The 144179-nt window shown below is 41.2% G+C and overlaps 4 protein-coding genes and 1 pseudogene across 7 annotated transcripts in view; 2 read left to right on the top strand and 3 right to left on the bottom strand.

Annotated features, from left to right (window-relative positions):
* Positions 1-36358: 36358 nt before the first annotated feature.
* KIF15 (kinesin family member 15) lies at positions 36359-114870 on the bottom strand. Of its 2 annotated transcripts, none has more exons than XM_057555447.1 (35): positions 114773-114870; positions 108783-108825; positions 108109-108292; positions 105189-105265; positions 101182-101219; positions 90839-90936; positions 89322-89501; positions 78586-78795; positions 76723-76848; positions 76109-76231; positions 74021-74144; positions 73404-73480; positions 72968-73177; positions 71893-72070; positions 69751-69916; positions 68794-68935; positions 61169-61366; positions 60309-60416; positions 59932-60037; positions 58867-59032; positions 56281-56431; positions 56034-56119; positions 54990-55059; positions 54515-54601; positions 53806-53910; positions 52866-52988; positions 50874-51020; positions 49924-50025; positions 49463-49627; positions 47470-47579; positions 43201-43270; positions 42117-42154; positions 37652-37817; positions 37282-37413; positions 36359-36950 (listed from the first exon to the last, which is right to left on the bottom strand). In XM_057555447.1, exons 1-35 carry the CDS (start codon positions 114789-114791, stop codon positions 36900-36902), a joined length of 4176 nt encoding a protein of 1391 aa, XP_057411430.1. In that variant the 5' UTR covers positions 114792-114870; the 3' UTR covers positions 36359-36899. The 2 variants fall into 2 exon arrangements, with proteins under 2 accessions (XP_057411430.1, XP_057411431.1); XM_057555448.1 differs by having other exon boundaries at positions 69751-69892.
* On the top strand, positions 62922-63334 carry LOC103006752 (protein LTO1 homolog; annotated as a pseudogene).
* A 118-nt stretch (positions 114871-114988) lies between the features above and the next one.
* KIAA1143 (KIAA1143 ortholog) lies at positions 114989-119077 on the top strand. The gene is made up of 3 exons (XM_007193487.2): positions 114989-115160; positions 118013-118157; positions 118835-119077. Exons 1-3 carry the CDS (start codon positions 115053-115055, stop codon positions 119050-119052), a joined length of 471 nt encoding a protein of 156 aa, XP_007193549.2. The 5' UTR covers positions 114989-115052; the 3' UTR covers positions 119053-119077.
* Positions 119078-130178: 11101 nt separating this feature from the next.
* Positions 130179-131334, bottom strand: ZNF501 (zinc finger protein 501). Its single transcript, XM_057555745.1, has one exon. It carries the CDS (start codon positions 131290-131292, stop codon positions 130435-130437), a length of 858 nt encoding a protein of 285 aa, XP_057411728.1. The 5' UTR covers positions 131293-131334; the 3' UTR covers positions 130179-130434.
* A 10277-nt stretch (positions 131335-141611) lies between these two features.
* ZNF502 (zinc finger protein 502) overlaps positions 141612-144179 on the bottom strand; it is a 10285-nt gene continuing 7717 nt past the window's right edge. The window contains exon 3 of one of the 3 annotated variants that reach the window (XM_057555744.1): positions 141612-144179. This exon is cut by the window's right edge and continues 862 nt beyond it. In XM_057555744.1, the coding sequence (XP_057411727.1) occupies positions 143477-144179 (703 nt within the window). In that variant the 3' untranslated portion in view covers positions 141612-143476. The other 2 variants (XM_057555743.1, XM_007193488.3) reach the window with 2 other exon arrangements.

Below are 144179 nucleotides of genomic sequence, written 5' to 3'. Positions count from 1 at the left end.
GTGGTTGAGAGTCTGCCTGCCAATGCAGGGGACACAGGTTCGAGCCCTGGTCTGGGAAGATCCCACATGCCGCGGAGCAACTGGGCCCGTGAGCCACAACTGCTGAGCCTGCGCGTCTGGAGCCTGTGCTCTGCAACAAGAGAGGCCGCGATAGTGAGAGGTCCGCGTGCCGCGATGAAGAGTGGCCCCCGCGCCGCAACTGGAGAAAGCCCTCGCACAGAAACGAAGACCCAACACAGCCATAAAAAAAAAATAAAATAAAAAAGCTAAACTCTCAAATGACAATTACAAAGTAAAGCTAGCATTTAAAAAAAAAAAAAAAAGAAATGAATGGAGAAAAGAAATATATTCCTTACCTAAAAATGATGACCAATATATGGAGTTATTCCTCTTTTTATAATAGGGAAGCTTATTTTACTCCCCTCGCCCCAGCCCCACGTTGAGTATGAAAAGCACTTAGTAATTTCCTGGTAAAGAAGAGAATATGGAAAAGAAAAACACAGTCACTTCACAGTGGAGAAACTTGGCAAATACTTTACACAAGTGATTCACCACCTTAATGATAAATCAAGTCAATTATCAAATGATATGACATAATGAGTTATTCTGGAGAAAGATTCCACATCTCATTTATTCTAATCATGAGGAAAACATATCACAGTCTCAACTTTAGGGATATTCTAAGCAGGGCCTCATCAGTATTCCTCACACTTGCCAAGGTCATGAAAAACAAGGAAAGACTGAAAGAGTGTTAATAGAGCATAAGAGACAGAGAACATGTGACGACTATATGTACTGTAGTGTTCTGGACTGGGTCCTGAAAGAGAAGAATGACACAGGGTCAAAACTGGTGAGATCATATATGGAATCTAAAAAAACGGTACTGGGGCTTCCCTGGTGATGCAGTGGTTAAGAATCCGCCTGTCAATGCAGGGGACATGGGTTCGAGCCCTGGTCTGGGAAGACCCCACATGCCGTGGAGCAACTAAGCCCGTGCGCCACAACTACTGAGCCTGCGAGCCACAACTATTGAGCCCATGTCCCACAACTACTGAAGCCCGCGTGCCTAGAGCCCATGCTCCGTAACAAGAGAAGCCACTGCAATAGGAAGCCCGCACACTGCAATGAAGAGTAGCCCCCACTCGCCGCAACTAGAGAAAGCCCGCGTGCAGCAACAAAGACCCAACGCAGCCAAAAATAAATAAATAAATTAATTAATTTAAAAAAAAACAGTACTGATCAACCTAGTGGCAGGGCAGGAATAAAGACACAGACGTAGAGAATGGACTTGAGGACACAGGTGGGGGGGCGGGGGAAGGGGAAGCTGGGATGAAGTGAGAGAGTAGCACTGACATATATACACTACCAAATGGAAAATGGATGGCTAGTGGGAAGCTGCTGCATAGCACAGGGAGATCAGCTCGGTGCTTTGTGTCCACCTAGAGGGGTGGGATAGGGAAGGTGGGAGGGAGACGCAAGAGGGAGGGGATATGGGGATATATGTATACATATAGCTGATTCACTTTGTTATACAGCAGAAACTAACACAACATTGTAAAGCAATTATACTCCAATAAAGATATAAAAAAAAAACTGGTGAGATGCAAATAAAGTCTGGAGTCCAGTAATAGTAAAGTAACTCATTTCCTAGTTTTCACAAATGCAGCATGGTAATATACAGTGGTAACTATAGAGAAAACAGAATGAAAACATATTTGAGACCTCTCTGTTATCTATGCAGCTTTTCTACAATTCTAAAATTATTTCAAAATAAAATATTTACTTAAAATTTTGTAAAAGTTTATAATTTAATTACAAATAGTTATATTAACTGATTACCTGTTTGAGTTTATTTATGTCCTTTTTTACTTTCTCTGGAAGGCACTTAAACCATTTTCTTGATTTCAAAAATAATCAGACTCTTTATTAAACAAAATAGATTCATCTATTCTGCCTTCTATGTTGTTCCAATTTAATGAAAAGCTCCTCTATAAATGTATTTTCCAGGGGCTTCCCTGGTGGCGCAGTGGTCAAGACTCATGCTTCTAATGCAGGGGGGCCCGGGTTCGATCCCTGGTCAGGGAACTAGATCCCACACGCATGCCACAACCAAGAGTTCGCATGCCACAACTAAGGAGCTCACGAGCTGCAACTAAGACCCAGGCAACCAAATAAATACTAAAATAAAATAAATGTATTTTCCAAATCAGGAGTCCATCTTGAAACCTCTTTCTTATCAACAAAGGGGATAACACAGGAAAATCTTCCTTCTACAAATTATAAAAGGCCATTTTCCCATACACCAAATCTCTAATGAATTGTGGCCTCCCATGTGCTGTGTTCTTGAAATTCAGCTGAAACATCTTGTGTTCTTTGTAGTGACCCTACCGCTCATCCTTCCACTGTTTACTGAAAAAATTTCAGTAAGTTAATCTATCTCAATAAGCATGATATTTCAAAGGTCCACCATTTATGACAGCAGGACACATAAACCTAGGCTTCTCAAAATAATTTCCATTGAAGCAGAGCTTCCTAAATAACATTTTAAAGCCTAGCTTCCTCCTTCATCTTTGGACATCACACCTGTGCTATCTGCTTTATTCATTCCCACCTACCTGGGTATAGGAACTGTTGTCTCCTTTCCTTCACATCCCAGGGCTCTTTCCTTTGCTCAAAAAAGCTGACCAGATTCAGCTTAGAGACAGCAAGAACTGTTTATTAAAAAAAAGGAACATGACTCATCCCAGGAATTCTACACTTTCCAATGCAGGACTGTGCTCAGTAGAGAAGAGAGGACACTGTAAGTTATAGAAAATTACTTCACCAAATAGCATTTCCTGACAGCCCCTTTAAAACACTTAGGAAGCATTTCTAATTTGCAGATCCTTAACTCTACTTCCAAGTACTACTCAATCAAAAATAAGGAATGGATAGCCGATTTTACGATGTGGGCAACAATATCTTATTTCATTTTATAAGTATCTAAAATGATCACTGAGCTAGAGTGAAAGATGCAGATCAACTCAAGAAATGAGAACAAGATGAAACATCGTGAAGATTTTCTTTGCATCGACAAATCCCTATTTCCTTGAAATGATTTCATTTCTCATTTGTGCTGACTATATAATAGCATTTTAGGATACTTGAACGTATACTGTAGGACTTGTTTTCTTTTCCTGAAGATACAGAAAGTAATAAAGAAGAGAAAAACTGTGACATGACTGTGGAATAAAATGGAAATTTACAGAACAGTTACTAACAAAAGCCTATATCTCCACTGAACAAAGGTGAGAGTCATCCTTTTCCAAAGCAATCTACAAGTGAACGGAAATGAAGTAGACAGGGGGAGTTTCAGGTGAAATGTGATGGTTTATGCACAGCTCTCAGTAAATCCCTGTAAGACCCTTATTAATGATAATTAGAAAATTATTAGCTTTTCAGTTGAGGAATCTGGCAGACAGCCCCTGAACCAAGTGAACAAAATTAACATCAGCTGTACTGGGACAAATTTATATCAGCTGCCCCATGCACACAGGACTCATCATCATTGCCATGATACTGTATAAAATAGAATAAATAAAATAAAATAGAATAAAATAAAAATCTAATCATGAGAAAAGTGTTAAGCAAATTTAAAGCCACATACAACTCTCATATTCTGTACTCTTGTGTATTTTAAATGGTAAGTCTTTCCTTGAGGTAATCAAGAGCTCTCTTTTTCAGAACTTTGGTCTATTCTGAACCATATAGCCATCTGCTTTATTGGTGCATTTTCATAATCTTTGGCTACATAGACTGATACTGAATCCAGACAGGACCTAAATATTACATATTCTCCTTCTTCACTGATGTCCCAGGATCCAACCCCATATTCAGTGGGAATCTTGTGTATAAAGACATCCCCAAGTTGATTTGATAAAAAGGGAACATTTTCAACATTTGCACATCAGTAATTCATGGTAGGAATTCTTCATGCTGCTGTAAAAGGAGCCTGGAAAGAGAGAATGAAAGAAGGATCTGGGATATAAGAGAGGAATATTCTAAAGATCTAACCTTGGCTATCATTAGGAAAATAAAGTAGTTGAAACACAAGTTTGTTAGGCAGGACCACCAGAGTTAGAGAAATAAATGTTTACAAGTTCTAAATACATGGGATTTCAGCAAGAAAAGGGGACACAGCCTCTGACCTGGGTCACAATATTTACCTGAGAACCTTCCTCTTCCTCCTCCATTTCTAGATCTTTCTCAGGCGATATTATGTAGAGAAATCACACCTGTACCTCTTTGAGGGCATCAACACAGCCCCTTCACCTGCTATCCCCACTCTCAGAGGCAGGATGACCTTGAAATGCAGAAAAGGCCACACTCTCCTGTCCTTTGTCACCTGAGAGATTCAGAAAAAAATGAGTTCCTCCGTGGAGACCAAAACATGATTTTCTCCTGTCCTGTTTTCACAGTCAGCCACTAATTCTGCAGCAGCAATGGGGAATGTGGATTGTAGACACCTGACACACCACACAGACTCTATTACCTTTCCTTGAACTGAAGGCTGACCTCAACTCTCACACCAGAAAAATATCTGAGAGCCCTCTTGCATAACCCTGGTTTCACCCTGGATTGCCTGGAACATGTAATTAAAACAAATTTATTTGTAATCCATATAAATTATGTTGTTCACCTGAAACTATGTTGTACACCTTAATCAAATATAATATTGTAGGTCATCTACATTTCGTATTTTTTTTTTTAATTATTTATTTATTTATGGCTGTGCTGGGTCCTCGCTTCTGCGCGAGGGCTCTCCCTAGTTGCGGCAAGCGGGGGCCACTCTTCATCGCGGTGCGCGGGCCTCTCACTATCGTGGCCTCTCTCGTTGCAGAGCACAGGCTCCAGACGCGCAGGCTCAGCAATTGTGGCTCACGGGCCTAGCTGGTCCGTGGCATGTGGGATCCTCCCAGACCAGGGCTCGAACCCGTGTCCCCTGCATTGGCAGGTGGACTCTCAACCACTGCGCCACCAGGGAAGCCCCTACATTTCGTATTTTTAAACATGTGCTCTCAGGCAGAATCTGTGAAGGAGGTCACAGGTAATAGTAGTAACTAAAGCTCGCCATGTCATCTTTATTGTAAGTCTAGAGTGATAAGCACTTAAGTAAATCTTGCCTCTCAAACTTTAATATGCATACAAAGCATTCTAGCACCCACGAAGAAACTGTGATTCTGCAGGCTTGAAGTGGGGCCCATGAATTGGCAACTTTAACAAGCTTCTTCCGTGTGCCGATGTTGCTCCCCAGACCCATCTTTAGTAGCACTAGAGAAAGCAGGCACGCCACACCCCAGCCCCATCCACCAACCACCTTATCTCAAGACAGCTACTGCTGGTTTCACTAAAGACCACCATCATGGTCTTAAAGGATCCCATGTTTGGCTGGCACTTGAAGGTTTACAGAAGGCTAATGAAGGCTATAACATCTGAATAAGTCTCTATTTGGAAAACAACATGTATATAGTCATTAGTGCAATGACTACTGAGCATCTACTCTGTGCTTACAGGTAGTTTATGGTGCACTGTTTTGGAAACCTCACAGCTCCTATTGGAGTTAATCTTCATAATACCCTGGGAATTTGGCACTAGGAGGCTCATAATAACCATGAGGATGTAGATACTGGGACTCACCTTTCTGTCTCTTCTTCTGTTTCCCTATCATTGACTTTTTAAAAAAATGTTTGCATACAATAGAAGCTACCTATAGGACTTCCCTGGTGGCGCAGTGGTTAAGAATCCGCCTGCCATTGCAGGGGACACGGGTTTGAGCCCTGGCCTGGGAAGATCCCACATGCAGTGGAGCAACTAAGCCCGTGTGCCACAACTACTGAGGCTGCGCTTTAGGGCCTGTGACCACAACTACTGAGACCGCAAGCCACAACTACTGAGACCACGAGCCACAACTACTGAAGCCCACGCGCCTAGAGCCCATGCTCCACAACAGTGAGAAGCTCTCATACCGCAACAAAGAGTAGTCCCCACTCGCCGCAACTAGAGAAAAACCCGTGCACAGCAACAAAGACCCAACACAGCCAAAATAAAATAAAATAAATCAATAAATTTTTTTTTAAAAAAAGAAGCTACCTATAGGTGGCTGGAGGAATACAGAAAGGAAGGGTGTCTTAGAAGTTCAGAGAGTTTTCATTGTTTTATGTACACTTTTATTTTTTTTCTAATATGGTAAAGTTCTAAATTTATAAGTAAAAGCCAATCAGTTTTCCTAACCGGATGTATTTTTATACTTCCATCAGTAATACATGGTAATTTTAACTCCTCCCCATTCTCAGATATATGTCTACGTATAGCTGATTCACTTTGCTTTACAGTAGAAACACAACACTGTAAAGCAACTATACTCCAATAAAAATTAAAAAAAAAACTCCTCCCCATTCTCAGTAAAATTTAATGTTACCAATTTTTGTTTTATTTTTGTATTTAATTTAGGCATCTAGAAATTTGAGGTGCCGTCCTATTATTGTTTCCCTGGTGTCTAGCACAAATAGATAAAAAATGTGATATACAGAATGAATATTATTCAACCTGAAAAAAAAAAGGACATCCTTCCATTTGAGACAACATGAATGAACCTGAAAGACATTATGCTAAGTGGAATAAGCCAACACAGAAAGGAAAATACTGTATTATCTCAATTATATGTGGAATTATACTGAAGACCAACTCATAAAACAGAGCAGAATCTTAACTGTCTGGAACTTGCTACGGGGGAGACAGGAGATGTTGCTCAAATGGTACCAAAATTCGGTTATGCAGGATGAATGAATTCTGGAAATCTAAGTACAGTCTGGTGAAACAATTATAGGGTATATTATACTTGAGATTTGCTAAGAGAGTGTATTCGAAGTGTTCACACCAGAAAAAAAATGCAAGTAAGTGAGATGACAGATATGTTAATTAGCTTGAATGTGGTAATCATTCCACAACATACATGTTTATTTACATTTTTGAACTTGTACAAATACTGGATCTGCAGAAATGGAAAGCAGGGTGCCAGATGGCATGGCTTATGAAGTGCAGGATTTAATGAGAAATTAACTCCAAGTAGAAATTAACACAACATTGTAAATCAACTACACTTCAATTAAAAAAAAAAAAAAGACTCGGGGACTTCCCTGGAGGTCCAGTGGGTGAGACTCTGTGCTCCCAGTGCAGGTGGCCTGGGTTTGATCCCTGATCGGGGAACTAGATCTCACATGCATGCTGCAACTAAGAGTCCACATGCCGCAACTATGAGCCTACATGCCGCAACTAAGACCCAGCACAGCCAAAATTAAAAAAAAAAAAAAAAAAAGACTCCAAAACATAGAGATCTTTGCTCCCGCATATATGCTTTTGGGTTTCAGCAAAATGTGAGCATCTGCCGCTGAGGTGTGGGAGGACCAGCCAGCCCAACACTGATCTCCTGTAACCTGTGCAGGGAGGGGAGGACCCAGGGTAGGACAGACCTGGACACAGCCTCCTGAGGGGGTGGATCAGGGCGGGGCTGGGGAAGGAGCCCGCTGTGTGCACTGCTCTCCCTGTCTCTGGGGTATTTTCCCTCACTGTCTTTCCTAAGCCTGCCCAACAGAAACTTAACCTTCAGAGTTCATATTCTTTTAACCCATTTAGTCACTTCCCTGCCTGTTTTAAAAAATAAAATAAAAAGCACTTGAACAGAAACACAATTTTCTGGGACAATTATACTAGAAGCTATTTTATTCTTAACGAGTTCAAAGAAATGCAAGTCATCATCATCATCATCAATAACATCATAACCTCTCCTGTCAGGTGACGGCCCTTCAATGGGTGACATCAGGACTCACACACAACAGAGGAAGGGAATTGGCCCAAATGAAGCCAAAGTCCCCCACAAAGCACTCCTTTGGGTACCAGCCACACAATCCTGAATTCAAACATTTAACCACTTGTAATATCCTTTGGGTCAGGCTCTGTGAAAGAGTTCAGGTAACATCAGCCATTCACAAATATCTCCTCACATGTTGGCTTGTGCTACAGAACGTGTATTTTCTTAGAGTGGCCATGTGATAGAATTCTGACCAATGACATGGAAAGAGAAGATCAGGGGAGGATTATGTCTCCCAAGTCAAAGAGGAGTGGCTTCAAATCAAAACCTCTATATCCTATCAGATTCACACATGCTCCTTCTTGCTGCATGGAATGTGGTTCGATGCTTGATAGTTGGGCAACCACACTGGAATTATGAGAGAACAAAAATGTGCACAATGTCTGCATGTAGACAATGCCAGAGAGAAGTGAAAAATGAAAAGGTACCTTATTAGTTTTCACAGCCATTTTATCAGCTATGAGCATCTACCTAGTCCCTGTGTACATAGCACCAAACGTGCATCTTCTTTTCTATACATATGCATTAGTCCATTCTTGGTATAGCTGAAAACAAACTACCAGCTACAGAAAATGACACATTATTATATTTCATTTATACCAATGTTAAATGTGAGCATAACCTGCTACCCAACTCCACTGTATCAATTACCACAACTAAAACAAATCTTCCTTCCACTCCAGTCAAGATAAGTACAAAGACAACATGGGTTGTGAAAAACTTGGGAACTTCTAGTCTGGAAACTAAATAAACTGTTTCAAAAAGAAAGGCTCACTGCCTCTGACTGGTGAACTTCTCACACAACTAAGTGACGCCTCATGCAGAACCCAGAACTCTTACTTATTTACTTACTTACTTACTTACTTACTTACTTATTTATTTATGGCTGCGTTGGGTCTTCGTTGCTGTGCGTGGGTTTTCTCTAGTTGCAGCGAGTGGGTTGCGGTGTATGGGCTTCTCATTGCGGTGGCTTCTCTTGTTGCAGAGCAGGGGCTATAGGCGTGTGGGCTTCAGTAGTTGTGGCACATGGCCTCAGTAGCTGTGGCTCGCGGGCTCTAGAGCGCAGGCTCAGTAGTTGTGGCGCACGGGCTTAGTTGCTCCACGGCATGTGGGATCTTCCCAGACCAGGGCTCGAACCCATGTCCCCTGCATTGGTAGGTGGATTCTTAACCACTGCGCCAGCAGGGAAGTCCCCAGAACCCAGAACTCTTGACAAGACTATCACTCTGTTAAGAGAAAGGTCCCTGCCTCCTGTGGGCGGAAGGTCACTTATTTAAAGTGGACATAATTTATGTTGCAGTTATGTTCCTGGCACCTCGTTTTCTGTGAACCACAGCACATGCCTTGCTGACCTGCCTGTTACAGTGTCCAGAAGGCTTCCTCATCTCCAACATCTAGGTTGCCGTGTGATATTTTAAAGCTGTATTCACAAAGTTTGTTTCATTCAACACCCCTTCTCCGTCAAACTGCCACCGATCTAAGCCTGGGAAAATGTAATAATCTCTGTATACTAACAGCATCTAGTCTTCAGTACTGCCCAGAAATGTGTTGAAATCACAAGGACAGAATCTGATTTCCCAGATTCTCAGAAACCCAGCACATTTGCCAAGTCTCCATCCCCATCATTTGTACATCAGAACACACCACCACTAGGTGCCTAAGACCTTGGAGTGATTAAAGGGAGCTTCCTTGCAGTTTCCTCCCTCCATTTCCAAAGAACTCTCCATAGTTACTTTCAACAAGTCTTACGCGTCTCTCTAAGAAAAACACCATCATTCTATTTTATCAGTCTTCACACATCTCCTAGTGCTAACTGCCTGAGTTAAGACTCTGGTCCATTGAAGCTGCTCCACTCTTACCACAATTAAGTGATCACAATGTTGCACGTGAACCTTACAAGTGACTTCAAATTCGTCACTTAAATTTCTCATTGTTTTAGAAAAATATTGAAAGCACACATCAGAAACTACCAGGGCCTGCATGGATGACTGGGGGTGAGGAGAGCAGTGAGAACCCTGTGTCCTTAACAAAGGCAAAGAAGTACAATGACTGGCGTTCATATGTAGCAAGGATGACAATGAGGTTACACAGAAGAACTGGAAATAATTAGGAAATGAAACAAGCAGAGTTTTCTCCTAAATTCAGAGTGTCAGTTGTGCAACCAGAGAACAGGTATCCTCTCTCCACTTGCAGAATTTATGCAATTCTACATTTAATACATTTTCTGTCTCTTACCTCATGCTGCAGCATTACTCAACTGGAATATTTTTCTCCTAATTATACAGTATCTACTATACACCCATCACCGTCATGTGTGTTTGTTCACTCCATGTAAATGCCTAAACAACCTCATGACTCAGGAATTCTCCAGGTTTTCACTTGGTCAAATTGTCACAGTAAAGTGAATAACTTTGATAATGTCACTTATAAGAATTGGAAGAAACAATAACTGAAGAAAAGTTGTCTTACCGTTCCTCTCTAATTAAGAAGAAAAAGGGACTTCCCCGGTGGTCCAGTGGCTAAGACTCCTCGCTCCCAACGCAGGGGGCCCAGGTTCGATCCCTGGTCAGGGAACTAGATCCCGCATGCCGCAACAAAAGATCCTGCGTGCCGCAACTAAGACCCAGTGCAGCCAAATAAATAATAAAAGAAATATTAAAAAAAAAAAAAGAAGAAGAAAGGAATTACACAGAATCCCAAACAGGTCAGACAGAAAGTGAGAAATGTCCACTGCAAAAATTAAATCTCTCTTCCACCCCAGTGATCCTCTCTCGAGGCAATCAATATGAAGCATCTAAGTATCTTTCCAGTTTTCTCTGCCATAAACAAATATTTATTTATTCAAGTGGGAGCTTTCTCAATATACCATTCTGTATCTGGCTTTTTCTTTTTTTTCCTCTAAATTCTACCTTGGAATTTATTTTCTAACCGCCCTAGTAGATCCTGTAGTTTCTGGAGGCTACTATTGCATCTGGGTGGGTGTTTAGATTGTTTCCACTCTTATTATATGCTATAACTTTCTTGGGCATGTGTCTTTGCACTTATTTGTAACAAATCTTCCAAAGTGGAACAGCTGTGTCACATTATACGTGCATCTTTAACTTCAGAAAATGTTGCCAAAGAGCCTTCCAGAGACTTCATTGAGACACTCCCATAAAAAGATGGGAAGATGCCTTAAAAACAAAACTGAAAACCCTGTTTACTACTAAACTTTTAATCTTGGCCAATCTGATGGGTGAAAAAATGAAATCTCATAGCTGTTTCAATTTGGTTTCATGATCACCCTCATTACTACTCAGATTGAATACCTTTTCATATATTATGATACTTCGAAGTACTTAGTACTGTTCTTAGTCCATTTAACTTTTGGAATGTTGGTCATTTTTTAAATAGATCTATAAGAGCTCTTTTTATACTACAGAATAGCTTTTGCTTATTAGGTGTATTGAAAGTACTTTTCACAGTGCCATTACCTTCTGACTCTGTAGGCTTTGCCACACGTATATTTTGACTTCTGTGAAGTCAATTTTATTTACCTTTTCCTTTCTGTTCCTAGGTTTCCTGTTTCCTGTGAAACATCTTCAGTCTAAGATAATTTTTCATACTGCCTTCATTTCCTTCTTCAATGTCACTCCAGGAAAGAAGAAGCTGGAAGCCCGGACGGTCTGAGTTTGTCCCTCTGCAGCTTTTCAGAGCAGCCTTCCTTGCCTTTGGAGATGCTTCTCAAACAAGAGTGGAGCCTGCAGAACACAGCCTGCCAGGAGGTCACAGGGGCTTGGAGTCGGGGGAGTCACAAGCGTGGAATCATTTGGGGAATCTGGGTGACGGTTATATGGGAAATCTTCTTACTATGCTGACTAGATTTCTGTGCATCTGAAATTATGCTGAAATAGGAAGAGTTTTTAGAGGGATAAAACAGGGAGCAGCGCAAGGCCACACAGCCACAAGTTGGGGTGAGAGGGTGGAGGCCCCGCATACCCTCCAGATGAAAGCCAAGGGTTTGGAGGTGGTTGGCCAAGGCAAGATTTCACCCACTCACTGCTGGATGTGCCCACGAGCCCTTCAGCTTCTTTTCTGCATTCTCCGGGGGAGACTCCAGCGCTGATGTCCGGGGCTTCCTCCGAGTCCGTCCTCGGGGGAGGAAACGAGCCCTAAATATGCGGTCCTGGGTTAGTCGTGATCCTGCCCTGGCTGCCATGGGTGGGGTTTGGGAAAGGGGCATTGATTACGAATAATAAAACCTTGGCACCTTACATGTCAGACCTAGGAAACCAGGAGCCAAGATGAGCCAACATAAAAGGGAAAGAAAATGGAGAATGACACCCGTTTGTCTCATATGTGACCCCAAAATAGGGCCAGGCCCCGTGACCTCACCTGCGTGTGGCTAGCCATTCCAGCTACCGTCAAGATCAACTCTAGAAGAGCTGGACTAACCGTGACTAACTTTCTAGTTTTCTTTGTTTTTTTATTTCAAGTTGAAAAACTCAGAGATGCTTGTGATTTTTAAAATTTTGTTCTATATTTTGAACAAATAATGCCTCCAAATGGTTCAAAATTTTTAAAGTACCCCTAGCCACTTTAATGCATCCTAGTTGCTAGTTTCCTTTAGATCTTCCCAGAGATGTTATATGCACTGAGAAGCAAATATGTTTATGCATAATTTCCCTTCTAATTCATACAAAGGGGAGCAATGTGTTCTGCGCTTTGAGTCTTTCCATGGAAAATGTATCTTGGAAACACTGGAGATCTTTCCATCAGCATGTGGAGACCTGGCCCATTCTTTTTCATGGCTGCATAGTGTTCCATTGTATGGCTGACCCATCATTTATTTAACTAGCACCCTATCCATAGGCATTTAGGTTGCTTTCAACATCTCACTAGTACAATCAGTGCTGCAAAGAATAAACTTGTACAAAGATCATTTTACCTGTATGTGTGACTATCTATAGGAAGGATTTAATGCCTTGAAGTGGAAATGTTGGGCCAAAGAGCTTAAACGTTTGTAATATTGATAGACATTAATGCTCTGCTCTCCACAGGGGCACTTGTCATTTTCTTAAGTGATGTTAATTCTACTGAAAGGAGCCAGCCTGGTGTGGCAGCAGAAGTCCCAGACCAGGGGAGAGGGGATCTGAGACGGAGCCCCAACCCTGCAGTAACGCGTTGCATGTCCTTGGGAAAGTCGGCTTTGTTTGATTCCTCGCCTGAGAAGTGAAGGGACTGAGTAAGGTGCCCAAGGACTTCCCTGGCGGTCCAGTGGTTAAGACTCTGCGCTTCCACTGCAGGGGGCGCGGGTTCGATCCCTGGTTGCGGAACTAAGATCCCACATGCCCTGTGGCGCAGCTGAAAAAAAAATGAGTAAGGTGCCCAGGACCCGACAGTCACCTCTGCTGCCATAAGGAGAGGCAGAGGTACCCTGGTCACTTGGAATAATGGGAACCGGGTCAGCAGCTTTCTGCCGTCCTCCGAATAAAAGAAACGAAGCCCTAAGTGCACACAGCACTTACAAAAACCTGGGGTCGGGCTCTGTCTGCGGGGAGGCCCTGGTCCTGCTCTGGGGGCTCAGGGATGGGAGGGGGATGCTTACTTTTCTCTGTATTTCCTTTTCCATCATCAGAATTTAGCACCATGTGCATGAATTACCTATTCAAAAGTTAAATTCACTATTTAGAACAGAAATGAAGAGAAGCCTTCTGGAAAGCATCCTGGCCTGGGAGGGAGGAGGTCTGGGTTTTAGTTGTTTCACTTCTCTGGGCCTCCTTCATCTCCTTTGACCAGTGAGGGGCTTGAACAAGATGAACTTCCTCTGGTGACTTCCAAGCCAGAGTGAGTGTAAAAGCATCCAAGGGGAACAGACTTTGGGGTCAGACAGAACTGGGCCTGAGTCCTGGTTCCCTCAACAGACCTGCTGTGTGACCTTGGGCAAGTTGCTCAACCTCTCTGTGCCTCCATCGCCTCATCTGGAAGATGGAGATAAGAACACCCATGTCACAGGTGTGTTGGGGGAGTAGGAGGTCATGTGTCTAAAGCAGGGTCTATGGTGCCAGGCTCAGCAAAGGGTGCTGTAATCAGGTGAGGACAATTCCAAATACTCTACAAAAAATGAGCTCTGCGGGGAACCTTAGAGAGAGTGTCCATTCTGACGCCCTCAGTTTACAGGTGGAAAGTGGCAGTGCAGAGAGGGTGGGATATATTGGGTGTCAGCCGAGGAACCCAGCGTGCCTTCCTTCTCTCTTCCTGCCCAGAACTTCTGGGCCTCAGGTGTGGCTCTAACTCAGTTCCTTGTGTGATGGCATTTTATCCATCAGCTGGTCCTAAAGAGTCGTCTATTCTTACGTTCCCTGCCTGGCACAGGTGACACCAGGGTCTGGTCACAGGCCACTGGGACTCTGAGGCCCCAGTATTGCAGCCCCCAAACCACGTCAGGGTCTGGACTTCCTAAGTGATGGATCCCAGCCAACTCGCTACTTAAGACCCTCTGCTCTCTACTCACAGAGGGGACAGGCTTCAAGCCCTACCATGGGACAGGAAGTTCAAAATGCAATTTCTCCTAGAAAAATAGGCATGGACCGAATTTCACATTAACCCAGAGAGGATGGGATGAGGAAAAGGGAGAAGAGAGAAAGGCAGGGAAGAAGGGCCTGAAAACAACAGGAGGGGTGAGAGACAGGTAAACATTTCAAAATGAAACTCACAGGGGACTGATTTTATAGCCAGGAATGGAATCTTCTCATTTCTGTGTCCCCAGCGCATGGCCTGGCACACGGTCAGTGCTCAACAGATGAATGAATGCACGCGCCAACGAACGGGTGAGCAGCTCAGAGAGCTGTTGTTTAACTGGGATAATGCATGAGGAAAGGCTCTGCACCACGAATCTCTCAGTGCCGCCAGCGCCTGGCACACAGTAGGGCCTAAGTCACCATGTGCTTATGGCGCAGGCACGCCTCCCAGAGGTGGGGGAAAACTATGTCCTCTTCTTCCAAAGGAAGCTGGTAGTCTATTTTGGAAGGAGAGCCTCATCAGCATTGCTTTGGGGATTCAAACCTGCCCCCGACCAAGCTCTGTGAGCATCTCCCGGTTCTGAGGAAGAAGGGAGGCGAGGCCCTGTCTAAATCATAAAGATGTTGTATCCTGATACATTTTCCTCCCTTTCTCGTGGAGACAAGGAGGAGTTAGTAAATCCACATCCACAGATCTGCAGGAGCAAAATCTTGTCTTCTTGTATCAGAAGCTATAAGCTCACTTCTAACCTGACAAGTCCACAAAAAAACTTGTACACAAATATTCTTAACAGCATTACTCATAATAGCCACAAAGTGGACGCACCCCATATGTCCATCACAAGGTGAATGGATAAACAAAATGTGGTACGTGCACACAATGGAATAGTATTCAGTCATAAAAAGAAATAAAGTACTGATACATATTACAATATGGATACACCTTTAAAATATTATGCTAAATGAAAGAAGCCAGACACAAAAGGCCATATACTGTATGATTCTATGCCTATGAAATGTCCAGAATAGGCAAATCCATAGAGACAGAAAGCAGATTTGATTGCCAGGGGGCTGGGGGTACCGTGGCATGGAGAGTGACTGCTAATGAGTGTGGGAGTTTCTTTTTGTGGTGATAAGATGTTCTGGAATTAGACAGTGGTGATGGTCGAAAACTTTGTGAATATAGTAACAAAATACTGAATTATACACATTAAAAAAGAAATAAGTAAAATTTTAAAACCAGAAAAAAAAATAGTAACACTGACCTATCAGGCCATTGGCTGTTGAACCTGGACATCAAATTGCCAGCTCCAGAGCAAACAAACTCCAACCCATCATCCGGGGTGCACACCAGAAAGACAAATTCAGATACACAGTTCATTCTCTTATCAAGATTCGATACCTCTGAAATGAGTAAAGAGACACAGTGAACACTTCCCATCTTCTTAGATGGAGACACATATCTCTCTGATTTTTGAAAAATGACAAACCTTCCTCTTAGACAAACATCTCATTGTGTCCCGTGGTCTCCTGCAGGCACATCTGTTGAGTTGAGAGTGAGAGGGTCTGGGTCAGCACCAAGCATCTTTATGTATCCAGCAGGCGTCTGGATGGGAGGCTGGGACCCCTCAGGACAACGTCTGCTCCGAGATGGACTTCTTCTTGCCCTATTCGTGAACTGCTCAGGGAGGCTGGGCCACCAGCTCTCAGCAGCCTTCATGTCTGGCCTTGGATGGGTGCCTGACTCACGTACATGAACACACCCTGCAGAGCCTTGAATGGTCTTCATCTTCCTCACTGGTAGAATAATGGGGTCAGATTTGATCACGGAGTTGTGAAGAGTGTTCCAGGAGCGTCACCTTCAGAGGGGTAGGAGGTGAGACCTGGGGAGCGCTATTAGACACTGTAAAACAGGATCCTCGTCCACAGTACCTCTCCGGGGCTTTAACGTGCTGAAGGGGGAGGCAGGATGGTTATATGGATTAAGAGCCCAACCCTGGAGTCACACAGTGATTTGGGCATTCATTAGCTGTGTGACCTTGGGCAAATGACCCAACCTCTCTGAGCCTTAGTTTCCTCACCTCTAAAATGAGAGTAACAAGAGTACCTCCCTTCCCAGTGAGGCTGGGAGGCTTCAATGTGTCAAAGTGGGGCTAGTCAATTACCATTCTGTGAATCACAGCTTGGCCTTGGCCCCTGTGGGAGCTCAGAAAGCACAGCAAATTGTGCCCTGTTGGATATGAAGGAGGAGTTTTCCAGGGACAGGGGAAGGGGGAGGGAATCCAAGGCAAACGGAAAAGCAGGCACAAAAGCATGGAGGCACGACTGGCTCTGGTGGCCTCGAGAACTGCTGCGATGCAGACGTGTGGGTGACTCAGGCACGGTGAGTAGGGGAGGGAAGGAGGCAGCAAGGGAGCAGCTGGAGAGGGGGCTGGGCCACAGCGAAGTCACTGGGAGCCACAGAACAGCTCTGGAGAGCATCCGGCAACTGCAACGAGTAACGGAGGAGAGCAATGAAGGTGCTATGTGCGTGGGGAGGAGGGGCCAGCTGGACACGAACCTTCTCTCCCCCAGCCTCGTGGCTAAGAAGGCCCTCTCTCCTGCAGGGGATGTGGAAGGAGACCTGGGGCCGGCAGTCAGGCTCAGGAGAGCTGAGAGGGCTCTCAGCCAGCCAGGGGAGCCCCGGGGAACTGGAGCAGATGAGCCTCGCACTTGAAGCTATGCACGGGGAGAGGGTGCAGGCAGCAAACAGACTGTTTTGAACTAGGAATTAGATTCACATGGCCTAAGATACAAAAAAGTCACAGGACCAAAGGGCAGAAGAGGTAACATGAGGGGGTGGGAGCAACCTCTGGGCCAGTTTCCTTTCCTAATAAGTAAAATAAAACTAGGCCCCCAAAGTGAGGTCAAGCTTTTCTCCTTGGTACCAACAGAATGGACAGATGCTCCTGAATTTGAAGAGCACCAGCCTGGGTGAAGTCAGGAAGGAACCACGCAGGCAGGCAGAGAGCAGTCAAGACCCAGGTCTGGAAGCGGGGGGAGGAGTTTCAACTCCCCCTCCGGGAATTGCAGCTGACCCTGGTTGCTCTTACTCCAAAAAATTAGGAAAGGAAAAAAAGTAGGAAAGAATTAAGATTCCACACCTGGCAGTTTTAACTTACAAAAAAAGTATTTATTAATCTAGTTTTCCTTCTCTTGCCATAATCCAGAAGCATGACGCTGATGGCCTGACATAGTGTGAAGTTGTCGAAAGCCCCACCAGTCATTGATTCCAAAATTCCATGACAGGCCTTTGTTAGGCAACAGGACTGCAGTTACAGCAATGGTTTCAAGTCCATACAGGAAGCCCACCAACCCCAGGGTCTCCTGCACCTGCCATGGCTTACCGGGTGGGTTGTGGAGCGTGAGAATCAACAGCACCGAGCAGACGGACTGAGAAGGCTTCGGGCAGAACATGCTGCGGTGTACTTCCCCTGACAGAGGCCGGAGCTGTCCACCCACAAGGCTTCTCGGTCACAGGCCTGGTTCCCTGGGAAGCATCTCTCTTTGGCCGAGGGTCAGAAGGCTGCACACCCAGGTCGCCCTGAGAAGCAGTCCCCACATGCCAACCCGAGCCTGAGCCGCCATCGCTGTCTTTCCAGCGGGTCCGCCCAGCCCGCTGGCGCTACTGCTGCTTGTGTGGAAGAGCCTTCCTGGGTGGCGGCAGCTCCCTGTGGATCAGGGTGAGTCCGCAGAGGATGAGGAAGACTCCTCCCCACCACAAGACCTCCTGGCACTCTCCATACAACACAAAACCCAGGAAGGCCTGCAGGACAGAGACAGCTGTGAGGCTGGGCAGGCACGTGCCCGCAGGATGCGACCACGGTGGGTGGGCACCACCTGACTCCCCTGTGGCTGAGTGCCCCCCTAGGGCGGGAGGAAAGGTCTGGAGCTGCAAGTCTTGGGCCTGAAACCCATCTGTTACCTTCAGCATATCTCACCTGGAGAAGTGGGGAGGGTACCTCCTCACAGCATCGGACCCAGCAAAGTGCACAAGGAAGCCCAGCAGAGGCCGGCAGCCAGGCCCAGCACACAGCTGGTCCACCAAGCCCTCCCCGCCTGGACTGCAGGGCTGACTGGCTCAGCCCCACCTGGGAGAGAACCTCGACCCTCCACATCTCCTGCCTGAGTTCACAGACCCCTGAGGAGCAGCAGGTAGGCTTTTGACAGTTGGACTTCATCCCCATTTAACTTGAGAATTCCTCCAAGATAGAGATTAGAGGAGCAGCCACCGGGAGTCAAGACACAGCCCAACCTCTGCTTGAGTTCCTGGCCCTTCTCCTATGTGGGAAAGCCGGGGTTGCCCGAGGACAACCCGCCCAGAACCCTCCCAGAACCCAGGTTTGGGACAGAGGAACTGTACGCTCAGGCTACTCACCGAGCTGAGGATATTTGAAAAAGTCACCGTGACAGATGCAATGGCTGAAGACATGGAGAAACTGAGGCCCCGGCTAAAGAACGTCCACATCAGAGAATTGGTGGTAGCCATCACAATAATGCCTAAGACGCAGAAGCCCACGTTCACCTGCAGGAGAAAGCGTCACTGCAGCCACGGCCAGCCCCGGGCAGCATGACCGGCAGACCCCCTCACAGCACCCAGGGTCATGGTTACTGCTGGCAGCCGGGCCACCACAGCCTGGGAGTCCTCAGAGCTTTCCTGCACAGGGCTTCACTTAACCCTCAGTGGGCAGCACACCCACTTTACACCTGAAACAACCTCAGAGAAGACCCATATTTGGCCATCTTGCTGGCCATATGACCTTGGGCAGAAGTCAAATGCGAATCCATATCCAGTTATCTTCTATTGAACACCAGTCCCTGACTGACCCCCACAGTGACCAAGGCTTGAAGTTCAATCCCAGAGGGCCAAGTAGTTATTACTCGATATGAGGGATGAGTAAATCAAGGGCAGAGTCCTCACTTCCCGGGAGCAGGTAAAGCATGAATAAGTCCCGTCTCCCCGCCACCTGTGAAGGCTACATCCCACTCGGGCTGGTCCCATTGGGCATTCTTGAGCTTTTACTCTGTGCCAGGCCCTCTGCTAATTGTTTTAAGTACATTTTCATTTATTCCTTAACTTAATTTTACAGATAAAAATCCTGAGGCATTACGTAACTTGCCTAAAGTGCCACAGCTGGGGGGAGCCGCCAGGATTCAAGCCCAGGCAGTATGGCTCCTCGCTCTGAACCAGGACACAGCCATTCCTAGGGAAACCACACCTGGGACTATTTGAATGGCGATCCCAAGCATCACTTGGAGAACTTGCAGATTTCTTTCTTTTTTAAAGGAGAGCCTTGATTGAAGAGAGGACCTTCAGAAGCCTCCTACACAAAGGATATGCAGACCCCTTGCTTGGTTTTGAGTTTTAAACCTGCCTGCAGACAGAGCTGCTTCCTCTGGGGATGGTGTCCATCTAAACCTAATACTCTCATTTCTCGTTAACAGTTTCCCAGCAACTGAATATATAGTGTCTTGAGGAAGGAGTGTCTCTGCATGATTTACACAGAAGCACTGTATATGCCAGTGCCAGCCTGCTTACGTAAAGGCTTATGAAGGTCTGCCGCACAACTGAGAAGACTAGAAAAATCTCATGGCTCATAGTCACTCATCTTACTTTGGAACACTTACTCCAAGAATTACAGCCAGCAGGATACCAACCGCGAGCATGGCAGCTCCCACTGGCTTAGCCCTAAATAGGCTTACACCTAAAGAATCAGCCTGTCTACTGATTCTTAGGTCAGGGCCTAACCCTGGGTTGCAGATGCAATGAAACCTCTTTAACAAGCAGAAGCTGGCCTATGACTCGGGATGGGAGCGGCAAAGAGGTACACCTTAGCAGACATGGGGAGGTAGTTCAGGAGTTCTCAGCATTGGGGGGAATGTCCAGAACATTTCTCTCAGTCAAAACGAGAGGTAGAGAAGACTTCCCTGGTGGTCCAGTGGCTAAGACTCTCCCAATGCAGGGGGCCTGGGTTCAATCCCTGGCCCCGGGAACTAGCTCCCACGTGCCCCAACTAAAAAGATCCTACGTGCCCCAACTAAGACCCGGCATGGACAAATAAATTAAAAAAAAAAAAAAAAAAAAAGGTAGAGAGTGGATGTAGGAGGTGTGCGTCTTCCCCAAAAGCGAACTAATCCAGTCGGAGAACAGATTTTAGGTGCCCCCAAATGCGGCGCCGCATCGCGCTGGCCTGGGGAGGCGGAGGGAATCCGGCGGAAGCGTCGAGGCAGGCGGCTGCGCACACACTGCCCCTCTCGGCCTGTGACATCTCACCTTGGAGCCCGCGGCGCCGGCCACGGACCCCCGGAGGAGCACACTCCGCGTTGGACTGCGGCCTCACGTGACGCGACGCTCACGTGGGTGCGGTGGCCAATAGAGGCTCCCCGAGGGCCTAGAGGGGCGGGGCCGGCGGCGGAGCCCCAGGCCTCCTTCTCCCGGGGTTGGCTCTTTTCCGCGTTAGGTTTAGGCTTTCCCTGGCGCGTTCCTGGACCGATGTCCAAGGCTGACAGTGGCGGTGGTACTGTGGTTGCTGATGCAGACTAACTCTTCGTGGCCTAGCAGTTTCAATCCTTGTCATTAGGTGTGGTCCAACATCGGCTTCCCCTGGGAATCTGTTAAACTCCCAGGTCCCGCCCCACACCCGTTGAATCAGCATCTACTTTTTAACAAGACCCCCAGGAGATCGACATGCACCTTAGAGATAGATACTTTGGCAGAGGGCGCCAAAGACCTGCAGACTCAGCAAGAAAGTGGGCTAGGGTTAGGGCTTCTGACAATTCAAAAGGCCCTGATGGATATATGCTCATTGTAAGAAATTTAGAAAGTAGATTAGAAAATTTCATCCATAATCACTCCACTCAGATAATCGGAATTAACATTACTTCCAATTTCCAATGTACTTAACTTTTAAAATGTTTTCGTTTAAGTAGTACGTTTCTTTGAAAATGAAGTGCTGTTCCAGTGTGTAAAGGCCAATTACACTATCCAGGAAAGGCACTGTTATTACAGTACTTTTTCTATATGTATAGTTTTGTATACAGCACACGTTAAAAAATAGTGCATATACTATGTATGGGACTGTTTTTCTAAACCTGATTTCACAGTGCACATACTGTCCAGCAGCATTGTTTTTTTCCATTCAGTAAGTTTTCATGTTCGTCCTTATGGGCCATCCTCTCACAACGTGGCTCTGTGGCTCCAATAAAAGCATGGATAGCCCTGATAACTCCTATTAACATTTCAAATTGGCCAATTTTGCAGTTGAGAAAAGGGAGGCTCTGAGAGGCACCGTGCCACTTTGCAAAGAGCTGTGTGAACCCCAGTGCAAAGATGACCCCATCAGAAAGCTCTTACCTTACTTGGAACCTACAGGAAATTGGTGTTGTTCTGGATCAACTGTGCCTGCTTTATAAGTTTTCTTAGAACAAATGATGCCTCTACTAGCACTAGAGGTTGAGCATCTCAGAGCCACCTCCGTTGTAAAGCAGACTCTGCTACTCCCCTACCTTTGCACCACTCCTGTGGTTGTCTGTCTGCCTCCCTGCTAGCCTGTGAGGTTCTTGAGGGCAGGGACAAGTTTCTTTCTTCTCTAGGTCCCCAGTGCCCAGCACAGGGCCTTGTCCTGGTGATGATGGCTGAATTGATACCATCCTTGGACACCCAGCTAGGAAGTAATTTCTGCCTCCTGGACAAAAGCTCCCATGTGCACACGTATCACCTGCTAGCAATCTTGTTAAAATGAAGATCCTGGCTCAGGTCTGGAGCTGGATTAAGATTCTGCATTTCTAACAGGCTCCCAGATGGTGCTAATGCTGCAGGGGGGGGTGGGGTGGGGGTGGGGGATGGGGGACGGGGGACACACCACACTGAGTAGCAGGTCTGTGATTAGCACACTCACACACCTTGCAACATACTTGCCTCCCCAACTGGGCTCCATCAGGCAGATGCTATGCATGTTTTCTCTTTGTTCTGCCACAGTGCCTAATACTGTGACCGGCTCCTGTCCTTGCTACAAAAGTTTGAGTGAACAGACTATGATTTGATTATAAAAGATAAAATTAAAAAACTTACTAACAGCACCATGGTGTTAACTAGAGCACCCTTAACTGGGAGTGTGAAGGGGAAGGAATACCTCATCCCACATTTATTTAATGGTATTTTTGAAAATTAATTAATTTTATTTTTGGCTGCGTTGGGTCTTCGTTGCTGCATGCAGGCTTTCTCTAGTTGCAGCTAGCGGGGGCTACTCTTCTTCGTGGTGCGCGCGCTTCTCATTGTGGTGGCTTCTCTTGTTGCGGAGCACGGGCTCTAGGTGCGCGGGCTTCAGTAGTTGTGGCTTGCGGGCTCTAGAGCGCAGGCTCAGTAGTTGTGGCGCATGGGCTTGGCTGCTCTGCGGCATGTGGGATCTTCCCGGACCAGGGCTCGAACCCGTGTCCCCTGCATTGGCAGGCGGATTCTTAACCACTGCACCACCAAGGAAGCCCGCACATTTATTTAAAAAGCAATGAAAACAGACATCAAAGATGGCTTATGGACAAAAGATGACCTATCGAGTTCTGGGAGACCCATTCAAACTCTGCCTCAAATTTAGGGCCTAAAGTTACAAATTTAAGAGGCCTTAGGGGCCAAGGAGGAAATTTAAATGTGTGAAGTTTCCCACCCACCTCCCCATGAGACAGGAGGGATGGGTGTGGCCTGTGATGACCTAGGGAGTGAATGTCTTGTCTCTCTCTCCAACCTTACCTCAGTCTCTTCCTCCCTTCACTTTGATGGCAAAATATTAGCTCTGTGTACGGACACCCAATAGAAATACAGAGGCAGAGTTCTGGAGGAAAAAGAAAGAGTAGCTTTGTTCTTTGCCAGGCAAAGAGAGAACATAGCAGGCTGGCGCCTCAAGAACTGTGCCCTCCTCCCTGGGGAATCAGGAAATGTCTTATAGGTGGGGCTTGCAGTCTGGGGTAGGTGATAAGGATCAAAGTAGTGAAGGTCTTGCATTCTTCTTCTTTCTGCTTTATTTCAAAATGGTCACAGCTGGCGTCAGGCAGCCCGGTAACTGGGTCTGTTCATCTCTGGGTTATCGGCCCAGGACCTTCTTTCTTAAATGCAGAACACTCCAAGGGGTAATTTGTTACAAGGGAGTGTAGGGGGTGTATATACCAGGGGCAGGATGTAATTCACAGAGTCAGAGAGTGTTAGAGGTTAGCTTTGTGAAGGACAAATCTAGTTACACTACAGATCAGTAACAGTTAAAATAAAACTAGGATTGATTAACTCTTTCAGGCCCGTTTATGCTGCTTCTCTAGCCTGTTCATTGTTCCTTTATTTTCCTTGTTTGTCAGAAAAGAAAAACCTCATTTCAACAAGACAAGGACACAGGGGCTTCTTTATGCTTCCAACTTGCGTCCATTTCTTTGCCCAGTTAAACAAATGAGCACGTACATACTCAGGATCAGGACTGTTCCAGGCAGCAGAGTTGCCAGGAATGACTAAGATCCCTGCACTCCTTGGGTTCTGGCTTTTTGCAAAACTTTCAGTTCTAGCTCCCTGGCCTTAGCTGGCCTAAAGCTTTAGCTCCTTTTCCTTGCTGTGAGTGACATTATGGGTTGAATTGTGCCCCCTAAAAAGATGTTGAAGTCCTAATCCCCAGCACTTGTGAATGTGACCTTATATGGAAACGGAGTCATTGCAAATGTAGTCAAATTAAGATGAGATCATTAGGGTGGGCCCCAATCTGACTAGTGTTCTTAGAAAAGACAGAGACGGGAGAATGCCATGTAACCATGGAAACAGAGATTGGAGTGATGCATCTAAAAACCAAGGAATGCCAAGGGTTGCTGGCAACACCACAAGCTAAGAGAGGCATGAAATAGATTCTCCTCTGGAGCCCTCAGCCTTGCCAACACCTTGAATTTGAACTTTATAAGTTCAGAACTGTGTGAGAATAAATTTGTTGTTTTAAGCCGTCCAGTTTGTGGTAATTTTTTGCAGCAGCCCTGGGGAAGTCATACAGGTTGTTGACAAAAAATTAATCAGTCAACCTAAGAAAAACGGAAAAATTTTTTTTTTGGCTGTGCCTTGTGGCATGTGGGATCTTAGTTCCCCGACTAGGGATTGAACCCATGTCCCCTGCAGTGGAAGCTCGGAGTCCTAACCACTGGACCATCAGGGAAGTCCCCAAAATGGAAAATTTTATTCAAGCCAAATTTGAGGATTATAACCCAGGAAGAGCATCTCAGAAAGCTCTGAGAACTGTTCTGTTAGAAGTCAAGGCACAGTTATACAAGTTTCTGGAGAAAGAGGGCTGTACATCAAATGGCATATGATTGACAGTTTACATAATCCAGACCTAAGCACCATGTGACGCCTTACGAGATCAAGACAGAATATTATCTTTAAGGAGTTGTGCTACTGATGCTAGGAGAATATTGCTCTTTATGGGTGAGCAGGTAGTTCTGCCAATGGGGGAGGATTGTTTGATGCATAATGCAGATACAAAATGCAGAGTCAGGGGAGAGAAAAGGCCAAAGGGCACAGAAGATTTTTTTGTTTATATATATATTTTTTAAATTTTATTTATTTATTATTTATTTTTGGCTGTGTTGGGTCTTCATTGCTGCACACGGTCTTTCTCTAGTTGTGGCGAGGAGCGGCTACTCTTTGTTGCGGAGCATGGGCTCTAGGCACGCAGGCTTCAGTAGTTGTGGCACACGGGCTCGTAGTTGTAGCTCGTGGACTCTAGAGTGCAGGCTCAGTAGTTGTGGCTCACGGGCCTAGTTGCTCCGTGGCATGTGGGATCTTCCCAGACCAGGGATCAAACCTGTGTCCCCTGCATTGGCAGGCCGATTCTTAATCACTGCGCCACCAGGAAGTCCTATATTTTTTCTTGTCTTGCCATAAAATAAGAATTTTATTTCACGAGGTGATAAGATCCAAGCCTCTTTATTACCAGCTTCACTGCACCACCTTCTCCTACCTCCAAGGCAGTGTCTATTCTTTACCTTACACTGAATTTCAGTTCGTTCTTCATTTCTGGCTCTTAGGGATTTACTATTACTATTCCTTGAAAGTTCACCTATGCATTAATTTTCTAAAATAGTTTATCATCAGCATTATTGAGGTATAATTTACAAAACATAAAAGTAACTTAAAAAAAAATTTTTTTTCATTTCCTGAATCAGTTCATTAAGAATTTGCTTTCTTTTTTTTTAATTTGGCTGCGTCGGGTCTTAGTTGCAGCACACAGGATCTTCGTTGCGGCATGTGGGATCTTTCGTTGTGGTGCTTGGGCTCTTTGTTGTGGCATGCAGGCTTCTCTCCAGTTGTGGCTCTTGGGCTCCAGAGCATGTGGGCTCAGTAGTTGCAGCACGTTGGCTTAGTTGCCCCTCGCCATGTGGCATCTTAGTTCTCTGACCAGGGATCGAACCCACGTCCCCTGCATCAGAAGGTGGATCCTTAACCACTGGACCACCAGGGAAGTCCCAAAATTAACCCATTTTGAATGTAGTTTAATTTTTAGTAAATTTACAGAGTTGTGGAACCATCAACACAAACCATTTTTAAAACATTTCTGCAACATCAAAAAGTCCTCTTGTGAGAATTCCCTGGCTGTCCAATGGTTAGGACTCCACGCTTTCACTGCTGAGGGCCTGGGTGCAATCCCTGGTCGGGGAACTAACATCCCACAAGCCGTGCAGCACAGCAAAAAAAGAAAAGTTTCCCTTGTGCCCATCCCCAAGCAACCAGTGATTTGCTTTCTATCACCTGGCCTTTTCTGAACATTTCACATAAATGGAATCATACAATATGTGGTCTTTTGGGTCTGGCTTCTTTCAATTAGTATGCTTTTTTCTCCCCCCGCCCCCAACCCAAGGTTCCTGCATGTTGTAGGAACATGTATCAGTTTGTCTTTTTTTATTGCTGACTACTATATGTAAAAAGTGTTCAATGTCATTAGTCGTTAGGAAAATATAAGTGATATGCCACTTCATAACCTCCAAGATGACTATACAAAAACCTGACGGTAACAAGTGTTGGTGAAGATATGGAAAAACTGGAACACACTGCTGCTGCAAACATAAAATAGTGCAGCCAAATGGTATGTTTGGAAAAGTTAGACAATATGTTAAAAAGAAGATGAACACATGTTCACCAGATGACCCAGCAATTCTTTTTAACATTTTTATTGGAGTATAATTGCTTTACAATGGTGTGTTAGTTTCTGCTTTATAACAAAGTGAATCAGTTATACATATACATATGTTCCCATATCTCTTCCCTCTTGCATCTCCCTCCCTCCCACCCTCCCTATCCCACCCCTCTAGGTGATCACAAAGCATGGAGCTGATCTCCCTGTGCTATGCAGCTGCTTCCCACTAGCTATCTATTTTACATTTGGTAGTGTATATATGTCCATGCCACTCCCTCACTTTGTTCCAGCTTACCCTGCTCCCTCCCCATGTCCTCAAGTCCATTCTCTATGTCTGCGTCTTTATTCCTGTCCTGCCCCTAGGTTCTTCAGAACCATTTTTTTTCAGATCCCATATATATGTATTAGCATACAGTATTTGTTTTTCTCTTTCTGACTTACTTCACTCAGTATGACACACTCTAGGTCCATTCACCTCACTACAAATAATTCAATTTCGTTTCTTTTCATGGCTGAGTAATATTCCATTGTATATATGTGCCACATCTTCTTTATCCATTCATCTGTTGATGGACATTTAGGTTGCTTCCATGTCCTGGCTATTGTAAATAGTGCTGCAATGAACATTGTGGCACATGACTCTTTTTGAATTATGGTTTTCTCAGGGTATATGCCCAGTAGTGGGATTGCTGGGTCATATGGTAGTTCTATTTTTAGTTTTTTAAAGAACCTCCATACTGTTCTCCATAGTGGCTGTATCAATTTACATTCCCACCAACAGTGCAGGAGGGTTCCCTTTTCTCCACACCCTCTCCAGCATTTATTGTCTGTAGATTTTTTGATGATGGCCATTCTGACCAGCGTGAGGTGATACCTCATTGTAGTTTTGATTTGCATTTCTCTAATGATTAGTGATGTTGAGCATCCTTTCATGTGTTTGTTGGCAATCTGTATATCTTCTTTGGGGAAATGTCTATTTAGGTCTTCTGCCCATTTTTGGATTGGGTTGTTTGTTTTTTTCATATTGAGCTGCATGAGCTGCTTGTATATTTTGGAGATTAATCCTTTGTCAGTTGCTTTGTTTGCAAATATTTTCTCCCATTCTGAGGGTTGTTTTTTTGCCTTGTTTATGGTTTCCTTTGCTGTGCAAAACTTTTAAGTTTCATTAGGTCCTATTTGTTTATTTTTGTTTTTACTTCCATTTCTCTAGGAGGTGAGTCAAAAAGGATCTTGCTGTGATTTATGTCATGGAGTGTTCTGCCTATGTCTTCCTCTAAGAGTTTTATAGTGTCTGGCCTTACATGTAGGTCTTTAATCCATTTTGAGTTTATTTTTGTGTATGGTGTTAGGGAGTGTTCTAATTTCATTCTTTTACATGTAGCTGTCCAGTTTTCCCAGCACATTTATTGAAGAGGCTGTCTTTCCTCCATTGTATATTCTTGCCTCCTTTATCAAAGATAAGGTGACCATATGTGTGTGGGTTTATCTCTGGGCTTTCTATCCTGTTCCATTGATCTATATTTCTGTTTTTGTGCCAGTACCATACTGTCTTGATTACTGTAGCTTTCTAGTATAGCCTGAAGTCTGGGAGCCTGATTCCTCCAGCTCCATTTTTCTTTCTCAAGATTGCTTTGGCTATTTGGGGTCTTTTGTGTTTCCATACAAATTGTGAAATTTTTTGTTCTAGTTCTGTGAAAAATGCCATTGTTAGTTTGATAAGGATTGCATTGAATCTGTAGATTGCTTTGGGTAGTATAGTCATTTTCACAATGTTGATTCTTCCAATCCAAGAACATGGTATATCTCTCCATCTGTATCATCTTTAATTTCTTTTATCAGTGTCTTATAGTTTTCTGCATACAGGTCTTTTGTCTCCCTAGGTAGGTTTATTACTAGGTATTTTATTCTTTTTGTTGCAATGGTACATGGGAGTGTTTCCTTTATTTCTCTTTCAGATTTTTCATCATTAGTGTATAGGAATACAAGATATTTCTGTGCATTAATTTGTATCCTGCTACTTTACCAAATTCATTGATTGGCTCTGTAGTTTTCTGGTAGCATCTTTAGGATTCTCTATGTATACTATCATCTCATGTGCAGACAGTGACAGTTTTACTCCTTCTTTTCCAATTTGGATTCCTTTATTTCTTTTTCTTCTCTGATTGCTGTGGCTAAAACTTCCAAAACTATGTTGAATAATAGTGGTGAGAGTGGGCAACCTTGTCTTGTTCCTGATCTTAGTGGAAATGGTTTCAGTTTTTCACCATTGAGAACAATGTTGGCTGTGGGTTTGTCATATATGGCCTTTATTATGTTGAGGTAAGTTCCCTCTATGCCTACTTTCTGGAGGGTTTTTATCATAAATGGGTGTTGAATTTTGTCGAGAGCTTTTTCTGCATCTATTGAGATGATCATATGGTTTTTCTCCTTCAGTTTGTTAATATGGTTTATCACATGGATTGATTTGCATATATTGAAGAATCCTTGCATTCCTGGGATAAACCCCACTTGATCATGGTGTATGATTCTTTTAATGTGCTGTTGGATTCTGTTTGCTAGTATTTTGTTGAGGATTTTTGCATCTATGTTCATCAGCGATATTGGCCTGTAGTTTTCTTTTGTTGTGGCATCTTTGTCTGGTTTTGGTATCAGGATGATGGTGACCTCGTAGAATGAGTTTGGGAGTGTTCCTCCCTCTGCTATACTTTGGAAGAGTTTGAGAAGGATATGTGTTAGCTCTTCTCTAAATGTTTGATAGAATTTGCCTGTGAAACCATCTGGTCCTGGGCTTTTGTTTGTTGGAAGATTTTTAATCACAGTTTCAATTTCAGTGCTTGTGATTGGTCTGTTTGTTTTCTGTTTCTTCCTGGTTCAGTCTCAGAAGGTTGTGCTTTTCTAAGAATGTGTCCATTTCTTCCAGGTTGTGCATTTTATTGGCATATAGTTGCTTGTAGTAGTCACTCATGATCCTTCATATTTCTTTTTTTTTAACATCTTTATTGGAGTATAATTGCTTTACAATGGTGTGTTAGTTTCTGCTTTATAACAAAGTGAATCAGCTATACATATAAAAAAAAAGAATATATCCCCATATCTCTTCCCTCTTGCATCTCCCTCCCTCCTACCCTCCTTATCCCACTCCTCTAGGTGGTCCCAAAGTACCGAGCTGATCTCCCTGTGCTATGCAGCTGCTTCCCACTAGCTATAAGTTTTACATTTGGTAGTGTATGTATGTCCCTGCCATTCTCTCACTTTCTCCCAGCTTACCCTTCCCCCTCCTCGTGTCCTCAAGTCCATTCTCTAGTACGTCTGCATCTTTATTCCCATCCTGCCCCTAGGTTCTTTATGATCCTTCATATTTCTGCAGTGTCAGTTGTTACTTCTCCTTTTTCATTTCTAACTCTATTGATTTGAGTCTTCTCCCTTTTTTTTCTTTATGAGTCTGGCTAATGGTTTATCAATTTTGTTTATCTTCCTCAAAGAACCAGCTTTTAGCTTTATTGATATTTGCTATTGTTTCATTCATTTCTTTTTCATTTATTTCTGCTCTGATCTTTATGATTTCTTTCCTTCTGCTGACTTTGGGGGTTTGTTTCTTCTTCTTTCTCTAATTGCTGTAGGTGTAAGGTTAGATTGTTTATTTGAGATGTTTCTTGTTTTTTGAGGTAGGATTGTAGTGCTATAAACTTCCCTCTTAGAACTACTTTTGCTGCATCGCATAGGTTTTGGGTCGTCGTGTTTTCATTGTCATTTGTTTCTAGGTATTTTTTGATTTCCTCTTTGATTTCTTCAGTGATCTCCTGGTTATTTAGTAGTGTATTGTTTAGCCTCCATGTGTTTGTATTTTTTACAGATTTTTCCCTGTAATTGATATCTAGTCTCATAGCATTGTGGTCGGAAAAGATACTTGATACGATTTCAATTTTCTTAAATTTACCAAGGCTTGATTTGTGACCCAAAACATGATCTATCCTGGAGAATGTTCCATGAACACTTGAGAAGAAAGTGTATTCTGTGTTTTTGGATGGAATGTCCTATAAATATCAATTAAGTCCATCTTGTTTAATGTATCATTTAAAGCTTTTGTTTCCTTATTTATTTTCAGTTTGGATGACCTGTCCATTGGTGAAAGTGGGGTGTTAAAGTTCCCTACTCTGATTGTGTTACTGTCGATTTCTCCTTTTATGGCTGTTAGCATTTGCCTTATGTATTGAGGTACTCCTGTGTTGGGTGCATGAATATTTACAATTGTTATATCTTCTTCTTGGATTGATCCCTTTATCATTATGTAGTGTCCTTCTTTGTCTCTTGTAATAGTCTTTATTTTAAAGTCTATTTTGTCTGATATGAGAATTGGTACTCCAGCTTTCTTTTGATTTCCATTTGCATGGAATATCTTTTATCATCCCCTCACTTTCAGTCTGTATGTGTCCCTAGGTCTGAAGTGGGTCTCTGTAGACAGCATATATACAGGTTTTGTTTTTGTATCCATTCAGCCAGTCCATGTCTTTTGGTTGGAGCATTTAATCCATTTGCATTTAAGGTAGTTATCGATATGGATGTTCCTATTACCATTTTCTTAATTGTTTTGGGTTTGTTATTGTAGGTCTTTCCATTCTCTTGTGCTTCCTGCCTAGAGAAGTTCCTTTAGCATTTGTTTTAAAGCTGGTTTGCTGGTGCTGAATTCTCTTAGCTTTTGCTTGTCTGTGAAGGTTTTAATTTCTCTGCCGAATCTGAATGAGATCCTTGCTGGGTAGAGTAATCTTGGTTTTAGGTTTTTCCCTTTCATCACTTTATATATGTCCAGCCACTCCCTTCTGGCTTGCAGAGTTTCTGCTGAAAGATCAGCTGTTAACCTTATGGGGATTCCCTTGTATGTTATTTGTTGTTTTTCCCTTGTTGCTTTTAATATTTTTTGTTTTTAATTTTTGATAGTTTGATTAATATGTGTCTTGGCATGTTTCTCCTTGGATTTATCCTGTACGGGACTCTCTGCGTTTCTTGGACTTGATTGACTATTTCCTTTCCCATATTAGGGAAGTTTTCAACTATAATCTATTCAAATATTTTCTCAGTCCCTTTCTTTTTCTCTTCTTCTTCTGGGACCCCTATAATTCGAATATTGGTGTGTTTAATGTTGTCCTAGAGGTTTCTGAGACTGTCCTCAATTCTTTTCATTCTTTTTTCTTTATTCTGCTTTGTGGTAGTTATTTCCACTATTTTATCTTCCAGGTCACTTATCCGTTCTTCTGCCTCAGTTATTCTGCTATTGATTCCTTCCAGAGAATTTTTAATTTCATTTATTGTGTTGTTCATCATTGTTTGTTTGCTCTTTAGTTCTTCTAGGCCCTTGTTAAACGTTTCTTGTATTTTCTCCATTCTATTTCCAAGATTTTGGATCATCTTTACTATCATTACTCCGAATTCTTTTTCAGGTAGACTGCGTATTTCCTCTTCATTTGTTAGGTCTGGTGGGTTTTTACCTAGCTCCTTCATCTGCTGTGTGTTTCTCTGTCTTCTCATTTTGCTTAACTTACTGTGTTTGGGGTCTCCTTCTCACAGGCTGCAGGTTCATAGTTCCCGTTGTTTTTGGTGTCTGCCCCCAGTGGCTAAGGTTGGTTCAGTGGCTTGTGTAGGCTTCTGGTGGAGGGGACTGGTGCTTGTGTTCTGGCGGATGAGGCTGGATCTTGTCTTTCTGGTGGGCAGGACCACGTCTGGTGGTGTGTTTCGGGGTGTCTGTGACCTTATTGTGATTTTAGGCAACCTCTCTGCTAATGGGTGGGGTTGTGTTCCTGTCTTGCTAGTTGTTTGGCACAGGATATCCAGCACTGTTGCTTGCTGGTCGTTGAGTGGAGCTGGGTCTTAGCGTTGATATGGAGATCTCTGGGAGAGCTTTTGCCATTTGATATCGCGTGGAGCCGGGAGGTCTCTGGTGGACTAACGTCCTAAACTCGGCTCTCCCACCTCAGAAGCATAGGCCTGACACCCGGCTGAAGCACCAAGACCCTGTCAGCTACACGGCTCAGAAGAAAAGGGAGAAAGAAAGAAAGAAAGAAAGAAAGAAAGAAAAATAAAATAAGATAAAGTAAAATAAATTTATTAAAATAAAAAATAAAAATATTAAAAATAAAAAAAAGGAAAGAAAGAAAGAAGCGAGCAACCAAACCAAAAAACAAATCCACCAGTGATAACAAGCGCTAAAAACTATACTAAAAAGAAAAAAACCAGGCAGATAGAACCCTAGGACAAATGGTAAAAGCAAAGCTACACAGACAAAATCACACAAAGAAGCATACACATACACACTCACAAAAAGAGAAAAAGGATAAAATATATATATCCACGAAGCCCAGGCCTCATTCTCTGCAGATAGCTGGGGACCTTGGTTTTAGGTTCATCTCTGATGTGCCTTCTCTGAAGCCGAGTCCATTTCTCAGGAGAAAGAACAGTTGTGTGAGGGAACCATTGACCGAAACTCCCCTCCTTGGCCAGGCACGATGCAAACCGCTTGCGTGAGTTGTCTCACAACACGAGGTCCCTTCCCGATAAGGAACATGGTGCTGCCGCCAAAAAGTAATGGGGAGAACTTGGGAGAGGCCGAAAGGACCCAGCAATTTTGAGGCAGGAGACAGATGGGCCCCAGGGTGAGCAGCTGGAGTTTGTCCCCTGTGGACAGATACTCCAAAACAGCAGGAGGGAGAAGCTAAGCCCTGCCCAGATAAGAGATAAAAGACCACATATTCCTCATTCTCGAAGCCAAGGAGACCATCCCAACTACACACACACACACACACACACACACACACACACACGCACGCACATGCGCACGCGCAGAGAAAGGCTCCTTAAAGGTCAAAAAGGCTGGGGTCACCACCCTATAGTAGGTGATGTCAAGCTACCCATAGGCCTCTTCACTAGAATCCACCTTGGCTAAGAGATGCAAGTGCGCACATGGGAGTGAGGCAGGAGATAGATGGGCTCCAGGCTGGGCATTTACAACTGGTCTCCTGTTTACATTTCCTGAGGAAGGAGGCAGGTGGGCTCTAGGCTAGGTATTTACAACCAGCCTCCTGTTTGCACTACGAGATAGAAATAACAACAGCAACAGGGTAAATAGTGGGACTTTGTCTCCTGAGGACACTTTAAGATAACAGTCACAGCGGGGAAAGAAAGAGGCTAAACCCTGTCTGAGTAAAGGATCAAGAGGTCACATGTTCCCCATCCTTGGGGCAAGGGAGACACTGCACATGCGCAGAAAGGCTCCTTGAGGGTTAAAAAGGAGGGGGCGCCACCCCATAATAGGTGATGCCAAGGCCTCTGGGCTGGAATCCATCTTGGAAAAAAGTTGTGTACGCATGTCAGGGAGGGTCCTAGGGCAGGTCAGGTGTGGAAAAAGAAACCAGATAACTGGCCAAAGGTAAACAAAGAGCCGGAAGAACTGCCCTATATAAATGACTTAAACGCCTCTTTACTGCTCTCCTCATTAGGGGGGATGCCCACACACTTTCTCTCCGGGTGTGCATCTGTGCCTTGCTTGTCTTCACTAAACAAACTGTTTCTCTGTGTGCTCTCCCACTTGTTGTGCTGTGTCTCTAATAATAAACTTTGTACCTGTTTTTGTAGTTTTTGCCTCCTTGAGAAATGCATTTTTCAATGGAGGCAAGGGCCAGGGGAATTTAGCTTCCAGCCTCTAGCCCCTGGTGGACTAATGGCTCGGATTCCTGGTTTTCATCCAGGTTACCCAGGTCCAATTCCTGGGCAGAGAACTAAGATCTTGCTTCAAGCCACTGCCCGCTGCTGCCTCTCCAAGATCGGGAAGACACAGATATACCAAATACGGACTCAGAACCAGGCAAAGCAAGATGACTGGCCAAGGAAAACCAGAAGAAATGCCCCATAAAAGTGATTCAAACTACCATGAGGGCACGACTCTCTCTCTGAGCCCGCCCGTGTGTCTATCCATATGTACTCTTTTTCCTCCTAATAAATGCTTTACTTGTTTCACTACTTTCTGACTCTATGTAGAAATTCATTTCTACACTGCTGACAGGCCAGGGCCTTGTGACTGGCCACTGGTCCCTGGTGGTCTAGTGGCTAGAATTCAGTGCTCTCACTGCTGCAGCCTGACTTCAATCTCTGGCTGGGGAACTGAAATCCTGCTTCAAGCCGCTGCAGGCCGAGGCCACCTGAGATCAATTTCACCCCTAGGTATCCACTCAAGAGATGTGAAACATTTTCGTAGCAAGACTTACACAGGAGTATTTAGAGCACTGTTATCCATAGTAGCCCAAAATTGCCAACAGTTCAAATTGTAACCAAGCAAGACCCTATAGAGCCTTCCTGGGACAGACCCTTCCTCCACCTCCTCTGCTTTAGCTCCTCTCTAAGCACCTAGATAAAAGTATCTGATGGCACATTCCCTGAGTTGTTTTATAGATGCTAAAACCCCCACCGAATGGAAGAAGTTAATTATTTGATGACCATGAGTGCATAGCCCCCAGACCTACTGGCACCTAAGGACTGATAGTGTTAACCCCTGTGACACTGCCCTGTTACCTCACCATCAACCAGTCAGAGAACTGGGCACGAACTTATCACAAACCCTGAGATGCCTCTCCCTCATCTTGCTTTTTTTTCTTTTTTTTTAAGGATTTATTTATTATTTATTTTTGGCTGCGCCGGGTCCCAGTTGTGGCATGCGGGATCTTTTGTTGCAGTGCGTGGGCTTCTCTCTAGTTGTGGTGTGCCAGTTTTTCTCTCTCTACTTGTGGCATGCAGGCTCCAGAGCACATGGGCTCTGTAGTTTTCAGCACACAGGCTCTAGTTGAGGTGCGTGAGCTCAGTAGTTGTGGTGCGCGGGCTTAGTTGCCCCGTGGCATGTGGTATCTTAGTTCTCTGACCAGGGATCGAACCCAGGTCCCCTGCATTGTAAGGCAGATTCTTTACCACTGGACCACCAGGAAAGTACCATCTTGCCTTTAAAAATGCTTTGCTGGACTTCTCTGGTGGTGCAGTGGTTAAGAATCTGCCTGCCAAACCAGGGGACATGGGTTCGAGCCCTGGTCTGGGAAGATCCCACATGCCGCGGAGCAACTAAGCCCGTGTGCCACAACTACTGAGCCTGCACTCTAGAGCCCGCGAGCCATAACTACTGAGCCCATGAGCCACAACTACTGAAGCCCACGCACCTAGAGCCTGTGCTCTGCAACAAGAGAAGCCACCGCAATGAGAAGCCCGTGCACCACAATGAAGAGTAGCCCCTGCTCGCCGCAACTAGAGAAAGCCCGCACGCAGCAACGAAGACCCAACACAGCCAAAAATAAATAAATACATAAATAAATTAATTAATTCAAAAAAAAATGCTTTGCTGAGGGACTTCCCTGGCCGTCTGGTAGTTAGGACTTGGCTCTTTCACTGCGGTGGCCTGGGTCAGGGAACTAAGATCCCACAAGACACAGGGCACAGCCAAAAACAAAAAAACACAAAAAAAACACAAACGCGGTGTCAGTAGATGGGCTGCACGAGGGTGAACGGACCAAAGTTTGGTTTGGTAACGCAATGTCCATCGAATGGTAAGTAAATAAAATGTGGCATGTCCATACAACGGAATATTACTCTCAATAAAAAGGAATGAAGTGCTGATACACAGAAGTTCCTTGAGGGCAGGGTTTCTGTTTGCTTTGTTCACTGATGACCAGTGCCTGGCATATAATAGTTGCTCAATAAGCATATGGTAAATGAACAATATAAATTACCTTATTAAACAATTTATTTTTAAAAGATTTTATTACATTTTGAAAAATGGCCATATTGACAGTCATAAAAAAGGCCCATGAGAACACTTCAAGTAGGAATACAAAAATAATCTATATTAACAAGTTTGCTATTCATGCACACTGCACCATCACTAACCTCACTGTAAGTTTTGGAACCTGTGTATTGTTGGAGCTTCTGATGCAAGACTCAAAGGAGATTATGGCAGTACTGAAGGAAAAAAATAATCTGGCCGACATCAACTGTAAAACCTCAGCTACGGGCTTCTATTTTAAAAAGACAAAAGGTTTTCCCAATATTTACAGCTTTGAAACGGTAACCTCTAACTGCAGGCTGCCGGCTGCCACAGGTGTGCACAGGTGCAGAGAGTTCATAAGAAACTTGAGGGTCAGCCCCCCAACCCCCACATACACAGGTAATAGTCGTGGCTCTTAATTCAGCTCTACTAAGTGCGCAAGGGCAGGTCTTACTTCTATAAGAGGGAAAAAAGTCTCCAAACAAGGTAGGTAGTTGATCGGGATCCTTATGATTCATTCATTTCTTTTCTTTTAAAAGTAAATTTTCAGCACGCAACTTTTCTGACTCCTGGTCAGTAATTTTTAAGAAAAGGAAAAGAAAAAGAATTAAGGCTCTAGTTCTTGCAGGAAGAGTTATTCTTGGCATTCATTAAGTTTAAATTTCAAACTACGACTATAATTTTCCGTTTGTAAACTACTTTAACAGTAAACAAGAATCTCATGTGTATGATAACTGACTGAATTATGCTTACAATAGCAATGGCTGAATTTTTTTTTTTTTAATTCAGGAGGTTCCCTGAAGAAAGCAGTTACGTGATTCAATAATTAAATTAAATTTTAACTAAATCATCATTTAAAAACCAGAATGAGTTTATGCGGCACAATTTTCAGGAGTTTACCTCAGCAAGCCTGATGTTTTCCTTCTTCAGCCGCACTACGTACTGTATCTTCTGATGTAGGTTTTGGTGACCTACCAACTTCCCATTTTCCTCGGCGAGACACTCCACCTGCTTCCTTAACATTTCCATCTCCTGCAGGTAAATCAATCCAGGGAAGGGAAAATGAGCTGCTTTTAATTTTTCTTTTAAAGTAACATTATTTCATGCCTTCCAAGAGCACAGGGAGGGAGAGACAGAGCCCAGGTTCCCAGCTTTCGTGACCACACATCTTTGCGTGCACTGGAGCAGCTGTAAACCACAGGATGCCCAATCACAGCCAGGAGACTTATGCTGATCGGCTCTGTTAATAAAGACCAACACACAAATGCACCTGGCATGTTCTCTCCTTTTCTTCATACAATTCTTCCAGCTTTGATCTTAGTTGTTCCTTTTCTTGGAACGCTTTGGACTCCAACATTCTGACTCGTTCAACTTCCTCAGTCATTGTAAGGTAGTCGGTCTCTTTGTTCTGAAGGGCACTCTGGAGCTGTTCTAGGCTGTAACAGTAACTATCGTGTTATGGTCTCCCAAAGGGACGTAATTATAAAACAGTACTCAAAACAGACACTTGTCACCCAAGCCCAGAATTTTTATTTGAAAGTATCACTAATATTCACCCCTCCCCTTTCTGACAGCACAGGAAGATAGCAAGAGTTGCAGATACACTTTTTTTATGGTTGTTTTACCCAAAACTTTCATTTTGGAAAGCTCCACAAACCGTTTTTTACACAACAAAAATTTAGAATGGAAACTTTTAGATCTAGCCCTCAGAGCAAACTGTTACTTAAGTATTATTATAGTCTGCATGGTTTATTCAGTGCCCCATATCTTAGAGTAATCATTTCTGGTTTCAAAAACTGGTTCTCAGATGGTGGGACACTAGTCATTTCTTCAAGGATGTGCTATTTAGAATTTATACACTTTATGCAACTATCAATTGAAAATAAACATTAAAAAGAAGGGTTACCCATGGATGGACCTAGCGATTGTCATACTGAGTAAAGTTAAGTCAGACAGAAAAAGACAAATATCATATGGCATCGCTTATATGCAGAATCTAAAAAAAAAAATGATACAAATGAACTTATTTACAAAACAGAAACAGACTCATAGACTTATATTATGAATTTATGGTTACCAGGGGGTAAGAGAGGTGGGGAGGGATAGTTAGGGAGTTTGGGATTGACATGTACACACTGCTATATTTAAAACAGTGTTGGATAACCAACAAGGACCTACTGTATAGCACAGGGAACTCTGCTCAATACTATGTAACAACCTAAATGGGAAAAGAATTTGAAAAAGAATAGATACATGTATATGTATAACTTAATCACTTTGCTGTACACCTGAAACTAAGACAACATTGTTAATCAGCTATACTCCAATATAAAATGTTAAAAAAACAAATAAAATAGTGTTCAAAAGGGAAAAAAAAAAGCGTTACCAAACAATTATATAGAATTTCACAAAACTAACTGAATCCTATAAGCTTCCCAAAGAAACAAATGCTTTTTATTTATTTTACAATGAATATGGAATAGAAAGCTGATGATTTAAGTGATGTAATACACAGAATTAAAAATACCACTTAAGGCCAACAATTTCTAGGGCGGTGTTTTCAGATTACATTCCGTGGAACCTCAGGAGGACAGTGTGGGAGTGAGGGCACTGATGTTCTCCCAATTCATCTGGAGCTGTTCTGCATTTGTCTTATGTATTTTGCTTTCATTTCATGAAAAGACTTTGTGGCATGGCAGACACTGCAGCTGCCTACTCAACAGCCAATCCCTTGCTTTTTATAAAAACTCAGTTTATTCAGAGGACAAGAAAGGGAGAGGAGAAGCACACCCAGTTCCCAAAGATTAGTAAATAATAACTGGTCTGAGCTAAAACCATGGTTATCTCTACCCCACTGCCAGATACTAGTTTTCTCAGCTTGCCCTGTAGGCATGCTAATTCTGGATAAGGAGACACAATGAATCTTGAGGGTTCCTGGGAGTTTTTTTCCCTGACAAAAGAACGTCCTTTTGAACCCACAACACTGCAAGCTGTGATCTTCCTGTTTATGTTGTTTGGAGCTGCAGCAGCATTGGCGGCAGCAGCCAATAGGTCACAAGCAAGAGTACCAAAAGCAGAAGAATGGGAAGGGTCTGGGTCAGTAATGGCATCACTGAGTCAATGCACCTCCAGACCTCTTGTTATGTGAAATTAAACATCTGCCTACACCACTGTTGGCTTGGTATTCAGTTCTTTGTAGCTTTTTAAAAGCATCGTCATATACACGTGTGGATAACGCAATGTTTAAAATTGCTGCCGTAGGCTGGGACTGATAAAACCATGTGTGCCATTTTCTGGAGGCTGCTTCACTTGCCACAGTGTGGGCTCCTGTAGTCCCAGGGACACTGTAGCACTGGTTACTAGATCATGAAATAAATTACATATCAGCTTGGATAGCTTTTATTCTTTTTGCTAGAAGGTCTCAAATGGGTATTATCTATACTTCTGGTGGATTCTCATAGATCCTGTAAGTGATCCAGATTTCTGTCCTAGCCCTACAGCTAACTGGCAAGGAACCAGTCCCCGAACTGCTCAAATGCAGATGAAAGTGTTGAACAAAGTTCTGTTCCACACCTATACTCTATTAAGTATATGAGTCTATGACGCAAATGACTCAATAACTGAGTAACAAACCTTTCAAAAGTTGGGTGGTCTTTGTCAGCTGATCATTAAAAAGATTTTTTTTTTTTTTTTTTTGGCCGCACCATGCAGCATGTGGGATCTTAGTTCCCTAACCAGGGTTCGAACCCATGTCCCCTGCAGTGGAAGCGCAGAGTCTTAACCACTGGACCACCAGGGAAGTCCCTAAAAAGAATTTTTGATGACATATCACTATGTAACTTCTGGCATATTAACTTGGATGGAGTTCAAATAATTGAAGGACAACATTCTAACAAAACTCCTTCCATTGTATGTGAATAAGATTTCTCAGCCTTTATATCTATAAAAACAAAAAAGTAGGAACAGAATTGATAGTGAATACTGTCTGATTCCAGAATTAAGTGCAACAGAATGAGCCAATTAAAGAAAAAGCATTAAGATAAAATGCATTGAGAGATGCATTTCCAATAAAATTTTACTTGTATAATAATTATTCATAAAAATTTACAATAAATTCAGGATACTTTAATATTGTAATGAAAACTCAATCCAGAAAAAATATAACACTTAGAGCCATATGAATATAATAAATTTTTACAAATTACTTGTAGTTTGCATACATATTTTCATTGCTGAGTTATACGATAGGGCAGTCAACAAAATATTTTCCAAACAATATATTAAATTAGGATATAATTCTGCATGGGTATAGAATGGAAACTTAATTTCAAAGGAAAAAGGAACAATGTAAAATTTTAGACTAACGAATTTCTTCAAGTATTTTTTAAATGGGTAGAAAGTAACAAATCAGTTGGATAACTTTTAAAAGAACACCACAAAAGCTTTATTTCTAAATGTCACTATTTCACTGCAAAGTAAAGGAGCTGTTACAGTGGAGGATTACTGGACTGAATGTCAATATTATGACATAGTATGAGTGTGTTTCATGTTTGGTAATTGCAATCATTGTTGCTTTTGTTGTGGTCATCCATGTACAATGCTTGGTCTCAGTCTATTTATCTCTTGTAAAAATAAAATACAGTGTGTGTGTGTGGAAAAAAAAAAAAAGATTCATAGGTGGGACAAGAGGATTATGTAAGAGTCAACATATAGATATAGAATGAATAAAGAAAAACGAGAAAGGGACTTCCCTGGCAAAAAAAAATAAAATAAGATAAAGTTTCAGTTATGCAAGATGAGTAAGTTCTAGAGATCTGCTACACAAAATTGTGCCTATAGTTATCAATACTGTATTGTATACTTAAAGATCTGTTAAGAAGGTAGATCTCATGTTAAGTGTTCTTACTACAATAGAAATAAAATAAAATTAAATTAAATTAAAAAAAAAAATAAATGTCACTATTTTCAGTATGTCAAAACTTCTATCCTTTGCAATAATTTAAACTTACAATGAAAAATTTTAGACATAGTCAACTCCAAAAATGTGCAAGAGGGTATATGGTGTTTCAAAATTCTTTTAGGAGGTAAAACAAGTGAAAATGTTTGAGAATCGCTGTTCCTGATGAGATCTATTCTTTTCAGAGAGTACAATATCTTTCTAACGTTTTATCACTTTGTTAATACCAACCAGTTTACTTATTTTGAACTTGATAGAAAATACAGTGTATCTTGTTTATCAAAGAATGAGGCAGTTTATAAGATTACATAAATTAAAATACAAGAACTATATGAATAAAATAAAATCATGTCCATGGAAAACATATAAAGAGACACAAGGTCAAGACCAGAAGAATTCATAGTATTGATCTATGGGTCTGAGAGGGCCTCAAGGTTTTAAAGCAGAGGAAGCCAGAAGCGAGCAGGAAACCTGGTCAGTTATATAGTTCTCATTGTCCATGAGGAGAAAACCCATCAATTCCCCCAGGGAAGCTAAGGTTTTCCTGGCACTTATTTCTTTAAGTTTTTTTTTTGGAATGGCTTCATATGAGGAACCCCTTTAGCAAGTGGTATTTAAGAAAAGAATTTTGTAAATATCTATTATGTTCACATACTACTGCAGAAAGGAAAGAATTTACTTACCTTGTGGATATTATAAGCATTTCTTCCTTTAGAGGAATACTGGTTGGTATTAATAAATGATCAACAAGAACTCGAATTCAAAAGAGTGTACTTACTCTGCTTTCATTTTTAGCATTTCTTCAACCAATTTATTCTATAAGAAGATTAAAGAAAGAGAAAGAAAAAATGACTTAAGTTCTTAACACTGCTAAATAAAAGACTGAAAGTAATCAGTCCGCTCTCCCTAATGGTAATATAACCAATTAAAGCAAATTCCCTTGCAATACATGCATCTCAATGTTCATAATGGCACTATTTACAACAGCCAAGACATGGAAGCAACCTAAATGTCTATCAACAGATGAATGGATAAAGAAGATGTGGTACATATGGACAATGGAGTATTACTCAGCCATAAAAAAGAATTAAATAATGTCATTTGCAGCAACATGGATGGACCTAGAGATTATCATGTTAAGTGAAGTAAGTCAGAGAAATATCATATGGTATCACTTACAGGTAGAATCTAAAAATAGATACAAATGAGCTTATTTACGAAACAGAAACAGACTCACAGACATAGAAAACAAACTTACAGTTACCAAAGGGGAAAGGGGGAGAGGGATAAATTTGGAGTTTGGGATTAGCAGATACAAACTACTATACGTAAAGTAGATAAACAACAAGGTCCTACTGTATAGTACAGGGAATTATATTCAATATCCTATAATAAAACATAATGGAAAAGAATATGAAAAAGAATACACATGTAGGTATAACAATCACTTTGCTGTACATCAGAAACTAACACAATATTGTAAATCAACTATACCTCAATTTAAAAAAAAAAAGGGACATCCTTTTCTACAATCCCAGCTACACACACATAAAGGGGGTACCTATTTACAACCATTCATGTCTTGTGCCCTTTAAGGCCTCAAACAGGCACTCGATAATTGCTTCTAAATGGAGAATTCTGTGTGAACAGTAGGCTTACTGTCTAGGCATGAAGACTAATTCACTCTTAATTCTCAGCTATAGCTAAATACTGATGGTAAATATCAAACTTAACAGGAATACAAAAAAGACAAAATTTCAATAATAAAATGGTTTCTAAAGTATATAACCATAAATGCTAACTGTAAAAGCATTTTTCACACAAGAAAAAAACAACTATTATGTAAAAAAAACAAATCATACTTTAGCAAGTCTTTCTTTGATTTCTTCTTGTTCATTCTTCAGCTGCTGCGTGTCTGAATGATTCTGTTCACTGCGTAGATTAGGAAGGGAGGATGGGAAAAGTGTCAAATATATTCAAGTATCGATTTCGTATCTATTACATGCAGCAATGCCAAGATGTGCAAAGAAGAGCTAATTCTATGGTGATTAGGTCAAGTTAGCACAGTCAATAAGCGTGATCAACACATGAGGATGAAATAAGGTACCTCCCCAGAATTCGGGATTCCTTCCATACAAAAGTGAGATGAGCAAAGCTGGGAAATCTAATTACAGGGTTTGGTTGAGAATAAAGTATTAACTTAGAGCGGTACCATCTGAAGATCATATGTGAACAAAATGGGGCTGAAAGGACAGTCCAGGTGCCTGGCATGAATGTGATTGGCTGGGTTGGGATGGTGGGGGAAACACAGGACACACATGGGGGCGGGGAGGGCCCCTCACGCTGGCCTGTCCCATGGAGCCTCTTTGCTTTGGGTTTCAGGTCTGGGACTGCTGTAGCACTTTTTAGTTATTATTTTTGGCCGCGATACGCGGCGTGCAGAATCTTAGTTCCCCAACCAGGGATCAAACCCGTGCCCCCGGCCACCAGGGAATTCCCTGCATTGGATATCATAGTCAGCTGGCAATTTTCTGATGCCACTCGGGCTTCCCATACATGCTGACACCAAGAAGGGGATTCTCTGAGCACCAGACATAAATCCCGTCATGGAAAAGAAACACTCCTCTGTACAAAGAAAATTACATTCTGGACTATACATCAGTATCATGTGAATTTGATTAATGTGAGGCCACCTCTGTGAGCCTGACCAGGTTGGATAATAAATTGAGTTTCTGTGGGCAGCCCCTGGATCAGGAGACCACCCCCCCTAGCAGAACCTGCCTGAACGCCACTGGCTTCTCTAGAAATCTCTCTCACTGGTGAGTAAAGGATCATTCCTTGAAGGAAAACAGAAGCTACATTAGTTTCTTCCACTTAATGAATCTGACAGCCTAGATTAAAATGGTAGTGAGGAAAACACCCCAAATCATTAGGGTAGATGTGTTTTCTGTTGTCTAATCCGGGGCGGGGGGGGGGGTAACTTTTTCTGTCAAGAACCAGACATAGGTTTTGGGAGCCATAAGGTCTCCGGCACAGCTATGCAACTGGGCTGCTGTAATGCAAAGGCAGCCACTGTGATATTTATATGAAAGAACCGGACTGCTCCAATGAAACTTCAGTTACCAAACAGTCTGACCCCTGGGCTATAATTTTCTTCTACTCTAATCTTTCATGCAGAAGGTTCTATATGGCTCCTCACAAATGGGACACAAGGCTATGAAATAAAGTATTTTAAATTGTGGTTTTTATAAATGATCCGGTAACGTTCTAAGTTCCATGCTCAAACTAACTCTTGATAAAAGACAGTACACCAGGTACAATGCTTTTCTTTAATATGCCTGGACATGGGGGCGGAGCATATGGAAACTAGGCGAGCAGCCTGTGGACTACCTGCAGCAAAATCACCCAGAAGGGGAAGAGAAACCCCTACACAAGGAGCTTAATAAAATGAGCACCTCCTACGCTCACTAAACTTGAGAAGAACCATTTAGGGGAATTCCCCAGCAGTCCAGTTGTTAGGAATCTGAGCTTTCACTGCCGAGCGCTCGAGTTCAGTCCATGGTCAGGGAACTAAGATCCCCCTGCACCCCGCCACCCAACAAAGAACCATTTAGGAATAGGTTGTTAGCACAGCCACCATCACCGTCCTCAAACATCCACTGTCTCACTTAGGTTTGGACAGTGCGTGTCAGGGCTGCTTCTGGACAGGGGTGGGGAGCGGCGGGAGTGGGAAGGCGCCTGTTACAGACCTTCTGACAACAGCAGGAAAAGCAGACACCCCTAATCTGGGATGCTGAATTCACAGAGGGCTTCCATCCCAAATACAGACCCCCTTTGACAGACCTCAGCTTCCTGCATAATCTCACAGACCACCCTCATCTCCATCCCTCACTCAGGGGTGGGATCATAAATCTACCGTGTCTACTTAATAGCTACCACTTATTGAGTGACTCCCCTCTCCTAAGCACTGTAGCCAGCACTTTACACACGTTACCTTTGGTCTTTAAAGCACCTTGTATAAGAGCTATCATCTCCCCCAGTTTATTGCTAAGGAAACTGAGGCACTAAGAGGTTTAAAGATGCGTCCAAAGTCACACAACTTTCAAGTGTCAGAGACAGGATATAACCTGGGTGCGGCTGCCCTTGACAATATGCTGTGCCATCAGATACAACTAGAAGACTGAGTTGAGGCCAAAACACACCACACACACACACACACACACACACACACACACACCCAGACCAGATACAACCAGAAGACTGTCTGAGTTGAGGCCAAAACACACCACACACACACACACACACACACACACACACCCAGACCAGATACAACCAGAAGACTGTCTGAGTTGAGGCCAAAACACACCACACACACACACACACACACACACACACACACACCCAGACCAGATACAACCAGAAGACTGTCTGAGTTGAGGCCAAAACACACACCACACACACACACACACACACACACACACACACACACACACCCAGACCAGATACAACCAGAAGACTGTCTGAGTTGAGGCCAAAACACACCATACACACACACACACACACACACACCCAGACCAGATACAACCAGAAGACTGTCTGAGTTGAGGCCAAAACACACCACACACACACACACACACACACACACACACACACCCAGACCAGATACAACCAGAAGACTGTCTGAGTTGAGGCCAAAACACACACCACACACACACACACACACACACACACACACACACACACCCAGACCAGATACAACCAGAAGACTGTCTGAGTTGAGGCCAAAACACACCACACACACACACACACACACACACACCCAGACCAGATACAACCAGAAGACTGTCTGAGTTGAGGCCAAAACACACCACACACACACACACACACACACACACACACACACACACACCCAGACCAGATACAACCAGAAGACTGTCTGAGTTGAGGCCAAAACACACACCACACACACACACACACACACACACACACACACACCCAGACCAGATACAACCAGAAGACTGTCTGAGTTGAGGCCAAAACACACACCACACACACACACACACACACACACACACACACACACACACACCCAGACCAGATACAACCAGAAGACTGTCTGAGTTGAGGCCAAAACACACACCACACACACACACACACACACACACACACACACCCAGACCAGATACAACCAGAAGACTGTCTGAGTTGAGGCCAAAACACACACCACACACACACACACACACCCAGACCAGATACAACCAGAAGACTGTCTGAGTTGAGGCCAAAACACACACCACACACACACACACACACACGGTCTGAGTTGAGGCCAAAACACACCACACACACACACACACACCACACACACACACACACCACACACACACACACACCACACACACACACACACGGTCTGAGTTGAGGCCAAAACACACCCCACACACACACCCAGACCAGATACAACCAGAAGACTGTCTGAGTTGAGGCCAAAACACACCACACACACACACACACACACACACACACACCCAGACCAGATACAACCAGAAGACTGTCTGAGTTGAGGCCAAAACACACACCACACACACACACACACACACACACGGTCTGAGTTGAGGCCAAAACACACCACACACACACACACACCACACACACCACACACACCACACACACACACACACACCCCCACCCCCTACCAGAACGCCCCCCTGTATAGCTTCTCCTAGGAACTTGCCCTTCACCAGAAGCCAAGAAGCAAAACCAAGGAAATTCTCCCTTTTTCTGCAGGCAGAACCTTGAGCCTTGTCTTGTTGACATATTTGCTCCCCGCCTCACCCCTTTCAAATACAAGTAGACAGTTTGGTTCAAGTATTTCACGTGTTTGAAATTCATTTCAATAGCTCTATAGCAATACTAAAGTTAACAGAGTGGGCAAGATGGTGATGACCTTATTCTCCCTCTCTGGTAAAACAACCCCCTCATCAGACCTGACTGAGAAGCAACCCCTGGAGCAGCTCCTGGAGCAGCAAGAAACATCACACACGCTGTGAAACCTCTTCTGACCTCATTCACTCAACTATACCCAGGCAGGCCAAGATTTAGCTCACAGACTGCTCGTGGCTCTTTCTCACCTGTTGTCCTTTTGTCTTTTAATATCATCCAGCTGACCTTGCAGGAGCCAGTTTTTCTCTCTTAACTGCTCGGCTTCCAGGCGTAGGTTTTCCATTTCACACAACTGCTCCTAATAACATCAAACCAGGTCTTTTCAGAAAACACCTTATAGTAGGCATTATTTTGCTCCCCAGGCCATGATGAGACAGGTATTCCTCTTTTAAGCTCCCTTTACACACTGAACACTGCTCTGGGTATCACTGGAGAAAAAGTAGACTATGAGAAGCTCTCAGGGGCTCTGAATGTGATTAATTTTCATACCCTCATTGTCTTAAACATAGTCTCTTATCAATATCACATAATTCGGACTTCCCTGGTGGTCCAGTGGTTAAGACTCTGCACTTCCACTGCAGGGGGCATGGGTTCGAGCCCTGGTTGGGGAACTAGGATCCCATATGCCAGACGGCACAGCCAAAAAAACCCCCAAACAAACCATAATTCATTAAAAATTCCTTTATGAGAAAAGATGAACAAAAGCATCTACTACTTTGGTAAATGTTCTATTTGATTCTATTTATTAGATTCTAATTTTTAAAAATTGAGGTGCCACAGCCTCAAAATACTTAATTGGATTCTGACTTGAAAATCATGAGCATAACCACCGAGAAGAAATAAATACTCGTCTGCAAGGAGTGTCCTTTTTGATTTACTTCTGCTTATCTATTGTTTGATTTCTTTTAACCTGATCCAATTTCTTCCAAGTACCAAGATCATGCCACATTCCTGAGATAGCAGCATACTGAGAGCCGCCCTGAATAAAAAAGCCAGGAATGATCCCCTCTATGAGAAACAAAGCTTAAGAGTGATACTGTCTTCCTATACAGTAGGCTAATTTTGTTCCTAAACAAAAACTCACTGCAGAGCCATGAGGTCACGGACTATCTTCTATGGGGCATTGCATCGTCCCTACACACCCCTCTGCACCCACACTACACCTACCCAGGCACTTCTCCACACACTTCCCACCCCTAACACCACCCTAAATATACTCTCCCACACACAAAAGCCATACCCCCCAAGTACCGGGGTGAAAAACACTAGAAGGAAGTTTAAAGAAATGGCAAACAAGAGAAACAGACAAAAGCAAATCTCTCTAACATATAAAGAATGCTTGTACCTCATTAAGAAAAAGTCCAACAATAGAAAAATGGGTGAAGGATATAGTTCATAGAAACAAAAAACCAAAAGATGCTCAATCTGACTCCTAATAAGAAAAACACAAATTTAAAAATACAATGAGATAATGTGCTTCAGCTATTAACTTGGCAAAAATCTAAAAGCTGGACAGCACTGTCATGAGAGTAGTTAGTGCAGCCTGTATGATATGACACCATCGCATGAAAAACAAATGGGGCAGGGAGACAATGCTTACGCGCCTGGTTATAGATGCGCTGGAAAGCTCTCAGAAGATAAATAAGAAACTAGCTACACCTGGAGCCTACAGGGACAGCAAACTAGGCAGCTTGGAGTCAGGGGTGAGAGGAAGACTTTTCTCCATCTACCCTGGAGTTCTGTCCCTTTTGAATTTTGGATCCTCAGTCACCATGAAAGGTACTGCTTATTTTTTTTTTTTTAAATTTTATAGCTACTTTATTTATTTATTTCTTTATTTTTGGCTGTGTTGGGTCTTCAGTTCGTGTGAGGGCTTTCTCCAGTTACGGCAAGTGGGGGCCACTCTTCATCACGGTGCAGGGACCGCTCTTCATCGCGGTGCGCGGGCCTTTCACTATCGCGGCCCCTCCCGCGAGCGGGGCACAGGCTCCAGACGCGCAGGCTCAGCAGTTGTGGCTCACGGGCCCAGCCACTCCATGGCATGTGGGATCCTCCCAGACCAGGGCTCGAACCCGCGTCCCCCGCACTAGCAGGCAGACCCTCAACCACTGCGCCACCAGGGAAGCCCGGTACTGCTTATTTTGAAACATTAAATTCATTGAAAAAAAATTACCCAGTTACCTTTATTCTGAGAATTTCAGCATTTTTGCCTTCCCTGTCTTCATTTAGCTTTGTTATAAGGTGTTGCAAAGAAATCTTGGAGGCTCTCCCATCTTCTATCTCTTGTTCTTGCGTTTCCAGGAGTTTCGCCAAATGTGTTTGAAAGTGTGGTGGTGTTTTAGGGCTCTAAAATAAAATCAAATTTCATCCAAATACCTGATGAAGTGGTTATAAAGATTTCATTGTAAATATACATGCCAAGCACGTAGAAAATACACAGGCTATGTATATAGCTTGCTATTCTAATTCTTGTCCAAGTAAAACAAATAAAACACTGGTACCTTTTTATCAAAAAAAAGCAGAAAAGCTGTTAGTGAAAATCTTTTTCTGTAAAGACAAAGCTAGTCTTAGCAATTTCCAACTTGCATCGCTCACAAAATTGCTTATTCCTCCTGAAATGCACTCTTTCTTATGAAAAGTACCTGGGGATACTTGGCAGCAGAATCCATCACATGTTCTAGTTGCCTCATTTTGAAGTTATATTCATTCTTCTTCTGTTCTACTTCCTCTTTCTTTTGGTTTAGCTGGGAAAATTGAACAGATGTAAGATTACAAGTTAGAAAATAATACAGGTACATGGTCCAATTAGAACAGACAATCCTCCCAAGGCAGGCGGAAATGGACTTCTTGCATTATTTTTTCAGGGCCTGATTGATAATTTGACATTTCTCTCACAAATTTATTTACACTTTAAAAGAAACTTCTTTTTTAAGCTTCACAAGTAATCAAAGGGTCATTTGAGGAAAGTTACAAAATATATTATAAAACTACACTAGCCAAAAAAGAGGACAAAAGTCAGCCATGGGACTTCCCTGGTGGTGCAGTGGTCAAGAATCCGCCTGCCAATGCAAGGGACACGGGTTCAAGCCCTGGTCCAGGAAGATCCCACGTGCCACGGAGCAACTAAGCCTGTGCGCCACAACTACTGAGCCCCCACGCCCTAGAGCCCACGTGCCGTAACTACTGAAGCCCGTGTGCTTAGAGCCTGTGCTGCGCAACGAAGAGTAGCCCCCACTCGCAACTAGAGAAGCCCATGCGCAGCAACAAAGACCCAACGCAGCCAAAGATAAATATTAAAATAAAAAAAAAAAACAAAGTCAGGCATAACCTTTGCCACAGTGGTTAGAACTTGCTGGCACGTGTCAAGGGCAGAGCGTGGGCAGGAGGACAGCCACCAAGTCTGAACACACAGAAGCAACCAGGTTGTTAAGAGCCCACAGCGCTGCTGCCCCACTACCTGCTCGCCCTGCTAGCCCACCTTTCTGAATGTAGAGAACTAGCCGAGGCAGGGACGCCATGAGCTCAACCGCCACACAGTCCCGCTCCCGCAACCCCCAAGCCCATCCTGAGCGATGCTCACGCTGCATCTCACCTCACGCTGAAGCTCCTGGATGAGGGCGTCCTTCCTGGTCAGCTCCTCCTGGGCCGACTGCAGAAGCCCCGCGTGCTTTCTCGAGGCCTCGGTGAGCGTGTTCAGCTGCTCAGTGGCGTGAGCCAGGTCCTCACAGAGCATGTCCCTCTGTTAGGGGACAATCCCCCCAGGGGAAGACTCTCTTTAACTGTGGTGTTCCAGTAGCGATTTGCAAATCATTACTATGTATGATTTTTAAAACGTTAAGAAAGTTTTAAGTGAGAATCTTTTTTTTTTTTTGCTTGTATGCTAATCCATTCTGAGACAAACCAAGCAGTTAATACTTAAGTCATGCGGTCCAGAGATAAATACTACAGTAAATTCATGTAAGTATCCCAGTTGAGGTCTAACCGCCCTCTGCTCCCCTCTCCCCTCAACCCCAGGTAATCTCTTAAGGTTGATCTCTCCTTCCCTGGGAGGACTCCAGGCATGGGTCTCTAGTTTACCTGTTGTCTCACCAATAGATTCTAGTCCATTATACACGGAAAGGTAAACAGTTGTAAAGATGAGTACCCCTCAGCTAATTGGGGAGGGGCTGGCCAGTTCACCAGACTGTGATACAGTGTCACAGGCCACCAGACTGTGATAGTGTCATAGGCCATCAAATTTTCAGGGGAGTAGCTTGATGGAAAGTGGCAGAGAGAATTAGAAGTCCTATAGGTTGCATACATAATTCCTATGTACACAGTGTATGTAATCTCTACCAAATTAGAGCAGAATCTATTCCCCCTAACTTTCCAAATGTGCATGTATATGTGCACAGATATACATAATAGTGTATATTACATATACATTAAACATAGTGTTACATATATGTCATAGATACAATACATGTATTGCACACACATACCTGATAGATCACAAACATCTCCACATATACTTACTCTTTTATTATATCATTTTCACTGAGTGGGCTCTATTTCATCTTATGGATGCACCACCATTTAACCCTTCACTAAATATTTCAGTTGATTTGAATTTTTCACTATTATATGCATCTAATTCTCATATCTAGATTATTATTGGGTTGGCCAAAAAGCCAACCACCTCAAGCCAGTCACACCCAACTGTTCCCCTTTATGAGGATGCTCCACAAACATTCACAGGTGCCGGCTTCCCTCCCTAGCAAAGCCTTGTACTAATACTATCTTCTCCGGGAAGCTCTTTGGAATTCTCCAGGCATAACTGCTCCTCTCCCTCCCTTTTCTGTGCTCCCAAGTCATTTATTACATCATAATACATCTACCTCTTAAGCTAGACTGCATGCCTCAAGGTAAGTATCTGTGTTTCAATCATTCTTCCATTCCCAAATGACAAACAGGTACAGGTTGTATGGCAGGTGGGTTCAATAAATATTTGTTGAATTTGTTTCATGGATAGTAAGAAAACTATTTCTAAAGCAGGTTCAGAGCAGTATACATAGTGGGTTACCATCTGTGTGAAAAAAGGAAAACTCAAGGTATATAGGATTAGCCAAAAGTATCTCTGGAAGGATATACAAGAGGGAATGTATATTGCTTTATATATTTTGAATATTGAACCACACGACAGTACTGCTTAATTTTTTAAAAGATACATTTACATCAACAACAAGATAATTAAAACTTATTTTAGCTAAAACACAAGAAGCAATTTTGTGGTTAACCAGCCCTTTCTTTGCTCCCTGCTGCTACCACTACATCCAAGTAAATGCGGTTTCCACTCTGCTTCCTTTTCAGAAGAGGGTGAGTTACAGGAACTTAGCATGGTGTTAGCACAAATGAATGGAAATAAATCAACTAAACAAAATATAACAATCTTAGTATTATCTATCAATTGCCTAACTACCTTAGGGAAAGTGGCTCAAATTATGACTTACTCCTTTTTAAAAGTCTTCTATTTATTCATTAATAACACATAGAAACATACTGACAAGTAATAAACCAAAAAGGGTGATGATGTGTTAACATCTACCTCTATGTCCTCGGAGAGTATTCTCAGTCTAAGGGATTCTTTCAGATCCAGAATGTCCACTTCCTGTCTCTTAATCAATGCTTTGCTCTCTTCTTTGTCAACCAAAGCAGAATTGTATTTGCCCTGCAGAAAGGAAAATGATGATACAAGATCTGTCTGCTTTATTATCAGTTTATTTTTAGATTAAAATAACTGAAGAATGAGTCTGAGTTCCAAGGTGATGACCAGATTAACACAAATAAATTCAATAACTACTTGTTGAATGAAGGAGTGGAAGAGTTAATGGATGAATGGCAAGAAGAAGTGGAAAAGTCCCACAGGTATCAGTGAAAAAACATCTGCTTTTGTCATCTTTATCAGAAATCAGTGGAGTGCAGCAAGCTCCCTTTGGATCACAGGAGTGAGGAACATTAACAAAAAACTACCCTGACCCAAGGGACGGAGGAAGCATTCACCATTTATATGCAGGAAGAGTAAGCAGTTACTTTAGGAAATGATAAAATCCAATAATGGGGAAACAAACTCACTTTCTAAATCACTGATGTCTCTGAACTTAACTAAAATGTGCTATTTTTTTTCTTGAAGCAATTAAGGAACACCACATACCCTTAACCATCAGAGGCAACAGTCAGTCTGTTTCTGATGTGGTTTGGATCAGCAATTCCCAAATGTGCACAGAGAGCACTGTTCCCAGGTCAGTGAGATCTGAGAAATGCTGCAGCCGACTTTGCCTTCCCGAGATGCACACAGCACACACGTCAGCATATTGAAGGCCCTGCGGGTTCTGCAGATATCCAAGCCTACTGAACTTTCACTAGTACATATTTTCAAACCTGGGTGACCACAGAACCCTTTTTTCTGTGGGGCATTTGTTAACCACTTGAGTCTGTGAACTGTGCCTCGCGCTCAAATTTAATATCTTGTTGGCGACAGAACTTACATTGATGTCCTTCAGTTCTTGTCTCAGGGTGTCTATGGTTTCTGTTTTCTCAGAGACTGAGGTTCTTAGCTCCTGGATCTGGCTCATGAGGTCAGCTACAACTTCCTGACAAGGACAGAAACAATATCTTCATACCCAATGACAGCAAGGAGATCTTTTTTTAATGATAAATCATTTATCTTTCCAAATGACAATAGGAGAAGTCAATTTTATTTTAACAAAATATCATGTGTCACATTACATTATTAATATTACCAATTTATATTTTATTGGTTTTCTAATATTTTAGTTAATCATTTGCTTTGGGCTTATGAATGAATAAGAGCTAGACATATAAGGAATGTACACCTAATTTCATGTTCAGACATACATATTAATGTTTATTATTCTAGTTAAAGCCAACACCAGGGATTTGAGAATTTGTATCATGGCACTCACAATCAATGAGAAAAGGTCGCACTGACAGCATCCTAGTTAAAGGGGGCAGGGATGTGTTTTAGAAACACTGCCATCAAGAGTGACAGAACAGTTTGCGCTTGAAGTTATGAGGAAAATTAACTTAAAGACTTCATTCTCTAGCAACCTTGGAAGATGAGCAAGGCCTAAGTGCATACAGAAATGCTAGCTAACCCTGGGAGCAGGAGACTGGAATGCGAAGGCAGCGTTTATAAGGAAAATGCAGGGGGCTAGAGCCTCAACCTCTACCTACCTTGTCAGCATCTCTAGACTTCTCCAGAGAACTGATTACTTTTTCGGTAGCACACAAACTCTCTTCTAGTTTCTGTACTTTTGCCATCTATGGGGAAAAATTAATATTTTTAGAAAGAGAATTAAATCACAATGTTAACCACACACATGTATCTTAAAAAGCATAAAAGGAGTTGAAATCTGTTTTTCATATTAAACAGTGTATACTAAGGAGTAATATCTGAAAATAAAAAGTTGGGTTAAAAGATAATGATTTTGTGGTCTCTATCAGGAAACCACCAAAAAATTATGATTATAGCCATCTGGGAGTTAGAAAAACAAGAGTTGAAAATAATACAACCAACCAAAAATTCCATCTTTTTATTATAAATTTTCAACATCTGAAAGCTGAAACAGTTTTTATAACAAATCTCTTTGGACATCAGGAATAAAAGTTATAAACCTCAAATTTCAGAGTTAGAGAATAGGACATTTACCTGCTGCTCACACTTGGCCATCTCTTTCTGTTTCTCCTGACGTACAGCTTCAAGAACTTCTAAGATTTCTCTGGAAAAGAAGAACTATCTTTTACTCATGACTCATTCAATGGAATTGAGTCCATTCGTACAGAAGAGATTCAATGCAATGCAACTGAACTTTATTAGACACATACTTGGTGTTAGGAATTGTATTCCAGTAGGATCAGAAATTTGAACGAGTTTCTTCAACAGTTATTTAACAAGAACCCAGTTTTGTGCCAGGACAGTTTATTTTTCTCCAGAGTACTTAGGACTCCCTAACATAATATATAGTATTTACTTATTACCCATCTCTCTGTGCTACAATGTGAACCTCAAAAGGGTGGGGCTATTTTGTTCACTGTCTTACCTCTAAATGTCCTGGCATTTACCAGAACAGTGCCTGGCTTGCTGGATATCACTAAGCGTTTGAATGAACGACTAAATGTTAACTGTCTTTCCCAATTAGATGGAGTCACCAGTATATAGCAGGGACTAGAAGAGAATCTGTCTCATAGTAAGAACTCTACAAGGATCTGCTGAATACACTAATACAAATTCTTCTTATTAGAGTAATAATCCTCTGTTGGCTGGAACGAAGAGACTGAGAGAGATCACCAAGGAAAAGAATTTGGAGAGAGGAAAGAAAGACAATGGTGTTCATATAAGGGACCAGAAGAAAAAAAGAGCAGAGAGAAATCAAATAGTAGAGACAGAAATAAATCAGTCCCCACCTTTCAATAATAAATACTGTGGTTTATTTACAGAAGGTCTTGAGTTCTGATCACCACCAATTGCTATTCATTTAAAAAGTACTGTAGCTAGTTATTAAATGTTTTGAAAAATTAAGTTTCTCTACATAGCCATTTATACAAAAAAAATCTGATATTCATTTTGGAATGCTTCAAAAAAAAACTTAACAGGCTATTAGCAATTAAAAAAAAAAAAAGAAAACCCGCAAGATAAAGAATGTGGTAGTAAATGATATTCTAGTCAACTATGGAAAAGATAAATAGCACTCACTTAGAACTGCTTTCTTTATCTTCTTCAAATTGTAATAATAATTTGTTATTGCGTTCTTTTTCTGCCTCAAAAAGCTCCATCAAATTCTAAAAGACAATGTTATATTAGATTTTAAGGTGTAGTCAACAAACACATGGAGTACCTTCTATGTGGCAGGCACAATGGGCCAGTACAGAAGTTAGGAAGAGGTCAAACAGTCATCCATCCAGAACAAGTTCATCAATAACCAATATCCTTCTTAACTTACATTCAGATCAGATTTCAGAGTTTCATTTTCTTTTTTGCAGTTTTGGAGGTTTTTTGAAAGTTGGTCAATTTCAAACTTCATTACTTCTTGTAAGTTGTCATAGGAATCCTGTAGGCAGGTTTTGCTCTCAAGAAGCTTTTCATTTTCTAATCTTTATCAGGAAAACATTTTTACAAAAGTAAATATAGACATTAAATGTAGTTCTGCTAGTCAGATTTATCTGCAGTTCACTTTATCCAATCTACAGACCATTCCCAACTTACAGAAGGCTTGACTGATGTAAAGCCCCTCACGGACTTCTGTGAAATGGTCATTATGATGTGATGCACGAATATTAGTGTGATGGGGATGGAAAAGACAGGTTGGGCATGTTAGCCTGCGGCCATTTACTTCTTCATTCTTTCTCCCGTGATTTCAACCAGACATGCTTAATTGATTGGCAATTTCGGGTGATGAGACTCATTTAGGGGGTTCCAGACCTAACCCTCATGTAAACTAAAGACTGCCCATTGATTTAATTTTGTTGATAGCTGAACTCTATAGACTCAGCACCTATTCTCCCGACTATAGGAAGGTTTTTCAAGATGGCAAATATGGCTTTGATCTGAGCAAGAGAATAAACTCCTTTAGGATAGAACTATCTTTTAAGTCACATGATTATTACTTATTGCTTTTTAGGTTTTCACCCTCTTATTCTACTTCGCAACATACTGTGACATGCCCAAACAGAGTTCATCCAAAAACTAGTAAACATGACCTCTGGACCACCCAAAACAGATGTCCCAGCTTGTACACAGAGGGCTGTGAGACCTGGATCTATCTGGCTTCACTAACTCCATGCAGAGTAGAAATGGCAAATTACAAAGTGGGATAAATCAGTTTCTAAAGACAGATATACAGACAATACATGGTAGGGAGCAAGAGCATATGATTTATGATACAAACTGTATATATAAAGCAGGTAAAATAATTCAAGAAATACACGGCGGTTGGGTGGTTTCACTTAGAGGTCTTAACAACCTTTGAGAGCCATGACAGTTTAAGCAGCCCAGTAAGTGATACACTCAATGTACGTCACATTGAGTGCAAAAAAAATCACACAAAATTAGTTTGACAGAGCCAAGATGAGATTTAGTGATTCGGATGTTAAAAACTAATACCAGGTGTAAGAAAAAACAACAGTGCACCTGTGATGATAAACAGCCACTGACCAGCAGCCTTGGTGCTGGGGAAATGGCGCCGGGGAGTGGAGGCTCTGCTGACTTAGCACAGGCCCCTCTCTAAAGGATGGCTGCCATGCAAGAATGTGGGCCCAGTGCCAGCAACTTGTCGGATTTTTAAGAGGATGCTGAAATATGGATCTTTATAAGAAAGTTCTCAATTTTAAAAATGTTATGCTAAATTTTTTTCAAAAACCATACTGGGCAGGCCCAACAAAAACACGTCTATGGAGACATGCAGACCTCAAGTTTTCTTCCTCTATTTTTAATTCCTTGTTGCATATTCAAAAAACACTCAAGCATTACAGGTTTTAGTCTTTGCAATGTCTATAAAAACTAAATTCAAGGTTGTCTATTAGCAGCTTTTCTAGAGTGAGCAGTCACACTCATATCACACTCACAGTATCACAATCAATGTCCATTATTAAATTATTGCCATTGACTTGGGAAATAGCATCAAAACCACGAGATGGTTTTAAATTACGTTTTACAAAAGGTTGAAATTAGTGAGAAAAAAAAACAGTAAAAACAAACAATTTACATCTTAGATTACTTTGTTTCAAGATTACCAGCACTTGACTAACTAGCCAGCCTCTGGAGTTACTGTGGACAATGGTGGCAACTACTGGTTTGGTCTACCTTGTACTGTCCCTTCTAGTAAGAGCACACCTTTCCCGCTGGAGAGGGAACAGACACGTCACCTCTGTTGCGCCAACCCTTGGTAAGTGATTGACCAAAAAGTAAGCAGATGACTCAAGCAAGAACAATACCAATTTTCTCTGGGATTGATATATGGCGATGGGGAGAGAGAATTTCTTCGCAAGGGTTGTTATGCCAGGAGACAGAAGATGGAGCTGTCTGAGGCAATCTGTTCCCCGTCACATAGAGGAAGGTCCTCAACAGTAGAAGAGAATAAGGGCAATACACAGAGGGAAGAAGAACAGAGAGAAAGGGAGGGAGGGACTGAAAGAGGAAGTGAGGGAGAGAAGCTGGAGGGGGGGGGTGGGGGGATGGGAATGCACACTGACAATATTGTTTGATATTCAATCTAGTTTGTCCATGAAACCAAAATCACCTCTGGGGCTTCCCAATGTCGTGAGCCAATAAACTACATTTTTTTTTTTTTTTTTTTTTTAAACGGGGGCACAGTGCAGCTTGCAGGATTTTAGTTCCCCGACCAGGTATCGAACCCAGACCCTTGGCAGTGAAAGCGCAGAGTCCTAACCACTGGACAGCCAGGGCATTCCCAATAAATTATCTTTTAGTTTTTTAAACTAGCTTGAGTTGGGTTTACAGCACTTGTACTTCAAGTAGTCCTGGGTTACAGGCCATCAGGCAACTTGAAACAATAACAGAACAACTCTACCTGACATTATGTAGTTGAAGCTGTACATGCATGTGTCTTTCGGAAAGGCTGTTGAGTTCTTTCTCCTGACTTTCTCTGAATGAACTATACTCCAGTTTCACCGAAGACAGCTCCTTGTCTGCAGAATGAAGAACTACTCGCAGGTCATGTACCTCACTTTTCAAAACTAAAACAAACAAACAAACACATAATAACTCTTAACAGACTTTTCTTTACATGTATTTTTTACAAAGGAGGCAAATAAATTTGATAGGTACCCTTCACACAATCGGCAAAAACAAGTTGAAGAGACCATTTTAAGAGTAAAAAATTTTGAACAACTAAATGGGAGGTATCTAGGAGCACTGAGATTTCTATTTTCTTCCTCTCCCTTGCTCATGGTTTTTGGTATATTTCTACCAAAAAAAAAAAAAGTTAACACCTGTCCCTCAGGTGTAGGTCATTTGATTTTTCTACATTTCTCCTGCAGAATGTGCATCAAAACTCCAAATAAGAAAAAAAGCCAAGAGATTTAACGTATTTTAAGTGACCTAATCTTACTTATTGAAAACCCTTTGGAGATGTACCAGAACTTTCCAAAATAGGTTAAACACTCTGGTCTTCTAAGGAAACTCCAACTGGAATTAAAATTAGGTAACTTTTTAGATCAAAGAAAAGGAAACGGTTGTCTTTTTTGCCTTAGTCTTATCATAAGCTATTGCAAATACTCTGTTGAAAGAAAAAACTAAAAAAACTGGGAATTAAATGATATTCCCACATCTATGAATATATACAAATATATTTTATGCTTTTCTGTCACTAGTAAAACCTTCATCTTATGAATTCAAGACACTTTGTTTTCAAAGCAGTATTAAAACTTTAAGCAAACATTTGTATCATTTGCTTGAGAGCAGTCCTGGAGAAAATTACCCTTTATAATATATTGCTATTACTCGTCTGGTCTAATTTAAAACAAACAAACAGAAACAACCAACCAAAAACACAGGGACAACATTTTATCCATACGAGTAAAAAGATACTGAGTTACAGTATTCAGATTAGGAAGCTTCCAGTGTTCAGACTCACAGTCATTCTTGGTCTGAGTGTCTTGAAGCTGCTTTTCAAGGACATTCAACTGAGAGAGATACCCTTGCTGCTGTTCGGTCCAATCAGTTCTTTCCGATGAGAAAAGCTTTGGGAAAGAGATAAATTTACTGGAAAAAAAATACTGGCATGCTAAGACACACTCCAAATCATCACCTTGTTTCTGTTTTTAAAATCTAGTCTTAAATTCAGACTAGGGGTGTGTATCTCATTATCAGAATAGTAGGTGAAGTAACAAAATAGAGAATACAACTCAAATAAACCTTGACCAAGGCTTCACAAAGTCATTTCCTTCCTGGGACGCTCTTACTTTGAGGATCTGTTTCATACATTTTCTGAGGCAATGCTCGCGGTCTCACCTCCTGCATTTGAGTAGAATGATGTTCCAGTTTGTCAATGTGCTGCTGAAGCTTTAGGTTTTTATGCTCTTCTTCATCCAACTTGACTTGAAGGGCACACATTTGTTCCTGCAACACAAGAACTTCAGTGGTCAAAAATTCTTTTAATGGACATCTTAAACAGTCCATCATTTCTTCTGCATTAAAAATACAAAACTCAAAACCTCATATGGACAAAGGTATCAAAGGCCAGTTTGGAGCCAAAAAACCATTTCAAAAGACTACACTAATGATTTCTCATGTTTCGGAATTACACTTGTGGCCCAACAAAGTGGATAATTTGAAACACAAAGGAAAGAAGTGATTACAATTAAAATCATAGATTAAATCGTAGAGCCATCTTGAGACTTCTAAGAAGCTTTCTCAGGCCTATATGAAGTGACTTCACCAGAAAGGCCTCCGTACCCGTGGAAGGGCAAAATTTTGGAATTTGGGGTGACGTGACTCCCTGTAAGTTTTACTAGACAGTAGATAAACTTCTTAAAAGAAAAAACAAATCACTGAATTCTGAGATAAACTTCACATGTTATTTCAAATATACCAAAAGCTGTCTAAAATTTGATCTATCACAAGATTCTTTCCACTATTTAATCTTCTTTAGCAGATGCAACACTGTGCCATGTAACCCAGTTCTGGAACTAGAAGCTAGTGGCGAACTGGTCTTTTTTTACACACGAGAGAACCAAAGCTCAAGGAGAGTGGAAACTGACTTGCTAAATACTGCAAAGCAGATTGAAAGAACAAAAGCAGGCTGATTCCTAACCCAGGGATTTTTACACACTCATCCTTAAAAAGATTCGATTTTAATACTAAACAGCTACCTGCACCATTCTGTGCTCTTCAGAAATGGCTTCAAAAGCTTGTTCATTAATCTCAGGTGGCACTGGCTCATTTAAGATATCCTTATCCAATCTGCTAGGATTCTGAGTGTGTGCAGAGCCAAAACCCTCCAGTTCAGGGCTTAATTTTGGTACTGGTCGAGACCAAAGTTGATAAGCCTTGGTTGGTGTCGTTATGATCTGCAGCAAAAAATTATTAGGAAAACAACATTAGCACACATGAAAACAATAGCATATTTATAATTGTGTGAACAGAGAGGATAAAATTATAATTCTATTCATCAAGAGAAAAGAAAAGGTATCCTTGAGACTTCCCTGGTGGTCCAGTGGCTAAGACTCCGTTCTTCCACTGCAGGGGGCCCAGGTTCAATCCCTGGTCAGAGAACTAGATCCCACATGCCACAACTAAGAGTTCACATGCCGCAACTAAAGATCACACATGCTGCAACTAAGACCTGGAGCAGGGGCTTCCCTGGTGGCGCAGTGGTTGAGAATCTGCCTGCCAATGCAGGGGACACGGGTTCGAGCCCTGGTCTGGGAAGATCCCACATGCCGCGGAGCAACTAAGCCCGTGTGCCACAACTACTGAGCTTGCGCGTCTGGAGCCTGTGCTCCGCAACGAGAGGCTGCGATAGTGAGAGGCCTGCACACCGCGATGAAGAGTAGCCCCAGCTTGCCACAACTAGAGAAAGCCCTCGCACAGAAACGAAAAAACCCAACGCAGCCAAAAAATAAAGTGAAATTCTTTAAAAAAAAAAAAAAAAAAAAGACCTGGAGCAGTCAAATAAACAAATATTTAAGAAAAAAAAGAAAACAAAAGGTATCCTTGAGACGCAGCATAGAAATGCCCTTGTGGAAACAAGTCTATCTGTTCAAAGCAGTCTCAAGCAAAAATTGTTGTAAGATTTTTAAAAATGAAACTTGATAAGTCAACTCCAAACTGTATACAAAAAAAAAAAAAGTGCAAGAAGAGACAATTAAAAAGACAACAAATTAGGAAGACTTCCCTGGTCAATATAAAAATGTAAGTGTATGGTCACTAAAACAATGCATTATTAGCATATGCATAATCAAATAGAACACTGGAAGAAAATAAAAAGTCCAGAAATAGAATAATTTATATGTGGAAAGTTCAAATTAATGAGAAAAACATGGTCTATTTTATTATTTTTTTGAACATTTTTATTGGAGTATAATTGCTTTACAATGGTGTGTTTGTTTCTGCTTTATAACAAAGTGAATCAGCTATACATATACATATATCCCCATATCTCCTCCCTCTTGCGCCTCCCTCCCACCCTCCCTATCCCACCCCTCTAGGTGGTCACAAAGCACCGAGCTGATCTCCCTGTGTTATGCGGCTGCTTCCCATTAGCTATCTATTTTACATTTGGCAGTGTATATAAATCCATGCCACTCTCTCATTTCGTCCCAGCTTACCCTTCCCCCTCCCTGTGTCCTCAAGTCCATTCTCTACATCTGCGTCTTTATTCCTGTGCTGCCCCTCCCTAGGTTCTTCAGAACCATTTTTTTTTCAGATTCCATATATAAAACATGGTCTATTTTTAAAAAAAGGTAAACCTGTGTCATGCCATTTAAAAATAAAATAGCAGACGCATTAAACATCTCAATGTAAAAAGAAAATTATAAAAGTAGTAAAAGAGGTGTCCGTGCCCGAGGCTTTGAGGGTCTGTGGCCGGGAGGGGCGGGGGTTGGGGTCGGGGCGGCTGCCGCCATGGCCGGGAGTCAGGACATGTTCGATGCCATCGTGATGGCGGATGAGAGGTTTCACGGGGAAGGGTATCAGGAAGGCTATGAATAAGGAAGTAGTTTGGGTATGATTGAAGGAAGACAGTATAACACGTTACATGGAGCTAAAATCAGATCTGAGATCTGATCTACCAAGGTTTTGCTTTTGCTTGAAGATGTCTCCTGCACGGCTACACCACTGAGAAAGACAGCAGAAAGATGAAGGTCTTAGAATCGCTGATTGGAATGATTCAGAAACTCCCTTATGATGACCCTATTTATGATAAACTTCACGAAGACTTAGACAAAATTAGAGGGAAATTTAAGCAGCCTTGTTCATTACTAAACGTTCAGCCCAACTTTAAAATTAGTGCAGAAGGTTCTGGACTTTCATTTTGAGGATATCAGAGGAACAAAGACGAAACATCAAGAAACAGATGTTTGTATGTTAAGTGTTTAAAAATGTGATTAAAGGCAAAACAAAGATGAGGGATTCACTGTTTTGCAGGGAGAGTTCCAGCTTGGCTGGTGCCTTCCCCTGAGGTCTGCCTGCATAGCCTCAGTGCCCCCCACGGGGCCCCTCCACACAAGCCCGTCCTTTGTTGGGCCCTGTCTGCTCTGCAGTCTGAACGTGGCCCTGGCATAGCCCTCATGGGGCTGCTCTTCTCTGGTCCAGGGTCCAGGCCGCTGGCTCACGGGTTCTCGTCACGTGGCAGGCCTGGCTGGATCTAGATTCGGGTTGGCTCTGGATAGGATAAACCTCCCCTTTACCCCCAAGGCTTTGGTCAGTGCTCAGAGGGACAGTTTTTTAAAAAATGAGAGCCACAGGGTTGACACGAGGCAGGTTAATGGGAAGGAGTGATGGGAACTGTGACATTTATTGACCCTTGAGATGTGCCAGTGCCGTGACCTGCTTCTCATGTTTATTTAGTCCCTTCAGGAGCCCACGGGGTGGGCATTATTCCCACTTTACAGACGAGGAAACCAAGGCCCAACAGACTGCCTGGTCCAAGGGCAGCGGGCGGTAGAGCTGGGACTCCAACCCCGGCACCTGGCTCTCTCCTCCGTCTCCTGGTGCCCGCTCTGGAATGTGCGGTCGCACCCACAGGCTCAGGGTCCCTGCCCGCAGGTCCCCGCTGTGCCCCGGGGAGCCCTGGGGCATCTCCTGTGGCCATGGACGTGGGTGTTTGGCTGAGAGGAGGAGAGGCCAGCCCTGCCCCCAGGGAGCCGGGACGTGCTCTTCCTCTGTCCCCTGGTGGGTGGGGCTCTGCAGCATCAAAAATGGTCACCGTTCTATGTGCAGAAACTTTGGAGCCTTACTGCAGCCTTCCTTTTTTTTTTTTTTTTTAAAGATTTATTTATTTTTATTGATTAATTGATTGATTGATTGATTGCTATGTTGGGTCTTCGTTTCTGTGCTAGGGCTTTCTCTAGTTGTGGCAAGCGGGGGCCACTCTTCATCACGGTGCGCGGGCCTCTCACTGTCACGGCCTCTCTTGTTGCGGAGCACAGGCTCCAGACGCGCAGGCTCAGTAATTGTGGCTCACGGGCCCAGCCGCTCCGCGGCACGCGGGATCCTCCCAGACCAGGGCTCGAACCCGTGTCCCCTGCATTAGCAGGCAGATTCTCAACCACTGCGCCACCAGGGAAGCCCCTGCAGCCTTCCTTTTATTGTGAGTTCTTCTGTCTTCTGCCCAGACTTAAAAGGCATCGTCTGTATGCGGTGAGGTCCAGGCAGGCCAGTCCCCCCCGAGATGCGTGGCTCCCGGGCATTTCTCTGCACATGACGGCCCGTGTCCAGGCCCCTCGGGCACCCCGGCCCGAGGCCTCTCCCCACCCGCTCCTGGCCCAGGGAGCAGATCTAGAAGTCATGAGTGAGATTAGCACAGAGGTAGCCGTGAATCCGCTCCAGATTTTAAAATCATTCCAGAGCATCCGGGTAAACCGTGCTCCACTGGCAGCTGCTAGGGGGTCCCCGCGGGGCCTGGGACTCTGGCCCTCACCATGTGCCAATGAGGGAGAAACAGCTTCTAGTTGTTGGAGGACAAGACTCCGGCTTTATCCTGCTCGGCTGTCTTACGTGTGTCTCGCTATTTGTTCCTGGCCTGCAGCCCCACCTCAGTTCTGCAGAGGCCGGGGCTGGGCGCACAGCCTCAGATGTGCCTTCGTCACAGACACCAGCAGCGCTTATCTCTGACTGGTGGAATGGAGGGGCTTTTGTTGTCGTTTTCCTGGGTAGATTTTTGTGTTTCCTAAACTATCTGTTTGGATAATGTATTATTTTTATAATTGGAGAAAAAAATAAACAGCATATTTTAAAGCAAAAAAAATAAAAAATAAAAGTAGTAAAAGAAAGTAGAATATACTGATGCTCTTGAGATTGTCTAGGCCTTTAAAAATGTATTTAAAAAGTTACAAAGAGGGAATTCCCTGGCAGGCCAGTGGTCAGGACTTGGCACTTTCACTGCTGGGGCCTGGGTTTGATCTCTGGTCAGGGAACTAAGATCCAGCAAGCCACTCGGCAAGGCCAAAAAAAGAAAGTCGCAAAGATAAAAGATCGGTAAACCTGGTTATATCACAATTTTAAAACTTCTGTATAACAAAAGTATCACATACAAAGATGAAAGACAAGGAACATGATGGCAGAATATACTGGCAGTATACATAACAAACAAAAGATTAACACATAAAACGCCTACAAATCACAAGAAAAAGATAAATAACTAGTAGGAAAATAGGCACTTTTTCATAGGTCAAACATCTTTTCCTGTGTTCCAACCAATGGCAATGAACATAGGAAAAGATGTGGTCTGACCTCACTAGAAATGAGGGAAAGTCGAATTAAAACCATTTTCACCCATCAGACTGGAGAACAATGCCAGTTCTGGGGCCAGTGCTATGGAAGGAGTGCTCCCAGGCTTCCTGGGAAGGAATGTGGTGCAGCCACTTGGAGGGCACTTCAGCAGGATACTGAAACGTCCTAAAACTACCACTTCTCCTTCATAAAACCCGCCCTGGAGAATGCTTGCACTGGAAACCACCTAAATAAGCCACGTAATTATTCCAAAGCACAGAAACCTGGGTTTAAAATGAGTTAGAGTTCTAAGTACTAGTTCATGTGGAAAGACCCAAGGCATATTCCTCAGTTAACAAAAGCCCATTGCAGAATAACATATGTAGGATGATTCCATTTATTTTAAAAACAAAGTACGACAAAAAAAAAAAAAACTATCTATGAAATAACTCTACATATCTTCTCAGACTATGTATATTTACTGTACAAAATTGCTAAGAAAAAGGATTCCCAAATTGATGATAAATTACCCCTGGGGATGGGGATGGGGGATGAAGGACCAGATTAGACCCAGACTGGCAGTGGTACTCAAAAGGAACTTTAACCGAAACTTGTATACATATGTATACTTTCTTTAAACAAGGATAATGTATCCATAAAGTTCTCATATAATTAAAAATGAACAACAGCAACAAGACCTGAATTGCTATGCTACTCTTGGCAAACCTTTTAATCCCCTTCATCCTGTTTGCTCAGCTATAAAAAGAAGTAGACTAGAATGCCACAGTGCTTCAAGCTCTATAATTCTATTGCTAAGGGGCTACAAACTCAAATTATGAAACATTGGATGATATTCTCTAAGTATTTTAAAATAATTTCCTGCACAGATTTTAAAGGCCGCCTTTTTAAAAAAGCAATCTTAAAAATTCTACCTTTATAAGAAAAAATAGTATTTTTCTTGTATTTACTTGAAAATAGTATTTTCAAGTTAAATAATAGTATTTAACTTGATATATATCAAGTTAAATCATGATATATCCATACAGTATGTTCTTGTGCAGCTGCCAAAACAAAACAAAAAACAAACAAAAACAAAAAGGAGAGAGGGACTTCCCTGGTGGTGCAGTGGTTAAGAATCTGTCTGCCAATGCAGGGGACATGGGTTCAAGCCCTGGTCTGGGAAGATTCCACATGCCACAGAGCAACTAAGTCTGTGTGCCACAACTATTGAGCCTGTGTGCTGCAACTACTGAAGCCCATGAACCTAGAGCCCATTCTCCACAACGAGAAGCCACCACAATGAGAAGCCCGCGCACTGCAACAAAGAGTAGCCTCCGCTCACTGCAACTAGAGAAAGCCCGTGTGCAGCAACAAAGACCCAACGCAGCCCCAAAAAAAAAAAAAAGTGAGAGAAGTTTGTTTTTCTCCCTTTAGACATGGGACAAACTCTAAAATATCATTATGTTTAAACAAAAAATTGAGGTGTAGAATGATGTGTATGTGTATGCTGTTTGTGGAAAAAAAATATATGAAAAAGAAAGAAAAAACAAAAAAACTTTGTGACATTGACTGCCTCCAAGGAGGGTCTTGGTTGGCTGAAAGGACAGCAGACAGAATGAGACTTGTCACTTCGTACCTTTAACAATTCCAGTCATGGGACTTCCCTGGTGGTGCAGCGGTTAAGACTCTACGCTCCCAATGCAGGGGGCCCGGGTTCGATCCCTGGCCAGGGAATTAGATCCCACATCCATGCCGCAACTAACAGTTCACATGCCACAACTAAGGAGCCCACGTACTGCAACTAAGGAGCCAGCAAGCCGCAACTAAGGAGCCTGCGAGCTGCAACTAAGGAGCTCGCCTGCTGCAACTAAGACCCAGTGCAACCAAATAAATAATATTAAAAAAAAATTCCAGTCATGTGATTGATTACCTATTCAAACAAATAAAATTACTTTGAAAAGCAGTATCCTATTAAGTGATACAAAAAGCATCACTCTAACAAAAGATCAAGATGAAAAAAAAGAAATTAATTACATGGGACTGAGTGAACTGATGAGGATGAGTATAATTTTTGTGACTTTCTGTCTGAATTAAAAAAAAAAAATCCCACAAGGACTCAGAGGAAAAGAATATACAAATCAATTTTCACTGCAAAGTAAAGGAGCTGTTACAGTGGAGGATTACTGGACTGAATGTCAATATTATGACATAGTATAAGTGTGTTTCATGTTTGGTAATTGCAATCATTGTTGCTTTTGTTGTGGTCATCCATGTACAATGCTTGGTGTCAGTCTATCTATCTCTTGTAAAAATAAAATACAGTGTGTGTGTGTGGAAAAAAAAAAAAAAAAAAAAGCATCACTGATAAAGATAACCATTAGAGAGAAACATCTATTATTTTTAAGATGTATAAGGAAAGGTTTTTTCAGCCTTCAGAGAATTTGGTCCAAAAGTTAAAATAACCAGAATGAGCAGCATCAGCTTCTTAACCTTTGCCTTCCTTATGTATTCCCCTTCCCTCTCCTCATTCTCAGATGTTCACGGTTTTCTTCTTTCATGAGGGCTATGGTTATTTAGGGGAACAATCCCTTCTATTATCCCCCGTGTTACCCTTGATCCTTTAGTGGTCTTTATCTTTAGGATTTCTATTCTTCCACTGCAAGCTTTGAGCACACAACACATTATAGCAACAATTGCCATATACTGAGAGCCATCAGGTGCCAGGCACTTTATTATCTCATTTAATGCTCTAAAAACCCTGTTATTAAGTTGGCCTCGTCTCCAATTCAGAGGCAATAAATGAGGCTCAGAAGTTAGGAAACCCTGCCTAAAGTTACTGACAGATTAGAATTTGAACCCAGGTCTGATTCCAAATGCTGTATTCTTCCCCACATGACCCTGCCACTGGGGGTATACATCAGAACCCTAGGACTAGTATTACCCTGGGGTTAACTGTTGGCAAGGGATTCTATCTGTATCTGGAGATAATCTGTGCAGACTCTCCATTATTAACAAAATGAGACACCACTGATTTAAAGTTGAAGTATTGCTTCAGATTACCTACCTTAAGTGTTTCAGCATGAATTTTATTCAGCTGAGAAACTTCTTGCCGCTTGCAGGCTTTTGTTGCTTCCAAAAGGTTTTCAAGATTAAGGTTCGCTTTTTGCAAAGACTGAAGCTCTGATTCTAATTCCAGCTGCCTTTTCCTAATACATATTATAATATTGAGTGTTTCAGGTAATAAGTAATGTCATACATTTGTAGAGTACTTTACAGTTTATATTCTCACACAACTTTATAGTTATCTCTTTAAATCAGAGATATTCTCAGATTATTACTGGGATTTTCCAATTGGGTAAAATACAGCTCAGAGATTGATGACTGTTTAAGGTATTCAACTAGCAAATGGTAGCGTTCCAGTTCAAAAGCCCAAACAATCCACAATGATTCCATATGTAACACGTTATTTTTAAAACAAACATTTCTATATATTTTAGAATAGGATTAATCTTAGTTATAATATGAATGTGGTTTATCTTTGTTTTCTTTTACACAGAATATCAAGTGAGAATATTAACAGGAAAAATTTAATAAAAAATAAATAACTGCATAGAACTTGAATCTCAAAAAAAAAAAGAATATTAACAAACCTGTAATTTCTAAAAATCCTGATCTAATTCATAACAGCGGTGATTTAAATTTGCTGGCCAGATACAGAATTTACAAGTAACTTTAACAGATACTCATCTCAATAGGTATATCCCTTAAAACATCTGTATCATCTAGTTCACTGAATATATTATTAAAGACTAGAAGTTTATGTCAACTGTACCTCAATTTTTAAAAATGAGTAAAGAAAAAGAGCTAGATGCAAGCCCTTTTCCTTCATGTCAAAACAAGTTAGCTGCTATATTAGAATATTTAAGGTAAATGCTCAATTAAATCATCAATGCTAAACACCAAAACAAACCAATACTAAAAGATCAGAAATAGTAAGCATGAATGTGTATTTATACTTTACCTAGTTAGTTCTTTGAATTCTTCATATTCTTGCTTTGAATTATTCAGCTCTGTCTGAACTTGCAGGAGTTGTGCTTTTAACTTCTCAGTGTTTGCTAATGAACATGGCTCTTTCAGAGCTTTAGGAGAGAATCTTTGCTCACCTGATAATAAGGAAACAACCTGGTCTTTGAAAGAGAAAAATAACAGAATACATATTCTAAGTTCTCTGCCAGGTATCAATTTTGAAGCACAAGGAGGAAAAAAGAGAAATCATTGGAAAGTGGACCCTAAAATACAAGGGCCTGTAACTCAAGAGGAGACATAAGACACAACCCAGTGCATCAAAGAGTATCAGAAGTTGTTTCTGAGAAGCTGTGAAGCCACACACAGGATGAAGGGGCATATTTAAGCCAACACCTTTTCCATTAAGAGAAAAGAGCAAACAATGACTGAAGTATAACACCCACACTGCTGGACAGAGAAACATCACCAATTGAATCTTCCAGGAATTAGTGCAAACGGTCAATGAATTTTTAGCAAAAGAAACAAATAGCAATGGCAGCCAACTGAAAGAACTTGGTATCATCTACCAGGTAGAATATAATAATTTTCAGGGATTGCTTAGAAGGCTGAATTTGTTGAAAAGAGTGCCACTGAGTTTCAGTATGGGAAATAACATGTAAAAATGTTTAGAGAGGGACTTCCCTGGTGGTCCAGTGGTAAAGAATCAGCTTTCCAATGCAGGGGACGTGGGTTCGATCCCTGTTTGGGGAACTAAGATCTCACATGCCGTGGAGCAACTAAGCCTGTGCACCACAACTACTGAGCTCGTGCGCCTCAACGAGAGCCCACCTGCCTCAAACTACAGAGGAGCCCATGTGCTCTGGAACCCGCGTGCCACAACTACAGGGCCCACAAGCCCTGGAGTCTGTGCACCACAGCTAGAGAGAGAAAACCTGCACGCCACAACTAGAGAGAAGCCCGCATGCTGCAGCTAGACAGAAACCTGAGCAGACTGAGCTCTGTAATGAAAAGATCCTGCATGCTTCAACAGAGATGCCTCAACAAAGAACCCATGTGCTGCAAGTAAGACCCGACACAGCCAAAAAAAAAATAAGGAAAATAAATAAATAAAATAAATAAATATGTTTTAAAAAAAGAAGATTGAAGTAAATACCCCAAACTGCTTATTAAAAAAGAAATTGTTTAGAGAATGATGTATGTTTAGAAGATGGTGAGGTCCAGAAATTACCATTAGTATCTTTCAAAGGTAGTAAGTTAAGGTACTACTCAGGGCAAAATGGCCAACAAAATACAGAGCATTGCAGGAAAAAATAGTTAATACAGAAAACCTGATTTTAACTTTGCATCTAAAATTGTGGTCTCTCTACAACCCATATTCTGTGAATTTTATTCTTTTGTTAATTCATAACAGGATGGAAGAAGGCTTGGAAAAGGAAATTTAAAAAATATTTTTTTCCTTTATCATTGCAGTATAAAAAGATTAGAACTATCTCAATTTCAACCTAAAGAGAAACAAAGGCTGAAACAGAGTGTGATAAAAGACCATGAAGATATTCACTCTAAGAATGGAGCAAACATAGACTTTGTTACCAAATCCCAGAGCATTAACACCAATAGCTGCCAAGCGTGTAAATCAGATCAGTAACTAAACCACTTTTCAGAGGGTAACAGTAAACTTACAGAACTAACGTAGAGCAGAACGTACACTGGCAAGCATGACCCGCAACCATGACATCAGGACCAATCACTGTGCTGGCTGGACCGTGAGTCTGATCACTCTGACATCTCTCACACTGTACAGATGTTCGTCAGGTGAATAAATATCTCAACTCTACACTCATTCATGTTGTCGTTAGTTAAGTACTTTTCATTTCAAATACTTAAAATAGGAAAATTCCACTTAATAAAAATGTAAAGTAATATCTGAATCAATCTTTTATCTGTAAGACAGAGATATTCCTTGAGTATTCCTGATAATGGGTATCTATTAGCCTTCATAAAGAATAAGTATGTATATAAGAAATTTGTACACCAGGTCTAGAGGCTAAAATGAAAACCCTCAATGCAAGGCAATATCGATGCCCTTTAAACAGTCCCCTCGCCCCTAGAAGGCATGTTTACAACTATCACATCTTACTTTTGTCATTTTTCTCTGTGCCAGATACTTCAAAGAAAGCTTTTTCCAGGATTGTGATGGTCTGGGCATCCATTTCGTGGGCTCTTTTCACAGGCTGTGACAATCTCAGTCTTCTGTTCTCCTCCCTGAGGGAATGATTTTCCATAGCATATTTTGCAACTCTGGGGTGGTGCTCTACCTGTCACATGGAAGAATTAGAGACTTACGTATTTACAAACGTGACCTTAGTGAACAAGTCCTTCCGAAAGCCAACAGCAAACACTGTGGACACCGCAGGCACTGCGGGGGTGGGGAGCACCTCAGCTTTTACCATCAGACTGAATACGTGCATATCCTACAACTCTGAACTCTACATTTGGGTCAGGAAACTCGAAACTTCCCTGTCTACCCCTGAAACGTTCACCCAGGCACCTGCGGTGATAAGCACAGGGTGCACATTGTGGCAGGCTCTTCCTGCAAAGGAGACGGCTTGAATTAACACACTGAAAAGAATTAGGAAACTCTACTGACCAGGGTGGAATGCCCCCCAAAGACACATTAAATGAAAAGGGCAAGGTACAGAAAAGTGTGTATGCTGTCTTCTGTGCACAAAAGGGATAAAAGTAAAAACTTCTATCAATATTAGTTGGAAAATGCAGAAAAACCTCTCAAAAGATATCCCCTCTGGTAAGAGATTATCCTTGTTTTTTAATTACGTGCCTGTGTTAACTATCCATCCTCTCAGGGAAAAGGAAAAACAACACTTCAAAGGGCTCAGCTGCGAAGAGACTACTGGCTCCCATAACCCCAGGTGCCCACTGGGAGGAAGTGTGCTTGGCCTGCTGGGGCTAAGTGCCACGGCAGCGACACCACCACAACCACCACCACGTCCTCCCTTCTCCCTTCAGGTTTTACTACTTTAGAAAATTGGGGGGGGGGGAGGGGCACATTATGCAATCATACTGTCAGTTGAATTCATTTAAAACACTTTCTCTTGCATTAAATTACAAGAATTTCCTGACCAATTTGGTGACTGATTCATACTTGCCTTGAACTTCTTTTAGTTTTACAATTACTGCGAATGTCATGTACTCACTTGTTCTCGCAGAGTTTGAATCTCATCCCTCAATTCCAACAGCAAACGATCCTGCTCCTCGGGCAGAAAACTTCCCCGGGATTCCTTGTGGAGCTTCTCCAGGCGCATTATTTGATCCTCTCGGAATTTCACGATCATTTTATTAGATTGAATAAATTTTTCTTTTTTGAGGGTAAGGTCTTCCAATTGGCTAACTTTTTCTACCAAAGACTTAAGAAATTCATAATTTGGTTAAACATAAAAAATAATTGGGCTTCCCTAAATTTTCACAAAACAAGCAATAAACACTAATTTCACATTTAATCTCAAAGGCAAAATTAGGTTTTTCAGTCTTCCTTTGTTTTATTTACTTGTGCCATTTATTTCACTCGGAAAAGCTCCTCATAGTGAAAGCCTAAAATATCTTGAATCCCCTTTTACTAATTCAGTTTCCTACCTTCTTTTCCTGTTCAGATTTCTTAAAGAATAACATTGCCTCTCGGAAATACTTCATGTAGTCAGTCTCGTCTTTGTCTGTAATGGGTCCAGTAAGAAAGAAAAGGAAAGAGGAAAAATGTTTTATCTCTCAAATTTTAAGAACAAGAAATGAGCTAAAATAGCCTTTGATTGACTGCTCTCAATTCGTCTTAAAGATTCAGACTCTCATCACCAGATCATGAATTTCAAATTAACCCAGTCTACAAATTACCTATTCTTTGAAGAAAAGTAAGTCTCTCATATCCAATTTAGTAAACATATAAAGATTACATATGACAGAATCTTGGAAGTGGATCTAAATGAAATTTACTAGTATCTCTTTTTAGCACTTATTAGGGATGAATTATTCAAAATTATTTCTACTCCCCTTTCCCACCACATCTCACAGAAATCAGTACCTGTGGTAACTGTGTCTGGTTACAAAGTACCATGTTCCTATGTAGGTGAAATAAACAGGAACAGACACTCGTGGGAAATCTGGGTAGCCTTACTGTGTTGTGCCTGTCACTGGAGGGCTCTCATACTAATACCCATGCCTGGATTTCCTCCGGTTAGAGGACACTGCGCCCGTCGTACCTCCGGTCCGAAAGCTTTCTGGTGGTATCTGCCCTGCAGTAAGCTGGGCCAGCTGCTCTTTGAGCCTCTTCACTTCAGCTTGGAGCTGGGTCACATTTCCTTGCGTGTCTTCATTTACCACTGCCTGTTCAAGAATTTTTTAAAAAAGCATTAAAAGAATGCTGAGCCATACAGTCTCGTGTTTATATTTGTTTGTATGATTTGGAGTGACGAAGACCAAACAAAACTGTGCTTGCATCTCACAAACAGTCCAAAGGCCTCCAAAATCAGTGCTCTGGAGTGCGGAGGGAGCTTCCTTCCCCTCTGCCTTCACACCTAGAGCCAGAGACTCTTTCCCCTCCCCTCCCCAAGCCCCCACTTAGGTCTCTGCTCTGTTGACTAGCCCTGGGCCCTGCTGGGCTGGGTCGCCTCTGGTATCAACGTATATTCATCTAACACTGCCTTCTTCCTGAGATAACCCCACCCTGTGAAGAAGAGCAAACACCTCCATGAGTGTCACCTCCCCCTGTCTTCGCTCACTAAAGAGGTGTAAGGAACTGCAGAGCTGACCTGAGCTCCACTGGCTTGGAAGAAACCACCCTCTCCAGAAAAATCCAACCCTGTATTTCCTAACAGTCTCCTGGAAGGGAGAGTTGGTTTGACAACTCCATTTCTGTTTTATTATCACACTAAATGCTCTTTTAAAGAAATGTCTTATTTGAGATGACTTCTAAGAAGTTCATAAAGTCCCACAAAACCTAGAGGGTGATAACAAGAGTCAAGAGCTGAGAACCAACCAAATCAAATACCCAATACTCCAGAGTGAGGGAGAAACCTCTGACAGCCCCAAGGTCCCCATGTTCCTGTCTGTAGCTGGGTCTGCCCACTGGGAAGGACTGTTCACCCTTAAACAAATTCCAGACATCCGAGCCACTTTCCCTTGGTAGGCTGCAGCAGAGGACTCACCATTGGCAGGGACTAGTATAAGGCTCCTGGTTTTGTCATTTCATGTGTTAAGAAGCCATTTCTAGTTGCTTCTGATTCTTATGGACAGCCTCATTAAAAGGCACTCCTATACACTGTGACATCACTGTCACATCGGTGACATAATTCTAATTATCCCTGCAGTTCTCAACTCTCCAAAATCTTCTAGTAAGTCCTAAGAGATAGGGTCAGGAAGCTCTAATGATTTTCCTCCTCATATTACAAATATCCCACAGGGGGTTCATAATCCAATAAAATGAATGAATAACCAGACCTATACTCTTCTGTCTTACCCAAGGGAAGAGGCAACATGTACCTCTTTGCTTTTACCATGATAAGATCACTAGGGAGTCTATTTTGGGAGGTAAGAATGACCACTTTCTCCTTTGAAAGAGAGAGGAAATTAATCTGTCAATTTATGCCCTTTGATTCTTTTGTCTAGAACCAAAGAGCCCTCCAACCTCTCCAAAGCAAGTGGGGAACTCCTTGGTCTTTCGACAGTCTGCACCAGGGGCTGGCAAAGTGCTGCTTGAACATAGCCATGCCCATATGTTTACATATCATCTACAGCTGCTTTCTCACTACAAAGGCAGAGCTGAGTAGTTGGGACAGAGACCATATGGTCCAAGAAGCCGAAATTATTTACCTCTTGGTCCCTTTACAGGAAGTTTTCTGACCACTGGTGTACACAAATATCAAGGAAACTTCTTGCATGTAAAGAAAAATGAGGAATCCTTGGAGTTATAGACAACTTGAAAGACAAAGTTTGTCAATATCATTAAACTGCGTTCATAGTGGATCCTCCTGCTCCCAACACCCAGCTCTGATAGCGCAGTTTAGGTAAATAAATTTAGTCTCCAGCCCAATTACAAAGGAAAAACTTTGCCTTCCCTTGAGGAAAAACTAGCCAAACAATAATGACCATAAGACCTACTCTAGTCTCAAATTACATGAGCGATATAGAAGGCTAGGAAAGATAAAATAGAAACCTTGCTTAGAGTTAGGCTTTCACAACAGAGAAATACAGTAACTAAAAGCTAATGTTAATATGAGGGCAATCACAAAAGTGAGATACTGCAAGCTTAAATATTTTTCTAATTTACTTAAGTATACTCAGTATTTTACCTTATTTTTAATCAGCTTGGCTCTTTGGGCAAAATTAAGCGTTGATAGGGTTTCCCCAAAACACCTAGATCCAGGATGAACATTTGCAATTATGGCTGTTTTGGCATTACCTCCAAGGGAATCCTGTTTAATGATATGAATGGTACACATTTTCAGGGGAGAAACCACAAGATGTTTTTTTTTTTTTAATTTTTTAAAAATAATTAATTAATTAATTAATTAATTTTTGGCTGTGTTGGGTCTTCGTTTCTGTGCAAGGGCTTTCTCTAGTTGCGGAGACTGGGGGCCACTCTTCATCACGGTGCGCGGGCCTCTCACTATCGTGGCCTCTCTTGTTGTGGAGCACAAGCTCCAGATGCGCAGGCTCAGTAGTTGTGGCTCACGGGCCCAGTTGCTCCGCGGCATGTGGGATCTTTCCAGACCAGAGCTGGAACCCGTGTCCCCTGCACTGGCAGGCAGATTCTCAACCGCTGTGCCACCAGGGAAGCCCCACAAGATGTTTTTTAAGCAAACAAAATGTATACTATTAGCACCAAGGCTGAGAGATTATCCGACTGCCAACCATAGTGAGCATAACCAAAACAGGGGCCCAGGAACTCAATTATCTACTTTACCCGGAGTAAGAAGGTAAGTTTGGAGTCTCTGTAGCAAACGTGTCTCTGTTTTCCATTACCCACATCGACAAGTGCAGTAATCACCTGGCCCAGGCAGCTCAACGATCGGTTTATGTTACCTGCTTCCTAGGGCGTTGGGGAAAAAGAACAAAAAATTGAGGTGCACTGATGTCTTTTTAGTATTTTGAATTAAAATATACCTAGCAGGGTGGCAATTTTGAATGGAAAGGCAAGACAGGGACAATATTAAGTTAATAATAATTAACTTATTATTATTAATATTAATTAATAATTATTAATTAATATTAAGTTAAGGTAACTAACTTCTCAGCAAAAAGATGTCCTCAACTGTCCACTAACCTTTTCCTATTCGAGGCACACACTGAATTTTAGTACTATTCAAATACAAACACAAAAATCATGTGAAGGAAAAAAATATCAATGTCACCTCATAATTGTAATAGTTTTAAACTGACCTATAGGTAGGGATAAAATCTAGAAGAGAAGAGAGGAAAAAAAGTTGGAGTGCATTAATAGGCATATATTTCAATCGTTTTATGTTAAAATGTTTGCTACATTATAAGGGTATGGTAACTAATAACCCACTCCCATGTCCCACAAAGCCACCAATGAACATATTACAAGAGAACATTCAGTCTAATTCTGTAATGTAATGTATAATAAAACCTCTTTAAAAGAGTGGTTTCAGGAGAAAAGAAAAATGTTTGGGTTAAACATGTTACACTGGATTTTTACCGTAGGGAGCATATTTCGATAACTGGGTCTGCAGAAGTGGGAGAATAGAAAAAAAGAGAGGAGGAATAGAAATTATTAAGCAAGATGTGATGAGTTCGGAGTTGCCACTATCTGTTACCATTCAGAAAGGTGGTTTAGGGTCACCACCTAAGTTGAGAGCCCTGTCTGTGGAGCTGTTGAATCTCAGCGACTCTTAGCCATGTGCCTCTGGAAAATTTCCTCCAGTTTCTTCAAAATAGAAAGGATAATAGGATCACTTCCCAGAGTTGTTGGGACGGTTAAATAGCTAATATATATAAAGCATTTAGAATGGGCCCAGCATATGTCCTATTTTGAACTTATGCTATTTTTCTTTACTTCATGTCCCTATAGAAACACAAATGTGAGACAGACTGAAACTGCCTGAGAGCTCAAGCGGCTCAAATCCTCACTTTTAAGGCAAACAAGACCCTCTCCTCTACCATTTCTGACTCTTCTCTCTCCCATCCTTATATATCCTAAACTGTAGAATCCACACACATTTTATTTTTTTAAATTAATTTTTATTGGAGTATAGTTGTTTTATAATGTAAGAACCTTTTTTTTTTTTTTTGGGCCGCAGGGCATGTGGGATTTTAGTTCCCTGACCAAGGACTGAACTCGTGTCCCTTGCATTGGAAGCGTGGAATCCTAACCACTGGACCGCCAGGGAAGTCCCCACACACATTTTATTGACAGTGCACATTACAATACATATACATATACACATTAGCAATACATATTACCAAGAACTTCTGGTAATACCTTAGCCTAGAACGAGGTCCTTAACCCTTAACTCAGAACTACTTTCCCATGCTTCCCCCAAGCAGGCCATGTCACACCCTTCTTCCTCTGACCCCTGCTACCACTCATATTATCACCCCTTTTGGCATGAATTCAAATACTCTTGCTACTGACACTCATCATATCCCATGTATGTTTACTGTCCCTACCCCACAACAAAAATGTCTATACCTTTTGGATGAAAGCAATTTCTTAATCCTTTGTAGCCCTCAAAACACTTAGCTTGGTATTGACTTCTAGTAATAATTCACAGTCAAGAATTGAAGACCATAATTCCATTCTTACCTTCAATCTCATCCCTTCTGCATGGGTATCTTTTTGCCTTTCAGATCCTGCTAAATCCACCAGATTGAGAAGGGAGGTCCGTATGTTCACAGTTTCATGGCTTTTCTCCATCGACTCTATTGTAATTGTAAAGACTGCATGAGACCTAGAGGATTCTCTATTCATTGATGTCGATGCTACACGTCTGTTTCTCCACCCTCCAGACAACACCTAGGCAAAAGGAAAATACGTTATCACGACTTCCAAGTGGTCACAACAGCCACGAACATCAGTAGGAAATTTGCAAAGAGTGGTGAGAGACGATCTAATGAGGAATATACTCAAGTTATTTTCCTTTCCCTTTCCTTTTTTGATTCTTCTCCATGTCATGAAAGAAAACAAGCAGGAAATCAGAAGGCATAGGATCTAGAATGGGCTTTGCCATTTCTCTATTTGTATTAACTCAATGCAAATCGCAAAATCTCTCTGAACCCTCTTCTTTACCGAGACTATGAGAAAGTTAGATAAAAGAAATCTTAAAATTACCTTCAAGCCCAAAGTTTTATTAGCTCTTTTGGTCTACAAAGTATTTGTTTTCCCTCCCTATTCCCTGTGGCAAGCAGATACATGAAGGTTCAGACCGCAGACTCTAGAATAGGATGAACATGAGTTCAACTCTTGGCTCCACTATCTACCAGTTGTGTGGTCTGGGGGCCAGTTGACCTTTTCAAGGCTCAGTCCCATATTTGTAAAATGGGAATATGGGTACCTACCTCACAGGGCAGAACATCTCAAACTGTAATATGAATGCTAATCAGCTAGGATCTGGTTAAAATTCAGATTCTGACTCAGCAGACGTGAGGTAGAGAATGAGATCCTGCATTTCTAACAACCTCCTATGTGACACCCATAGTCTGAGAACTACATTCTTGAGTGGCATGGTCATAATATGTATTGGATAAAATGAAGAAATTAGTAGCTTACCTCAAAAAGTAGATAAAAAAATTAAATGAAATAACGTATACAAAAGAAGTTAGCACAGGGCTTAGCACATACACTCAATAAATGGAGCTGTTATAACCCTCTCTATGAACCAGCCATAGCATAAAAATGAAATGGTTTATATCTTTATTTTTTTGGTTAGTAGTTCATGCTTCCTTTTCATAACACTAAATACTGTATATTAAATATTAGATAATGATACATTCATACAGCTGTAAAGAGAAAGAGAGCGAGATCCTCAAACATGGGACAAATTTCAAAATACTATTAGCTTAAAAAAGCAAGTGCAGGGCTTCCCTGGTGGTGCCGTGGTTAAGAATCCGCCTGCCAACGACGGGGACACAGGTTCGAACCCTGGTCCAGGAAGATCCCACATGCCGCGGAGCAACTAAGCATGTGCGCCACAACTACTGAGCCTGTGCTCTAGAGCCCACGAGCCACAACTACTGAGCCCATGTGCCACAACTACTGAAGCTCGCGTGCCTAGAGCCCGTGCTCCGCAACAAGAGAAGCCACTGCAATGAGGAGGCTTCGCACCTCAACAAAGAGTAGCCCCCGCTCGCCGCAACCAGAGAAAGCCCACGCACAGCAACGAAGACCCAACACAGCCAAAAATAAATAAATAAATTTATAAATTTATAAAAATAAAAATAAATAAAAATTTTAAAAAGCAAGTGCAAAAGTAGCACAATATGCTATCATTTGTACAACATAAGGTGAAAAAGCAAATACAAGTCTGCTTATTTAAATACTTGTGCAAAGGCCAAATACAAACAAAAATCAAAAACAAAACTATTTGGTGAATACTCATGGATTGGAAGACTCAATATTGTTAAGATATTAATTCTCCCCAAATTGATCGACAGATTCAACCCAATCCCACTCAAAAATCCCAGCAGTCTTTTCTGTAGAAACTAACAAACTAAATCTGAGTATATGAAAATGCAAAGGACTAAAGAATAACCAAACTAATTGTTAAGAAATTAGAGAACTTACTCTACCTGATCTCAAGACGTACCTCTCAGCAATAACAATACAGATCTAACTCATTTTATTGTGCTTTGCAGATATTATGTTTTTTACAAATTGAAGGTTTGTGGCAACCCTGTGTCAAGCAAGGCTGACTCTCTTGTTAGGGGCTAATGTAGCTGGTGACTAAGTTGAAGCCAATGCTCTTTTACCATTCTAAAATTCCTAGGGCCTTAAGAATTATGCTAAATCTACTCTGCCTATGCTCTATAACTGGAACAACAAAGCCTGGATGACAGCACATCTGTTACAACATGGTTTACTGAATATTTTAAGGTCACTGTTGAGACCTATTGCTCAGAAAAAAAATTCCTTTGAAAATAGTATTGCTCATTGACAATACACCTGGTCACCCAAGAGCTCTGGGGGAGATGTACAACAAGGTTAATGTTGTTTTCATGGCTGCTAATACAACATCCATTCGGCAGCCCTTGGATCAAGGAGTCATTTTGACTTTCAAATCTTATTATCGAAGAAATATACTTCATAAGACTAAAGCTGCCATGGATAGTGATTCCTCTCATGGATCTGGGGAAGGTCAACTGAAAACTTCCTAGAAAGGAATCACCACTCTAGATGCCATAAAGAACATTCACGACTCGTGGCAAGAGGTCAAAATATCAACATTAACAGGACTTTGGAAGAAGCTGACTCCAACCCTCATGGGTGATTTTGAGGGGTCCAAGAATTCAGTGGAGGAAATAACACAGATGTGGTAGGAATAGCAAGAGAAGTAGAATTAGAAGTGGAGCCTGAAGGTGTGACTGAACTGCTGCAATCTCCTGATAAAACAGATGAGAGGTTGCTTCTTATGGATGAGCAAAGAGAGTGGTTTCTTGAAATGGAATCTACTCCTGGCGAAGATGCTGTGAAGATTGTTAAAAAGACAACAGAGGATTTAGAATATTATATAAATGTGGTTGATAAAGCAGGGCAAGGTTTGAGAGGACTGACTCCAATTTTGAAAGAAGTTCCACGATGGGTAAAATGGTACCAAACAGCTGCAGAGAAATCATTCATGACAGTAAGAGTCCCCTGATGCAGCAAGCTTCATTGTTGTCTTATTTTAAGAAATTGCAACATCCACTCCAACCTTCAGCAACCACCATCCCTATCAGTCAGCAGCCATCACCACTGAGGAAAGACCTTCCAGCAGCAAAAAGATTATGATTCACTGAAGGCTCAGAGGATGGTTAGCATTTTTTAACAATAAAATATTTTTAAATTAAGGTATATACATTGTTTTTTTAGACATAATGCTATTGCACACTTAATAAACTACAGAACAGCACTTTTATATGCACTGAGAAACCACAACATTCATGTGACTCACTTTACTGCAATATTTGCTTTATTGTGGTGGTGGGGGACCATACCTATGATATCCTCAGGTTTGCCTAATATCGAGCAACAATATCAATATCAAGACAGTTGTGTATTGGTAACTGATTCGACACATAGATCAATGAAACAGAATACAGTCAGATATAAACCCATACATGTACGGTCAACTGATTTTCTTTAAAGGTGCAAAGGCAACCGAATGAGAAAATTTTTTTAAACAAATGGTGCTTCATACGGGATCAAAACCAAAAAGGCAACCCAAGAGTGAACTCTCATGTCAACTATGGGCTTTGGGTGATTACGATATGTTAATGTAAGTTCATCAATTGTACCACTTTAGTGGGGAATGTTTAAAGTGGGGAAGGCTACCCATTTGGGGGAGCACAGGATATATGAGAAATCACTGTACATTCCCCTCACTTTTGCTGTGAACCTAAAATTGCTCATCTTAAAAAGAAGCAAGAGGGACTTCCCTGGTGGTCCAGTGGCAAAGACTCCACGCTCCCAATGCAGGGCGCCCAGGTTCGATCCCTGGTTGGGGAACTAGATCCCACATGCTGCAACTAAGGGTTCACATGCCACAACTAAAGATCCTGCATGCTGCAACTAAGACCCGATGCAGCCAAATAAATAAATAAATATTTTTAAAAAAGAAAGGAAGAAAGGGGAAAGAGCATTGAATAAAACAGAACAAAAAACACTAAGAAAGATGGTAGAAAACAGTCCAACAATATCAACAATCATACTTATGTAAAGTTAGGTAAGAGGCTGTCAAAAAAAATTTTTTTTTAAAGCAAGATATAACTACATGGTTTTTCTTGTAGAAAAACTTAAAACATTAAAACACAGAGGACTGATGGGAAAACATATACTGGGCAAATAACTAATCAAAAGAATGCTGAATGGTATGTCAATATCAGACAAAATAAATTTTTAAGGCAAAATATGTTAACAGAAAACTGTGTTAATAATAGAAAACTAGGGGCTTCCCTGGTGGCGCAGTGGATAAGAATCCTCCTGCCAATGCAGGGGACATGGGTTCAAGCCCTGGTCCGGGAAGATCCCACATGCCACAGAACAACTAAGCCCATGTGCTACAACTACTGAGCCTGCGCTCTAGAGCCCCCATGCCAAACTACTGAGCCTATGTGCCTTGAGCCCATGCTCCACAACAAGCAAAGCCACTGCAATGAGATGCCTGCGCACCGCAACGAAGAGTAGCCCCCGCTCTCCACAACTAGAGAAAGCCTGCACAAACCAATGAAGACCCAACGCAGCCAAAAATAAAAATTAAAAAAAAAAAAATAGAAAACTGTGTTAATATAAATACAAAACTACGAATTCAAATCAAAGGAAGATATATTAATTCTACTACTTGCATATGCCCCTAATAAAAGTCTATCTCTATATGTATACATATATATTTTCATATATAGATAAAAATCAAGACAAAACCAACACTTTAGTTGGAGATTAATATATGTTAAGTATTGATAGATTATACAGACAAAAAAATATTACTAAAAATATAAAACCCTATATCCAAGGATATACGTTCTTCTCAAGCACACACTTATAAAAGTTGGCCATTGTATTAATCCATAAATAATTTCTCAATAAATCTGAAAGACTAGGAATCACAAAAGACCACATTCTCTGATCCCAATGCAATTAACAATCAACATGAAAAATAAATTTAAATTTCCCATAAATTGGGGAATTTAAAATCACATTTCTAAGTAAATCATGGGTCAAAAAAGAAATTATAATGGAATAATACTTAGATCTATATGACAGTTAAGATATTAAAACTTTTGTAAACTTTAAGTAATATTAAGTAAATTTATAGCATTAAATACAAAAGAAAGGCCAAAACAAGCTAAGCATCGAGCTTAAGAAGTCAGAAGGACAGTAGGATAAACCCAAAGAAAATAAAAATAAAACATTAAAGAGTAAGGCCATATAAACCATCACAACTATTCAAAAAGAGAACAAAATTGTAGTTACAGCAAAGATTTTTAAAATGAGAATACTAGGAACAACTTTATGCCAATATATTTGAAAACTTAGAGGAAACTGAAATTTTTCCAGGAATACGCAACCTATCAAGACTTCTGACCCAAAATGCCTGCATAGGTCTATTAAAGAATTTTTATTTGTTGTTAAAAATCTTCTTACTAAATAAATAAATAAATAAACAAATAATCAATCTAACTAAACACAAGGCCCAGATGATTTGGGGGATGAGTGCTACATGCTTTTTAAGAACAGGTCATTCTAATCACACATATTTCCAGAAAACACATAAAGGTGGTAATAAAGCAAGACAAGGAAAGTAGGAAAAAGGAGAATTACAAGTTTATCTCAATCTTAAGCCCTGATGAAAAATGATAAACAAAATACTGACAAAGCTAATCCAATATTTTATCATGTTAACATGTTAAATGAGAAAAACCACATGATCATCTCAGTAGAGGTAGAAAGAGCATCTGACAAAATTTAACACACATCCTTGATTTTATAAGATAGTTAACAGGGTGGCTGATTATAAAAGCATTCTATTAAAAAACCTGCATTTCTATACATAACAGACAACATGTAATTTTAAAAAGAAGTTATCCCTCACTAGAGCAATAAAAAATATAAGGTATATTGGAATAAAGGTAACAAAAAAAGTTAAGACTTTTATGGTAAAAATTATTGTAATGTAAGACATTAAACTCCCAATTAAATGAAGAGACATACCATGTTCATGTATGAATTCTATTGTAAAGATGTCAATCCCTCCAAACTGGTCTCTAACTGCAATGCAATTCCAATCAAAATCTCAACATTATTTTTTAAATATGCATATATACATACACCGGATCACAAGTAAAACCTATCTTTTACAATGAGAGTCACAGTTTAAGAAGTTTGAATAAGATTTGCTGAAGACTGAAGAATAAATTAATGAACCCTGATATATGTATATTTATTTATTTACAAATATTCACATAATGGATTACACAGCAGTGAAAAAAAGGCAACATAAATGAATTTCATACATTGTGTTGACTTCAAAAAAGTTAGAGAAGGCAAAATACATACCTCTTTTTAAAACTCAAAAACAGGCAATACTAACATTTTAAGAAATACATACATACGTGATTTAAAAGTAGAAGAAAATGATAATGACATTCAGCACAGTGCTTATGTTCAGGGAGGAACCAGGGATATGAGATAGAAAGAAGCACACAGGTAGAATGATAATATTGGTGATATTTAAGTCTCAATTGTCTAATGGGGTCCTGCAAGTTCATTTTAACATTATGCTTAGTAAGTTATATGCATGTGGCAATATTGTGTATGTATCAAATATTACATACAAAAAATTGTTTAAAATCAACTGGCCAGGTTAGAATCCATAAAATGTGAATAGAGGAAGAAAAAGAAAATGTGAACAGACCAATCACAAGCAATGAAATTGAAACTGTGATTAAAAATCTTCCAACAAACAAAAGTCCAGGACCAGATAGATGGCTTCACAAGTGAATTCTATCAAACATTTAGAGAAGAGCTAACACCCATCCTTCTCAAACTCTTCCAAAAAATTGCAGAGGAAGGAACACTCCCAAACTCATTCTATGAGGCCACCAGCACCCTTATACCAAAACCAGACAAAGATACTACAAAGAAAGAAAATTACAGACCAATATCACTGATGAATATAGATGCAAAAATCCTCAACAAAATACTAGCAAACAGAATCCAACAACACATTAAAAGGATCACACACCATAATCAAGTGGGATTTATCCCAGGGATGCAAGGATTCTTCAATATACACAAATCAATCAATGTGATACACCATATTAACAGAAGAATAAAAACCATATGATCATCTCAATAGATGCAGAAAAAGCTTTTGACAAAATTCAACACCCATTTATGATAAAAACCCTCCAGAAAGTAGGCATAGAGGGAACTTACCTCAACATAATAAAGGCCATATATGACAAACCCATAGCAAACATCATTCTCAATGGTGAAAAACTGAAAGCATTTCCCCTAAGATCAGGAACAAGACAAGGATGTCCACTCTCGCCACTATTATTCAACATAGTTTTGGAAGTCCTAGCCACGGCAATCAGAGAAGAAAAAGAAATAAAAGGAATACAAATTGGAAAAGAAGTAAAACTGTCACTGCTTGCAGATGACGTGATACTATACATAGAGAATCCTAAAGATGCCACCAGAAAACTACTAGAGCTAATCAATGAATTTGGTAAAGTTGCAGGATACAAAATTAATGCACAGAAATCTCTTGCATTCCTATACACTAATGATGAAAAATCTGAAAGAGAAATTAAGGAAACACTCCCATTTACCATTGTAACAAAAAGAATAAAATACCTAGGAATAAACCTACCTAGGGAGACAAAATACCTGTATGCAGAAAACTATAAGACACTGATGAAAGAAATTAAAGATGATATAAACAGATGGAGAGATATACCATGTTTTTGGATTGGAAGAATCAATACCGTGAAAATGACTATACTACCCAAAGCAATCTACAGATTCAATGAAATCCCTACCAAATTACCAATGGTATTTTTTACAGAACTAGAACAAAAAATCTTAAAATTTGTATGGAGACACAAAAGACCCCGAATAGCCAAAGCAGTCTTGAGGGAAAAAAACGGAGCTGGAGGAATCAGACTCCCTGACTTCAGACTATACTACAAAGCTACAGTAATCAAGACAATATGGTACTGGCACAAAAACAGAAACATAGATCAATGGAACAAGATAGAAAGCCCAGAGATTAACCCACGCACCTATGGTCAACTAATCTATGGCAAAGGAGGCAAGGATATACAATGGAGAAAAGACTGTCTCTTCAATAAGTGGTGCTGGGAAAACTGGACAGCTACATGTAAAAGAATGAAATTAGAACACTCCCTAACACCATACATAAAAATAAACTCAAAATGGATTAGAGACCTAAATGTAAGACTGGACACTATAAAACTCTTAGAGGAAAATACAGGAAGAACACTCTTTGACATAAATCACAGCAAGATCTTTTTTGATCCACCTCTTAGAGTAATGGAAATAAAAACAAAAATAAACAAATGGGACCTAATGAAACTTAAAAGCTTTTGCAAAGCAAAGGAAACTACAAGTAAGACGAAAAGACAACCCTCAGAATGGGAGAAAATATTTGCAAACGAATCAATGGACAAAGGATTAATCTCCAAAATATATAAACAGCTCATGCAGCTCAATATTAAAAAAACAAACAACTCAATCCAAAAATGGGCAGAAGACCTAAATAGACATTTCTCCAAAGAAGACATACAGATGGCCAAGAAGTACATGAAAACTTGCTCAACATCACTAATTATTAGAGAAATGCAAATCAAAACTACAATGAGGTATCACCTCACACCAGATAGAATGGGCATCATCAGAAAATCTACAAACAGCAAATGCTGGAGAGGGTGTGGAGAAAAGGGAACCCTCTTGCACTGTTGGTGGGAATGTAAATTGATACAGCCACTATGGAGAACAGTATGGAGGTTCCTTAAAAAACTAAAAATAGAATTACCATATGAGCCAGCAATCCCACTACTGGGCATATACCCAGAGAAAACCATAATTCAAAAAGACACATGCACCCCAATGTTCATTGCAGCACTATTTACCAGGACATGGAAGCAACCTAAATGCCCATCGACAGACAAACAGATCAAAAAGATGTGAAACATGTATACAATGGAATATTACTCAGCCATAAAAAGGAATGAAATTGGGTCATTTGTAGAGACGTGGATCGATCTAGAGACTGTCATACAGAGTGAAGTAAGTCAGAAAGAGAAAAACAAATAGCGTATATTAATGCATATATGTGGAACCTAGAAAAATGGTACAGATGAACCAGTTTGCAGGGCAGAAATAGAGACACAAATGTAGAGAACAAATGTATGGACATCAAGGTGGGGGAAGTGGCGGGGTGCATTTGTGTGTGTGGTGGTGGGATGAATTGGGAGATTGGGATTGACATATATACACTAATATGTATAAAATGGATAACTAATAAGAACCTGTTGTATAAAAAAATAAATTCAAAAAAATTCAAAAATTCAAAAAAAAAATGTGAATAGAATATTTTGCAAATTCCTGTCAAAAGGTTTGTTTGTCCTGAGCTGAATGGCCAAAAGAGGTTGCCTTTTGACACCTAACAAGTAATAAACAAGGGTAGAAAATAGAGAGACCAGCCAGCTGGTTTGAAGGGCAGAGATCCCAGGAGCTCTTCAAAAGGGCAGCTCCGGGCTTCCTTGGTGGTGCAGTGGTTAAGAATGTGCCTGCCAATGCAGGGGACACAAGTTCGAGTCCTGGTCCGGGAAGATCCCACATGCCACGGAGCAGCTAAGCCCATGCGCCACAGCTACTGAGCCTGCATGCCACAACTATTGAGCCTGCGTGCCACAACTACTGAGCCAGCGTGCCACAACTACTGAAGCCCGCGCGCCTAGAGCCCGTACTCCGCAACAAGAGAAGCCACCACAATGAGAAGCCCGCACACCGCAACAAAGAGTAGCCCCACTCGCCACAGCTAGAGAAACCCAGCGCACAGCAACGAAAACCCAACACAGCCAAAATTAAATAAATAAATAAATGTATTAAATAAATAAATAATAATAAAATAAAACTGTAGCTCTATATCCTTTAAAAAAAAACCCAAAAAACAAAAGGGCAGCTCCCAGGAGGAACAACTAAAGGGATATGGTCACTAACAAACTGTCCTCCAGTGACATATAAGGTTGTTTTTAAGAGTCTATGACTGGAATGAACAACACCAAAATAACACAAAATCAAGGGGTCAAACTTCTATTTTAACGAAGGGGAAATTTATAAAAGTGTCATATCCTTCTTTCATTTCTTCTCATGAACATTCTGGTTATGGTTTTACAAAACATTTTTAGTAACTCAACTCTTTCTTTTTTCTTTTTCTTTTTTTTTTTTAAATTAATTAATTAATTAATTTATGGCTGTGTTGGGTCTTCGTTTCTGTGAGAGGGCTTTCTCTAGTTGTGGCAAGCGGGGGCCAATCTTCATCACGGTGCGCGGGCCTCTCACTATCGCGGCCTCTCTTGTTGCGGAGCACAGGCTCCAGACGCGCAGGCTCAGTAATTGTGGCTCATGGGCCCAGCTGCTCCGCGGCATGTGGGATCCTCCCAGACCAGGGCTCAAACCCGTGTCCCCTGCATTGGCAGGCAGACTCTCAACCACTGCGCCACCAGGGAAGCCCAACTCTTTCTTTTTTTTGAGATCAAGGTGCTTGTCACAGCATGCTATGTTGCCTACGAATCAAATTGCTCAAGGCAGGGTACCTGATAGGCTTCAGCAGCTGAGGTCACCACCTGCTCCACAGCACCAACAACGAAGACTCCCTTCTTAATATGCTCCCTTAAGTACAGTCCAGCTGATGCAGAGTCCAGGAGGTCATAGATCTGCTCGTTGTAGATTTCAATAAAGGAACACTTACAAAGAAAACTCTTTCCAGCTCCAGCCTGTAAAAGAGAAGCCTGGTTTAGCTATATTCTTTTCATGAGTTCATCCCTACCTTTCATGAGCATTCATCTTTCACTCACTTCACAACATATAAATTTCCTACAACATTATCCTTTACACAATACAGGACACTTAAAAGTCAGTTTTAAAATGTAGATTACTAGTTTCAGCGCATCAGTACATTTTAAAGCAGCATCGAACTGTGGTCCCAGGAGCCCTAAAGTTTCCAACAGTGCCTCAGAACAAAGACAGGGAGGTGGGACTTGAGCATTCCAAATAGGCAATTCCATTTTTCGTTTAATTGAGGTATAATTGATATACAGCATTATACTAGTTTCAGGCGTACAACATAATGATTTGATATTTGTATATATTGCAAAATGATCACAATAAGTCTAGTTAACATCCATTGCCATACATAGTTACATAATTTTTTTCCCTTGTGATGAAAATAGCAATTCCATTTTCACCTGTCTTACATATAAATCAAGTGTTATATTCCTCAAACGACTGAAAATAATGTATTTTAAAAGTCTCTCTTTAAAAAAATAAACAAATAAAAGTTTTCTTTAAAAAGCCTCGCTATAGGATTTTTAACCACAGAAGTGCACGTCACTGAACTTACTTCGCTGGCACATGATATGTGTGTCTAACTGCAATGGTCAGGCACAGTTTCTGCAAAGGAGTAAGTGGTAAACCAATGCTATGTATCAGACTCCTTGGCACATAGGTAATAGAACATAAAACACTGATGGCTCTTAAGCCTGGAATTCCCTAAGCTAAAGACGCACAGCCCACAGAATGACCCAATCTGGGAGCCAATGGGAGACGCAAGGCCACGTCGCTAGGACGATGGAGCCACACCACGTGTGAAGCAAGGAGAGCGTGGTCAGGTGGTAGCAGGTGCTGCACAGGAAGCCGAGATGGGCCCAGTACTAGTGGCTGTCATGAAGATGTAGGGAGAGCTGCAGTCACCTGTGAGCCTAGGCGCAGGTAGGTGACAGAGCTTAATGAATTTGTTTTCCTCAGTTAAGATTTTCTTTATGCTTTCTCTCTTGTAAAATCTGAGAGCCTAAGAAGCACTACATTCTTCTTTCTTTCAATGTGGGCTCATGGATGATGCATGTATTATAGACTAAAAACTCTTAGAAAATAAAAAAACTCAGAATCCTTCATTTTATCTTAAGAGCTGAAAGATTTTTTTTTATGCCTCTAGCCTAGCCACACTGTAGACTACCCATGATGCCCCTCCATGCGTCATGAGCTGATTATTAGTAGTTAGCTACTCAGAACCAGGTATTTCATAGAATCGCTTTACTTTTACAGTAAGTTTTACCTTCTCTTTTTCACGTTCAATTAAGGAAAACAAATATTCAAAACTTCGTGGAATTACTCCTCTCAGGTTATGAGAAAAATTATCAGATTCAGATGGTCCTAAAGAAAAATGTAAAAAAATATATATATAGCTGTTCATTTTTATTCTGTTAACAGGAGTCTTTCAAAACAGCAACACTGAAAGGCAATTCATATAGAAAAGACAAATTGTATAATCAGTTTCTTTCAGGCCCCCAAACAAGATAAATCGTGGTCTGTAAGAGATGGCATAATAGAACCTGCCTATCAATAGGACTGAAGGGAAGGGCCCACAATAGCCACTAAGCAATTTTAAAAAGTAGTTGTTGTTTGATAAATTAAAATATCCATTTCAGTCCCAAGCTTGAAATTTTTCCTTCTGCAGGTACGAAAATTAGCAGAAATAACAAATAATTGTACTTTACTGTTGCATAAGACATTCTGTCTCCTAGGCTGATCTTTATACACTGGCTGTGTGGCTACAGCCTAATTACTTAATCTCTTGGAGTTTTCAACTATAAAATGGAAATAATAATGGTAATAACTATCTCACAGGGTATAAAAATTAGCATTAGCTAGTATTTTCTTTTTTTTTTTTTTTTTTAAAGATTTATTTTTTATTGATTAATTGATTGATTGATTGCTATGTTGGGTCTTCGTTTCTGTGCTAGGGCTTTCTCCAGTTGTGGCAAGCGGGGGCCACTCTTCATCACGGTGCGCGGGCCTCTCACTATCGCGGCCTCCCCCGTCGCGGAGCACAGGCTCCAGACACGCAGGCTCAGTAATTGTGGCTCACGGGCCCAGCCGCTCCGCGGCATGTGGGATCCTCCCAGACCAGGGCTCGAACCCGTGTCCCCTGCATTAGCAGGCAGACTCTCAACCTCTGCGCCACCAGGGAAGCCCCTAGTATTTTCTTAATTGGGCAATAAAAGCCAAGCTGGTAAGAAAGATACTATAGGAATTCTTCACAAGATTTCTGTACAGACAGAAAACTGAAGAGCAATCCAATCTCTATTTTGTTAACATTGGGGAAAAGGGGAGATGTGAGTGGATATGTAAACAGCAGGATTTTTTGGATACTAATTCAAGCTATAGCTATATCTGCCAGAAAAAAAACTATAAAGCTAGAAAAGATCCAAAAGTTACTATATGTATTAGTTAAACATGCCTTAGAGGGACTTCCCTGGTGGTGTAGTGGTTAAAAATCCACCTGCCATGCAGGGGACACGAGCTCAAGCCCTGGTCTGGGAAGATCCCACATGCCAAGAAGCAACTAAGCCCGTGCACCACAACTACTGAGCCCCCGTGCCACAACTACTGAAGCCCATGCGCATAGAGCCCGTGCTCCACAACAAGAGAAGCCACCGAAATGAGAAGCCGGTGCACTGCAATGAAGAGTCGCCCCCTGCTCGCCGCAACTAGAGAAAGCCCACGCACAGCAATGAAGACCCAACACAGCCAAAAATCAATCAATCAATAAGTAAATTTAAAAAAAAAAAGTAAATTTACTTAAAAATATATATATATATGCCTTAGAGACCAAAGGAACTAACAAAATGCTGGTGTATGCAAGAAAGTTACAGAAAATAAATTTAAAAATACTATCGTCATCTCGGTGTGCTATACCTAAAATATTTTAAATGGCCCTTGTAAACTGTACCTTAAAAAAAAAAGAAAAAAAAAATATAAAACAGGGCAGAGAAATGCAAGTAAATGAACACAGAGGACAGATAATATTAGAATATGTGTGGATAATTTTATAACATTTTCCTGCTAAATACTATATAAAGATACTCAAAATATTCATTATACTTACCTTATCATCTCTTGCCTAGTCTCCTGCCTTGGCTCCCAATCTTGCTTCGGCTCTAGCCCCTCCTATAGTCTCTATTCCATTCAGCTGCCTGAGTAGTCCTTTTAATTATACATCAGATCATGTAATTCTTCTTTAAAAGAACAAACAAAAAAAACCTTCCCATGACTTCACATACCCTCATGAAAAATTCCAAAATCCATGACGTGGCCTCAGGCTACAATTTCAACTTGCCCCTTACCCTGTAAAATTCCACTCTAGCCCCATGTGTCTTCTTGCTGTTTCTTGAATGCTCTTGACCATGCTCCCAACTCAGGGCCTGTGCATTTGCAGGGATGGTCCCTCTGCCTGGAAGATTCTTCTCCCAGAGTCTTATGGTTTCTTCTCATTTCACTCAGTAATTCTCTTCAAATGTCACGCTGAGAGGCCTCTCTGACCCACCTAACTAAAACAGCACCCCCTGCTCTTTTCCATCCTCTTATTTTTCTTCATAGCACTTACTACCTCTGGCATAATTACTAGACATTTATTTGCTTTTACTTGTACATCCCCCCCTGAGAATATAAGCTCCATGAGAGCCTGGACATTGCCTTGTATTTGAATAGACCACCAGAGCCTTGAAGAGTGCCTGGCATATTTTAAGTACTCACTTATATGTTGTTATAACCTCATAGAAGGGAAAACCTTTCTTACTAAAACTCACAATTCAGAAACCATTAAAAAACAAAACAAAACAAAACAAAAAAACCTGAAATTCAACCACATAAAAATAAAAACCTTTGGCATCAGAAAAAATTAAATAAGCCAAAAGAAAAAACCTACAGAAAAATCTGTAATCTATATCATAGACAAAGAGCTAATCTATTTTATGAAGAATCCCCACAAATGAGTAAGAAAAAGACAAGATAATTTTTAAATAAGAAAAAAGCTTGAGGGACTTCCCTGGTGTTGCAGTGGTTAAGAATCCACCTGCCAGTGCAGGGGACATGGGTTCAAGCCCTGGTCTGGGAGGATCCCATATGCCGTGGGGTAACTAAGCCCATGCGCCACAACTACTGAGCCTGTGCTCTAGAGCCCGTGTGCCACAACTACTGAGCCCACATGCCACAGCTACTGAAGTCCGTGCACCTAGAGGCCGTGCTCCGCAGCAAGAAAAGCCACAGCAATGAGAGGCCCGCGCACCACAACGAAGAGCAGCCTCCGCTCACTACAACTAGAGAAAGCCTGCACACAGCAAAGAAGACCCAATGTAGCCAAATATAAATAAATAAATAAATAAATGTACTTTTAACAAAGAGAAAAAAGCTTGAATGGGCATTTTACAGAGAGGCTATTCAAATGTCCAATAAGCGTATAAAAGGTGCTTAGTAGTCAATGGACATCAAACAAGTGCAAATAAAAACACAATGAGATAGTACTATACATACTCCAGAACAACTAAAATTTTTAAAACAGACAATACCAAATGTGGACATGGATGTGGAGCACTGGGAAATTCCACGTCTACGTGTCTCCATCATGACTTTTTTTTACTAAAGCTGAACATACATATACTATAACCCAGCAAGTCCACGCCCAGAAGTTTAAAGTTCAATAGATATGAACTATAAAAGACACACACAAGAAAAAAATGTCCATAACAGTACTATTCATGTGCTCTAAAACTCTCTAGAAACAGCAGAATAGAAAATGTGGAATTCCTTTAAGATGGCAGTGTGGGAAGACACAGAGTTAGCATCTCCCCACAACTAGGGCGCCTGCTGGCTGCTGGTGGGGGACTCTGACCCCAAAGAGACGCAAGGAACCACAGAGTGAACCAGTAGGACGTAGGGGGACCAAGGAGGAAGGAGAAGTGGAGGCCAGACAGGATCAGCTCCCCTGAGGCTGGGGAGATCAGGAGAGGCAGGGGAGATCAGGAGAGGCAGGGGAGATCAGGAGAGGCAGGTGGGAGGGACTCTCTGGGAAGAGTGGGAGAGGAGCGGAGGGCAATTGCCTGGCACACTGGTGTTGGGGAGGCTGCTGAGCTCCCAAGCCAGTTCCCCCCCACCAAAGCCCCATCCAGGCCGCATGGGTCCTGGGGGCACAGGAGGGAGGCCGGGGAGATCAGGAGTGGCAGGTGGGAGGGGCCGTCGAGGAGGAGCAGAGGGTGTTTTCCCCGCCCACTCAGGCCCAGGGAGCCTACTGAGCTCCCAGACCAGTTCCCGGCCCTCCAAGGCCCATCCTCCCATTGGTCCTGGGGGTATAGGAGGGAGGACAGGGAGATCAGGATTGGCAGGTGGGAGGGGCCCTCCCAGACCCCAGACCGGAGGAGCAGGAGACACGAGGAAGGCGTTTGCCCTACCCACTGAAGCCCAGGAAGCCTGCTGGGCTCCCAGGTGACGTCCCCCACCCTCTGAGACCAGGGGTGGGGGGCACACCTGGGCCCCTTCTGTTCCTTGAGCCTAAGCCCCACCCCCCCACAGCCTCCAGGGCCTTTTCTAGCCCTGTGGGTGCTGAGCATTGGCCCCATCCACCGCCCAAACCTCACACTTGCTTAGGCCCCGCTCTCCACAGCCAAGGCCTTCCCCCCCTTTTTTTTTTCTTCTCCCTCCTCCTCTTTTTTACTATTGTGGTACTGACATACCTTCCGGTTGTTGATTCATCTATATTTTTATTTTTACATTCTTTCTAATATATCTATTAGTTTCCTAGTCTAATTTTATTTTTTACTTTGTTATTGTTCTCTTTTTTTTACCACCCCACGTGGCTTGCGGGATCTTGATTTGCGAGCACAGGGCTGGGCAGAAGCTCCTGCGGTGGGAGCTCCGAATCTGAACCACTGGACTAACAGAGAACCTCAGACCCCAGGGAATATTCATCGGAGTGAGGTCTCACAGAGCTCCTCTCTCAGCACCAAGACCCAGCTCTACCCAAGAGCCTACAAACTCCAGTGTTGGAAAACCTCAGGCCAAACAACCAGTAAAGCAGGAACACAATCCCACTCATTAAAAAAAAAAGAGACAGCAAAAAAATATGTCACAGATGAAGGAGCAAGGTAAAAAAAACCTACAAGACCAAATAAATGAAGAGGAAATAGGCAATCTACCTGAGAAAGAATTCAGAGTAATGATAGTAAAGATGATCCAGAATCTCAGATATAGAAATGGAAGCATGGATTGAGAAAATAAAAGAAATGTTTAACAAAGATCTAGAAGAACTAAAGAACAAACAAACAGAGATGAACAACACAATAACTGAAAAGAAAAATACACTAGAAGGAATCAATAACAGAATAACTGAGGCAAAAGAAGGAATAAGTGAGCTAGAAGACAAAATGGTGGAAATAACTGCCGAGGAGCAGAATAAAGAAAAAAGAATGAAAAGAACTGAAGACAATCTCAGAGACCTCTGGGATAACATTAAATGCACCAACATTCGAATTATAGAGGTCCCAGAAAAAGAAGAGAAAAAGAAAGGGTCTGAGAAAATATTTGAAGAGATTATAATGGAAAACTTCCCTAACATGGGAAAGGAAATAGTCACCCAAGTCCAGGAAGCACAGAGAGTCCCATACAGGATAAACCCTAGGAAAAACACAGCAAAACACATATTAATCAAACTAACAAAAATTAAGTTCAAAGAAAAAATATTAAAAGCAGCAAGGGAAAAACAAAAAATAACATGCAAAGGAATCCCCATAAGGTTATCAGCTGATTTTTCAGCAGAAACTCTGCAGGCCAGAAGGGAGTGGCAGGATATACTTAAAGTGATGAAAGAGAAAAACCTACAACCAAGATTACTCTACCCAGCAAGGATCTCATTCAGATTCGTGGAGAAGTCAAAAGTTTTTCAGACAAACAAAAACTAAGAGAATTCAGCACCACCAAACCAGCTTTACAACAAATGCTATAGAAACTTCTCTAAATGGGAAACACAAGAGAAGAAAAAGATCCACAAAAACAAACCCAACTAACACACCATTGTAAAGCAATTATACTCCAATAAAGATGTTAAAAACAAACAAACCCAAAACAATTAAGAAAATGGTAATAGGAACAAACCTATCAATAATAACCTTGAATGTAAATGGATTAAATGCCCCAACCAAAAGACACAGACTGGCTGAATGGATACAAAAACAAGACCCATCTATATGCTGCCTACAAGAGACCCACTTCAGACCTAGGGACACATACAGACTGAAAGTGAAGGGATGGAAAAAGATATTCCATGCAAATGGAAATCAAAAGAAAGCTGGAATAGCAATACTCGTATCAGATCAAACAGAGTTTAAAATACTGTTACAAGAGATAAGGAGGGACACTACATAATGATCAAAGGATCAATCCAAGAAGAAGATATAACAATTAAAAATGTTTATGCACCCAGCAGAGGAGCACCTCAATACATAAGGCAAATGCTAACAACCACGAAAGGAGAAACTGACAGTAAAACAATAATAGTAGGAGACTTTAACACCTCACTTACACCAATGGACAGATCATCCAAACAGAAAATAAATAAGGAAACACAAGCTTTAAATGACACAATAGACTTGATAGATCTAATTGATATTTATAGAACATTCCACCCAAAAGTGGCAGAATACACTTTCTTCTCAGGTGTACATGGAACATTCTCCAGGATAGATCACATCTTGGGTTACCAATCAAGCCTCGAAAAATTTAAGAAAACTGAAATCATATCAAGCATCTTTTCTGACCACAACGCTCTGAGACTGGAAATCAATTATAGGAAAAAAAGTGTAAAAAGCACTGGAGGCTAAACAGTGTGCTACTAAATAACCAAGAGATCACTGAAGAAATCAAAGAAGAAATTTAAAAATACATAGAAACAAATGACAATGAAAACACGATGACCCAAAACCTATGGGATGCAGCAAAAGCAGTTCTAAGAGGGATGTTCATAGCAATTCAATCTCACCTCAAGAAACAAGAAAAATCTCAAATAAACAATTAACCCTACACTTAAAACAACGAGAGAAAGAAGAACAAAGAAAACCCAAAGTCAGTAGAAGGAAAGAAATCATAAAGATCAGAGCAGAAATAAGAAATAAATGAAATAGAAACGAAGAAAACAATAGCAAAGATCAATAAAACTAAAAGCTGGTTCTTTGAGAAGATAAACAAAATTGAAAATATAAGCAGACCTAGCACAAGTAATGAAATTGAAACCAGAATTTAAAATCTTCCAACAAACAAAAGTCCAGGACCAGATGGCTTCACAAGCAAATTCTATCAAACATTTAGAGAAGAGCTAACATCAATCCTTCTCAAACTCTTCCAAAAATTGCAGAGGGAGAAACACTCCCAAATTCCTTTTACAAAGCCACCATCACCCTGATACCAAAACCAGAAAAAAGATATCACAAAAAAAGAAAATTATAGACCAATATCACTGATGAACATAGATGCAAAAATCCTCAACAAAATACTAGCAAACAGAATCCAACAGCACATTAAAAGGATCATACACCATGATCAAGTGGGATTTATCCCAGGGATGCAAGGATTCTTCAATATACGCAAATCAATCAATGTGATACACCATATTAACAAACTGAAGAATAAAAACCATATGATCATCTCAATAGATGCAGAAAAAGCTTTCGACAAAATTCAGCAACCATTTATGATAAAAATTCTCCAGAAAATGGGCATAGAGGGAACCCACCTCATCATAATAAAGGCCATACATGACAAACCCACAGCAAGCCTCATGCTCAGTGGTGAAAAACTGGAAGCATGTGCACTAAGATCAGGAACAAGACAAGGATGTCCACTCTCACCACTATTATTCAACATAGTTTTGGAAGTCCTAGCCACAGCAATGAGAGAAGAAAAAGAAATAAAAGGAATAAAAATTGGAAAAGAAGAAGTAAAACTGTCACTGTTTGCAGATGACATGATACTATACATAGAAAATCCTAAAGATGCCACCAGAAAACTACTAGAACTAGTCAATGAATTTGGTAAGGTTCTAAGATACAAAATTAATGCACAGAAATCTCTGGCATTCCTATACACCAACAACGAAAAATCAGAAAGAGAAATTAAGGAAACACTCCCATTTACCACTGCAACAAAAAGAATAAAATACCTAGGAATAAACCTGCTTAAGGAGGCGAAAGACTTGTACTCAGAAAACTATAAAACACTGATGAAAGAAATCAAAGATGACATAAACAGATGGAGAAATATACCATGTTCTTGGATTGGAAGAATCAATATTGTGAAAATGACTATACTACTGAAAGCAATCTACAGATTCAATGCAATTCCTATCAAATTACCAATGGCATTTTTCACAGAATTAGAACAAAAAAATCTTACAATTCGTATGGAAACACAAAAGACACCTAATAGCCAAAGCAATCTTGAGAAAGAAAAACGGAGCTGGAGGAATCAGGCTCCCCGACTTCAAACTATACCACAAAGCTACAGTAATCAAGACAGTATGGTACTGGCACAAAAACAGAAAATATAGATCAATGGTACAGGATAGAATGCCCAGAGATAAACCCACACACATATGGGCACCTAATTTACGACAAAGGAGACAAGAATATACAATGGAGAAAAGATGGCCTCTTCAATAAGTGATGCTGGGAAAACTGGACAGCTACATGTAAAAGAATGAAATTAGAACACTACCTAACATCATATACAAAAATAAATTCCAAATGGATTAAAGACTTAAATGTAAGACCAGACACTATAAAACTTTTAGAGGAAAAACACACTTTGACATAAACCACAGCAAGATCTTTTTTGACCCACCTCCTAGACTAACAGAAATAAAAACAAAAATAAACAAATGGGACTTAATTAAACTTAAAAGCTTTTGCACAGCAAAGGAAACCATAAACAAGACAAAAAGACAACCCTCAGAATGAGAGAAAATATTTGCAAATGAAACAACAGACAAAAGATTAATCTCCAAAATATACAAACAGCTCATGGAACTCAATATGAAAAAAACAAACAATCCAGTTAAAAAATGGGCGGAAGACCTAAGTAGACATTTCACCAAGGAAGACATACAGATGGTCAAGAGGCACATGAAAAGATGCTCAATATCACTAATTATTAGAAAAATACAAATCAAAACTACAATGAGGTATTACTTCATGCCGGTCAGAATGGCCATTATCAAAAAAGCTGGAAACAATAATTGCTGGAAAGGGTGTGGTGAAAAGGGAACCCTCCTGCACTGTTGGTGGGAATGTAAATTGATACAACTATGGAAAACAGTACGGAGGTTCCTCAAAAAACTAAAAATAGAATTACCATATTATCCAACAATCCTACTACTGGGCATATACCCTGAGAAAACCATAATTCAAAAAGAGATATGCACCACAATGTTCACTGCAGCACTATTTACAATAGCCAGGACATGGAATCAACCTAAATGTCCATCGACGGATGAATGGTTAAAGAAGATGTGGCACATATATACAGTGGAATATTACTCAGCCATAAAAACAAGCGAAATTGAGTTATTTGTAGTGAGGTGAATGGATCTAGAGTCTGTCACACAGAGTGAGGTAAGTCAGAAAGAGAAAAACAAATACCATGTGCTAATGAATATATATGGAATCTAAAAAAAAAAAAATATATGGTACTGATGAACCTAGTTGCAGGGCAGGAATAAAGAGGTAGACATAGAGAATGGACTTGATGACATGAGGTGGGAGGGTGAAGTTGGGCGAAGTGAGAGTAGCATCGACATATATACACTACCGAATGTAAAATAGTTGGCTGGTGGGAAGCAGCGGCATAGCACAGGGAGATCGGCTCGGTGCTTTGTGATGACCTAGAGGGATGGGATAGGGAGGACGGGAGGGAGGTTCAAGGGGGAGGAGATATGGGGACATGTGTATGCATATGGCTGATTCACTTTGCCGTGCAACAGAAACTAACACAGTATTGTGAAGCAATTATCTCCAATAAAGATCTATTAAAAAAATAATAGAAAATGTGGTATATTCATACAATAATCTATTATACAGCAATGGAAATAAACTACTACTACATGCCATAACATTAGTGAATCTGACAAACCTCAGGCTGAGAGAAAGAAGCCATACATAAAAGAGTAAATACAGTAAAATTTCATTTGTAGAAGTGCAAAAACAAGCAAAACTAGTGATGACAGAAGTCAGAGTAATACATATGTCAGGGGACAGCAGTGGGAGTAGTTACTGACTAGGAATCTTGGTCTGGGTAGTGGTTATACAGGTACATAATATATAAAAATTCATTAAACCCACTTCAAAAATTGTTCATTGAGCACATACTCTGTGCTAAGCATTGAGCTGGGAACATAGCTAAAAACACAGACTTTGCTATAATGGCAGTCGCAATCTGACAGAAGCTTGGGAAATAACCCTAATTTTATGAGGTCAACATCATATACCAGAAAGTATTCCTTTCCAAAAAATATACTAAGTTCTGTCATCACAAAAAGAGTAGACTAAGCCAGTAAATGTTAATCTCTAATTTACTTACCCATCATAGTAAATGTTTTCCCTGAACCAGTCTGTCCACTGTAAAAAAGAATGTTTCATATATTATTTTCACACATGAAATTTAGAAGACTACCCTATTTTAATATGGTCTACTAGTATATAAATTTTCCCCACAAAGCACTAATTGTCTTTTTAAAAATTATATCAGGTAAAAAGTGAATGATACATTTTCTTTCTCTCCTATTCTACCACTAAGACTTAACCACTCTTAACTGTCTAATAAATGCTTCTGGATTATACAGACACGGCCATCAGAGTTTTCATTTAATTTTTATTTACAGAATTGGAATGATGCTATTCACACTTCTCTGCAACCTGTTTTTTTCCCTTAATTTTTATCTCACACATCTTTCTATGCTGGTAAATAGAGATCTGCCTCTTTATTTTTAATGGCTACATAGTATTCCATGAATGTATCATAATTTATTTTATCAGAACCAACTAGACTTTTTTTTCCCCAATTTTTGCTCTTCTAAATAATGCAGCAATTCTCTTTCTAAATTCTGCCTTTAAAAGATACTAAGATGTCTTCATTTAAAAACAAAGCAATTAAAAACATCCTTATACTATAGGCTTGATTTTGTGTGTGTGTGTGTGTATAGTGTCATATCTCCTCAGGTACACCAGAAACAGGAGAAACAAAAAACTAAAACAATTAAAATTTAGGGACTTCCTTGGGGGTCCAGTGGGTAAGACTCCATGCTCCCAATGCAGGGGGCCCAGGTTTGATCCCTGGTCAGGGAACTAGATCCTGCATGCATGCCACAACTAAGAGTCCACATGCCGCAACTAAAGATCCCACGTGCCGCAACTAAGACCTGGTGCAGCCAAAAGAAATATAAATAAATATTAAAAAAATAAAAATTTATGTTGAAGATAGATGTAATTTAGGATGTTAAATGTGTTTACATTGGATTCATGGCAGAAATATAAAATTTTGAGTTTACTTTTTGGTTCAATGCCCCAAGAGCTAGAAAACAGTATCATCTAGTTGTTTACCTCTTTCTTTCAGAAGTAGGGGGAAAAAAGTTCTTCAGTTAACTCAGAATAAGAAATGGATATTGTTGAGCGTCCTACTTGAAAGTGAAGGGGACACTATTAACAATAACTCTAGAATTGAGACTGTCTACGGTAAACCGGAAAGTATGCTCACCCAACCAATAAATCAATGTTCACTTCTCTCCGTATGTTTTTCATTTCTGCCCTCAAGTACCAAAAGCAATTTTCAAATTAAATATTATAATTAGTATGCCTAAGGATCTTCAAAGAAAACAGTTCTGAAGATATATAATCTCTGGTAATTGTGGCTCTTATTTCAAATTGATTTTTGAACTTTACCGCTCAAAATATTCTGTGAAAAAAAAAATCTTTTTTTTTCTTGAGAAGACATGAGAAAATGGTTATCTGCTTCACTGGTCAAGAGAGAATATTTAGTTCTGCTGAACACAACTGAAAAGTAAGCATGAAAGGCAAAGGCAAATTTTCAAGGAAGAATTTGTGCACAAGATGAATCCAAGCTTTAAGCTTCTTATTTTTTATTTTCTTGTATTTTGAGCCAATTACAGATGAACCAAGGGCACACACACAAAAAAAGCATCAGCTGCTCAAAATTAATTACATAATTCACTACATCTTATTAAAAACCTCTGGTTCTAAATAAAATTAGGAAGTCTACTGCTAGAAGAAAAGGAAAAAATAATTGTACTACAAATTATATTCCTATTTATGAAATAAATCTGAAATGATTCACCTTGTAAAAAAAACTGACCTTGTAGAACTGCCAAGGTTGTCAGCTTACATTCCAACATTAAACCTAGAGCAGTATTTTAAGGTTGCCAGCATTTAGAAATTCAGAATCATCATGCACTTTTTTTTTTTTTTTTGGCTGTGCTGTGAGCCTTGCAGGATCTCAGTTCCCCGACCAGGGATTGAACCCAGGCCCACGGCAGTGAAAGCACCAAGTCCTAAGCACTGGATCACCAGGGAATTCCCATCATCATGCACTTTCAATATACATATGGAAGACAGATTGACAGTTTCTTATACTATATGACCCAGCAATGTATTCCTATGTATTTACTCAAGTGATTTGAAAACTTATGTTCACACAAAACCCAATATTTGGATGTTTGTAGCAACTTTATTCATAATTGCCAAAAACTGGAAGCAACCAAGATATCCTTTAACAGGGGAGTGAATAAAAAAACTGTGGTAAATCCACACAGTAAAATACTACTCGGCAAAAAAAAAAAAAAAAAAAAAAGGAAAGAAAGAAAAAGCAAAAGCTACTGATGCATGCAACAACATAGCAAATCCTAAATGAAAAAAGCCAGAACCAAAAGGTTACATATTGTATGATTCCAATCATATGACACTCTGGGAAAGGCAAAGCTATAGGAATGGAAAATTTATTAGTGTATCCAGAGGTTGCGGGGTGGTGGGGGGGCGGGGAAGGAGTGGCTGACTATTAATGGGACAAACAGTAGGAACTTTCAAGGTGGAGGAACTGTTCTCTTCAATAGGGGTGCTAAATGCTTGGGTCTCTGCATTTGTCAAAACACTATGCAACTGTACATCACAAAGGGTGAACTTTAAAGTATGCAAACTAAATAAACAAACAAAACACATCAACTAGGATGTCAGAGACCCCAGGATGGAATGTATCTAATTGAATTACAAGTTCATGACATACTGCACTGAAAGGTGTAGGTGGAAAAGGGGCTGGCCTAAGTAAGTTTACAAAATGAGGTTTTGACTAGAAATTGTAGGACTTAAGGAAAAAAAAAAAGGATCTGTACATAAACACTGCACGCAGTAAATCTGTTCTTCACAGGGATACAGGCTAACAATTCTGAAACTGCTTTACATGTGTACTGGGGATGAACAAATAAATAAACGGATGGTAGCAGTGGGAGCCCGGGTTTCTCACTGTCAGCAAGGGAAGTTACAGATAAACAAGAAAGGAAGGCTAGAATGAACCCATGTGGATTCTAAACCCTTGGATTAGAGTCAGAGACATCAGTATGAACTCAAGTTTACCTTACTGTATATAGAAATGGATAGAAACAGAAACAATTATAGATATGTCTGTATACATGACTTAGTATACATACATATATTACCTAGCTCTGTCTGCTGAAAAGGCCTAGAAGCAATGACACTCCAGTAGCAACAAACACACCGAGTGCCCTTAGTTTCTAAACACCATTCTCCAATAAAAGGAACCAGGGCTCCTTGCCAAAATGGCTGATTCTAGGTCTCAGACAGGGAAAATATAAGATGAGCCAGGAGCATACTGTAGCATCATAAAGGAAGTGCTCAAAAAACAAAAGGATGTGACATGTCAAAGGGACACACAAACCAACCTCAAAAAGCTCCCAATGGCCAAGCTAGAACAATGTAAGCAACAAGATAAACACAATGTAGTATTAGATTATAACCCAAAGTATGAAATAAATATATGTAAGTCCATGCCATATAAATGAATGAATTAATTAATGGGGGCAAAAAGACCAATCTTCCTTACAGAAGAATCCCAGATAACATGTAGATCCTCTCCTCTCCAGGAGGTAGAGTTTAATCCCGTCCACCTTGCTTACGCAGGTGGGGCCAATCAGATCACATGAGTCCTTAAAATTAAAGAACATGCCCAGCTCAGTCAGAGAGCAACATGACTAAGGAAGAGCCAGAGTTGCATGTCATTGGCTTGGAAGATGGAGAAAGGGGGCTGTAAGCCAAGTAATGTAGATGGCCTCTAGAAGTGGGAAAACAGATTCTCCTCTAGAGCTTTCAGAAAGGAACACAGCCCTGCTGACACCTTTATTTTAGCTTAGAGACTGGCGTCAAACTCCTGACTTACAGAACTGTAAGACAAATTTGTGTCGTTTCAAGCCACTAAGTATGTGGTCATTTGTTACAGAAGCCATAGGAAACAAATAGAAGCACTTACTATTGTACCCTTGTATAAGGAAACTGTGAACAACTTACTATGCAAAGATGGTACCATTATAGCCACTCATGCAAGACTCCACAATGCCTTTGGCCACAGTTGAGAACACAGATTCCTACAAATGTTAAGCACCAAATATGTTAACATTTCACAAAAATGAAAACATTTTTCCTAAACTACATTCTAAAATATAATAAAATTTGTGTGCAAATTTTCATTTGCAATAACATGAAAATTATATCTATTATAGGAAAGAGGCTAAAATAGCTAAGATGATAAAACTGTAAACTAATTATATCCATTAATCTCCTATGCAATTATAGATTTAAACCTCACATCTAGAGTTCATATAGAATTTAGCATACTGCACGCAATATTATACTGGTATTAGCATAAAATACATAGCCCTATATGTTCTTCAGTACTTTTCCCACAAGCTTATACTAAATAATCAATATCTGATTTTTATTTTCATTTTTATATATAAATAGATGCAGCCTTATCAACAATGCAAGAATTCGTAGATCTGCATTGTCTAGTATAGTAGCCATGAGACACATATGGCTACAGAGCACCTGAAATGTGGCTAGTCCAACTTGAGATGCGTTGTTAAGTATAAAACATACACCAGTTTTGGAAGACTGAACATGAAAAAAAAAGAATGGAAAAATATCTCATTAATAACTTGCTTTATGTTCCTTACATGTTGAAATGGTATTTTAGGTATACTGGGTTAAATGAGATACAGAATTAAAACTAATTTTACTTGTTTCTTTTTTACTTTTTAAAAATGTGGCGGGCTTCCCTGGTGGCACAGTGGTTGAGAATCTGCCTGCTAATGCAGGAGACGCGGGTTTGAGCCCCGGTCTGGGAGGATCCCACATGCCGCGGAGCAGCTAGGCCCGTGAGCCACAACTACTGAGCCTGCACATCTGGAGCCTGTGCTCCGCAATAAGAGAGGCCACGACAGTGAAAGGCCTGCGCACCACGATTAAGAGTGGCCCCCACTTGCCACAACTAGAGAAAGCCCTCGCACAGAAATGAAGACCCAACACAGCCATAAATAAATAAATTAAAAAAAAAAAAAAGTGGCTACTAGGGAAATCCCTAGTGATCCAGTGGTTAGGACTCTGCACTCTCACTGCTGAGGGCCCGGGGTCAATCCCTGGTTAGGGAACTAAGATCCTGCAAGCTGTATGGCGTGACCAAAAATGTGGCTACTAGAAAATTTTAAATTATATATATGGCTCACTTTCTATTTCCATTGTCCAGCCATGCCCTAGATGAAAAAAGATCTAAAGATCTACATGTCTCACCAAAAACATCCATGTGTATGAGGGAATAATCAAGATGTGTGATGTCCAATGCAGTAGCCATTAGCCATATGTGGCTATTACTTAAATTAATTAAAATTAAATAAAAATTAAAAGTCAGGTCCTCAGATGCACTAGTCATATTTCAAGTGCTCAACAGCCACATGTGGCTAGGGCATCTGAGAAATTAATAATCTGAAAAGGTGAATTTGAAATTTTAATTAATCTTAATTAATTTAAACTTAAATAGCCATGTGTATCTAGAGGCTAATGTAATGGACAGCACATTTACAGAACATTTCCATCACTGCAGAAAGTTCTATTGAATAGTGCTGACTAGATTTTAACTAAATTGTCCTTAATTAGAAAAAGTTATTGACACCATAGCAATCTTTTTTTTTTTTGGCCACGCCTTGTGGCATGTGGAAATCTTAGTTCCCCAACCAGGGATCGAACCCGTGCCCCCTGCATTGGAAGCGCGGAGTCTTAACCACTGGACCGCCAGGGGAGTCCCAACACCATAGTAATCTTAAATCAATCACTCTCTGCTATGGATTGAATGTCTCCCCAAAATTCATATGTTGAAACACTAATCCCCAACGTGACGGTATTTGGAGATGGGGCCTTTGGGAGGTAATTAGTCGTGAGAGTGGAGCCCTCAGGATAGCAGTACAGGCACACCTCGGAGATATTGTGGGTTCGTTTCCAGATGAGCTCAATAAAGTGAATATAGCAATAAAGCAAGTCACATGAATTTTTTGGTTTCTCAGTGCATATAAAAGTTATATTTGTACTATACTGTAGTCTATTAAGTGTGCAATAGCATTATTTCTAAGAAAACAATGTACATGTCTTAATTTAAAAATACTTTATTGCTAAAAAATGCCAAAACAATTACAATAGTAACATCAAAGATTACTGATCACAGATCACCATAATATAATAATAACAAAAAAGAACAAAATATTTCAAGAAATATTGACCAAAATGTGACAGAGACATGAAGTGAGCAGTGCTGTTGGAAAAATGATGGTAATGGAGTTGTTCAATGCAGAGCTGCCACAAACCTTCAATTGTAAATAAACACAGTATCTGCAAAGTGCAATAAAGTGAGGTATGCCTGTAGTGCCCTTATAAGAAGAGACACAGAGAATTCTCTCTCTCCACCATGTGAGGACACAGTGGAAGGCAGCTGTCTACAAGCCAGGAAGTGAGTCCTCACCAGACACTGGATTTCTTGCACTTGATCTTGGATTCCCAACCTCCAGAACTGTGAGAAATAAATGTTTGTTGTTTAAACCACCCAGTCTATGATATTTGTGTAATGGCAGCCAGAACTAAGACACTCTTCTTAAACTAGGCAGTTCAACTTTACTTATCAATCATCCAGTGGCTCTGAAAAGTACACCTTCACCAACCTCCATCACAGGTTGGAGAGGGAAAATAAAGCAGGCTTGTCATTCTAGTACAAAGTCTGATGAAGGAAGAAAAATATTTAATAATATTAAATTTAAAATATTTATGGAATGTTTGAGCTTCCTTATCTGAGATCTGTCAAACTAAAGAGACCAGAAGTGAAATCCTCCCAAATAACAGAATCTTATATGTTCCAAATGAAAAGTTGAGTTCCCAAAATCATCATTACCTGAGTGGTGTCCATTTCTGCCACATGATCAAATATGAAGGTTTTGGGCTCAGGGTTGGAGTGCAGCCGGACAGTCGTAGAGGACAGCACAGATAGGCATAAGTTTTGCTCTCCATCAGCTGATCCAGAACCCTCTGTAGGTGGGCGAATTCGCACAAAAACTTTGATAGCATCGCCTTCATTACTAAAGACAAAAAAATATAGCAGCTAAGTTTACTGGAGACAAAGGATGTAAGCCTCATATTGCCTCTAGTGTTTCTATTCTGAGTTTCCCCAACAAAGTCCAAGATCTACCCATTTACGTTTACCTTTTTTCAAGAGTCTCACATAACCCACACCCTTTACTGATTTGCTTCACATCAGCCAACTTCAAAAGCCTTTACTTGAAATCAACTGAAAGGCAGCTCTAAGCTCTGCTTGTCTCTGACTTCCCTTTAATAGCAATAATAAAATAAGTCATCCCAAGGGAGAATTATGTTACTGATTCCATCTTTTAGCCTGGAAGGTGAGGGGACAGGGGCTGGGGAGGAGATGTGATTTTTCCATATTTCCAGGTAGCCGAGGACAAAGCTTAATGCTGAAACAAGGAACCCTTACTTACTATGCTAAATGGTTGTTTTAGGAATACTACATCCCTAATTCTTTTGGTCTCATCAACAAGATTTTTTCCTTACCTTGGTTGATTAGACTGACAATTTGTCACACTGCGTAACTCAGCTAGAAAAAAAGATAAGAAGTCATTAAAGGTTTTTAAAAGTACAACATGAAAACCCCATTCTTCTAGCCTTTTCTTCAGTTGCTGACACTCCTCAGGCTCCCGGCTCCCTGGCCTGGGCGTGACAGGGGACAAGCCTAGATCTTCCTCTCCCTTCTAACTGTAAGCAGATAGGTTAGGGGGTCCCCGGAGAAAGAGAACCAGGAATGGCTTTCTTGACATAAGAGAACCCATTTTGGTCTAAGCCATTTTGTGGTCTAAGCCTGGCACAATGCTTGCCCTCAAACAGGTCTCAGTAATTAATGACCTTAAGGGAGGAAATGCAGAAACAAGGAGGAGCAGTCGAGAAAACCACGGTGCAGCCTTGGGGCAGCGTCCAGGTTCCTCAAGGGATATACATAATAATATACCTTTGAGTTCTGCAGGAACTAGGGCCCATAGTCAGGTGGAGGATGGAATTACGATGGTGACCCTCCAGACTTCAATCGACTAAGGCTTGGACTCTGTCGACCTTTGCCCCAACTCTATGCTAAATTTCCTCAGTTCAATCAAGTCCCTTCATGAATATGTATGTACGCTTAGCTTAAAACTTCCCCAATTTTGCTGTTCAGGGAGAGACTGCTTTGGGAAAGATCCTGGTATTCTCCTCTTGCTGTAAGTAATAAATCTTAGAGGATGGGGAGACCAGTACCCAGAGTTGCTACAACATATTATCTAAGATGTCAAGTTTCTAACAAAAAAATTACAAGGAATTCAAAGAAACAAGAAAGTATGACCCATAAACCTGAAAAAAAGCAGGCATCAGAAACTGCCTGTGAGAGTGCCTACATGCTGGGTTTGTCATGAAAAGACTTCAAAGTAGCCATTATAAACATGTACAGAACTAAAGGAAATCAAAATTAAGAATTAAAGGAAGGTATGAGGACAATGTCCACATCAAATAGAGAATATCAATAAAGAAAAATTATAAAAAAAGAAACAAATGGAAACTCTGGAGTTGAAAAGTGTATCAAGTGAAATAAAAATTCGCTTGAATGGCTCAAAGTAGATTTGAACTGGCAGAAAAAAGAACAAGCAAGCTCTAAGATAGATCAATAGAGATTATAAAAGTCAAAGAACAGAGAGAAAAAAGGATGAAGAAAAGTGAAGTGAGCATCAGAGAAATGTGGGGCGTCATTAAGCATACCAACATACATAAATGGGGAGTATCAGGAGAAAGAACAGAAGAGAAAGAAAGAGAAAGAACAGAAAAAATTCAAAGAAATAATGGCCAAAAACTTCCCAAATTCATTACAAAGCAATCTACACATCCAGGAAGTTCAACAAATTCCAAAAAGGATAAACACAAACAGATCCACAGATACATCATAGTAAAAATGCTGAGAGTCATTACTTATGAGAGAACCCCAATCAGATTAACAGCTGACTCTCAGCAGAAACAACAGAGGCCAGAGGAATTAGAGAGAGAGTTTGTTGCTAGAAGGCCCACCTTAAAAGAAATAGTAAAGGAAGTTCTTCAGCCTGAAAGTAGTGACCACAGACAGTAAAATTCAAATCTACATGAAAAAAATCAAAGAGCACCAGGTAACAGTGATCATGTAATTATAAGAAACAATAGAAATGCCTATTTCCTCCTCCCCTTACTTGACTTAAAAAACAATTGTATAAAATAATATGTATATAATGTATTGTTGGGCCTACAACATATAGAAACATATATATATTTGCCAATAATAGCACAAAGAGGGTGGGTAGGAACAAAGCTGTAATAGCCTAAGGAAATGACTAAAGATGGTAAAGTAATGTATTGTTGGGTTTTTAACAATAGATGTAACTTGTTTAACAACAATACCAAAGAAGGGGGTGAAAGGGAAGAAAGCTACATAGCCCCTGCTCGCTGCAACTAGAGAAAGCCAGCGCACAGCAACGAAGACCCAACGCAGCCAAAAATAAAAGCTGACACTGCTAAGATGTATATGTTAAACCCTAGAGCAATCATTAAAGAAAAAAACTTCAAAAAAAGAAAGCAGGGAGTTCCCTGGTGGTCCAGTGGTTAGGACTCCACACTTCCACTGCTGGGAGCATGAGTTTGATCGCTGGTCGGGGAACTAAGATCCTGCATGTGGCGTGGCCCCCCTCCAAAAAAAAAAGGCAGTAACAAAATGGAAATAGAGTCACAGATGTAGAAAACAAATTATTTATGGTTACCAGCGCGTAACAGGTAGGGAGGGATAAATTGGGAGATTAGGATTGACATATATACACTACTATATATAAAATAAATAACTAATAAGGACTTACTATATAGCACAGGGAACTCTACTCAATACTCTGTAATGGCCTACATGGGAAAAGAATTTTAAAAAGAGTGGATATATGTATTATATATATGTATGACTGATTCACTTTGCTGTACACCTGAAACTAACACAACATTGTAAATCAACTATAATCCAATAAAATTTTTTTAAAAAAAGCAGTAAAGGGGGAACAGAGAAACATAAAAGACATGTGACACATAGAAAATGAAAAGTAAAATGCCAGATGTGAATACAACCAAATCAATAACAACATGTGAATGGATTAAACAACCCAATCAAAAGGCAGAGACTGTCAGACTAAGATGAAAAACCATGCTCCAACTACATACTATCTAAAGGAAACACACTTTAGATTCAAAGATATAAACATATAGAAAGTAAAAGGATGAAAAAAGATTATCTCATGCAAACAGCAATCACAAGAAAACAGGAGTGGCTATACAGGTTTCAGACAGACTTTAAAACAAAGTTACTAGAGATAAAGAAGAACATTTTTTATAATGATAAAAGGGTCAAACTACCAGGAAGATAACACAGATATAAACATACACTCAGGGACTTCTCTGGTGGTGCAGTGTTAAGAATCCACCTGCCAACGCAGGGGACACGGGTTCGAGCCCTGGTCCAGGAAGATCCCACATGCTGCAGAGTAACTAAGCCCGTGCGCCACAACTACTGAGCCTGCACTCTAGAGCCCGCGAGCCACAACTACTGAAGCCCACGCACCTAGAGCCCATTGTCCACAACAAGAGAAGCCACTGCAATGAGAAGCCTGCACACCGCAATGAAGAGTAGGCCCCGCTCGCCGCAACTAGAGGAAGCCCGCATGCAGCAACGAAGACCCAACACAGCCAAAAATAAAATTACTTAAAAAAAAGTAACAAACATATATTCACCTAGTAACAAAGCACCAAAATACATGACAAGAAATGAAGGGAGAAATAGACAATTCAACAATAAGAGCTACCATATGACCCTGCAATCCCACTCCTGGGCACATATCCAGAAAAAAACATGGTCCGAAAGGATACATGCACCCCAGTGTTCATTGCAGTACTGTTTACAATAGCAAAGACATGGAAGCAACTAGATGGATAAAGAAGATGTGGTACATATATACAATGGAATATTAGCCATTAAAAAGAATGAAATAATGCCATTTGCAGCAACATGGATGGACCTAGAGATTGTCATACTGAGTGAAGTTAAGTTAGACAGAGAAGGAGAATGATATCACTTATACGCAGAATCTAAAAAGAAATGATACAAATGAACTCATTTACAAAACAGAAACAGACTCACAAACTTAGAGAACGAATTTATGGTTACCAGGAGGGAAGGGTGGGGCAAAGGGATAGGGAGTTTGGGATTGACATGTACACACTACTATATTTAAAATGGATAACCAACAAGGACCTACTGTATAGCACAGGGAACTCTGTTCAATGTTATGTGGCAGCCTGGATGGGAGGGGAGTTTGGGGGAGAATGGATACATGTATATATGGCTGAGTCGCTTTGCCCTGCACCTGAAACTATCACAACATTGTTAATTGGCTATACTCCAATATAAAATTAAAAGTTAAAACAACAAAAAAGAAGAATTTAGAGCGGGCAGATGACACAATCAGAAAATAAAATAAAATAAATAAAATATATATATATGTAACTGAATCACTTTGCTGTACACCTGAAACATCGTAAGTCAACTATACTTCAATAAAAACAAACAAACAAACAAACCTTAGATGGTTACTCTGCAGTCCAGATAGCTATGGATCACCTAACCAAATATGATTAAGTTCAGAAAGGGACTCTTAAACTCAGTCAATTTCATGAGGGTTATTTCACATTCTCATTTCTCTGATTTCAGTCAGCAACCCATGGTGCCAGTGTTGTCACAAGAAATAACCTTCATGAGCACAAAAGTAAGAGCTGCAGGGAGCACTGCATGGGCTCTCTCCTTCCCTGTGTTCCCACTTCATGTTCTCGGTCTCTAGACTGCTGGGAATGCACTTACCTGGGATGTCATCAACCTCAACTTTGCTAACAAACTTAAAGGAGCAGGAGAGTTCCCCATGGAAATCACCACCATCATAAAGGGGAGCTGTGAATACCCTTGCTCCCATCACTTTTTAAAAAAATTAATTAATTAATTTTTGGCTGTGTTGGGTCTTCGTTCCGGTGTGCGGGCTTCTCATTGCGGTGGCTTCTCTTGCTGTGGAGCATGGGCTCTAGGCGTGCGGGCTTCAGTAGTTGTGGCACATGGGCTCAGTAGTTGTGGTTCGCGGGCTCCAGAGAGCAGGCTCAGTAGTTGTGGAGCACAGGTTTAGTTGCTCTGCAGCATGTGGGATCTTTCCGGACCAGGGGTCGAACCCGTGTCCCCTGCACTGGCAGGCGGATTCTTAACCACTGCGCCACCAGGGAAGCCCTCCTATCACTTCCTGATGTGTACAGACAGGACAGAGTCCTTTAACACAGTCACATACATATGTCACCTTCCATTAAATAAACAGATGCTCTAATATCACAAACACCAATTCTCTTGCTTGAGTCCAGATTTACTGAACACTGTGATTGTGCAGAAAAAGCGATCAACATTTTGCTCCAATAACGTACCAATTTGTGTGCTAATGTTCCCTGAATACTGAAAATGGGGGAGGAAAAGGAACATTTTAGATGGAAAAAGAGAGCATAATGAGGTGTTAAATGGTATGATGGACCTAAAAGGTAAGTAAAACAACAAACATATCAGAAAAGAATTGCAATTGACAGCTAAAAGCATTAACGTTATTGAAAGGTTCAAACACCAAAAATTCACCATTTCTTCAATCTTCTAACATAGGCATCGCCTCGTTACCATTCATACCATTCACAAAGATCCATCTAATCAGCTCAAAATCAGCTTTAAAAAACCAAGACTCCTTAAAGGGTTAGGCAATGTAAGAGGCAGGTATACAGGAACAGCAAAGGACCAAGAAATTAGTAAAATTGAACGGTTTATCAAAAGCAAAAATGACAGGCTCCCTTCCATGAGAGAAAGGAAGAAATTGAAGGGGTCTCCTTGAGAAGAAAAAAGGGACTGTGAGAATATAAAGACACTACTGAATTCTGTGCTTTAAAAGTCCCTTACCTAAGGAGAGTCCACAGCGGACCCTCCAAAAGAGAAAGACATGCTTGGAACAAGAATAAGTTCTTCCCTTCAGGAAAGTCAGTATTGTGGAAATACACAGAAGGTAGTGAGAGCTGGGGCTGACCCTCAGGCGAAGATACCTAGAGAGGCAGCCCGGGTCCGGACTCGGGAAGAGGCCAGCGACGAAACCGCAGGACCGAGACAGGAGGGAAGAACCAGCAGGTCGCTTAGGCGCCAAGCGCCTGGATGAGGGCTCGGTTCCGGTTCTCTGCTCAGCCCCAGAGCTTAAAATTGCGCCAGGCTCGTAGCGTGGGCCCAACACATAGACGGAAGGGAAGAGAGCTGTTCCACTAGTGTATTATCCTGGAGAGACAGAGGGAGATTCCAAACATCCCCCGCCGCTCAGTCCGCTCCTGCCCTTCCCGCCCAGCAGGAAAGCTCGTATTTGGGGGCGGAGACGGGGTTCTGGTTCACGAAGCCTGGGCTTCTCACTTACTTTTGCAACCGGACGGCATGGTGCCCTCACCCCTCGATCCCGAGACCGACGGAGCGACTGCCCTCACTTCCAGCCCAGCCGCTCGCGGAGATTCCGCCCACTCAAGATGGCCGCGAATTTAAATTTGGCGCTCAGGTCGGACGTTGACGCCAGCATGGAGGCTGCCATGTTGCCAGGCCTTGAGTCAGGGGCGGGGCCGACGCGACGTCACGAGTAGGCGCCTTCGCCTCTGTACAGTCTGCAGGCGGCTGGGGGGATCCTGTTTTTCCCTATCGCGGCTATGAGCAAGCGGAACCAGGTGTCGTACGTGCGGCCAGCCGAGCCGGCGTTCCTGGCCCGCTTCAAGGAACGGATCGGCTACGAGGAAGGGCCCACGGTAGAAACCAAGGTGAGCCCGGGCCAGTCCCGTTACCGCAGAAATGCGGCCCGCTCCGCCACTTCCAGCTTCTGGCTTGACTTGGAGGCCAGATACTGATGGGTCCCTCCTCGCACCCGCGCCCGGCCCCTAGTCCGAGTGTCCTCGGACCCCAGGCTGGTCATCTTCAAACAACTACTGCCTCTTTCGCCCAGGAAGCCATTTGTCGTTTTCACAGTGCTGCTGTGTTCTTGAAAATGACTTCACGCAGGTAAAGCGCCTCGTCCTTGGTAGACGGTTAAGAAAGATCATTTTCCTCTCTCTTCGTTTTCACTTGCTTATCCCATAACCTGTAGTTAGCAGTGTGGGTGGTAGCATCGTCCCATTTTCCAGGTAAAGAAACTGAGGCCACTCGATCAAATGACCTGATATCCTAAGCCTTGAGTCTGGAACATCCTTAAGGAATGCCCTAGATCTACTTCTGTGCTTGTTGTCACCAAAACAAAAACAAAAACAAAAAACGGAAAGCAAAAATCTTGAATATCTTGGATCTCAATAGAAGAAGAGGAGCTTCAGGAAGGAGCCACACCTGGATAGTTTAGAAACGGGTATCGGTGGGAGGCAACTTCTAAGCCCCCCCAGGCTCCTACCCAAACTGATTCACATCAAAATCTGCCCTACCTTTTTTAATAGAAAGAGACTATTATGCTTAGGGCATGTGTGGAGAAATAGAGAATTTATTTAGCACTTTGTGTCTAGCACTTGCACAAAGACCCACCCCTCAAGTCACTTAGTGGGACACAAAATTGACTTAAGTGCAGTTAATCCAGTGAGTATGTGCTAAACCCAGGCACTGGGCCAGGCTCTGAAAGGACAAAGAGATGGATCTCCAAAATGCCCTGTTCTTTAACACCTTCCTGCCTGCCTCATCTCAGCCTTCACAGGTCACCACCTCAGTGAAGCCCTTTGAGCCTCCCCCAGACAGTAACTCCTCCTCTGTTCTTCTCTTCACTCTATCCGCATCTTATCTGCAATACTGGTCATTCTGCATGGCAACTACTTGCTCTCTTGGGTATCTCCACCACTAAATCGAACACTCTAAGTATCTTAATCCCTCTGTATTTTCCTAGTACAGTGCCTGTGGCACCAAGTAGTGGGTGACAAGTTACATTGGTTAGATGACTGTGGTTATCGTCAGGCAAGGCTTCATGGAGGAGGGGACATTTAGATTGAATGTTGAGCATGGGTAAGTCAGCAGGTAGAGATGGAAGGAACAGCATGGGTAAAGGTGTAGAGATAGTGAGTCATGGACTGACTGTGTTTAGAAGTGATTGAGGGGCTGATAGAGGTGAGGCCATATGGACTATACAGTAGGCAACAAGGAGCATGTTTGGATAGAGATAACATGATCAGGGAGTGACTGGTCCCCAGGACCAAAAACAATGACGATGGCAAAGAGGATGAGGTTTGAGAAAAGGGACATGGTTTCAGCAATGAGGAGAATATGGACCTAATTTTATAGTTTGCTTCAGGTCCTAGTGATGATCATGTGTGTGCCTAGTTAACACCTTGAAGATTGCAGCTTAGAATGCTATCTTAGGAGAACTCGGGGTGGGGGGGGGGAAGCTTTCCAATTAAAGTCATTCGGGCTAACACATTTGATCAACAGACTTTTCAGTAGACAGATGTCCCAGGTTCCTGTGTTTGCAAAACCAACTTCATTCTTAATCATTTTGGCAGTATAATCATTCTAGGAATCTGTTAACAAAAAGAAAAGAGTTTCATGGGAAATCACTATATAATTATAGTTTATAGTTTAAGATTATAGCTGTGGTTATTGACTGAGGCCAAATCCTGCAGGGCTTTGCTGCCCTGTTTGGGAGACAAGGAAGGCTCTGTGAGAGGTGGACTAACAAGCTATTTAAATAATGTGTGGTGGGTGTGCATGCCTTTCAACCTAGCATTTCCATTCGAGAAATTTATCTATAAGTTTGCAAAAGTGAACAAAAACATGTGCAAAAATTTTATTATAGTAGAAAAAAACTAGAAACAACCAAAATTTTTACTTACAAAGAATTGGTCAAATAAACCATGAGATAACCATATGTATAATTAAATACTGGGCAGTGATTTTTAAAAATAGATGATGCCATATGTATCTCAAGGCATTGTGCAAAGATTTTTTTTGAGTAAAAAAGTTGGGCGAGTGGGGCTTATATGATGTCTGACATTTTTAAAAAATCTCAGTCAACTAGCCAAATATTGCCATTTGTTGCACCTGTAGAGTCATTGCATGGTCTCTGTTATTTTCTGTACTTTTCTATGTTTGGTAAATTTCATAATTTAAAAAGAAAAAAGAAAGCGAGTCATATAGTAGTATGTTCTGTGTCTTGTTTGTATACAAAATGTCTTCTATACCTCCATATTTTTATACACTTAGAATAACACTTAAGATACCCACCAAACAAGCTACTGGAAGGGAGTAAAGATGAGCAGTAGGTGAAGGAGGACCTTTTACTTGCCGTTTTCTGTACTTTGCTGGTGTTTATTTTTTGTCACACTTTGAGAAGAGATGTAAGTGAAAAGGGTTGATGAAGAGCAGAGAGAACTGCTGTAGTCAGCACTACCCTGAGGAACTGCAAGCTGGGGTCCTGCTGAAATGGAAACCAGTTCCCTTGAACAGGCACCCCAGGATAACTGGCAGGTGGACCTCTTCCCTACTCTGGTGAGGTCAGATTCTTAAGAGTTACTTGAAAATTCATTGCCAAACACATTTAGTCAATAAAGTTACCCTTCTCACTCTAGTAATTAGTTTCTCACAGAGACAGTGGTTGTATTTAGTTCAAGGTCAGCAACTTAAATGTTATGTTTGTGTTTTTTCCTAGAGAATCCAGCTTCAGCTCCCAGGTGAAGATGGTGATCACAGTGACAAAGAAGATGAACAGCCCCAAGTGGTGGTTTTAAAAAAGGGAGACCTATCAGTTGAAGAAGTCATGAAAATTAAAACAGAAATAAAGGCTGCCAAAGCAGGTATGTCTGAAAGTAAGCTGGTTTTTCTACCAACTTAATGAGTTAGGTATGAAGTCATTTTATACAGTGGTATAGTATGTTTGAAGGAGACAGTCCTAGGTTCAGACTTTGGCTTTAACACTTACCAGATGTGTGACCTTGAACAAGTTATTTCACCTCTCAGTCTCAGTTACCTCATCAGTAAAATGGGGACAACAGTTGTGCCCACTTTATTGGGCTGTTATAAGGATTAAGTGCAAATTTAAGTAAAAACATCCTGTTTTTTAAAAAAATATCTAGTTAGGTTTACAAACTAGTCAACAGAGGTGTATTTACTTAGTGCCTGAAGTGTGGTATGCTATATAGTATTTTTTTCATTATTTGTAAGTATTTATTACATTGCTTTAGGAGGAAATGCTGGAGTTCCAAACAATCGCTTTTCGAAATACTTAAAAATATAGCCTGATTGTAATGAATTGGGGACTGGCAATATTACACAATACTTCGTTCGGTACATGAGTTTTTATTAAGTGACTGCATGTCTTGTGGCTATATAGCTAGAGGCAGTGAAGAAGACCAGACTGAATTGACTCAAGGACATCCATAAATACCGTATGAGATTTTCTTGCCGTTTGACTCTCCGATAAAGTCAAAATAACGAGAGAAAGAAAGTTTTTTAACTTTGTTTTTTGCTGCAGATGAAGAACCAGCTTCAGCTGATGGAAGAATTATGTATCGAAAACCAGTCAAGCGTTCCTCAGGTGAAAAATATTCCGGTTTAACAGCAAGCTCAAAAAAGAAGAAGACAAATGAAGAAGATGAAATAAATAAGCAGGATTCAGTTAAAAAGAACTCACAAAAGCAAATCAAAAATAGTAGCCTCCTTTCTTTTGACAATGAAGATGAAAATGAATAAGTATAAATAAATATTTTGGACTTAGTCTTCTTTAAGAACATACGGGGTATTTTTTTAAATAACATCTTTTTTTCCTATTATAATACAAGTTCAGGGACTTCCCTGGTTGTCCAGTGGTTAAGACCTCATGCTTCCCCTGCAGGGGGCACAGGTTCGATCCCTGGTTGGGGAACTAAGATTCTGTATGCTGCACGGTGTGGCCAAAAAATAAAAATAAAACATTAAAAGAAAAAAAAAGATAATACACGTTCACTGGAGAAAATTTAGAAAATACAGAAAACATTCAGTAAGATAAAACATATCTATCCATCAATACCCTTTTGACCTGAACTGCTAACTCTCTAGACATTAACTACCACTAACATTTTGTTATTTCCTGTGTGTGGGATGTGTGTGTATGTAAATTATATTTTTCTAAACAAAATTGTGATTGTATTCTGTATGTTCTCAGTCCTGCTTCTCACTTGACATTGTATCATGAGCATTTTTCTAGGTCAGTAAAATTCAAAATCCTGACATTAATAGCTACAGAGGATTTTGTAATTAAACAGATCCTGTGTTTTATCTTCTTCAGCAGAACCTCACTTTGGATGAGGGAGATGATCACGTGCCTAGTTACCAATACTTCCCCAGCTCCTGCTAAGGGTAGCCGTGTGACAGCTCTGGTAAGTTAAGAGATACAAGTGGATCTTGAACAAGTAAGGATCTAATACAGGTGACCATGATACAAGTTAGGATCTACTGAATCACATGGTGACTATTATTGATTACACGGTTAAAAAAAAAAAGATACAAGTGGAAGTCTGCTAACTAGGTTTTTTGATACAAAAGGACAGATTTGGCAAGCATGAACCTTTGTCCTGTCTCCATCCTGCCTGGAGCACAAACATGAAACCAAGAAGTACCAGAGCCATTTTGGGGCATGAAGAAGACAGCCACTTGTTCTGGGTGGTACAGTGGAAAGACTCGAGGAGCTTGGATCGTGATGGCATGCCTGGAGGAGCTGCTGTACTAGCCTTAGACTTCCTGATACATGAGGATAAACACCCTCTTAGTTAATCCTCTGTCAGGTTTCTGTTACATGCATCCTAATGATACAGTGGTAGAATGTGTGTGCACAGAAACCTCCAAGTGTATTTCTGATGATTTCCTTAGAATGAGTTGCTGGAAGCGGAATTACTAGATCAAAGTATTTGTATATTTCTAAAGCTTTTCGTGCTTTCTTTCAAATTGCTTTCTAGGTGGTTTTTACCATTTTATTCATACCATCTACAATAGCCCACGTCACCTCATCCATGATGCATTCAATTTGATGCTTTGAAAATGGTGTTTAATAGTTATATTTAACTGGCATTTTCTTTGACCAGGGAAGCTAAACTGTTTTTCATGTTACCTAATAATTTTCCTCATTACTGCAAGTCAGCCGAAACTGGAGACTTGTCAAGATCCCATTCTTCACCAGCCAGAAATTAGGCATTTCAGATTCCATGTTATGAATTTGGTGCCACACCTATCTTTCAGCCATTTTCAGACCTAGTGTAAAGAATCCTCAAAAGTGATTCATGTGAGTGGGCTAGTGTGAGTCCTGAAATAGGCTCTCTAAATTATACAAACTAGTCCCGAAGCCATTCCTAGTACTATCTTCAATGTATACTCACTTGTAACAAGCCTGCGTTTTTTCTAATCTGTATCATTGCTATATCTATTCTTGTACCAACACCCCACTGCTTTAATGACTAAATTTTAGTATGTCTTAGCATTTACAGGTGGGAATCTTGAGGGCAGGGCCTTTGTCTTACCTCTGTATCCTCAGTACCCAGAACAGTACGTAACATATTAAGAGCAAAATAAATATAGTTAGAATAAATGAGTGTGTAATTTTTTTTTTTTTAACAGGCCGGTGGTTCTCAAAGTGTGGATCCTGGACAAGCAGCATCAGCACCCCTGGAAACCTAAGGATGCAAATTTGCAGGCCTTGCCCGAGAATCAGAAATTTCGGGTGTAGGGCCCAGCATTCTCGGTAACAAGTCTGCCAGGTGGTGCTGATGCTCACTCAAATTTGAGAAATACTGATAAAGCCTATTATAAGGGAGATAAAACAAAAAATTTAAACAACATGAAAGACTGGTTAAAAGATCTTAAATCTTGAAACTTATCATATTGATGAAGTCTTTACTGTAGGTGATATTTCTAACAATGTAAAGTGTAAGTGTTACCAGCCAGGAAGCATATCTCGTGATGAAAGCCCAAGACCAAGGTAGGGTGGCAGGTGACATCTGCTGAGCAGCCGTAAGAAAATTGCTTCACCTCTGTAAACTACTTTCTAAGAACAGTGGGTCCTGTTAACTGCCGAGAAAGGTGAATGAGTTTGGGGCCAGAGAAGAGAGGCTAGTCCTTTTTCCTCACGAACTATCCCCTTGCTTCTCAGGAATGGACCATATGAGCAGTGCTAGACAAATAGGCCAGTAATGTGATCCCAGGGCTGAGGCAGGAATAGTAAAAGGACAAGCCTGGAACATCTTGTGCCCAAAAGTAAGGCGGTCCTCAAAGAATAACGGGGGCATGTCAAAAGGACACACGTGGAGGAGAAGGGATAGGTCTTCCTTGCAGTAGAATCCCAATTAATAAATATAGGAGGAATGATGGAAATAGAAAAAAAAAAATCACCATTTGGGGGACTTCCCTGGTGGTGCAGTGGTTAAGAATCTGCCTGCCAATTCAGGGGACATGGGTTCGAGCCCTGGTCAAGGAGATCCCACATGCCGCAGAGCAACTAAGCCAGTGTGCCACAACTACTGAGCCTGTGCTCTAGAGCCTATGAGCCACAACTACTGAGCCCGCGTGCCACAACTACTGAAGCCTGCACGCCTACAGCCCATGCTCCGCAACAAGAGAAGGCACTGGAATGAGAAGCCCGTGCACAGGAACAAAGACCCAGTGCAGCCAAAAATAAAAATAAATAAAATAAATAAATTTTTTTAAAAAAGAAAAAAAATCACCATTGGAAAATTCCACAGTAATAAGTTGCAGTGGTCTGAATGGCAGCCTCCTAAGAGATAGGTCCTAATCCCTGGAACCTGTGAATGTTACCTTATGTGGTAAAGTTTTTGCAGGTGTGATTAAGGCTCTCAAAGAGAGAATCCTGGATAATCTGGGGAGGCTCTAAAAGCCATCACACATTTCCTTGTAAGAGAAAGGCAGACAGAGATTAGACACAGACGAGACAATGTGAAGAGAGGCAGAGAATGCTCACAGCCACCAGAAGCTGGAAGAAACAAAAGATTCTCCCCAAAAGTCTTCAGAGGGAGTGCAGACCTGCCAACACCCTGACTTCAGCCTAATGAAACTGATTTCAAACTTCTGACTTTTAGAACTCTGAGAGCATACATTTCTGTTCTTTTAAGCCACCAAGTTTGTGATAGTTTGTTACAGAGGCCATAGTAAACAAATACCTAAGTGGTGTTGGAAAGATTCATCAAACGATGTCAACATTAGTGGCCAGAAATATGCTGAAAAATCACTATTTGCATAGTCTCAAAGTATATCTCCACCAGAGATTACAAAAGGAAAACTAGTCATCTACAGTGGAAAACCAGGCAGATGCCACCTTATCTAAATGATCAAAGTAACATTACCAGTAATAAGTCATACTGACATCATGACCTCCTGACATGATGCATTGAGAAGGGCATGTCACTTCCCAAAGGCCGAGAAGATCCCCTAGGGCCTTCCTGATGCCCTTTTCAAGGATAGGGCTCAAGTGCAGTACTACAGAGGCCCAAATCCTAGAAGCTGACAATGGCACAGGAATGTCAATACAGGCTCCAGGGTTTCTCTGTCAGTGTCAGTGCAAAGATGCCCATTTATACTTTCTTCTGAAGAAGTCCTTTATTCTGAGATCATAGGTTTCTTATCTCTGGTTTTTATTTTATGAAATAATGGTTATAACAAATAGGTTAATCTAATGTGCTTACTCGTCAAAATAAAAGGTCATCAAATCTATATCAGCGTCCAAAAAATATTTTGAAGTTTATTGCCTAGGAAAGCCAAACATCAAGGCCAGCACTGTCTGATAGAATATTCCACAACATGATTCACTTTGTTATACAGCAGAAACTAACACAACAATGTAAAGCAATTATACTCCAATAAGGATGTTAAAAAGAAAGAATATTCCGCAATAATGGAAATGTTTTACAGCTTTGCTGCCCCTAGCCACACGTGGTCATTGAGCACTGGAAATGTGGCTAGAGTGAGTGAGAAACTGAACTTTTCCTTCTGTTAATTTTAACTAGCTTAAATAGCCACATGTAGGAAATTCCCCGGCGGTCCAGTGGTTAGGACTCAGTGCTTTCACTGCTGAGGGCCCAGGTTCAATCCCTGGTCAGGGAACTAAGATCCCACAAGCCACGCGGTGCAGCCAAAAGAAACAGAACAAAATAGCCACATGTAATTAGTGGCCACTCCATTGGACAGTGCAGTTTTAGGTATTATTGGAGTAAATGGGATTTTTTCTTTCATTCATTAGGAGTCCTGCAACTCCTGAGGAAGTCTCTGCCACTTTGTAAGGGTCAAAGGTATTTTTACATTTGACACAAAACAGTGCAAAATGCAATCATATCTGACTGCATGGCTCAAGATAACCAAGGCAATGCAGTCAAATCAGGAAGCAAGACACATATCTTCTGAGTTTTCAAGCTCCCACTTCTGTGGCCCTTTCCCCAGTCCTGGGCCCTGTCTCTCCAGAGGTTCTTGCTTTCTGAGCCTCACACTGTTATGGAAACAGTTTTGACTGACATCTACTCTCACCAACCTACTGCTTCTCCCAAGTTATGCATGAAGTCTTTCAGACAGGAGAAAGGCTAGACAGAAGGCGTCTGTCCAGGCCTGAGGTTAGGAATCCTCCATTGCCGCACAATCATTCTAGGCTAATGGCAGCCCCAAGTTTAACGTGATTTAGGCATATGTGGTCCCAGAAGCTGGGACAGAAGGGACCATTGAGTTATCATCATTGATTTGAACGTTTCCTTAGAGACTGGCAACAGCTAGCACAGTCCTGGTCCCAGGAGCTGCTGGGGGAGAGCTGCCCAAGTTCCTCAGCTGCAGGATGGGACCCTGAACTTTGTATTCGTGTACCTGTTTCCCCAAATTCTCCCAAGTCTAGCCATAACTTCTCTTGCTCCTCATCCCATCACAGCCTCCATTCTCGCCAAAGTCTGGATCCTCTGAATCTGCAGTGTGGGGTCCTAGAACACAAACCGTCTGTCCTGCCTTGACACTCGCAGTCCTTCCCAGCCTTCTCCTCCCTACACCAATCCAGCTGTGCACCACTACACTTTTCCCCTCCTACCCTGGGCCCCTGAGGAGATGGTAGCACAGAGTCAGTTTTCCTATCGCCCTTGCCTCTCCCTGAGCCAACAAGTCAACCTGGGTCTCTGGTGCAACTGCGGCAGTATTGTCTACCTCCCAGAGAAGATTCTCTGTAAACTTGTGGGCAATCGAAGCTGGACACCCAATTAAAGATGGGGAAACATCCTGAACAGATACCTCACCAAAGAAATATACAAATGGCAAATACGCATAGAAAAGATGCCCCACCTCATATGTCATCAGGGAAACACAAATAAAAACAACAATAAGCTACCACTACACACGTATTAAAATGGCTAAAGCGGAGCAACTAAGCCCGTGTGCCACAACTACTGAAGGCCGTGCTCTGCAACAAGAGAAGCCTGCGCACCGCAACAAAGAGTAGCCCCTGCTCACCACAACTAGAGACAGCCCGCGCGCAAAAACGAAGACCCAATGCAGCCATAAATAAATAAATAAATAAATAAATAAATTTATTAAAAAATAAAAAAATAAAATAAAACAAAATAAAATGGCTAAAATCCAGAGCACTGACAACAGCAAATGTTAACAAGAATGTGGAGCAACAGGAACTCTAATTCATTACTGGTGGGAGTGCAAAATGGTCACCAGTTTGGAAGACGGTTTGGCACTTTCTTAAAAAACTAAACGTGATCCAGCAACTGCGCCCCTTGGTATGTACCCAAAGAACTTGTAAACTTAGGTCCACACAAAAACCTGAACACAGATGTTTATTGCAGCTATATCTGTAATTGCCAAAGTCTGGAAACAACCAAGGTATCCTTCAGTAGATGAATGGATAAATCAACTGCGGTACAACAAGACAATGGAATGTTATTTAGCGCTAAAAAGAAATGAGCTATCGGGCTTCCCTGGTGGCGAAGTGGTTAAGAATCCGCCTGCCAATGCAGAGGACACGGGTTCAAGCCCTGGTCGGGGAAGATCCCACATGCTGCGGAGCGGCTGAGCCCGTGTGCCACAACTACCGAGCCTGCGCTCTAGAGCCCGCGAGCCACAACTACCGAGCCTGTGAGCCACAACTACTGAAGCCTGTGCACCTGGAGCCTGTGCTCCGCGAAGAAAGAAGCCGCCGCAATGAAAGCCCGTGTGCAGCAACGAAAACCCAACGTAGCCATAAATTAATTAATTAAAAATATTTAAAAAAAAGAAATGAGCTATCAAGCCATGAAAAGACATGGAGAAAATTAAATGCATATTACTAAGTGAAAAAAACCAACTCAAAAAGCCTGCATAGGGAAGCCCTGGTGGCACAGTGGATAAGAATCTGCCTGCCAATGCAGGGGACATGGGTTTGATCCCTGGTCCGGGAAGACCCCACATGCCGCGGAGCAACTAAGCCCATGTGCCACAACTACTGAGCCTGTGCTCTAGAGCCCGTAAGCCACAACTACTGAAGCCCACACGTCTAGAGCCCATGCTCCACAACAAGAGAAGCCACTGCAATGAGAAGCCCACACACTGCAACGAAGAGTAGCCCCGGCTCGCCACAACTAGAGAAAGCCTGTGTGCAGCAACGAAGACCCAACACAGCCAAAAAATAAATAAAATAAAAATTTAAAAAAAAGGCTGCATACTGTACAATTCCAACTACATGACATTCTGGAAAAGGCAAAACTATGGAGACAATAAAAAGATAAGTAGTTGTCAGGGCTTGGGAAGAGGTGGGGATGAATAGGTGGAGCACAGAGGATTTTTAGGGCAGTGAAACTATTCTGCATGATACTGTAATGGTGGATACATGTCATTATACATTTATCCAAACCCATAGGATGCATGACTCTTAAGAGAACCCTAATGTGTTGGAGAAAAGGGAACCCTCCTACACTTTTGGTGGGAATGTAAATTAGTGCAGCCACGATGGAGAACAGTATGGCGGTTTCTCAAAAAACTAAACATAGAGTTGCCATGTGATCCAGCAATCCCATTCCAGAGAAAACTATAATTCAAAAAGATACATGCACCCCTGTGTTCACAGAAAAACTGTTTATAATAGCCAAGACATGGAAACAACCTAAATGTCCAATGACAGATGAATGAATAAAGATGATGTGGTATTTAACACAGATGTAGAGAACAAACATATGGACACCAAGTGGGGAAAGTGGCGGGAGGAGGTGGTGTTGGTGGGATGAACTGGGAGATTGGGATTGACATATATACACTAATATGTATAAAACACTAATAAGAACCTGCTGTATAAAAAATAAATAAATAAAATAAAATATTAAAAAAAGATGTGGTATTTACACACAGTGGAATATTACTCAGCCATTAAAAAAGAAATAACGCCATTTGCAGCTAATGGATGGACCTAGAGATTATCACAGTAAGTGAAGTAAGTTAGAAAGAGAAAGACAAATACCATATGATATCACTTATACGTGATATCTAAAATATGACACAAATGAACTTATCTATGAAACAGAAACACTCATAGACATAGAGAACAGACTTGTGGTTGCCAGGGGGGTGTGCAGGGGAAGGATGGATTGGGAGTTTGGGACTAGCAGATGCAAACTATTATATATAGAATGCATAAACGACAAGGTCCTACTGTATAGCACAGGGAACTATATTCAATATCCTGTGATAAGCCATAATGGAAAAGAATATATATATATATATATATATATATATATATATATATATATATATATACACACACACACACACACACACACACATATATATACATACATATCTGAATTACCTTGCTGTACACCAGAAACTAACACAACATTGTAAATCAACTATACTTCAATTAAAAAAAAAAAAAGAGTTAACCCTAACTTGAACTATGAATTTTCAGTTCATAGTGTGTAGGTTCATGGACTGTAACAAATGTATCACCCTGGTGCAGGACACTGATAATGGGGAGACTGCACATATGTGGGAACTCCATGTACTTTCCATTCAATCTTGCTGTGAACCTAAAACTGCTTTTTTTAAAAAAAATTTATTTATTTTTGCCTGCAGTTGGATCTCTGTTGCTGTGTGCGGGCTTTCTCTAGTTGCGGCGAGCAGGGGCTACTCTTCGTGTGGTACACGGGCTTCTCGTTGCGGTGGCTTTTCTTGTTGCGGAGCACGGGCTTCAGTAGTCGTGGTGCGTGGGCTCAGTAGTTGTGGCTCGTGGGCTCTAGAGCGCAGGCTCAGTAGTTGTGGCGCACGGGCTTTGTTGCTCTGTGGCATGTGGGATCTTCCCAGACCAGGGCTCAAACCCGCATCCCCTACATTGGCAGGTGGATTCTTAACCACTGTGCCACCAGGGAAGTCCCCTAAAACTATTCTTAAAAAGTCTATTTTAGAAGAAGGAGGGAAACACGTTTCCTTGTTTATAATCATCTATCTCTGGAAGGAAAACAAGAAACTGATAATATTTTTTATCTGGGGTGGCTGGCAAGAAGGCTTTTCACTGTTTAACTTTTGTGCTTTTAGAATTTTAAACCATAAGCTTCTATTGTCTAGTCAAAAAAAATAATGAAATTTTAAAAATAAAATTAAAGATCATACCTTCTGAAAATCCTAAGGCAATAATTTAAAATGATGAAAAAGCTTTATATACAAACATGTTTCACTGCTGAGTTAATAATTTTACTAGCTAACATGAGCAGATACCATGTGTCAGGCATTGCACTAAGTGGACTAGCTGATTTATAAGAAAAAAATGGCATTAATTTAAACAACAAACAGAAGGGAAACAAGTCAATAAATTATGAGCAGGTCAATAAAATGTTAGGCAACCATTAAAACGATGTTTATAGAAAGTCTGTAATAGTATGGCTAAATCCTTATGTTAAATCAAATAGCAAGATGTAACATAATAATCATAGTTACTTTTTTTTTTTTTTGGCCACATAGCTGTGGGATCCTAGTTCCCTGAACAGGGATTGAACCTGGGCCCACTGCAGTGGAAGCGCGGAGACCTAAACACTGGCCCTCTAGGGAATTCCCCATAGTTACTTTTTTTTTTTTTTTTTAATGGAAGAAAGAAAAGCTAAGCAGAGAAGAAAGGCTAGAATAAATATACTAAAGTAAGTACTTTAGTATATGTACTTGGTGAAAGTATGTAATTTTAATTTTTTCCACTCTTATTTTATAAATGTATTTCAATGAGCACACATTAAGTTGAAAAAAATACCTCCCCCCCGTTTTTCACAATTTTGGCATCTCACACAATGGAAAGGTTCAGTGATGGAAAATTACCTGTGAGTTTGGTACTATAAAAACCAGGATCTAGACTGAGATTCAACTCTGACATTAGCTGTTTGACTTTGGGAAGTCAAGTTCCTCTTTCTTTATCCCTGACTCTGGAAATGTGGAAAATATCTCCTACTTTTCTTACAAGGGTACCTTTTAGTGTTAGATGTGCTTGTTTACCTTAAGTAGCTTATTAGCATTGCATGAAGCACCATTAAAAGTATCCTTTAGGGCTTCTCTGGTGGCGCAGTGGTTAAGAATCCGCCTGCCAATGCAGGGGACACAGGTCCAAGCCCTGGTCCGGGAAGATCCCACATGCCGCGTAGCAACTAACTAAGCCAGTGCACCACAACTACTGACCCTGCATGCTGCAACTACTGAAGCCCAAGCACCTAGAGCCCGTGCTCCACAATAAGAAGCCACCGCAATGAGAAGTCCGCACACTGCAATGAAGAGCAGCCCCCGCTCTCCACAACTAGAGAAAGCTCGCGTGCAGCAACAAAGACCCAATGCAGCCAAAAAAAAAAAAAAAAAAAAGAATCCACCTGCCAATGCAGGGGACACAGGTTCAAGCCCTGTTCTGGGAAGATCCCACATGCTGTGGAGCAACTAAGCCCGTGCGCCACAACTACTGAGCCTGCGCTCTAGAGCCCGTGAGCCACAACTACTGAGGCCATGTGCCACAACTACGGAAGCCCACGAGCCTAGAGCCCGTGCTCTGCAACAAAAGAAGCCACCATAATGAGAAGCCCACGCACTGTCACAAAGACCCAACACAGCCAAAAATAAATTTTTTAAAAAAGTATCCTTTTGATTTCTTTGCTTCTTTTGAGCTCTAAGAAGCCATTCTTTGTTGTAAGTGAGGCATCCCCACCCACTTATCCCCAAGACGCTATTCTCATGTTGGCCCCACCTACTGCCGCCTAAGAACCCAACATCTCCTACCCTCCTCTTCCCTTAAGAGGCTCCACTTTAGTGTTGTGCTCCTAGATTTCAAAACAAGTAAAGCCACGTCCTCATCAACAGGCTTATATTCTCTATCTTATGCCCCCTCTCTATTCTCCTGTGTCTTCTCCTCATCCCACTCCACCTCAAAACACACACGAAAGTCCTGAACACGAGATTTTACTCAGTTAGTGTTAGTGAGGCTTCCCTTTTCATGGAAACGAGAAGTCCAGAGCTTGAAGTGAAACTAGATCCAACAATGGAAGGTATCAAAATCTACATAAAACTCTTTCAGAGTACCCAAAATGTCCACTCAAATCCCAATCATTTCTTTTTCCTCTGATTAAATCTGAATTTTTTCAAGGAGAAACTGGTCTTAAATGTGTTCTCCTATTTAAATCTATATGTTATAGTTTAAATAGCCTTCTGTAGATTAAGAATGAAATCACAGCACAATTACAAGAATATTCTTAAGAAAAAATACATTATGAGAAACAAAAAGTTGACCTTTGTTTTCAATAACCAGATTTATAAACTTTTGCAACATCTATCACTCAAAACCAATTACTGGCAGTTAGTTATTATATACCACTCATTTTATTCTCAAGACAACTCTAGTAAGTATCCTCAGTACTCTTTGGGGATGATGGGAAAAACTGAGGCTCAGAGCAGTAAGGTCAGACACCCATTAAGTGGCAGAGAAGCCATCAAATTTAAGACTATGTAGTTCTGAGTCTATTTTCTAATTTTTAGGACACATTGCCTTGTGCTCAACATACAAAACATTCATCCCAGGCGAAGATCTGAGTCCTAATCTCCTAAGAATTTAGAAAAAAAAAAGAAGTGTTTTCATATTGATACAAGTCTTTCCACCCTAGTTATATCCCGAGTTTTATCCCCAGCATGAAGCCTCTGATGTCGAGCAAGCGCTGAGCTGTGCCTGAAGGATTTCCCACAGTTAGCACATTCATAAGCTTTCTCTCCAGTGTGAATTCTGTAATGTTCACTAAGGTGTGCTTGCTTGCGGAAGGTTTTTTCACACTCACTACACTTAAAAAGTTTCTCTCCAGTGTGAGTTCTCTCATGTTCAACAAGGGAAGAGTTCTGAGTGAAGGCTTTACCACATCTGGTACATGTGTAGGGCTTCTCTCCTGAGTGGATTCTCTGATGCTGCCTGAGGCACGCACTCTGATTAAAGGCTTTCCCACAGTCATTACACTTATAAGGTCTATCTCCAGAATGACTTCTCTGATGACGAGTAAGGCATATGCTCTGGCTGAAGGCTTTGCCACACTCACTGCATTTATAGGGCTTCTCTCCAGTATGAATTCTCAGGTGTTTAACAAGGGATGGACTCTGACAAAAGGCTTTGCCACATTCATCGCATTTATAGGGTTTCTCCCCAGTATGAATTCTCAGATGCTGGACAAGGACTGCTTTTGTTTGAAAGGCTTTCTCACATTCATCACATTTATAAGGTTTCTCTCCCGTATGAATCCTCAGATGTTGAGTAAGATTTGACTGTTTACGGAAACAAGTTCCACATTCAGTACATACATAGGGTTTCTCTCCCGTGTGAATCTTCTGATGCTGGGTAAGAGATGATCTCTGAGTAAAAATCTTTCCACATTCACTACACTTAGAAGGTTTCTTCTGTCTTTTAAGTCTCTGATGTTTCACTTGCAGTGAAATCTGCCTGGAACTCATGCTTTTTGTAACACGATGAAGGGGCACCTAATAGGTTCCAGTTTAAAAGAAACTGTCTCTCAGATTCAGAATACTTACAAGGTACTTTCTCAAAGATGATTATCCTTAGAGTAACATTGTTCTCCTGTGAAAGGTCTGTGTGCATATGGTGTCCTCCCAGTCATTCCTGCAGGATTTCCCCTTCTAGTCCTTATTCAGCATGCATCTTCAACTTCTCCTAATGTGAACCCCTGATGACCAGGCTCTCTGACCCTCCATGTCTCTTCAAGTCATTTAACACTGTGCCATCAGGCTTGGTTTTCTTGCCTGAAAAAAAAAATTCACAAAGGAAAATGTCCTCCGTGCAGAAGAGAGGACCTGCATTGTGAAGTCCTGATTTTTATCCTCTTCTCAATAATAGAGAAAGAAGATCACAATGACCTGGGGAAAACATTAGAATAGGTGACTGGGAGAAAGAGATTAAGTAGTGACAGGTTTTGGTAAATATATAAACTCCCCTATTGTGATTGATTCTGAAACGCTCAAATACTAAAAACTGACCCAGGTAATTTAGGATCATCCAGAGTGATAAATAGTAGGAGAATGTGAAAGGGATAAGTATATTAATCTTGGGTAAGTTAAGTGTTGGGGAAAATTACCACTCACCTACAGTTTCTAGTCCTCAAAAATGGGTGAAAAGTAACTATATTTCCTTAGGTTGCCTATAATCAGTACGTTGGCAGACCAGTGATAATTGAAGAGTTCCTCTTTCAAGATTTCAAAGGTGATCCAGGCTGTAACTTTTGCTAGGTCCATCTCACCTAGCCTTCCCTATTCACTCACCTTGATAGGTGTCTCTTTGGACCTCTCTTTCTCTCCAAAACATTCAGCCCCTAGGTACAACTGGGAAGGATCAAGGTTTGAAAACTAGAGTTCTGCTTAATGAAAGAAAATAAGATATCACTGTCTTCTTTACATAAAAATAAGACAGAGGTGGTCCTTAAGGAAGAAGCCCCCATAGGACAGTAACTTCACTATAGCATCATGATCCAGGATCTGGCCCTCACCCTTGAAGCCAAAAAATGTTTCAAAATCTGATGTGTACTAATCAAATTCACAAGGAGAATGATGTAGAAAACAGAAAGTCACTTCACTAGTTTACAATGAAAATTTTATATGCTTAATGTCCAGTTGGTTAACATATTCTCTCCAGTATAGAAAAACTGTATGGGAACCAAACTGTTGTCATCAGGACACTCCTTAGGAAGCACAGAACTGGAGAAAGAGTGGACTACTTAGACAATCTTAACGGCATCAAACTTTGAACCTGATGCCCTCAATAAAGGTGCACAGAATCAGAGAATGGATATTCAGGAACCACACATCAGAGCAACCTCTTCTCTGGATGGTCTGGAGACACAAACACATTCTTATTCCCTGAGGCCTCCTTCTATTTTAGTTCTCTAATTATACAAGTTACACATGGATATATCCTCACCTTAAAATATTTAGATAATATGAAAGTATACAGGATAAGACAGTTAATTTTTATAACCATCACCACCCCACTCTACCCAAACGAAACCACCCCCTTCCCAGAGATAATTTGGAGTATATTCCTTCAGTCTTTTTTCTCCATATTTTTAACACACATATAGCATTTGATTCTTTTTACATAAATAAAATCGTTGTACAGATGCTGCTATGCAATTTGATTTTTTTTCACCAAGGAATGTGTCTTTGAGATCATTTCATGTTGGTACATACAGATCTACTGGGGCTGAGAGTCAACTGGTACACACTGGGGTATCTGCACAAATGGTTTACAGTTGGAATCTCCAAAATATACAAACAGCTCATGCAGTTCTATGTCAAAAGAAACAAACAACCCAATCAAAAAACGGGCAGAAGATCTAAATAGACATTTCTCCAAGGAAGGAATACAGATGGCCAAAAAGAACATGAAAAGATGCTCAACATCACTAATTATCAGAGAAATGCAAATCAAAACTACAATGAGATATAACGTCACACAGGTCAGAATGGTCATCATCAAAAAGTCTGCAAACAATAAATGCTGGAGATGGTGTGGAGAAAAGGGAACCGTCCTACACTGTTGGTGGGAATGTAAATTGGTAAATTGGTAAAACCACTATGGAGAACAGTATGGAGGTTCCTTAAAAAACTAAAAATAGAACTACTATATGATCCAGCAATCCCACTCCTGAGCATATATCCGGAGAAAACTATAATTTGAAAAGATACATGCACCCCAGTGTTCATTGTAGCACTATTTACAATAGCCAAGAAGCAACCTAAGTGCCCATCAACAGAGGAATGGATAAAGAAGATATGGTACATATATATAATGGAATATTACTCAGCCATAAAAGAGGACAAAATAATGCCATTTGCAGCAACATGAATGGACCTAGAGATGATCATACTAAGTGAAGTCAGACAGAGAAAGACAAATATCTTATAATATCACTCATATGTGGATATAATTTTTTAAAATGATACAAATGAACTTATTTAAAAAACAGAAACAGACTTACAGATATCGAAAACAAACTTATGGTTACTGAAGGGGTAACATGGGGAGGAGGGATAAATCAGGATGTTGGGATTTACATACACACACTACTATATATATATAAGATAGATAACCAACAAGGACCAACTGTATAACACAGGGAACTCTACTCAATATTCTGTGATAACCTGTATGAGAAAAGAATCTGAAAAAGAATGAATACATGTATATGTATAATTGAATCACTTTGCTGTACACCTGAAACTAACACAACATTGTAAATCAACTATAATCCAATAAAAAATTTTTTTAAATGGTTTACAGTCAAGAGACTGATTTGATTGGGCAGTCTTGTACCACACTGGTTGTTAATATACTGACTATTTTGTGTAAATCTATCTTCATCTGCTGTATAAACTTCCAGTATGGACATATATATACAAAAATAAACTCTAAGTGGTTTAAATAGCTAAACATAAAACCAAAACTCTAACTACACCTTTATTTCCTTTATTTTTATTGTCCAAAATAAAAAAGGTTTTCTTTTCTTAATCATACAAGGGGGGGGGAAAAGAAGCTCATTCTGTAAAATAGTCAGTTAGTCCAAAAATGAAATTACTTGAAATCCTACCACCCAAAAGAAACAGTTGGTATTTTGATGAATTTTCTTCTAGGATCTCTCAGTGCACATATGGGCACATATGTGTACATGTATTATGTGTACATATTAGACTAGACTGAATTCTGCAGGACATAAATAGTCTATTATATCTATTCAAAAAGTTCCCATTACCTAAAAATCCAGTTCACCCAGTACTATTCTTACTTAGTTTAACAGATACCCAGGCTCCACACTGCCTTCTGATGGCCAGTAACAATTGCAGTTGTGATTACTTAAGCTCTTGTTCCAAACGAGGCCAGAAGCCCATTGCATACCCTCTGAGGAAACACTTAATCACCTTTGCAATGGGTCTTCCAATAATTTACTATCAGTTTCTGACCGCTACACCATTAGAGCATCATACTTAGCAGTTCAGCAAGTGGTTTCAGGGTGTTCCACCAGATGACTGCAGTTTAAGTTCACGTGATAAGTAATTACTGAGACTTCCCTGGTGCGCAGTGGTTAAGAATCCGCCTGCCAATGCAGGGGACAGGGAGTCGAGCCCTGGTCCAGGAAGATCCCACATGCCACAACTAAGCCCGTGTGCCACAACTTCTGAGCCTGCGCTCTAGAGCCCACGAGCCACAACTACTGAGCCCCCATGCCACAACTACTGAAGCCCACATGCCTAGAGCCAGTGCTCTGCAACAAGAGAAGTCACTGCAACTAGAGGCCCACGTGCAGCAACGAAGACCCAACGCAGACAAAAGTAAATAAATAAATAAATTTATATTTAAAAAAATTACTGCACACTCTGATCTATCCTATAACCAATTACTCCGTAGCCTTCTTTCACAATAAGCCACTCTAAATCTGATTTGAGTAAGATGGTCCCATTTCTGGGTGGTTCTGTGTTTTCAGTCTGTAGGGTCTAGGTATAGTGGTCACTGCTGGGTCCCACCTTAGGTCTGCCTACTGAGCAGCCCCATCCTGGGCTCTCTAGTTAGATTTCACTTACCCAGAGACAAGATGTTAGAAATACAAGTGACTATAATTTGTCTCCTGGGGACTCTTCTCATGAGGAAGAGCAGGAATTTGAGGTGCAGAGGGAGAAAAAGCACCCATAAATTGTCAGCCTACTTCCTTCATACTCTGGATTCAAGGGAATCCAGGAATAGCCCATCCCTAACCAAATGACTATTTTAAGTCTGAATGAATCTCCTTGTTCTCGTAGGCATGTATCACCAATGACAAAAAGTCAGTGAGATGTGACAATGCACAAAGAAAGAGGGCAGGTGCTCTTAAGGACCAAGCATCCTGGGGTAGAAATTCCTCCATCAGAGATAAGTCTGGAGCCCAAAGGCACCTCCCCCGCCCAAACCTAATGGAGAAGTCACTGACTTCAGAAATCAAAGACTATGGGGCTACAGTAGAAGGCAGTGAGACAAGCAGTGGACTCAGTCAAGAGGTCTGGGTTCTAGTCTCTGCTCTGCCCCTAACTTGCTTAATGACCTGAAGCAAGTCACTCAATTTCAACTGTGACTTTTTTTTTAAATCTGTGAAATGAAAAACTAGATGATATCTAAAGCTTCCTCTAGTACCAACATTTTGTGATTCTTTGACTCTAAAAACAGATGGAAAAGAGCAAGAACCTCAAATCAAGCCCTTCTAGTCCCTCTTTGATTGAAGCTGGTTATTCATTTCTGTGAAAAGTACTAACTGAGCAGCGACTATGTGTCCAGCAGTGAGATGCCCTCTTGTTAAGAATAGGCTGAGTCTTGATCTTCCAAATTTGTTAGATACCTGAATATCTTTGTTTTTTCATCATAACATACCAAGGGACAAATGTTCCCAAGGAAAATAGTTTGAGAATTGCCAATACAGGCAGTGGTTTTCCCCACCTCCATTTTGTTGTTGTCATTGTTGTTTGTTTTTTTAATTTAAACATTGTCTTCTCATTGCTCTGGTGTTATATTTTACTCACTGTCAAGGGTAAATTTATTTAAATATTAATTAGTGCGTAGTTGCAGCATTCACATCTTCACATTCTACTATCATGAAACTAAATGGGAAAATTGTGAGCCAAATTAAAAACTGACTGCAAAGTCACAGAACTTTAACCAAATTTTAATATACATAATTTATTATCTAAAAAAAAAAAAAAAAAAAAAGAATAGGCTGAGTCAATAGCAGGGCAACACCCCAGTGCTTAGTCTCGCAAAATCAGAGGCCTATGAATTTCAGGCAAATAAGACTGCCTCCGTGTGAAGCAAAAACTCCAACAAAAGACAGGGGGTGTCGGTTGGAAGATGTTAAGAACCCCTCCTAAAAGGAAAGGTTTTAAGAACCCCTCTGAATACAAAGGAAAGACCACCATATCAAAAGGCAGTGACCCGGTTTCCAGTCTAATCCATCCCAATCCACTAGCACCTCTTGACACTGAACAATTAATTATCTTCAAACTTCTAATTAGATTAAGTTACTCTTCTAAACAATTTTAATATTCAGGTCAAGTATGAACCACCACATTTCTTCCTTGAGGAAAAGTTTTCTTCACGTTTCCAAGGCACTTCCTCAACATTCTGGAAAAATTTCACACGTCTCTACTATAGCTCCTTTCACTCTGTGTTTAATACTCTGATTACATCCCGTTTTCCTCTACCAAACTTGAAAACAAATATAGCATGGGCTCGGGGCTAGTGGTCTCTGGGTTTGAATCCCTGTTCCACCATTTATTAACTAAGTGATATTGGGTAAGTTACTCTATCTTTCTGTACTCCATTTTTAACAAATGTTAAATGGAGCTGATAATAACTACTTCATAGGGTGATGATGCATAAATGAGTTAACACATGGAACGTATTTAGAAGAATACTGACTGATAAGCATTCAATAAGTAGTACCTGCTGTTAAATTATTATTGATGTCTTCGTACACCACCTATCCTGTTGCTATTAGAGAGGAATATAAACTTAATGAAAGGAAAGAGATAACTTGCACATATACTTATTCAACCCGTACAACTCTGTGAAGTGGCAAAGCGAGGAACAGTAGTCGCTTCTGGAACACAGAAAACGGAACTTATGGGTTCGCTGGCTCAATTACATGCAAATGCAACCCCGGCCTCCCGACTCCCAGACCAGGGCTCTGGAACAGCCTTCGCCCCTCCCTCTTCAGGGGAGCCGGCCCCGGTCCGCGGGCCTCCGCTCCAAAGGGCCCTGCTCGGCCGGAAGGAAGAGGCGCTGCGGCCGGCTGGGTTCTTTCTGGAACCAGCCGCAGCCGGGTACGGCCGACTCCGCTCACCACACGCTCCCCGCGGCGCCGCCGGTCACACCTCTCCACCCTCTGTCGTCTGCGCGCTCCTGGGCCGCCCGCGCAGCTCTTCCTGGGCGCTTTGGGCCGCCATGACGTCACCAGTCCGCGCCACGCCAGCAACCGCAGCGGTCTCCTCCCTAGGAGGGCAGGGGGCTTCCTCCCCGGCTCAGAAACAGTGGCAAATCCATCAGTATACCTCTTCCCAGAATAAGGAGGCTGACCGCAAGTGAGACTGGGGGACGCCACAGGGAGCTCTTACTACAGGTTAATTCACCCAGCAATTCGACCACACTGATCTTCCTAAAAACTCTTTTCCAGGTCACGGTCCTTTGGAGGTCTTCTAAAGGTTTTCCCAAAGCTTATAGAACACTCTTATACACATTCTCACCTGCCAGATAATTGGCTTCCTCAGAGGAACCGCAAACACCCTTCCGGATCTTTGTTCAACAATCAGCCAAAAGACAAGAGCTCAGATTCTCAGTGTGTGAACTTAGGCCTTACTTTACCCCTCTGTGCGCATTCCTTAATGATACCAAATTTCATAGGGTTGTGAGGATTAAATGAGGCTAATTCGTGTAAATTACCAAGAATTTCTGGTACTTGAAAAATGCTCAATAAATGTTTGTCCTATGATGTTCCCCAAATCCCAGCTCCAGTCCCCCATTGACTGAATTGGCTTCCAGGACATTTCAAGCCTTCCAGGTAGCACCCCTGCCCCCTTTTTGGGAAATTTTAGATCCTGCTGATCCTCATTAAGGAATATTTGTGCATAAGGGCTCATCCTGACAAATGTACCCCAGGGATGAAGGCATGGGCAATACAGCACCTGACCTACTTCCAGGCATTCCCACTGATCTGCAAGCTCAGGAAAATAGGGCTGTCTGCTTACCATCATATCCCTAGTGTGAGTAGGCTCTCAGTAAACAATTAATAAATGAATGAGATGCAGCAGTTACCTGCTCAAATTTCCAGATGGACTGTTTTCCCAAAATGGAATCCATTTAGGATGCTGAAAACAGGAGTGGAGATGCCAGACTGAAACCATCACTAACCATTTTCAGCTAAAAGGGGACCCTTTGTAGAACTGTTAGCTGACATGCCAGGGAACAATGTTGGGCTTGCCTTTCTTTTTCCCCAATGTCACAGTCTCAGCACTTCTTTTGAATCAGATGGCAGGTTCTTCCTCCATAGCCCTAACATCCCACATGCCACAGAGCCTACGCCTACTCATTTCCCCCCTAACTTTTAGGCTTCAAAGAATCCTAAATCAGCAGGCTCCGCTGGGTGGAAACTAACCCTGGAGTGGGGTACCCTAGGCAGAGCAGGTTACTAGAAACAGGAATCTGGGGCTTAACTGCAACTTGGGTTGAGATTTTTCAATGAGAGGTGGAAAATGGATTGGAGGAATGGACACCAAAAATATTCCACAAAACTAAAATGATCCTAGCCCTGCTCTAGACAGCAGCTGCAAGAGAGTGAAACTAGAGCTACCTGGGGTCAAGACTAGACTTCTGCATTATGTGGAAAGAAAGATGGGGTCAAAATGTAAAATCAACTTATTTCTCACCCTCACTTACATGCAGTAAGGTCTTTTTTTTTTTTTTTTTTTTAAAGGATTTTCTTATTTATTTATTTATTTATTTATTTATTTTTGGCTGTGTTGGGTCTTCGGTTCGTGCGAGGGCTTTCTCCAGTTGCGGCAAGCGGGGGCCACTCTTCATCGCGGTGCGGGGACCGCCCTTCATCGCGGTGCGCGGGCCTTTCTCTATCGCGGCCCCTCCCGTCGCGGGGCACAGGCTCCAGACGCGCAGGCTCAGCAATTGTGGCTCACGGGCCCAGCTGCTCCGTGGCATGTGGGATCTTCCCAGACCAGGGCTCGAACCCGTGTCCCCTGCATTAGCAGGCAGATTCTCAACCACTGCGCCACCAGGGAAGCCCACATGCAGTAAGGTCTTATTCTGCGGGCCAAAAAGCTTCTTGATCTAAAGTGAGCTTATTCCTTTCTCAGGAGTAGAGCCTACTAGACACAAGTAAAGAGGTGTCATGGAGCAGAGTTACAACCAATAAAGAGAAATCTGAGGGGAAAGCAAGGACACTGGAGTTTCAGTTTTACCTGAGACTAGGTGTGTGACCTTGGGCAAGTCCAGCCATCTTTCTGTTTTCCCTTCTGTCGTTTTGAGGATCTAATGTGGCCTCATCCCGTGTCCTTCTGAAGTCACAAATTACATTTTGGCACACTGAACATAAGCAACACATTCTAATTCTTTATCATTCCAGAGCCCAAGGAAAGCCATAAGCTTCCATGTTGCGGTTTCCAGCTCAACTGCTCTCCTGCCAGGCCAGCATCACTGCTCAGTTCCTGTCTCTCTTATTTCATGGATATTCCAGTTGACATAGCTGTGCTTCTACAGCTGCATGGATTTTCCTCTTCCTGTTGACCCTGACATCAGTATATCTGAAAGCACTTTGTTAAACTATGATGGGACATTTAAATGCCTACCTTGTAACAAAACCAAAAAATTCTTTGCTACATATTACTTTTTCTTATGAGATCCTCTCTGTAGGATCTCATAAGAAAAAGTATCAGAGTGGACCACACACTTTGCACCTTGGAGGAAGGTGCAGAATTCTTGCTTCCGCCAAACGCTTCATGACATATTTATGTATTCACCTTTCTGCTCAGGTATACTCATGTATACCTCCTTTCTGCTGGTAACTGTGGACCTAAGTCACGACCTGCAGGTGGGCATGGAGAAATGTCTGACTTGATTTTAGTTGAGCTCAACAAATATTTATTGACTACCTACGAAATGCCAGAGACTGAGGATACAAAGATGAATAAATTTCACTGGCTCCTGCCCTGATGGAGCTGACAGTTCAGTGGATAGAGAAAGATTTGTAAACTAGCCATTACAACCTAACATGATACATGAAATGATGAAGTTACAAAACACAGAAATAATACAAAAATATGTGAGGTCAGAGACAGCTTTGAAGAGATGTTGCCTGAGCACATTCGTAAGTGACAAATGGGAGCCTCCCAGGCAAGCAGGAGCAAGGAAGGCAAATAGGCCATAGAAACAGTATGTGCAAAGCTGCCAAAGTAGAGTCCAGAGATGATGAGTCGTCACAGTAACTTGCACTATGGAACAGACCATGCAAGGAATGTCCTCCGAGAATGGCAAAGGAGGCCTGGGCCAGATGAGGAGCCTCAGATGCCCGTTGAGGTTAGCACTTTATTCAGAGAGAGAACAACAGAGCTGCCACAGTTGTGTCTTGCAAAGACCACCCAGAAGAAATGTGAAAGATGGCCTAGTGGGGCAAGAAACTGCAAGACTGGTTGGGAAAACATAAAAATAGCCTAGGAAATAAACCAGGGAGCTGGAATAAAGCAGCAGCAGTGGAGATGGCTTCCAGACTTAGGAGATAATGTCAACAGGATATAGTGGTTGATTGGATATGACGAGGGAAAGCTGAGGAAGAGGACAATTCCTAGACTTGGGGCCAAGCTGGAGTGGCTAGGTATATGGTGGGCCAGCAACTGAGAGAAAATCAGGAGCAAATATTTGCAAGGGTGAGAATATAGGATGAGAGTAAAGATGATATGTTCCTTTCCTTCCTGCTTCCCCAGGAAGTAAAAATGGTACCGGACTCTCTTAACCTGAGGATTAAAAGCTCCATTTAATCCATTTTCTCCATTCCATTTTAGAAAATCTTTCTAACAGCAACTTAGGCATCTTTCCCACCTAAGGTTTTCCCATTTCTTCCTCAAGAAAATTCTCCCTTTCCTCTCTAATCTCCACTCGAGACTCCAAAGATGGTAGCATATAAATATTACTCTAAATATCAGGAAGTTCCTAAAGTTTTTGGTGGGCAAAGTTTGACTAAAATATATTAATTCAACAAATAAATATTTATTGAACATTTACTACATGCTAGCAATGAGTTTAGTGGGTTTTTTTCATTTAGAAAAAAATACATTGACATTTGCTTTCAGTAGACTATATTTTTTTTCCATGAGCATATAATATAAAGTTTTCATAGGGTTATTTTTGCCCATAAGATATTAATTTACTCAATTATGAATTGTCCTATGGCAGGTTTGAGAACATAATCTTTATAGCTGGAGAGGGAAAAGTATGTTATTTCTGCCACATTCCCATTATTGGTAATTAATTGCTCAAACCAATGCTTGTAAGACACTTGCTCTGGAAAAAAAAAATCGATGCTGAGTTCCAAATAACCATTCCAGAATTAACTTACTTTAGTTTTTTAATAGTCATATTTTTAAAACTATATAAGCTTCAGAGCATAGAAACTATTTCAAATACTAGTCAAAGGCTATCTTCACTTTATCTTCCAGAGCTGAATCTCTGGGTAGCAGTTAAGAACATGAAAGAGAATGGGGAAATAAAGGGGAAACATACCCTTCCTTTCTCTCAAAAGAATAAAATACCATCACAGTCATGGCAAACTGTGTTATCTCAATTTTCAGGGATTTGAAAAAGAGGTAATTCTCTCTAGAATTCTTTCCAAATTCATCCCACGAGAGGTGTTTCCCTAGATACTCCTAATCCGCGGGGAATGATAAATATCCTGGAATAAGAGGCCCAATAAAAACAGAAATATCTGAGATCTAATGAATCCATGGTTAGAGCCACCAATGCCATGATTACACAAAACCTAGCCATCCCCACTACGGTGACCATTTCATCACTAATGCTTTCTCCTCTCTAAAGGCTAACAAACCAAGTTCCACTTTGTTAATCCTAGTGGGCCCCTCTCCCCTGGTCCCTGTGCACTAGTGCCCCAGCCAAACTTACAAGAGACAGGTGTACAGCCTAGTCTAGGACAGGGATATGTGGGTAGCTTGCTCAGTCACAGGTAGGCTTCCTGCTCTGAGGCTTCTTAGCACTAGCAGCCTAGCACAAACCATTTTCTTTCTGGATAAGATAATATTCCTCTGGGAAAGAGGTTAGGTCTTCCTCTCTGTGACCCTCTGAGCAGATCTGACTTCCTTCCCACAAACTGACATCATTCAAGAGAAGTCTCTCTTGATCTCTTATTTCCTTCTTAGCCCCAAGTCACCCTCCAGCTTGAAAGGATCAGGAAGCTCTCCCTCACCCTGATAAAAGCCTTCTTCACCAACTTTTCTGTAGCAATCAGCCCAGCTCTTGCCACATATCCCCTTATTTGCTGAATAGATGAATGACTAAGGATTCTGTTTTCACTTGTTTCTATCTCCCCTTCACGGGAACACTTCCACAGATGGGCAGCCTCCCCACGGTGGCATGGTCAGAACGGCCTCAGGCATCTGCAGGCTACTCAGCACTACCTCAGAGCTGCTGCCACTTTCACACCGACAATCAATTTGGAAAAGCACCTCAGCCTATGACCAGTGAACACAGGTGACAAGTTGGGAAGGTGAAGCAGGGGTGTAATAAGGGAAACACAGTGCTAACTTAAATGGCACCTCCAGGTATGAGAATGCCATGGAGACAAAGGAATGGCAAAGAAAGAGCAAGGATTTCTCTGAAAAGTAGAAACTTCTTTCCTACCCTGTATTCTCAGATGCCCACCTGGAGTAGGCCCTGCATTCTCCAAGCTCCCACCTCCATTTCTCAAAATACCCTCCTGAGTGCAGTATCCAAGGCTCCTTTATCCTTCCCTCTAGGAACTCTTCCTGTCCCTCTTCCCCAGCCAGATTCCTAGTCACTGTCTCTAGAGAAACTGTCATAACCTGAATGTCAGGTTTATTCACCACTGTGAAGTTTCTGATGTCTGAAAAGGACTGAACTATGTCTGAAGAATTTTCCACATTCAATGCACTCATAAGGCTTCTCACCAGTGTGAATCCTGTAATGTTCACTAAGGTGTGCATACTTGCGGAAGGTTTTTTCACACTCACTACATTTATAGAGCTTCTCACCAGTGTGAGTTCTATGATGTTCAGTAAGAGACGTGTTGTGAGCAAAGGCTTTCCCACATTCCTGACATTTATAGGGCTTCTCTCCAGTATGAATTCTCATATGCTGAGTGAGGCAGGTATTCTGGTTAAAGCCCTTCCCACATTCATTGCATTTATAGGGTTTTTCTCCGGTGTGGCTTCTCTGATGCCGAATAAGGCAAATGCTCTGAATGAAAGCTTTACCACACTCACTGCATTTGTAGGGTTTTTCCCCTGTATGAATTCTCTGATGTTTAGTGAGTGGGGTGCTCTGAGCAAACGCTTTGCCACATTCCTTACACTTATAGGGTTTTTCTCCAGTATGAATTCGCTGGTGTTTAATAAGGGATGGGCTCTGACAAAACGCTTTCCCACATTCCTTACATTTATAGGGTTTCTCTCCAGTATGAATTCTCTGATGCTGAGAGAGGTTTGCCTTTGTATGGAAAGTCTTCCCACATTCATCACATTTATAGGGTTTTTCCCCAGTGTGAATTCTCTGATGTTGT

This window comes from Balaenoptera acutorostrata, chromosome 10, assembly GCF_949987535.1.
Source record: "Balaenoptera acutorostrata chromosome 10, mBalAcu1.1, whole genome shotgun sequence".
Lineage (NCBI taxonomy): Eukaryota > Metazoa > Chordata > Mammalia > Artiodactyla > Balaenopteridae > Balaenoptera > Balaenoptera acutorostrata.
This window is presented reverse-complemented; position numbering and strand designations above follow the sequence as displayed.

Excerpts from the sequence above, each read along its gene's own strand:
- KIAA1143 (XM_007193487.2), top strand. The coding sequence starts at position 115,053 with ATGAGCAAGCGGAACCAGGTGTCGTACGTGCGGCCAGCCGAGCCGGCG. Across the intron at positions 115,161-118,012 it reads GGCCCACGGTAGAAACCAAG|AGAATCCAGCTTCAGCTCCC; the intron begins GTGAGCCCGGGC and ends GTTTTTTCCTAG. Across the intron at positions 118,158-118,834 it reads AATAAAGGCTGCCAAAGCAG|ATGAAGAACCAGCTTCAGCT; the intron begins GTATGTCTGAAA and ends TTTTTGCTGCAG.
- ZNF501 (XM_057555745.1), bottom strand. The coding sequence starts at position 131,292 with ATGAGTTCCAGGCAGATTTCACTGCAAGTGAAACATCAGAGACTTAAA.
- KIF15 (XM_057555447.1), bottom strand. Across the intron at positions 72,071-72,967 it reads TTCAAACTCTGCGAGAACAA|GTAGAGCACCACCCCAGAGT; the intron begins GTGAGTACATGA and ends TCCATGTGACAG. Across the intron at positions 60,417-61,168 it reads AAGAGCACAGAATGGTGCAG|GAACAAATGTGTGCCCTTCA; the intron begins GTAGCTGTTTAG and ends CTTGTGTTGCAG.